At 46.5% G+C, this 131,183-nt stretch overlaps 6 protein-coding genes across 7 annotated transcripts; 1 reads left to right on the top strand and 5 right to left on the bottom strand.

The window, feature by feature from the left end:
• The first annotated feature begins 33,720 nt into the window (after positions 1–33,720).
• Positions 33,721–38,952, top strand: Wfdc2 (WAP four-disulfide core domain 2). Of its 2 annotated transcripts, none has more exons than XM_075963932.1 (4): positions 33,721–33,818; positions 34,292–34,435; positions 35,771–35,917; positions 38,777–38,952. In XM_075963932.1, exons 1-3 carry the CDS (start codon positions 33,740–33,742, stop codon positions 35,914–35,916), a joined length of 369 nt encoding a protein of 122 aa, XP_075820047.1. In that variant the 5' UTR covers positions 33,721–33,739; the 3' UTR covers position 35,917; positions 38,777–38,952. The 2 variants fall into 2 exon arrangements, with proteins under 2 accessions (XP_075820047.1, XP_075820046.1); XM_075963931.1 differs by lacking the exon at positions 34,292–34,435 and adding an exon at positions 35,073–35,189.
• Positions 38,953–40,286: 1,334 nt separating this feature from the next.
• On the bottom strand, positions 40,287–43,256 carry Spint3 (serine peptidase inhibitor, Kunitz type 3). Its single transcript, XM_075962862.1, has 2 exons — positions 43,181–43,256; positions 40,287–40,477 (listed from the first exon to the last, which is right to left on the bottom strand). The coding sequence occupies exons 1-2, from the start codon at positions 43,254–43,256 to the stop codon at positions 40,287–40,289; spliced, it is 267 nt and encodes an 88-aa protein (XP_075818977.1).
• Positions 43,257–49,054: 5,798 nt separating this feature from the next.
• On the bottom strand, positions 49,055–53,393 carry LOC142844426 (WAP four-disulfide core domain protein 6A-like). Its single transcript, XM_075962863.1, has 4 exons — positions 53,273–53,393; positions 51,912–52,043; positions 49,512–49,679; positions 49,055–49,074 (listed from the first exon to the last, which is right to left on the bottom strand). The coding sequence occupies exons 1-4, from the start codon at positions 53,391–53,393 to the stop codon at positions 49,055–49,057; spliced, it is 441 nt and encodes a 146-aa protein (XP_075818978.1).
• Positions 53,394–56,320: 2,927 nt separating this feature from the next.
• On the bottom strand, positions 56,321–63,011 carry LOC142844427 (eppin-like). The gene is made up of 5 exons (XM_075962865.1): positions 62,921–63,011; positions 61,245–61,376; positions 57,280–57,447; positions 56,533–56,543; positions 56,321–56,425 (listed from the first exon to the last, which is right to left on the bottom strand). Exons 1-5 carry the CDS (start codon positions 63,009–63,011, stop codon positions 56,321–56,323), a joined length of 507 nt encoding a protein of 168 aa, XP_075818980.1.
• Positions 63,012–69,021: 6,010 nt separating this feature from the next.
• Wfdc8 (WAP four-disulfide core domain 8) lies at positions 69,022–112,181 on the bottom strand. Its single transcript, XM_075962866.1, is given in 10 exon segments — positions 69,022–69,161; positions 70,500–70,640; positions 73,414–73,581; positions 75,384–75,524; positions 76,704–76,836; positions 76,900–76,980; positions 76,982–77,031; positions 108,771–108,938; positions 110,822–110,863; positions 112,094–112,181. Coding segments are annotated over 10 exon segments (1,152 nt in total).
• A 4,051-nt stretch (positions 112,182–116,232) lies between these two features.
• LOC142845169 (WAP four-disulfide core domain protein 6A-like) lies at positions 116,233–120,209 on the bottom strand. The gene is made up of 3 exons (XM_075963933.1): positions 120,089–120,209; positions 118,909–119,040; positions 116,233–116,399 (listed from the first exon to the last, which is right to left on the bottom strand). The coding sequence occupies exons 1-3, from the start codon at positions 120,207–120,209 to the stop codon at positions 116,233–116,235; spliced, it is 420 nt and encodes a 139-aa protein (XP_075820048.1).
• Between the last annotated feature and the right edge of the window lie 10,974 nt (positions 120,210–131,183).

Here is a 131,183-nt window from a genome sequence, read left to right on the forward strand (position 1 = left end):
GCTTGAGGAACCCCAAATACTCAATCAGTCAAAACCTAGAGTAGTCCCAGAAACTCACAGTGGTGCCTCCTGAAACATCTTTCAAGAAACTCACAGTGGTGCCTCGTGAAACATCTGCCTTCCCAGTGGCTCAGTTTTCATCACTCAAGCTCACAGCAGCGTGCAGCAGCCACTACATCAGAGATGGTAGTCGAATGGAGCCTTCCGGGTGCCGATGGGAGTAGTGGGGCCAAGCTAATAAAGCGGGCTGAGCATGGGGCTGAGCATGGGGCTAAGGAGTCCACATGCAGGGACCTACCCAGAACAGTTTTCTTTGGTATGACTTTAAAGGTGAAGTCTGATGATTACAAAAGGCCCAGAGCCACATTCTCATAAATAACATGGATTTTAGTCCTAACAAAAATAGGATGTCTTCACAGTACGCTGCAGCTATTCCCTAGGGCAATAATTATTCTTCAAAATGTTATCTATCTGCTAACGCTGTGGTGTGTTCTATAATAAATATTTATTCACTTAAAAAGGTCATTTGTGTGCATGCATGCACAGTGTGCACACATGGGCACACGTGAAGCACAACTCCCAAGATTCAATTCTCTCCTTTCATTGCGGTCCTGGGTTCAAGGCCAGGTTGTGAGGCCTTTATGGCAGGCTTCTTTACTCCCTGAGCCATCTCATTGGCTGTCTTTACTTAGTTTGTTAAGTTGCAAAAGGAAAATATGCTTCATACAACTTACGAAAGGATGTAAAGAAGCCTAAATAAGGTTTTAGACTCTCCCTTGGTGTTCCGCTGCCCCATCTTTGCAGGACAACCAAAGCGAAGAAGACAGAGTATTTTCTCCCCTCCACAAAAGCGGGGTTCTGTAGAACTTTGTCTTTCAAGAGGAAAGACACAAGCAGCCAGGCAAGAAAGGAAGCAGTATATCCCTGGAGCCCACCAGCTGCTTTCTGCCTGGACCCTCGCAGAGTGCATGCAGGAGCCTGTGACTGGATTCCTCTCTGAGGCCAACTCTGGGCTCTGTGAGATGTTCACTTCTGGGGGTTGCAGAGGGAAGGAGGACCACTTTTGGGGGTGTGGTGGTTTGAATAGGAATGCTCCCCCCCCCCCGCCAGATTCACGTGTGTGAATGCTTGACCAGTAGGGAGTGGCACCATGAAGAGATATAGCCTTGTTGTAGTAGGTGTAGCCTTGGAGGAAGTGTGTCACTGTGGAAGCCGCCTTTGAGATGATGTATGCTCAAGCTAGGCCTGGTGCGACACACAGTCTCCTGCTGCTGCCTGCCAATCACGATGTAGAACTCTCAGCTCCTTCCCCAGCACCATGTCTGCCAGCACGCCACCATATCCTGCCATGATGATAATGGACTAAGCCTCTGAACTGTAAGGCAGCCCCGTGATGTAGGATTCGCCTCTGTGTGCTATGCATATGTTTTATTACCATTGGTTATTAAAGAATCTGTTTCGGGCAATGACTTAGTAAAGCCAGGCGGGAATGCAAACAGAGATATAGAGAGATGTTGTATGAGGTCACTTGTTTGTTCCCGGCTGCTCAGCCCTGAAATAATCACACAGAAACTATATTATTTGCAATATGATTTGGCCAATAGCTTAAGCGTATTTCTGGCTAACTCATATCTTAAATTAACCCAACTCCATTAATTGGTGTATCACCACGAGGCTGTGGCTTACAGGGTAAAGTTCTGGCATCTGTCTCGGGAGGAGCTACATGGCTTCTCTCTGACTTCGCCTTCTTTCTCCTAGCATTCAGCTCAGCTTTCCCACCTAGCTCTATCTCTGCTAAGCCACTGGTAGAAACAGATTTATTCATTAACCAATAAAAGCAACACATAGACAGAAGGACTTCTCACACCAGAGAGAGAGTAGGTGGAGTCAAGGAGACACCATGTAGCTGCCCAAGGAGTAACACGCCATCACCAGTAAACCACAGTCTTGTGGCAATACATAGATTAATAGAGATGGGTTAATTTAAGATGTAAGAGTTAGCTAGAAGCCGGGTGGTGGTGGCACACGCCTTTAATCCCAGCACTCAGGAGGCAGAGGCAGGTGGATCTCTGTGAGTTCGAGGCCAGCCTGGTCTACAAGAGCTAGTTCCAGGACAGGCACCAAAAACTACAAAGAAACCCTGTCTCGAAAAAATCCAAAAAAAAAAAAAAGAGTTAGCTAGAAATATGCATAAGCTATTGGCCAAGCAGTGTTGTAATTAATACAGTTTCTGTGTTATTATTTATGTCTGGGCGGCCAGGAAACAAATAAGCAATCTCCACCTACAGCCCTGATTAAATGTTTTCCTTTGTATGGGTTTAGAGGGGCAGGACCTGGAGTCTGTGAAGGGAAGGCCTGGGAAGAGAGGTGGAGTTCAGCTGCACCTGCACGGAGTCACTCGGATACCAAGTGAAGTTCTCCTCTGTGAAGTTATAAAATGTGACAGCCAGGCAGGAGGCCAGTTCTGGATGTGATCAGGGCCATCTCTCACTCCTTCCTTACTGATGGGAGGAGAGGCAGCTGCCTTCCACAAGGGATTGGCTATGCTCCTGTGGTGTCTTTACCATCTAAAACTGAATTCTCCCACGTCAGTCCTGAGGGCCATACTGGGACTTGACGGCTCATTTCTGGGACAGTCTAGGGTCTCTCGGGCATAGAGGAACCAGGTCAGGGGTGTGATAATCACACATTTCTTCCTCTTGCAGAGACCTTGACACCTGTGTTGCCACAGATGCAGAAGTCCAAAGCCCCAGGCCTGGGCTGCAGCTGTCTTCTGCAAGGCCCAGTCCTTCTCTGCCCCCTCTTCAAACCGTCCTTCATAGCAGACCCCATCTTTCTGTTTCCTCCAGGTGATCACTCCAGAGTTCAACTGGTCCACATTGTCTTATCCAGGGTATGCTGATGTATCATGAGAACAAGAACCATGTGGCTCTCTCTCTCTCTCTCTCTCTCTCTCTCTCTCTCTGTCTCTCTCTCTCTCTCTCTCTCTCTCTCTCTCTCTCTCTCTTTCTCTCTTTCTCTCTCTCTTTCTCTCTCTCTCTCTCTCTCTCTCTCTGGAAGTCTTCTTGAACCACGTCTCCATGTCATTTTCTTTTAGACAGTCTCTCACTGTTCTAGTTAATGTTGTCAACTTGGCACAGCCTAGAGTCACCTAGGAAGGGAATCTCAATTTGGGGATTGGTCTGTGGGTATGTGGGTATACCTACAGGACATTTGGGGATTGGTCTGTGGGTATGTGGGTATACCTACAGGACATTTGGGGATTGGTCTGTGGGTATGTGGGTATACCTACAGGACATTGTCTTATTCGTGAATGTGGCATGGCCCGGTCCACTGTGGGCAGCAGCATCCCGAGGCAGATGGTCTTGGCTATATAATGAGGCTAGTTGACCACGAGATTCGTCCAAGTCAGCAAGCTTGCTCCTTCGTGATTCTCCTTCAGGTTCCTGCCCTGACTTCCTTCAATGATTCGCTATGACCTGGAAGTGAAAGCCGAATAAACCCTTTCTCTCCTTTAAGTTGCTTTTGGCCAGAGTGCTTTTAGCTCAGCAACAGAAAAGAAACTGGAGCACCCACCCGTAGCACGAATAATAAAAACCCAGAGACGGATATTGGGGTTCAAGCCAAAAGACCATAGAAGCAAAGCAGCCAACCACTAGAGAGCTCTTACCTCTACAAAATCTTCAGACTGAAAAAGAGAACAGGTTCCTGTCTCATATTCCTCTCTAGTGCTGGCATTAAAGGTGTGCCTCACCACTGCCTGGCCTCTATGGCTGACTAGCATGGCTACCTTTGCACCCTAATCTTCAGGCAAGCTTTATTAGAACACAAATAAAATGTCACTATATCCACCGACCTTGAAACTCACTAACGAGGCTCACTAGACTGGCATACAGCAAGCCCTAGCGATCTGCTTGTTGCTGACTCCCAGCACCAGGGTTAGAGGCACATGCACCATCCGAGGTTTTTGCTGAGAATCTAAACTTGAGTGCTAATGCTTCAAGCGCTTTGCCCACGGAGTCATCTGCCTAGTCTCTGGGGGGCGGGGGGGAGTAAATTTTCCCAGCATAGTTTTAAGCACAAAGGACAGTCCAAAAGGTTTTTGTTTGTTTGTTTTGTTTTGATGAACGCAAACATACGCAGCACCCTTTGCACAGGACTAACTGTAGAGTTAGGGGTTTGCAGCCAGGACTCCATCCCCGGCTCTTATCCTCACATCATCCTCCACCCGCACCCTTCCCGTATTGGCAGAGGCCCTCAGTTGTGCCCATTAGTGTTGTTCTGGGTATTTCCCCAGGGACTGGGCACTTCCCCGTTTCCTACCATCAGTCTGAGCTCAGGCTGGCCTGGAACTCACCACGAAGCTGAGACTGATCTTGAACTTTTAATCTTCCTGTCTCCACTCCCCCAGCACCAGGACTACAGGCATGTTCCCCTATTCCTGGCTTGGACTCTAGTTTTGCCTCGTTTTTGTTCATTTTGTTTTTTGAAGAGAGAGATGGAGTCTCTGCAATGCAGACTGAGCTTAAACTCCTGGACGCGAGAAAAGCTCCTGTTGCAGCTTCCCCAGTAGCTGGGGATACAGGTACATGGTAACATCCTTGGCTCTTCCTGTTCTCTAAAGGAGAAAGGAGCGAATATGAGGCTCAGGGTGAATGGAGCCTCGTTGACCACACAGCAGAGTTTACAAAGGGACATTAGGGCCTGGAGGGAGAGCTGGCTCAGAGGCTAAGAGCATTGACTTTTCTTCCAGAGGTCCTGAGTTTAACTCCTAGGAACGACACGGTGGTTCACAACCATAATATGAGATCTGGTGTCCCCTTATGGTAGGCAGGCATACATGCAGGCAGAACAGTGTATACATAATAAATAAATCTTTAAAAAAAGGGATATTACTGCTTCCATTTTACAGAGGCTCACAAAGAGGCGCGGGATATCACAGAGCTGGTGCGCAGGTCTCTCAGGATGGCTACAACAGCATACTATTAACCAAGTGGCTTTGCTCATGATTCTGAACACACAAGTCCTAGCTCAAGGCACTGAGACGGTCTTGCTCCGTCTTGCAGTGCGTTCTAGTTTCATGTTTGCTGCTGTGATAAAACACCCGACAGCGTGGAGAGAGGACTGGCTTTAATTTATAACTCCAGGCTATAGTCCGCCACGGTGGGGCAGGTCGGAGTGGTGGGATCATGAGGCAGCTAGTCACAGTCACGCTCCAGAAAGGAGAGAGATTAAAACACGCGTGCCACAGGTCTGCTTGCATGAGCTCAGCTTGACTGTTCTGCTCCTACACAGCCTAGGGAATGGTGCTGCCCACGGTGGGCTGGGTCTTCCCATGCTGTTAACTAAATTAGATGGTCTTCTACAGACATGGCCACAGGCCAACCCAGTGTGAACAGTCCTTCGTTAAGGCTCTCTTCTCAGGCGATCTAGGCGGTGTCAAGTTGATGGTTAAGCTGTCATCCTGCTAGGGACAGTGGTGTTCCAGGAGTCTCTTCTAGCTTCTGAAAGTCTGTTGACTTTCATAGCAATATAATTCTATGCATCTCAGAGGTACCTTACCTGTCTCCCAATTTGCTCTTTTTTAAATAATATTTTCATTTATTTTACATACTAACCAGGTTCCCCTCCCTCCTTTCTCACCTAACCCCTTCCCCGACCACTCCTCCAGCTCAGTCCTGTCTCATCCCCCCCCCTTCTTTTAAAATAAGGGCAGGACTAGAGTCCACTGTAATGAGTTCACTGTAACGTGATTGCTTCAGTAAAATGTAAATAAGGTCACACGTTCTGACATCCTAGAGGTTAGGACTCCACCATGTTCTTTGGGGGACAGGGGAGTACATATCTGTCCACAGTAGCTGAGAAAGGGAGAACCCAGGCCTGTGTGACAGACCGAGGTCTTTGTCCTTTGGTGGAAGAAGACTGGAGCTCCTTCTCTGGCCACCGTGCAAGTGTTGAGTGCTGGGTCTGTCTTAAGCTGGGGTTCCCGAGCAGAGGGCAAGGGCTACTAGGTGGAGACGGGAGGTGAGGAAGGAGCGAAAAGACAGCCCGTCATAGCTGTAACTGGGGCTCAGCCCCTCAGGCATGCCGGGAGATGAGCAAGACGCAGCTGACAGAGACATTTTCCTTTTTTTGTCAAATAGACTCATGAAATCAGCCCCGGGAAATTCCCCGGTGCAGGCATCTTGAAGGTCTGTGTCGGTGGTGCGCTGACGCGCTTTGAACACTGCAGGCCAAGGCATCAGCTCCAAAAAGCCACACGTGACATTTTCTCAGTGTTGTCTGTCGCGCTGAGAAATGAACGTGTTGCGTTTTCTATCACGTCACCTCCTGGAAGAAGGCCAAGGAACCCCACACACCAGGCATGCTGCACGCTCTCTTCTGAATATGAATCCCAGGCTTCCTCGGGGAGAACCCTGACATCCTTTTGCTTATATAGGATAGCTTCACCCTGCCCAGGCCTCGAAAAGCTCACCCATCTCTTGCTGTCCTTATTTGACCCTGGCCTGTTCTGGTTTAAACGCTGCCTAAGAAGGCTCCGCCTGCCCTCTGGTGGCAATAGAAGGAACTGGACCTTCGCCGTCGCCAACTGACATCTTGCCCATTACAAGGAAAGTTCAACTCTTTGGATACCTGCTATTTTGCTATTTAGGCTCCCTCCCTCCCTCCCTCCCTCCCTCCCTCCCTCCCTCCCTCCCTCCCTCCCTCCCTCCCTCCCTCCCTCCCTCCCTCCCTCCCTCCCTCCCTCCCTCTCTTTTCTTATTTCTTTCAGTGCTGGGGACAGATTTCAACCCTTTACACACGCCAGTAAAGCCTCCTAGTATCAAGGCAGCTCCCTAGTATTTTTTCCCTTTCTTTCGCTGAGAAAGCAGGTTTCTAAAATGCAAGCTAATATTAGCATAAATGTTATGTCATCAATACCTGTGGCGAATGTGCCGGACCCAGCTTCCTGCCCCATGCATGCAGTGCGTTTTCCTGCAGATACTGAATGTGTGGTGTGAGCTCAAGGGGAGGTGAGGCAGGATGCTATAAGACATGTGACATTCTGAGCCCTGTGGGGCAAGCTAAGGGTTTGGGGTGTTATTTTAAGAACGGGGAAGTGCCAGGATCCCTGGGAGGGAGTGAAAGGGAACAGGGCCTAATGCAGAGAGTATTTTCGGCTCACCGGGGCACCATTAGGGATGTGTCACTGTTAGGTGGCATGGAGGTAAGGGACATAAAAGGCAAAGGGTAATTAATGGCTTTTCTGGTCTGAGCAACCAGGGGAGTGGGCTGAGAGCTCACCTTTACAGGAAGAACTAGAATTCATGTTGGTGATGCTGAGTCTAGGGCCCTCAAGAAGCATCCGGGTGAGGATGGTGGATAGACACTGATTCGTCCCTTCACACGCTTAGGACCCGTGTTAGGAAGTTCATATGTGAGGCTGAGAGCTCAGTCAAGACAGCGCCGAGCACCCACCTGTAGACCAGCAACTCGGGAGGCCGACATCACAGGCTTTGATCCTAGGTACTTAAGACCAGCACGTGCAACACAGTGATATTTGTGAGTGCGTGTGCGCGCGCGCGCGCGCACACACACACACACACACACACACACGAGCACGCGCGGGTGCTCAGATTCCAGGGACTGGCAGAGGCAGCCAGGCCACTTCTTCAGAGTTTCTGACTCACTAAAAAATGGAAGAGAAAGAGAGCACCGGCTTCTTTGGTTGCAAGGACCCCAGCAAACTTTACAGTTCAGTCTGGTTAAGACTTTCCAACGGTGGCAGCACCAGGGGTTCCCAGTGTCCTTGTGCAGGTGAACACATCCTGTGTGTTCTGGGCACTGATGTAATCACTAGTCTCCTGGTCTCCTGCCCCTGCTGTTCCAGAACTGATGGCCTACCTGGGGCAAGAATATAAAGTAAGTGAGATTAGCATACCTGTTTCAGATTGTGGTAGCTGCCATGAAGAAAACAGAAACAGTGCAGGCCACAGAGCAAGGAGGAGCTAGGCAACTGTGTATAGACAGAGGTGTCCAATACCCTACCCTGGATAAAAAAAAAAAACCCAAAGAGACAATCAAACATGAAATCTAACATTGAAACAAATGAAAGACAAAGAAAACCAAATGGAGCGAGAGAAAGTTTCTAAAACTTATTTATTGAGACAGGGTTTTCAGGGAACCAGCCCAGGAGAATGACCTTGAACTCCAGGGCCCTGAGGAGAAGGAAGAGAAGGAAGAGAAGGTGCTCAGCACGTGGAGGCACAACTGCTGGCTTCTGCCTGCAAGCTGGAGCCAACCGCCAGCACCACGCACCACGCACAAAGAGGCATAGCTGCCGGCTGGAGCCAACCACCAGCACCATGCACTAAGAGGCATAGCTGCCGGCTTCTGGCTGCAGGCTGGAGCCAACCGCCAGCACCACGCACCACGCACCAAGAGGCATAGCTGCTGGCTTCTGCCTGCAAGCTGGAGCCAACCGCCAGCACCACGCACCATGCACCAAGAGGCATAGCTGCCGGCTGGAGCCAACCACCAGCACCATGCACCACGCACCAAGAGGCATAGCTGCCGGCTTCTGGCTGCAGGCTGGAGCTAACGGCCAGCACCACGTACTAAGCTAAGCCACACAGCAGCTGACAGGGCAGTTGTTTGTCTCACGTGGCCAGAAAACACGGCAGGTTCTCAGTTAAAACAGATCCAGATGGGAAAAACCTATAAATAGGTTACAGTGTGTTTAAAAAATTGGTTTGGCTTAAAAAAAAAATGCTGGCCGGTAGTGCATGTGCCTTTAATCCCAGTGCTTGGGAGGTAGAGGCAGGTGGATCTCTGTGAGTTTGAAGCCAGCCTGGTCTACAAGAGCTAGTTCCAAGACAGGCCTCAAAGCTACAGAGAAGCCCTGTCTTGAAAAACCAAATTTAAAAAAATAAGAAAGAAAATGAGTATAGACAGTCATAAAAATAGTTCATAAATAATAAGATAAAGTCTTTAAAGAGAGAATAGAATAATATAAAAAGAATAAGCCATGTAAAGATGGAAAAAACACAGAGAGTCTGGATCCTGTATGGTGTCTTGTTGACTTTGAATTTTAATTCCTGGTGAGGGAAAGACAGCTGTTAAGAGACATGGGATTGTAAAGAGGACTGCTGGATTAAACCAGCCTAGATAGTTTAGGAATGCCTTAACTTTAAAACGGAAGTCAAAAAAATGGATTGTTTTGGACATGGTGCTGGCAAAGTGGCTGAAACTCCTACATCTTGCAGGCAACAAGAAAATGGTTTCAGTGTCACTGGGTGGTGTCCTGAGCATAGGAAACCTCAAAACCAGTCCCACAGTGATGCACTTGCTCTAACAAGGCCATACCCACTCCAACAAAGCCACACTTTCTAATAGTGCCACTCCCTACCAGAATACGGGGGATAATTACATTCAAACTGCCACAGTGGGTATCCAGAAACAGCAGAAACGAAACTTGGGTGGACTCATCCTTTAGGTACTCAAGTATCCCCACAGACAAAGCTGGAAGGAGCCTGGGTTCACTTTAAAAAATACAGAATAGCAAGGCATGATCGAGGAGAGTCGTGAGTGGCAGAGAGGGAGCAAAGACCCCCAAACACAGGCTGGAGAGATGGCTCAGGTATTAGGAGCACTTGCTGCTCTTCCAGAGTACCTGAATTCAATTCCCAGCAACCACATGGTGACTCACAGCCATCTATAATGAGGTCTAGTGCTCTCTTCTGGCCTGCAGGCAGAACACTGTATACATAATAAATATATCTTTAAAACAAACAAACAAAACAAAACAAAACAACAACAACAGATCCCAAATACCCAAAGTTTTAGAAATGTCAGAGAAGCTGGGAGAAAAAGAATATGAACATTGAATATTGTTTAGTGATAAATACCCATATGGTTAAACTATTAAGGGAAGCAGGGTCCTAGTAAACACAAAACACAGGCTGTTGGCTCATCAGGAGGCTCAGAGATCCTCCCAGAGAATGCAGCCGCCCACTCTGGTTTCACAAGGGCTTGCTGTGCTGTGACTCTCTGCATTTTCAATATCTTATAACTGGTATTGTACGGTCTACTACTTCATAAAAACAATAACAATGTAGCCCAGGCAGGGTTGGTTCCTTCTGATTTGTTTGCATGAGTGAGTATTCCTCTCTCCAGTCCTGGGACTTCTGTTAGGTAAGTAGTCGAGCAGTTCTTTTCTTCTTCCTTCTCCTCCTTCTTCCTCCAAGCTAGTGGAGAATATCTTCCCTCCCTGCATGTCCCACTGTGTTTCTACACATTTCCAGTAAATTCAGATCCTGTTTCATCAGCATGTACACTTCCAAGGCAGATGGAAGAGTCTCATTCATCTTCCGTCTCCCCAACCTCCTAGGATTCCTCCTAGGCCCTTCAAACCCATCTCTTAGGACTGCTTCCTGCCCATTCCGAGCCATGAGGCCTCAGCAGCAGGGTTTATATCTTAGTCATGGCTCTTGTCCATAACACCAGGTTCCCTGTAGGACTCACTGTTTGCCCAGTGACTCAGAAACCCACTGCACTTTCCTGAACCCTGGAGGTAAACATGTTTGTTTCTGCTTTCTTTAGGTTCCAGGCTTTAGAATCTGGAGTCTCCTTTTTTAGATCTGGGTGTTCAATTGCTCTCAATAGCTGTAGCCCCTGGCCAAGCCTACGCACAGGAGGAGGAGTGGTTTTCAGAATCAACCATAAGGACATTTGTTCTTCAGAATCTCAAATTTAGCCATCCCAAGTCAGATGTGTTTGATGGTGTTTGCAATCCCAGCACTTAAGATGCTGAAACAGGAGGATCATGAGAATAAGTCCATCTTGGGGCTATAAAATGAGACTCTGGGGGGAAAAAAATCCCCCAAAGCAAAGAAGAACAGCTAAAAAGTTGAACAAAGAACACATCCCTAGCCTCCGATTCAGCCACTTTCTCTCTTTCTCTCTCCATGGCCACTGCCTTGGCAGCTCCTGTCCTATGGCTACAGCAACCTCGCAGCCTCTTGGCCATGACCTGCCCCCTCCCCGGCCCCAGACCTGGCCTCATGGCTCTTTCCCCTTCATCCCAGACTGTCACAAAGCCCCCTGATCTCCAAGTGTTTGCATTTTTCTCTGAGCTGCTGAGACTCAGTCACAGCTCAGCACCCAGTGTTTCGGTTCAGTGCCCTTCAGTCCTTTCCTCTAAAGGAAACACAGAGCTTCATTCTCTCTGTGCCTCCACGTGGGACAGCAAACTCCTCAAAGCCAGTGTCTGTGTCTCCTGCACGCTGGAGGCAATCACCAGTGTGGATTAGAGACGGACTGGCTTGCTGGCTTGTCAGGCAGCCAGCCAGTCTTTATTGGGAGTCTCTAAGCTTGAGAAACACAGCAGGAAGGGAGCTCACTAATGTGATTCAAGCCTGTTTCCTGTTCTTAGAGAGCCCTCAGGCCAGTGGAGAAAGCGATTCTCTAAGTGTAGTTGCTGGCCCTACATGAGTGATGCTATTGGGCAAGCCATTTGGCAAGAGGCAGAAAAAGAGGCAGGTCCTGGTGGAGCAGGACCGGACCTGAGGGCTCCTCTTCTCCCTTAGTGCAGCAAAAAGACTTGAGGCTCCTGCCAGGAGAGGAGCTGGGCCAATCCTGAGACTTCAGAGTGTCTGTAGGAATCATCTGAGCTGAGAACACACAGCTGTGCTGTCCCTTATGGCTTGAGTTCTATTTCCTGATCTCTGCTCCTTATTTTGAAGTCCCAGAGCTCAGAACAGGACTTTATTCAGAGAGAGAGAGAGAGAAGAAGTTTATAGCTGTAGTCAAGTTAAAGCGTGGCTTCAGAGTGGTCTAGTCCGATCTGAATGGCGCCCTTATGGAAAGAGGAAGTTTGGAGAGTGGCCTGCAGCCAGGGAAGGCAGCATGTGAGAATGGGAGCAGATATGGGGACGAGGGTGCTACACACTCAGAGACATCAAGGCTTGTCAGCAAGCCTCCAGGAGATAGGGGCTGGGGTGAAGCGAGAAACAGAAGGAACCCGCTCTGCCGACACCTTGGTCTTGAAGCTTCAACCAGGAAAACAGAAAGAGAGGAAGTTTCTCCTGTTTAAATTACCCAGTGTATGGCATTTTTTTACAGCAGCCTTAGGTAACTAGTAACTCTATCTGACCTAGGGAAGCATTGAACCATGGGAAACCTAATCATGTGTTACGTACGTAAAGGGTCTAATTGTCACGTGTACAAAGCAGTCTGGGGTAGAGGGTTTGCATTTTCTGGGTAGGACTAGATAACTTGTAGGTTTCTAGTTCACAAAGATCCTGTGTTCTAGCTTGTCACCTTATGGTCACACAGCAGATGCTGTCTATGTAGTTTGTCTCCATTCCCAATAAAATGGAGGAGCTTCAAACTTTCTTCCTGCGAGTTTTCACATCTTTATTTGGAGGCGGGCCTCCTCATTGGGAGGAAAACCCGTGTTCTGAAGGCGGAGCTGTGAGCCATGAGCACCCTCAGCTTCAGGGGACCATGGAAGAGCCGGAACTTTTTTGCAGGGTCCTTGATGCTGCCGCTCCCTTTGTTTTCTGTTTAGTTAGTATCTTAGTTTACACCGAGAGTGAGTAGTTTATAAGGAGAAGAGTGCTGTCTTGGTCCACAGTTATAGACGATGGAAAGTCTAAGCTCCGACAGCTGCATTGGGTCCTGCTTCAGCTCATGGTTGGTAAGAGATGGAAGCCGAGTGATTCCAGGAGAAGGGGCGGAGCACAGCAGGCAGCCTTGCTTCATACAGCTTGATCCTGTGGATTAATCCAGTCCTGCATGAGGAAGATGCCTCTAAAAGAACAGGCATTGATCCTTCTTTTATAATGATGATCATTATTATTATTTTGGTTTTTTGAGGCAGGGTTTTTCTATGGAACAGTCCTGATTGTCCTGAAACTTGTTCTGTAAACCAGGCTGGTCTCAAACTCAAAGTGCCAGGATTACAGGCATGGGCCACTACTCATATTTTAAAAAGTATTTATTACTATTACTGCATATGTATGATGGACATGTGTGTTTTATGTCATAATGTGCACATGGAAGACAGAGGACAATTTCATGAAGTTGGTTCTCTCTTTCCGCCTTTACGTGGGTTCTGAGGTGGATCTCAGGTCTTAGGCTGAGGAGCAGGCTCCTTTTCCAGCTGAGCCATCTTACCAGCCCGCTTTAATATCTTTTAAGGCTCTCCTTAAGGTTTCAGTGCACAAACTTTGGAGGGAAAAGTTCAGGGAGTATGATGGAAGAGGAGCAGCTGGGTGCCCGGGGCTTTCTATCATATCTGTTTCCCATGGGGACAGACCCAGAAGTCAACACAAAGAGAAACTCTGTCCCAGGCTCTGTGACCTGGTGGGGATCTAGGCCTGAGGTACCGCCCTGCAGGTGGGTGAGGGCTCGTAGGAAGCCGGGCCAAGAAGGGAAACAGGGCATGTCTGTATGATTCTTACATCTTCAAGTCACATTTGTTTGGTTGGTTATGTGTGTGTGTGTGTGTGTGTGTGTGTGTGTGTGTGTGTTCATCGGTCTCTACCTGAGGCAGAGGTCAGAGGACAACTTTTAGGTGCTAGTCCTCTGCTTCACCGTCATGGGTTCCTAGGGGGACCCAGGTTGTCAGACTTGGTGGTGGCAAGTCCCTTCTTCACCTGATAAGTCATCTTACCAGTCCCTACAAGACCTTTTAACAGAACTATTAATTCAGTGTTAGGCACTGTCTAATTGCTTAGAAAAAAGGAAAAACCTCAATATTTATTGACCTTATGAGACTAGAAGAGGAAACTGAGACCCAGGGAGCTAAACCAGCCGACGAAGGACCATAAAGCAAGAACCTAGAGCTGAACTCAAGACCTGGAAACCCAAGCTTCCATCTCTGGCCTATTTTCACGGAGTGTCCCCCTAAAACCAGCATCACACGGCACTGTTTATCCTGCTAATGGGTCTAAGGTGAGCGTTTGGGGAAGGCACAGTGGGAATGGCTTAGCTCTTCCACCTGGAAAGACGCCATAGCCACGAGGGCTTGGTGACTAGGCTTGGATTCATTTAGCATCTTCTTCGTGCATCTGCCTGGCACCGGCACTGGAGTGATGGGAAGACTCAGCTAGGCTGGGGCTGTCCGGACTTCTTTAGACTAATTCCATGCTGTCTCATGGTCCAAAAACCAGGGTTCTGGTGAAAAGAGTAGAAACTGCCCTTTTGTGAGTTAGCTCAAGTCACTTATGGTCAACAAACCCTGAGCCAAGGAAAGGGGAGACATTGTCTTTCTCTCCCCCCCCATCCCGTTTTCCACTCCCTTTCTTCCTCTCCCTGTTTCCCTTCTCTCCCTCCCTCACTTCCTCCTTTCCTCCTTCTCTCTTTTTTTCTCTCTCTCTCTGGCAACGTCTCCCATATCCCTGACTGGCCCCCAACTCTCTACATAACTAACCTTAGTTCACATCTTCCTGCTTAGACGGCAGGTGAGTACCACACCTGGTTTGTGTAATGCTGCGGATGAAACCCTGGGCTTCATGCACGGTAAGCAAGTAATCTTCCAACCAAGTCCCATCTCTAGCCCTTAGCCTTCACCTCTCAAATCATTGTACTTGCATTTAACAATGCCCACAGCACTCTTGGGACTAGGAAACCTCATCTGTCCCCAGCATGCTTCCTTTTATTAGGGCTGTGGCTTTTGTCCGCAGACTCTCCATCACAGGAGGCTAACAGGAGGACCTGGCAAATAAGCAACCACTTCCTTGTAACGTCATCTTAGGGTGGCAGTCCAACACAGTCAGATCCGTCTTCTCGATATAACAGACTGACCAGTGCCAAATAGTTCCTGTTCCTTCAGCTACCAAGAGGGGTCTTTACGGTCAATCCCGTGCTAAGACAACAGCAAAAAGCTCTCTTGCTGATTTCTACAGCTTCCCTCTTGCGATTCATTCTTCAGAACAATCATATGATTTTCAAAAATTACAAACTGGATGATTTTGTAGCCTCTCCTTCCAGTTGAAACTGGCCTGTGACTTCCATGCATGTAGGAGGTGTCCTGTATGGTTGGACATTGCCCCCAGGGACCTACACAATCTCATCCCCCCTCACTCTTGAGTTCATGTCCTTACCCTCCAGCCCAGCCACCCTTGTTTCTTGCCACCTTTGCAGCCTAGAAGCTCTTGGACTTGTTTTAACCTTTTTCTGTAACACACAGCCCCTCCCTAAGTGGTTGTGTGTTTATTTGTGGCTCAGATCAAATGTCACCCTCTCAGAGATCCCTTTCCTGGATTTCTCACCCCCAACTTACAGTAATATGACTCAGTTTGTTTTCCCTATGGCATTTCCCCACGTCAGAAATTTATTTGCTGATCTTCATGGGTATGTGGTCCATGGGAATAGAGATCTTATCTGATTTATCTCTGTTGTATTTATGGCTGTACAATGAGCCACCCCAAAATGTGGTGACATACAGCAACAGTTTGTAAAAATTATGTCCAAATGCGAGGTGGAGGTGGTGGTGCACTTCTTTAATCCCAGAGCTCGGGAAGCTGAGGCAGGCAGATTTCTGTGACTTCAAGGCCAGTCTGGTCTATAGAGCGAGTTACAGGACAGCCAGAGCTATACAAAGAAACACTGTCTCAAAAATCCAACAAACAAACAAAAAATGATGTCCAATTGAATTAGTCTCTTTTCTTTCTTTTGGTCATGTCTTCCAGGATTCACTCTTCTATTGAGGGTGTTGTAGCATCTACAGCTCCACTTCAGATTCATCACGGTCTCTTACTCTACTGAGGTGCAGAATTAAGATTTTGGTTATAGCCTTTCTATTCCAGCCTCAGAAACAGTTTTAATCATGGAAGTTACTGAAGACAGTTGTAGGCAGAATTTTCCGTCTAGACCACCAATCAGCTCTGTCCCGTCAGTCGCTTTCCAAATAACCAACAAGGAGACTTAGTATTAATTATAAATGTTCAACCAATAGCTCAGACTGTTTATTAGCTAACTTTTACATTTAAATTAACCCACTTATATTAATCTACATTCTGCCACGAGGTGCTGTCTCTCTTTGATCTTGCACCTCCCGTTTCCTCTCTGGGTCTGACTGGTGACTCCTCTGACTAGACCCTTCTTTCCAGCATTCTCTCTGCCACAAGAATCCTGCCTAGCCAACAGCCAATCGGCTTTTCATTACCAACGAGAGCAGTACATATTCACAGTGTACAAGGATTGGTCCACAGCAGACAGTCTTGTTCCTCCTACCAGTCATCTACAGGCTTCCCAATTCTCCAGGACCCTATGGGATGGATTTAGCTAAATAAGAGGTATTTTCATAGAGAGCTTGTTCAATTTATTTAGTTACTTCATACGAGCATGGTGCATTAGTGTTTACGTGTGCACAAGTCTCTGTGTGTGTGTGCAGGTGCATGTGTGTGTGGGGTGTACAAGTGGAGGCCAGATGTTCACATCTGGTGTCTTCCTCAGTTGCTCTCTGCCTTGGATATTGAAGCAGGTTCTATCACTTGAGCCAAGAACTTGCCAATTTGGTCAGTTTAGCTGGCCCCCTTGCCCTGGGGTCCTTTGTTTCCATCTCTACAGATTAGAGGCAGGCTGCCACACAGGCCCAACATTCACATGGGTGCTGGAGACCAGAACTCTGGTTCTCATGTTTGCATGGCTTGATGCCCTTTACCCAGCTTTAATCTTTACCCAGCCAGCATGCTATCCCTTCAAATGACTTTAACTATATTTTGTTTCTGCAAATTATCTTTTCCCTTAAAGGCAATGTCTCTCTCCAAATAAATCATGGTCATAATAAGGGAGAAGCTGAGGCCGGGTGGCGGAGGCACACATCTTTATTTCTAGTACTCAGGAGGCAAAGGAGGCTGATCTCTGTGAGTTCAAGGCCAGCCAGGTCTACAGAGTGAGTTCCAGGACAGAGTTTCTTGAAAACCAAAATGATAATTGTTTGGGTGGAAGCATCGCCCCAGCATCCATGTATCCAAAGAGTCTGGAATGTTTGGGTGGAAGTTGTATCCCAACCCCCCTCCCCTGAGAATTGCTTCAGTCCAGAATTCACCTCTGAAAAAGCCCACCAAATGGTGACCCCTCCCTAGAGATGTTCAAGACCACTCCCACAGGGTATTTAAACTGCCCCCCCCCCACCAGAGAACAAACGTGTTTTTCTGGTCTTCCTTCCCCCGCTCTTTTCTGGGGCTGGAAAACCATGTGAGGGTGTTGGTATCCATTAGACCTGGGCTTTTTTAAAGTTTGGTTTGATATGGTCTGATTTAGATTATTGCATCAGCGGAGAGGTTTGTTGGGACACAAAAACTTTTCATCTGGAGGTCCCACCAAAGGAACTTTTCCTCACTATCCCAGGCAGACATGTTGGGAAAATACCCATCTCCCCTGCACCTGCTCCCTGCCAGGCTAAGATTGGCTTCATCTGGGTAAGTTCTGATTTCCAAGTCATTGCCTTTAGAGGTCCAGGGCCTCATACAATTTCGGGTTGTCCTGTTGAAGACACAGTCGCACCAGGTCCCCGACCTGACCAGGACAAGGACCTGACTTGTCCTGTGAGGTTCCTTTGTCAGGAGATGTCCTTTCAGGGAATTTCAAAAAACCTCTGGGTTTTTTTTTTTTATCCAAGTCTATCACAGTGGATGCATTGCACTAGGCTTTGAGTCCCAGCATGTACTTGAAAAGGGAACACTTAAAATCCAAGGCCTGATCTCCAAATGCCCTTGGCCTGCCTTTTACAAAATATTTTTAAATTGGGGCTGACACCATATGTGCTTAGTACCTAAAATTTTTTGCCTACATGGGAACAAGTAAACAAGTCCCCCCATAGGCCCATGGTTTCTGGATGCTGTGCTTCTGCTCCCCCTCCTGCTCCTCCTCCCCTCCCCACTTTTCTTAGCTGTTTGCTGTTTGTCTGCATTCCTGGCATGTAATCTGGTCATGCTGGGATTCTCTCTACAATGAATCCGGTCCCCCTGTCCTTCCATCTAAATCTGCATAGGTGGTCCATCTTTATGTCTCTGTTCTCCCTTACAGCATCTGCTGATGTGGCTCCCAGTGGGACCATCTGTAGGTTCTCCTGGCTTCTGCAGCCTACTCCAGGATTTTTAAGTTGGTCAAAAAAAGTTTTGTTTGTCTGTTAATATATATGGGTAAATAATGTGGCCACAGTATGCTTATTTTATGTGTGTGTGTGTGTGTGTGTGTGTGTGTGTGTGTGTGTGCTTGTTTGAAAATCTGTAAAACTTGTAACTCCAGATTACAACAGCTCTGGAAAAATACAAACATGTGGATAGCCACCATTTTTGGTTGAGATCAAAGTAAAAACCTCAGCGCCATCTTTGATAAGAGTACCCATGAGTGCTAGCCCTACCAAGGAGACATTCTGCCTCCAATACACTTTGGCTTACTAAAATATTCCTTCTAATCTTCTTGCCTCTACTGACATTGGTAAGCTGTAACTGACTGGGTAAACCATATGTCTAAATCTAACTTATATGTCTAATTTAGACATACCTGACAGGTTATGGTACCCTGATTCTCAAGTGCCTTTACAGATCTGAGGGTATGGCATTTAACAAAAGAGCTTCTTATGACAGAGACATGCCAGCTCCTGCAGCATCGTATAGCTCCTCCAAGAAGATGCATGGTTGCAGAAGACCTTCTGCCTGGATGCTTGCATTTGGATATGGCAAAGCCACACACACACAGCAAAAAGCTGCCTTGCACCTCATCTGCCTTCTGGACACTACACCAGGGGCTCTATCATCTCATCCTGCCAAGACAGGTAGACTGAACCCTAACCCCACAAAAAAAATCTTCAGGCCTCCTGGTCTCTTCTAAGACTAGTATTTGCCAAAGACTACGGAGAGACTTAAGATTCCCTGCATAGCTAAAAAAGCTGTCTCATTTCTGTTCATTTACTTCTCCCTCTCAGATCTGTCTGATGGCATTTGATGACTTAAGATACTGGTGGTTTATTACTTCATTTGTTAAGTTTCCTGATAAAAAGATACAGACAGGTGTGTCTCTTTCACAGGCTTCATAGTCGAGGATTAACAGGTTTCAGGTGTATCTTCAGAGGTTTAGAGTTTCCAATTTCCTTTATCTGGTCTGGTAAAAGCTAAGTCTCCAGAGCCTATTTTAACCCCACCCATTTTCAAGCATATTTTACAGGTGACTCCAGCTGTCTGGGCCAAGACCAACTTACAGAGGGCCTTCTAGATAACGCCAGCACCTGTGCCAGCTCCTGAGCCTTCACCGTTGGAACCACCTCTCCAGGCTCAAATGGGCACCTACCCAGTTTTAAGGGGCATATCTGCTCTCCTCTCACTTATCCAACCTGAGCCTCTCCTGTACAGCCAGGGCACTTCTCTGTCCCATTCTTTCTGGCAGTTAGTCACCCTCCCCATAGCTAACTCCATTCTTAGGGCCAATAATAACAATCTATTTTTTCTCCTAGCTACCTGCCTTCTCATCTCCCTCAAGGAACAGATGCCTGAGGCCTCCTAGAATGGCAGTAAACGGGATGCCTCTCCAGTCATACCTCCCGCTGAGTGTGAGCCCACCAACTCCCAACTTTCCCCTCTCCCAAATTGCCCCATGCCTGCAGGAAGTAGCCAAACTTGAGTTGACATCTCTATACCCAAAGAGTCTGGAATGTTTGGGTGGAAGCATCACCCCAGCCCCTGGCGTCCCTATACCCAAAGAGTCTGGAATGTTTGGGTGGAAGTTGCATCCCAACCCCCCTCCCCTGAGAGTTGCTTCAATCCAGAATTCAACTCTGAAAAAGCCCACCAAATGGTGACCCCTCCCCAGAGATGTTCAAGACCATTCCCACAGGGTATTTAAACTGCCTCCCAGAGAACAAACATGTGGTTTTTTCAATCTTCCTTTCCAGTCTTCTCCCTGGGAGGCTGGAAGGCCACCCAGGAGTGTTGGTATCCATTAAAGCTGGGCTTTTTCTAATTTGGTTTGATTTGGTCTGATTTGGATTATTGCATTGGCAGAGAGGCTTATTGGGCTGCAAAAATTTTCAATAATAATAATAACACTGGGGAAACTTAAGATGGCATTGGCCCCATTTGCCTTAAGCCCTGGTACTGTATGGATGACAAGCAGCTGCCAGTTAGCATAGCAGATGATAGATCCAAATCAATTGCTAAATCTACTTTATATTTTCCACTCTTAAAGAGAATTGCATTTGGGGCGACACCATCCTTATAGTCATCAGCAGAACAGCCATGCCCCCTGTTGACATGAGCTGAGGCTTGCTCTCTTTTTCTGGCTTCTCTCCTTCCAGCTTCATCCTGATCAGTTTCCTTCCACGCCAGGTGTGCTTCCCAAGGGCTCCTTTGTGAAGCTGGTTTTCTGTGAGCAATGACTCACCATTTCCCTATGAGTACTAAATCATGATTTCAGCATATGATCCCATGGTTCAGTGTTTTCATCCTTGGAGCGTTCAGCACAGAAGTTCCACCAGCAAGCAAGTCACCTGTGCTACCCCTACCCTGCTGACTGTCTCTCCCCAGTCTCCAGGCTCCACGTGTGCCTGGTCTCCTGCTTCTTTTGGGTTTTTCAAGACAAGACAGGGTTTCTCTGTGCAAATCTGGCTGTCTTGGAACTCACCCTATAGACTGTTGGGGACCAGCCTCAACAAAAATACTTCTAGGGATTAGAAAAATAAATAAAGAATACAAAGACGTGGATAAAAATAATAAAACAGAAAACATAGGATGGTATTGGGAGGGAGTTCCAGTGAATCCTGAAATCGCCTGTGTTTAATTTTCCATATACTTTTATACCCCAACACAAAAAGGGGAAGATAGCAACAAGACTTCTTTAACATGATACAAAGGACAACTTGAACAGTTAGTTGCTTTAACACTTTGAGACATCAAGTCATTAGCGTTCTCTTGTTTAGGCAGTGAAGTCACCCTAGACCAACTATCCTGAAAGTAGCCCTTCCCCAGGCTGAACCTCCAATTACAAAAGAAGGAACAGAAGTATGCTTGCATATCCTGACCATCTGCCAGGATGGAGTGGATCTACCTGTATGTGCCATCTTAATGTCAAAAGAACCAAGTAACTGCTGTGGGACAATGGTCTTGTACCCTGTCACTTGTATTGTTTTAATAAAATGCTGATTGGCCGGTAGCCAGGCAGGAAGTAGAGGCGAGATTATGAAACAGTAGAATTCTGGGAAGAGGAAAAAGTCAGTTTGCAGTCAAGACACAGGAAGCAAGATGAGGATGCCTCACTGATAAAAGGTGCCAAGCCGTGTGGCTAATACAGACAAGAATTATGGGTTAATGTAAGATATAAGAGTTAATAAGAAGCTTGAGCTAATAGGCCAACCAGCTTATAATTAATGCAAGCCTCTGTGTGATTCTGTGGGACTGAATGGCTGTGGGGCTAGGCAGGACAGAAACCTCTATCAACAAGTAACCACATCCTGGGTCAGGATGTGTAGCTCTAACTGTTATTAGCAGTCTTGAGCATCCTCTAACTCTCTGACCTTCAGACGGGGTGGAAATAGGCTCACATTTTTGGGCCTCCATAATAGACCAGGCTGGCCTTGAACTCAGAGACCTGCCTACCTCTGCTTCCCCAGTGCTGGGATTAAAGCTCTGCTACACCGTGCCTGCTGGTCTCTTGCTTCTTGTAAATGAGGGGTCATATTTGCTGATGAGGTTTCAGATGCACAGGTCACAGTGATTCTAATGCGTGGGCATATTAGAGAACTATTAATTGCTAATCCCCAGCGATCAAGTTTTGAATATTTAATAAATTAAATTTTATTTTTTCCAGTGTGAGGGTTCAGACATGGGATCTTGAATATGTCATGCTAGTGTAAATGAGCTACACTCCAGACCTATTGTACTAGGCTGAGTCTAAACAGTCAGAAGACACAGAAGATTCTAGTGAATGGAGAAGTCAGCTTTACTTATTAAACAAACAAACAAAACTTTTTCCCTTTCTTAAAAATGTTTTATTTATTTATCTTTTAAATTGTTTTCATTGAGCTATATATTTTTTCCACTCCCCTCCCATCCTCTCTCCTCCCCTTCAACCCTCATCTGTTTTCTTTGACTGATGAGTCTGTTTTCTCTATTGTATCTTCAGTGCTTCAGATTCTCTCTTCCATCTTTTGTATTCTGTTTTATGCTTACATTTGTGGTTCCTGGTTGTTTTCTCATGATTTCTGTTTCTATAATTCCCTCAGCTTGTGTTTTCTTTATTGTCTATATTTCAGTTTTCAAGTCTTGAATCATTTCTTTCATCTGTTTGATTGCTTTTTCTTGGGTTACTTTAAGGGATTTGTTGATTTCTTCTAATTTTTTGTTTGTCTTTTCCTCCATTTCTTTGAGGGAATCTTTCATTTCCTCTTTAGAGGCCTCAAACATTCTCCTAAAGTTAATTTTTAGGTCATTTTCTTCTGCTTTATCTATACTGGGCTTTTCAAGTCTTATTGTAGAAGAGACACTAGTTTTTATTGGTGTTGTGTTGGTCTTTGTGGTGTTGAGTGTGTTTTTACCTTGTATACCCATCTTCTTCTCTGATTGGTGTAGTTGGAGCTGTGTCTCTGGTGATCAGTCTTCCAGGTGCCAGTGAATCCAAGGTTCAGATGGTTGTTCCTCATGGTATAGTCAGGGCCATGGATCTGGTCACCCAAGAGGTCACTGGGTATTCCCAGAGGTTGCTCAAACTCCTGGGAGTTGATCTACTATCCTGGAGGTTATTTGGGCCTGCTCCCACGAAGGTTACTTGCTTGGACCTGCTCCAATGAAGGTCGCTGGCATGGGCCTGCTCCTGTGGAGGTCACTGGCTGGGGCCTGTTTTCAAGGAGGTCCCTGGGCAGGGCCTGGTCCTGCAGAGGTCTCTGACTCAGGCCTGCTCCCTCAGAGGTCTCTCCTTTGTACCTGTTCCTGTGGAGGTTGCTGCCTCAGGCCTGCTCTGGTGAAGGTCGCTGGCTCAGGCCTTCTCCTGCAGAGGTTACTGGCTCGAGCCTGTTCCCATGATGTCCCTGGCCCAGGCCTGCTCCTGTAGAGGTCCCTGACTGGCACCCAGTCCTGCAGAGGTCTCTGGCTTGGGCCTGCTCCCTAGGCGGTTGCTTCCTTGTACCTGCTCCTGTGGAGGTCGCTGCTTTGGGCCTGCTTTGGCGGAGGTCGCTGGCTCAGGTCTGCTCTGGCAGAGGTCCCAGATATTTATTTTTAATTATGTGTATGAGTATGTGCATGAGGGTGTGACCCACAAGATGGAGTTACAGTCCATTCTGACTTCTTGTTTGTTTATTTCTAAAGACAGGGTTTCTCTGTGTAAGTGCTCTGGCTGTCCTGAAACTCTCCCTGTAGACCAGGTTTTATTCTGGCCTTGAAATCTGAACAACATCACACCTAACATTGTGTGTGTGTGTGTGTGTGTGTGTGTGTGTGTGTGTGTGTGTGATCTATTGTGGAACTTCTATCGCAGACACTGGGATTCATGGGATTCCAATCTCTGTTCTCAAATCTACCGACAATGTTCATGCAGATGTGAAGCTGATTGCTGCTGCAAAGAAGAGTAAAAGCTTGACTGGATTTCAAGGCAGCTATGTAGTTTGAAAGCAGCCCAAGAAGGGGGTTCAGGGAGAGTTTGCAACCCATGGTGGAGAGAGAGGGGAGAGAGAGAGAGAGAGAAGAAGAAGAAGAAGAAGAAGAAGAAGAAGAAGAAGAAGAAGAAGAAGAAGAAGAAGAAGAAGAAAAGAAAGGAAGGAAGGAAGGAAGGAAGGAAGGAAGGAAGGAAGAAAGAAAGAAAGGAAGGAAGGAAGAAAGAAAGAAAAGCCTAGTTAGCTGGAGCTGGAGCCCCCACATGCAGTGCCAGTGGGAGCCCCAGGTACAGCCCTGGCCTGTGTTGGTGGCTGAAAATCCTCAGGCAAATGGCTTTTTTGGTGAATTTTTACTCTAAATGTTGGGTGCCAAATAATAAAAACCCAGAGAAAGAAATTGGGGTTCAATCCAAAAACCCAAAAAGCAAAGCAGCCAAGCCACTAGAGAAGTCTTACGTCTGCCAAGGCTGGGCCACTGTAAACTTAGTAGACTAAGACTAAGCAGACTAAGCCACTATAGAGTCTTATGGATACCAGAGCTAAGGTTTTCATCCTGTTACCTTCAGGAGCTGGGCCCTGGAAGATGGATGTAAGCTTTCTGCTCCTCTGAATTTCTTCCTTGTCCTCACTCCTCAGAGCAGACAAGAACAGTCACCTGCAGGAGTTTTTCTAAAGGTTAAGAGGGAGAATCTGTAAAATGTGGTAGCCGGAGCAGGAACTGGACACAATGAGAGTTGCCTTAGAATGAGTTATTCCATTCAGTCATTCTACAAATATTGCTCAACTGGTTATGACCAGAATGTACCTGACACAGGTCTTCAGGAGATGACGGAGAACCGTAAACATTCCTGACAACCTACAGCCAAGATCGTGCAAGGGAGAGTTGACTCACAGGTGAATCCATAAATGCACACTGTGGTCACTGGTGGTGACTGCCACAGAGGGAGGAAAAGCTGAGGGGGGAGTGGGTGCTGTTTCCCGTGCAGCCCTCAGCCAAGGCCTCCAGAGCAGTGGTTCTTGTTAAGTTGGGAGCTTAGCCCCCAGCCCCTCGCATCCATCCTGGCCCCCAGGCCTGAGAGTTGTATTGGTCTGGACTTCAAATCCTAGCATGCCAGGTCCTGACCCCTCCCTGCGTGGTTCAGGATCACTCCCACAGGGTATTTAAGTGAGCTCCCGAAGGAGAAACACGTGGTCTCTTTCCTCTCCCTCTGGTGGTTGCTTTCATGGCCTCCCAGTTCCCCATCGGAGCCACGCGAGAATGCAGGAATCCCATTAAACCTGGATATTTTTTAAATTGGGCTTGTTGTGATTTGGCTTGATTATGATTTTTGCGTCGGCAGAGAGCTCGCGTTAGGAAAAAGTCCTAACAGTTCTCAGCCCATGGTTTGTGACCCCTTTGGGGTCAAATGACCTTTTCACAGGGGTCACACATCAGATATCCTGCACAGCAGGTATTTACATTATGATTCATAGCAGTAGCAAAATGACAGTTATGAAGTAGCAACAAAAATAATTTCATGGTTGTGGGTCACAACATGAGGAACCGTGTTAAAGGGTCACAGCGTTAGGGAGGTTGAGAACCCCTCTCTAGAGAAAACGATGTTAGGCTGAGCCAAGAACAAAGCTTGTTTTCTGGTATGAAAGAGGTTCAGGCAGAGACCCTGGGGGAATGCCGAAGAGGGGCGTGCAGACCCGAAGAGCTGGAGACAGTAGCAGAGGAGAGAAGGCAGGAAACAGAGCTTTCGAAGGAAACAGGAACCCAGCAATGTGGAGTTTGGGAGCTCCTGTTAGGATATAGGACTTTATTCTACAGTTGATAGCAGCCTCTGGGAGATTTATGAGGCGAAGTGCTGTAACTGGCGACAGCCCCCGGCTGTGGAGAACACTCAGAGGATGGAGGCCTCTGCGGTGTCCTGATGGGAGGTCACCTTTCCACCTCACTCTCGGCTGTCACCAATCCTATCCCTACTCTTTGCTTTTTCCTCTCCTCTCCCCACCTTTTTTCTCTCCTCTCCCTTTTGGTTTTTTTGAGACAGGGTCTCATGCAGCTTTACCTTGCCCCTGTTGGCCTCTCTATGCAACTGAGGATGATCTTGAATTTCTGATCCTCCTTTCCTTTCCTTTCCTTTCCTTTCCTTTCCTTTCCTTTCCTTTCCTTTCCTTTCCTTTCCTTTCCTTCCCTTCCCTTCCCTTCCCTTCCCTTCCCTCCCCTCCCCTCCCCTCCCCTCTCCTTTCCTCCCCTCCCCTCTCCTCTCCTTTCCTGTTCTTTCCTGACCCTCCCTCCCTCCCTCCCTTCCTTCTTTTCTTCCTTCCTTTCTTTTTCCCTAGGACCTAGAATATAGCTATCAAGAAGATGAACTCTTGGCTCCATAGACCTTGTATTGCACAGTGGGATACAGCCAAATAAACAAGCACGCAGAGTGCTCCTGTCTCCTCATTCGGTAAGAACAGCTAAGGGGGAGAAACAGAAGAATATAGACTGACATGCAGGTGTACATGTGGAGTACTTATACATAAAATTAAATAAAGTTAAAAAAACATTAAAAAAAGATAAAAGGTCTCAAGGCAAAAGGTAGATGAAGAGAAACAGATTAATTTAAAAGATCTAGCTCAGAAATGAGCCTAAACTAGGCCAAATATTAAAAAACTAATAATAAGTCTCCTTGCCATGATTTGGGAGCTGGTTGGCTGACCAAAAGAAAAACAACGACAAACAGCAACAGCGAGTCTCCTGTCCTGAAGCAGCGGTGAGAGTCCCTGAGTCAATGAGAATCTTCAAGGCAAGGAGAGGGACAAAGTCCTGCTGCCACTTGTTGGGTTTGAACTTGGTACCAAACTCCAAAAGTTTTGTCCCCGTGTGAGAGTCAAGCAAGGTGGGGCTCAGAGGGTGACTAACTTTTCCAGGGTGGCACAGCCAGTGATGGCGGAACTGACATCTATGATGGTTAAGGCTGGGTATCAGCTGGGTGGTTTCATCACCTAGGAAACAAACCTCTTGGTGAGTCTGTGAGGGAGTTTCTAGATTGGTGAGATTAGGAAGACTGAGGGCAAATGTGGGTGGAGTCATTTCATGCAGAGGTCCTGGGCTGAGCTGCAGCATCTGTCACACGCGCTTCCTGGCAGAGGAGGCTGAGTGCCAGGCTGAGTGCCCAGAGGCTTCTTGCTCCCACCACCATGCCTTGCCCTCCGCGAAGGCTGTAGCCATCGACTTTGAGCCCAAATCCACTCTCTTTTCCTTGAGTTACTATGGTTGGGCATTTTGTCAAAGCAACAAGTAGAGTAACTAATGCAGGATTCAAACTCAAGACCACAATTCAGACCCCATCCTGCAAGAAAGAGGTTTCAGAGTCGCTTTTGGTTTATTTTGGTTGTTTGTTGATATTGTTGTTGTTGATTTTTTCTTCTTATTCTTCTTTTGGTTTTTTTGAGACAGGGTTTCTCTGTGTAACTCTGACTGTCCTGGAACTAGCTCTATAGACCAGGCAGGCCTTGAACTCACGGAGATCCTCCTGCCTCAGCTTCCCAAGTGTTGGTTAAAGCCATGCCTTTAAAAGTCCAGGAGATGCAGACAGAGACATCAAATGACTTCAAATAGAGATGCTGTGCTTCTTTTTTTTTTTTTAAAGATTTATTTATTTATTATGTATACAACATTCTGCCTGCATATATACCTGCACATCAGAAGAGGGCACCAGATCTCGTCATAGATGGTTGTGAGCCACCATGTGGTTGCTGGGAATTGAACTCAGGACCTCTGGAAGAGCAGCCAGTGCTCTTAACCTCTGAGCAATCTCTCCAGCCCTAGATGCTGTGCTTCTTGTGAACAAATTGTATTTTTGTAGAAAGGATTTATTTTGAGCATTATTGCATTTATGCTCTGAGGGCTCTATCTGTGAGCCTAAGAGGGAGGGAGACCAAGAAAAAGCCAGTAGCTGTAGAAACAAATGAGGCACTCGGTGTGGACCCTGGTACAGAGTGCCAGATGTCATTAGTTGCCAACAACGGACAGCAAGTCCAGCCATTGTGGGCAGCGGAGGTGTGAAATGAAAGGGGATGCGGCTGAGAACGGCCGCAGGGTGCTCTCTGCACCAGTTCCAAGGTCCTGTGCAAACACGACTGCCTGCATGTGCGCTTTCCAACAGCCACAAGGTCTGAGAACGTTGACCTCCTCCCTTTGCTTGCTGCCATCCAGGCTTCATGATCGCCTCTAGACCAGAGGCTCCTCGAGATAGGCATCAAGATACGGCTGAGCTCTTCTTTTCCACATACCCTGACTAAGCAGGTACACTCTTTTCTCTGTCTTCCATGGGCGACATGGTCCTTATCATCCTGCAGTCTCAAAGTTTCCCTACAAAGGAACCTCTGAGTCTTTGTTCTTCTTCCCCAGTCAAGCCCCCTCCCCCTCTTTCCTTTGAAGAGTGACTCAGAGATCTCTAGATCCGCATTCCCTGAATTACAATTCCTAAGGCCACAGAAAAATCTTATTTTTTGCAGAGTCTGAGTCCGGGTGATGACTGGGAAACATAGGAAGAGGTATAATGATGCAGTGAACCCATTCTCCATTCCTAATAGAATCAGGGATGGGTTCTATGAACTCAAATAACACTAGCTGCCGTGACTGAGTCCCCAGAACTGAAGGGAAGAGTGAAAAGCACCCACCTTGGAAAGGAAAGGAAACCAGGAAGACCTGAGACTTTCCCAGGACCCCTATAGGGGAGCTCCATCTTCTGCTGTCCTTTGTTCAGACTGAAGTCTTCTGGGAGGATCTGATTGGCTACTGTCTGTCTGGGGTAGAGAAGGCACTTTGCTTGACAATTCTGCCGGCTCTAGGAAGAGTACCCCAAACCAAAATCAGTCTGCTTTATCAGAAAGAGGATAGACACCCAACAAACTAGCCAATATGCCCAGTAAAAGAGGTTTCCGTAAAATGAACGAAAATTTACCAGAGTCTGAAAGGTCAGGAGGAAAGCCCCAATGTGCAGTCAAGGCATCCTGTTTGCCCTGGGAGCTCCTTAAATCTTCACATAAACTTGTTTGCAGTCTTTTTAGAGTGGGCATGTCTGCAGATGGCTACCAGCCCTTCCCATCGTAAATCCCTCCTTCTTTCCTCTCTGCTCTATTTATATATCTCTTACAAATATATTTCACACTCATGGAGCCATGTCCAAAATTTTTAATGTATCATTTATAAATAAATAAAGATTTTATTTATTTGTGTATGAGAGGGGCTTAGTGACAGGGCTGTGTACGGGCATGTGTTGCGGCCGGGTCAGGGGACTACTTTACGTGGTTGGTTCTCACTCTGTCCTGTGGACTCTGGAACCTGAGCTCAGGTTGTCCGGCTTACAGGGCAAGTGCTTTTACCCTCTGAGCCTTCTCAGAAGCCCAATTAACCAACTAATTAATTTTTCTTCTTCTTCTACTTCTTCCTCCTTTTCTCTCTACTTTTCCTTCCCCCTACTCCCCCCTCCATCATCTCTTCCTTCTCCTTCTTTCTCTCACTGTGTAGCCCTGGCTCACCTGGAATTCACTGTGCAGAGCAGGCAGACTTCACACTCAACAGAGATCTGCCTGCCTCTGCTTCCTAAATGCTGGGATTAAAGGCATGCTCCACAAAGACATGCAATTTTTTTTTAAATTTAGGAATATGTGTGGAATGGGGTGGGTGGGTATAATATTGGAATAACTGAAGCCACAGGAACAATTGATGGCCTGGGTTCCCCTCAGCAAGTCATTCTGCCTCATGGACTCACAGTTTTCTCATCTGCAAAATGGGAGTGAGGCTTCTCAACCCACAATTGTACTAAGCAGATACACGTTGCTTTCCAGTGAGCTCTAGGGCACGCCTACCCCACAGGCCACAGATTTGAATGTGCTTAGGTCGTTGCTAGGAGGGGAGCAATGGGCACTGGGGCACACGGGACAGCAAGGTGAGAGCTCTCTCATAAACAGAAAGCATACCAGCTTAGCCCTATGGCGTGGGCCCCTCAGTGTGGCAGCTGGAACTCTGTTACGAGTGTACACTCTCAGGTTACACCCAGACACCTTCTGGGGTTGCTCTCCCAGAGCCCAGGTTGGCTTTAAACTTAAAAAGTCTGATCCTCAGGCAGACAAGAGCCACCATGCCCAGTATGAGCAGTGCTGGGGATTGAACCCAGAGCTTCCTGTGCGTTAGTCAAGCACTCTACTAACTGAGCTACAGCCCTAGTTCTCCACCAGCTACATTGCAACGAGCCCTTCAGGTGATGGTGGCGCAAACCCGGTTTTGAAGAGCTACTTTCTAGCTGATGATTGCTTTATGGGTTTGAGGGCTTGCTGCCAGATCCTGTACTATTTCTAAGAGAATTGAAAAGGTTATTTCTTTTATGTGAAATTCTCCACTTTTAAACATTGGCAACAGACTCAGAATTTACCGTGTGGGCTAATAATAGACGGGCTCCAGCTGGATCGGACACCCCCGTTTTTGCTTTTCTCCTTAATCCTTTTAACAATCCTACAAGATGCTACAGGGATGGCCATTTTGTGGGAGACATCGTAGCCCCTCAAGGTGAAGCTCTGCTCTGAGTCTCAGCCCAGAAGCTATTCGCACCTCACTTGTACTTGGGCGTTTTTGGTCCGAAAGCCTCTGCTCTTCTCTTACTTATATAGAAGAGAAACTACAGGACATCTTAGCTCAGAGCCATGCACCAAAATAAAGCTGAGCATCTGACATCACTGACCTTGGGAACTTTTTTCCCATCTTCTACCAGCCCCCGATTCCCTAAACCTCGCACGAATCCATATTCCAGAAGAGAGTGTCTGTCAACAAGAGAGCCCATGACAGCCTGGGAGGGCTTGGGACCTGACCACGCTCTGTCCAAGAACGCTAGGTAAGATCTGGAAGACAGCTGTGTGCAGCAGCACCCAAGGATAAATGTCCAGTAGCCATCTGGTCTCCAGGCTAAACCAGCTGCTCCCCAAAGTGTCCTCTGTGTGCTCTGGGTTTCAGGAGCCTGTCCAGGGCTGTGACCCCACCTAGCTCTCACCTTTCTTGCTGTTGACTTTCTCTGAGCTCAGAGTAAATAGCCCCAGCCCCTCCCAACAACGGCATGTCTCCAGTCCCCAGCCTGCAAAGCTGGAGGAGACGGTTTCAGCCACTTTTACCAATATCCTTCACCAACTCAGCAGCTGGATGCGTCCCTATGACCAAACCCTCCCCAGCTGACCTCCCAGTTTTCATTGTTGCAGATACCTCTCCCCCACAGCAGAAAAATCCCCCCTGGGCCTTAGAGAATCTTGGATAGCTGGAGCTAGAAGCATGCTTGCAGGTACTTCTTGTGTAACTTGGTCATTGTTTTGGCATTTGCCGCTCTGAATTCTGGAGTTTGATATACACAACTGGTCTTAAGTATCTCTACGTCTCCCACAAACACCCGAACCCACACAAGTCCCCTGCACAAAGCAGTGACTCCCCACATCCTGACATTTCCCCCAGCAATATTTGTTTTAATTCTTTACTAAATTTTAAAGAAATAGCATATATTTTTATGATATTCTTTTCCTCCCCCAAATTTTTGTAGACCCATCCTCCCTCCCTACTCAACTTCATATTCTTTCTCTCCCCCAAAATGAAAAATCAAATGAAAAATCCAGTAAGAAAAAAAATACCAAAACAAAACAAAAAAAATGAAGTCCATTTTATATTAGACTGTTCTCCTGGCAGGGGCCTGCTGGGAATGTGGCTGATGTGCCCCTTGACAACTCCATCAGAGAGAATTTACCCTTCCCAGCAGATATCAATTTCAAATAACTTTTTTGTTTGGGGTGGGACTTGATGTCCACTTCCCTTCTCAGCACAGGGATTTTGCCTGGTTTGAATCTGTGCAGATCTTGTTTGTGCTGCCCCAGAGTATGAGTTTATACGTGTAATGTACGATACACATGTCTATATCTGCACGACACTGTGCCCTTGGAGTCATATGCTATCTCTGGCTCTTACCACCTCCTAGTGGGGCTGTAGTGGGTCCCAGTGTTCTCAGAGAGTTGTCATGCTGCCTGAGAATGGCAAGAGGAAGATGCCAGAGAGCTGACCAAGAAAGAAACACATACTTGGGCAAAGCTACCAAGAAGCCTGAGTCTAAATCTGTGTGTGTTCAGAAACCTAGCCTAGCATGGCAGAACTGTCAGAAGGCCCTGATTAGAAGTCTATCACTCCACTGTGACCTCTGAGAGGATGAGATTTGGGGTTTCCTGGGCAAGGTCTTTAGAGCTTCTTAGTAAAGGACTTACCAAACCACTTCAAGACACTGAACCACAGTAACTTACACCAGAAACCCAAAGTATGGAGAAGACCCAGCCTCTGGCAAAGATGTGTGGACAGGTTCGATGGGCTGTACTTTTAGAAAAATAAAAGTATTAAATAAAAACCCAGTGTGGTGCTTGCCTAGAACACATGTATATTTTGGTGTATTAAAGTCACCCCCACGTGAGTTACTGTACACTGTATTGTTTGGGGAATAACGACAAGAAACAACGATCAACACACACTCAGTTCAGGAACAGTTTTGGCACCAAGTATTTTCCATCAGAGGTTGGTTGAATCCAAGGACATGGGAGCCAGGATCATAAAGGGTAGCATGTACTCAGCAAGCTCCTTCCTAACAGTGGGCATTTATCATCTGTGGGATATTCATGGCTATGTATGCAGTAGTCATATGCCTGGCCCTGGGGTTCCTATGTCAAGGTATGGACGCCATGTTTGTTCCAGGGTTGGTCCATGGCATTCTTGTTCTCATCGAATGTGACTTTAATCATTGTTCCTTTTCTCTCCCTGTTTGTAGTCCTGAGGATTGAACCTAGGGGCCTCACACATTCTAGGCAAGAGCTGTATCCACTGAGGTCAACCCTAGTCCCCAATCATCATTTTCACAGATGACAAAATGGCTCTTCAGAAGAGGGAAATGTTTCACCCAAGGTCCTTCCAATGGGAAGTGGTAGCGGTGGGCATCAAACCTAGTCTCTGCCACCCCAGACAAGTGCTGAGGAGCCCCGTTTTGATGATAGTAACTGAATACAGTGGTTCACACCTCAGTGGGTGCAGAGCTAAAGTAAATCCATCCGAGACATAAAAGATAGGAGAACCATTTGTTTCCTGTAGAGGCCAGGAGAAGAAGGGAGTAAACTCCAAAGTGATGCTCTCGGCAACAAAGGAAGGCAAGGCAGGGGGAGGAATTTATTATGGAGACACATACAGATCCATACGGAGAGAGTCTTAGGGAATCTCCACTCCTGCACATGCCCAGTTGGCACAGCTAAGATTTGCCTGCCTTAAAGGTGCCTGTTATCTGCATCCTCCCTCTGAATGTGTCATACAGTAGGCACCCAGCAAATGCTTATGATGAAAGGGAGGAAACATAGCCTGGAGGAAGAGATGTGTATTCAAAATCTTGCCTGAACGGCTTTGGTTGGGGACTTAGGTTGGGGTCAAATCTCTGAATGTCTGGCCTGTGTCTCATAGGCAGTTGACAGGTATAACTCTCTAGTCATAAGAGAAAAAGATACCATGAGACTGAGTCCCCATTCCGCCCTAACGGAGCGTGGTAGGAAGAAGCAGAAACGAGTCTGAAAGGGCTGGATATTGTATGGGTGTTTCTCCTTCGTGGGCCTGTTACCTGCAGGTCAGATGGGCTCCCTTGTTAACTACGCCCATTGACTAGCCTTCTACTAATCCCTGAACAGGACTCTGCATTCTGATCCATCTGACCCCAAGTCTCAGCACTTAATCCCCAGCATCTGTTGCCTCCCTGCAGCCTTGCCCTTTCTTCCATATTCCTGGACTCCAGTCGTTCCAGGGAGGACCCCAGACTCTTTAAAAAATGAGTTCAGGAGACCTGGGCCTGGGCCCTCTGCTCCGGCTGCCCTGCCTTGCCCTCAGGCTTCGGAAAGGTAGGAAGAGAGGGAGGGGTGGACAAGTGTCCGGCTACAACTGGCTCGGAAGCTGTCTCGGTTCCTGGTTCCCACCAGAGCCAAGAGTGACACCTGATCCCGGGGGATTGTGAAATGGCAGGAGGTGGCAGGGCGCCCGCGCTGCCCGCTGTGCTTCCTACCCGCCTCCTGCACCCCTCGCTCGGCCCCGCCCCCGGCGCGAGCGGTTAAATCCCCCCCACCCAGGCTGCAGCTCACACCTGCACCATGCCTGCCTGTCGCCTGTGCTTTCCGGCTGCAGGCCTTCTTCTGGGGCTGCTGCTTTCCACCCCCCTCTCAGGCGCAGGTAAGTGCAGCCAGGAGTGCGGTACCCAGAAGTAGGGGCTCTGGGGGGCAAAAGTGGGAAGGTCAATGAAAATTTAAATTTTGGGAACCCTGGGGCCTACAGTTAGTGATTCTTGAAGAGTTGGGTTCAATATACTGGCTGTGGGGAGACCCCTGAACGCTGCAAGTTAGAGGGGCGGAGGCTCCCCCTTAGCTGTAGGCGGAGACCCAGCGGAGAGGGAAGCTCCCAGGATGACCGAAGCTGGCTCAAGTCCCCATGGGACTGGGGTTCTGAAGCTAAGCAACAAGGAGCCCCCAAGTATCAGAGACCCCTGGCTCGGGAATGGGCTCCTCTGGGGTGTTATGAGTACCTCTGGGTCCAGAGAATCAGAAGTCCGAGGGGTTGAAATGTGAGGATCTTGGAGCAGGGGGATGACTATCCCGGTGGGCTGGGCTCGGTTCTCCCGGACAGTTCTCTGCTCTCCCCATCCCCAGATGCGGGAACAGAGAAACCGGGTGTGTGCCCCCAGCTCCAAGAGAGTACTGAGTGTGTGGCAGAGTGCTCCTCAGATAGCCAGTGCCTCGGCAGCCTCAAGTGCTGCCAGGCCGGCTGCAGCTTTATCTGTTCCCTGCCTAATGGTAACCCCTCAGCGACCTGGCAGGGACAAGGCGGGGCAGTCAAGTGCTGCGAGAGGCGGGGAGCTCACAGTTCGGGAAGGAAGGACACCCCGGACCCAGGGACCCCCACCCCCTGGAAGGTTGAAGCGGTGGAAACCCGATCCACCTGTGCCCTCCCTTGTCCGGCCTTGGGTGGATGCGGGCAGGGGCGGGGGAGGGGGACAAGGGCGTCACTGAGGTGCGGCCCAGGGGGAAGGTCCCCCCATTCCTGGTTGGGCTCGATTCTCTGGTGCATGACGGGCTTCCGGGCACGCACAGCGAGACTTTGTTCCGGGACCCAGGCGCAGTGGCTTCCTTGGCTGGAGACTGTGTGCAATCCTTAGGTGGCATCAGGCCTGGGACCCGAGCCCTGGGGACCTCTTGCCTCTGGAGTCCCTCCCTCAGGACCTTCCACAGTCTGGCCCGACTAGACTCCTCAGATTTCTCCCTGAGGGCGGGAAAGAACTTTGCCACACCCTAGTCTGTGGAAGTGAGCGACCCAAAGAAACATTCTTGCACAAAGTCACACCGCCATCCTGTGGCTGGCAGAGGTTCCGTTTCTTTCTTTGACACTTTCTGGCTTTCCCTCCTTTATCTTTAAAACCATCTTCACCCATAGGACTGGCTGAGGAAGAGCTCTGGGTTACTTCTTCATCCGTCAACCCTACTTTTCCATCAGAGGGAGGTCAAGCCCCCACCACGACACCTGCTGTGGCCATGGACGAAGGTGTCCTTGGTATGGAATCTAAGCTTCTCATTTCCGAGAGAAAAAAGCTGAGGCTAGGAGGTGGGGGTGGGGACAAGAGGGGAACACGAAGGTTTGTAGTTGCTGGTCTTGATCGTGGCCACCACCCCTACCCCCTATTTTGCCTTTACTATGTTCCCCAGGGATGAGCAGACGCTGGGAGTGTTTATACTTAGGAGTCCTAAGGCAAAGAAAGGAACACGGTGGAAAGTGGAGGGAATTACTTGTTATCAAGAAGTTTGATTTTTCAGGGTGATATGTGTGGGCGATAACTGCTTTTATAAGAACCCCACAGTGTAGTGACAGTGATCCCATGTGACATCTAAAGATGGGGGCTCTGGGAGATTTGGGCCCTCAGTCACAAGAGTAGAAAATGGCAGAGCTGTGTGACTCAGGTTGAGGTTCTGTGATTTCAAATCCCTCTGAGAGCAGGAATAGGGGTCCAGGACCTCTGAGAGCAACTCAGGTAGGCAGATCTAGGTGATCCAACTTCGGGGCAGTGTTCAACCACGTTTTGCTGATTGTCTACCTGGATCCTCCAGCTTAACCCCCTTACTCCTTTGCCTACCCAGAAAAGCAGGGCTCCTGCCCCAGCGTGGACTTCCCCAAGCTCGGCATCTGTGAGGACCAGTGCCAGGTGGATAGCCAGTGTCCTGGCAACATGAAATGCTGCCGCAACGGCTGTGGGAAGATGACTTGTGCCACACCCAAACTCTGAGGTAGGTGGGAGCAGGGGAGCTGGTTCAGAGATGCCCAAATATGGGGTACTTCCTTATAGCAAGTTGCAAAGGAAGACCTCGGAAAACACAGTGATAATCAATCTGTCCATAGACATCTCAGCTAATATTTATCTACAGTGCGTGGATGATGTGTGAACAAACGAATCAGACACAGAGGCTGGGGAATGGGTTTTCTTGTCTAGTGTGCAAGGAAAGAGATAAACAAGCTGATTTTGTAGTATGTCACAGGGAGGTACATGGCAGGGGACAAAGAGAACAGGAGGAAAGTGTTCTTGGGGGAGGAGAGACAAGGGACATTACTGTAACTTTTACACGAGACAGTGGGTGAAGATCTCACCAAGGAGGTGTGAAACGAGAGAAGGGACACGAGCGTGTCCAGGCAGAGGTAGCAGCAATATGAAGGCTGCCGCGCACCGGGCCCCCGTGTCTGCACTCGGTGCGCTATTACCCAGTTCGCAAGCTTCGGGCAAGGGTCTGGAGGTTAAAATACACACACACACACACACACACACACACACACACACACACACACACACACACACACACACAGACAGACAGACAGACAGACAGACAGACAGACAGACAGACAGACAGCAACGTGGGTCATCCTTGAATTCCCCAAGAATGCCCCCTTTATTGTGTTCAGGGGCAGACTATATAGAGATAGCCACGCCCCAGCCAAACCCACCAGAAACCACTCTCCTGCCATCAGGAACTCCTGAAGGTCTCGTGCTCAGAGCAGCTGTAGGCACTCAGATCAGGGGAAAACAAGAAATTCAGGATCTGGGGTCTCATTGCTCCCAACAGAAGGCAAAAACATCACTGGGGCATTTAAGGAAGAACCCGAAGGCTGGGTAGAAATAAGAAGGAAGGCCAAAAGGTCTGGGACAGACAATCTGAGGGCCTTAGAGGCCATTGTCTTGACCCAGAGGTGTGTCTTCAGAAAGAGACTTGCCCTGATATTTTGAAAGGGCCCTCCTGTATTATGCCGTGATGTGGCTAGAACGCTGAGGGCAGGAAAAGATTCATAGACTCACCTGTGAATGGACACAGCAGATAAGCCTGACCAGGAGGGAGGCAGGGGACAGAGGTGGCCAGTTCATCACTTCACGAAGAAGAATGGTGGGGTTTGCTGATGTGTGATGAACTTCCCTTTTGTTTAGCAGGAACTTTGATAAGTCAGGAACTGGAAAGACGTAGCTGTGTCCTAGGGGAGAGGATGATGTTGGGGACGGGCCGGGGAAGAGTGAATGGCCAGTGAGGTTAAGAAGGTGAGCGGGACATAGAGGAGACGATCTCTGTTTACTCCAAAGGCTCCTCTCTGTGGGCAAAGGCAGCCGAGGTCATTAACTTCGGTTGCATTTATCAGTTGTGTCTGAGATGGGTTAAGCATTTACTCTGAGCAAGCCAGGACTAAATTCAGTACCTTTAGTGCTTCAGGCCCTGAAAGGAGAAGTTTGGGGAGTCACTTCCCTTTGTATATGACTAAAAACAAAATACTATTCAGTTGGGGCTAAGCGGTGACTCAGTGGAGAACACTTGGTTTCTGGTGACGACCAGCTATAACCCCAGTTTCAGGGGTCCTGGTGCCCTCTTCTGGCATCCAAGGGCATTTCACACACAAGGTACACATAGATACATGCAGAACACACACACCTAACACAAAACACTAATATAGCATCATGTCACACAGTAAGTGTTAAAAGGGGAGAAACTGAGACAGAGACTTGGTTGACCTGTTTAAGGTTCTGGGACGGAAAGGAGACCACTCCCTCCAGCTTGCAGTGCAATGATTGACAGAAAGGAGACCACTCCCTCCAGCTTGCAGTGCAATGATTGACAGAAAGGAGACCACTCCCTCCAGCTTGCAGTGCAATGATTGACAGAAAGGAGACCACTCCCTCCAGCTTGCAGTGCAGTGATTGAGACGGAAGAATTGATGACATAGGCTGTGCCATTACTCAGTGACCACTGACTGCTGTGGGAAACAGATGAGGAAATGCCACCCAGGCTTGAGGGAGGATGGAGTAGGAGCCGTTGGAGAACGCTTCCCAGGGGCTGACCTTGAGGTGGCACAAAAGGATGAGGCCGTTATTCATAGTTTGGTGAGATGCAGGGTGGGATGCTGTTCAAGGCAGAGGAAGCCATGATGAGCAAGAACTTGGACAAGCCATTGGGTGCAATCACAGATCGCTGGGGGGAATCCATCAGTATACACAGAGATAACCAAAGCCAGAGACGGGGAATGTGTCCAATGTCTCATGCTTGTTATTTCAAAGTATGCTTTTCAGAGGTTAGGAGGGAGCTGTGGTCTTCCTAGGACCCTGAACTGTGCTATGATGCCAGTGTTCTCCTTGAATGTCAACTGCATGGTGGGCATTGCAAGCAGGAAGACCAGGTTCAGATTTCTACTCTGACCCTTACTAGCTTCTTCTGCTCCCCAACCACAGGTATTTTCCTTACAGACTGGGGATAAATGTCATCTATTCAGCCAGTTCAGCTCAAGTAGATTTAAGGAATGAAGACATGGTGGGACTTTTTGGTGGTAGAAGGAAGATTCGAGGGAGATAAATGTTTCTGGGTCTCCAGAGAGGCCACAGTGGTCAACTGGGATCATGGCTTACCCAAGGAGGTCCTAGAACAAGTGTGATTTGAAGTATAAGAGATGGGTCTAGAACCTGCTGGAAGATGCAGGAAGAGCTCCCAAGAAGGCGGTGCATTGCCGTGTATGCAGTGTGATGGAGGAAAGAGGAAGCTAGGTCAGGATTTAAACTGCTGACACTTGTGTTTACTGTGACAGATGTTAGTGTTGATGATGCCATGGTTTTCTTCCTTCAGCTGCAGTCACCACCAGCCTGAGGAATGGGATGAGAATGCATCTGCCTGGCCGTGCATCTGGCGTCATTCCCGGGGCCTCCCTTCTCTCTGGTCTTTGTGTTTCTTCCTGGACCTGCAAAAGTATCTCCCTTTTCTAACCAATAAAGAGCTCCCTTTCAGCAATGGAGATGCCATAACACCTGCTCTCTCCACTCTGCCTGTTTCCCCTGACTTGGTTTAGGTTGGTGGGAGAGTATGGGACAACTGGGTCATCCAGGCTCAAAATCCAGGGAAAGATTAGTTCTGAAGTAGTGAACAACGATTCAGGTATGTCTCTGGGGTGCTAGCACTTCTCTGGTGAATCCTTGCACCAATCCTGTGAAGTTGCTTATTCTCCAAGGATCCTGGAGCCAACACGGCCTCTTAGGGGTGGAGAAACACCTCGGAAGTCACTCATATTCACCCCTGGGTGTGCTGCGTGTCTCTCTGCCAGCCAATGCTGGGAGACATGCTCAGGGAGGCTTCCTGGCTGCTCAGAGTCCTCGGAGAAGTTCGTGACAGTCCGGGGGTCTGCTGAGCAGGCCGTCAGTAAACGGCACAAGTCTGAGGGCCTGGATTCAGATTCTCGCACCCATTTATAAAAGGTCAAGTGCAACATTATGCCTTTACCCTACCACTGGGGTGGGGATGAGGTCGGAGACAGGTTAATTCCCAGATCTTTCTGGACAGCCAGTCTAGCTAAATGCCAAGCATCAAGTTCAGAAAGGGAATTGGCTCTCTCCTTCCATCAGGTGTGTTCCAGGGGTCGTATTCAGGTGGTCAGGCTTGGTGGCAAACACCCTTACCCACTGAGCCATCTCTCTGCCCTCCCCCTACCCGCGTGGTTTAAAAAGAAGCCCTTGCCTAGCTTTGTGTCTCATCTCACCTTGAAATGACAGATCGGACAGGCTCGTTTTCCTCCTCTCCTTTCAGAGAGTAATAATTGTTGCTTAAGGAAAACCAGAGGACCTGGGGCCAGGGCTTGTCTGTCCTCTTCCCACATGACAGAAAGACATGACTTAGCTTTAGCAGGAGGTAAAAACTTGCTATTTTTAAAATTAAAATTAATTAATTTTAAATTTAAAATTAAAAGTGGCCTTAAAATCTTCAGGTTTTTTTTCCCCCTCTCCATTTGCTATTTCTTCCTGTTTCTGCTTAGTGTGGAGCTCGGTACAAACATCTCTTACATCATGGGTCATTTCCTTAGCCCAGTATCGGCCCTTTTAGTTCCAACTCTGAGTCTTTATCGTCAGGTGGGTGGAACAGCAATCCATACCAAGTTCTGAGTGGCACTTCTAAATTTTCCCAGTGGACTTGTATTTTACAAGGAAAGGTTTTTAAGCAGGATACCAACATTTGTGCAGTTTCTGAGACAGAATTAACTTTAGGGAAATGTATTTAGAGGAATGCATTTTTTTTTATTCACACACGAAAAGCCTTAGGGGACCCCATGGGAGCTCGACTCCATGGAGAGCTGTGCAGGCTTGATAAATCAGGAACGTCGGCAGGCTAAGCGGCACTGGTTTCTGGTCAGAAAGTTGTTTTCATTGCCTCCACAGCCTCCGTAGCTAAACCGCACACACTTGCCCGATTTGATGTTATAATGCCATCGCAGCTGCATGGTTTGACACTCACCCCTTTCCATAGGAAGTTTGCATAGCTCTGGTAAGGGCTTTCTGAACACTTGAAGAAGAAGAGTGGTTAAGGGGCCCGAATCCATCACCACCCCTAGCTTCTCTCCCCTCTGCTTGAGGCTTCCATGGCCACAAGGTGCAGGGCTGAGGCCATCCATGACAGCTACCTCTTCCCACCCGAACTTCTCCATCTCAACAGAAGCCAAGGTTTGCACTTCTGCAAGCAGTGAAGCCTCCCTTGCCTGGGATTTCGACATAAGCCCTGCCACCCACGACTGCATGAGGCTGTAGAGATGTCACATCTCCAAGTCTCCAGCTGGTTGTCTGTGACGCCAAGGAGCTGAGCCCTGGATCTCCTTCGCCCCCTCAGATTTGATTTGCTGCGGTCAGACCCTGCAGGTTTCTGCCTTCTATCTCATAGTCTGTTCCAGAATGGACAGACTGCAGGGAAAGGGGAGCCTTGAGTCTGAGAGCAGGGTTTCAAGTCTGACACAGTCGTTTGCTAGCTGATAACCCTGGATGCAGGACCTGTCTCTTCTACATTGAGTTTCTTGACCATAAGCTGGACTGTAATTTTCACATCTTGGGGCTAATTGAGAGGTTAAAGAGAACTAATGAGGGCTGGGGGTGGGAGTGAAACACACTTTTAATTCCAGCATTCAGGAAAGGCAGAGGCAGGGGGATCTCTATGGGTTGAAGGCCAGCCTGGTCTATTTAGAGAGCTCCAGGCCAGGCAGAGCTGTATAAGGAGACCCATCTCAACAAAATACAGCAACAAAAATAGGGAACAAAACCAAACAAAAACAGCCAATAAGAAGCACGGAGAAGTCCAACAACTAAAAAAAGAAGAAGAAAAACAAACAAAAACCAATCACTGGATAACGGTGAACTGCCCCTAAGCATCCTCTTCTTCCTAAGCAACAAGACCTAGCAACACAATCCTTGCATACTAACTCTGTAGCCCTAGTTCCCGGTGCAGGAATGCCTCTGAGGTCTCAGCAAACACCCAACAAAGCCACAATAACCATGAGCTCCTCATGCTACAAGTTTCTTTGTATTTTTTACTATGTGAGATGTGTTTTGCAATTACTGTTTTATATGTGCATTCACGTGTGTGGGGGGGTTTTTGTGTGTATGCGTGCATGTGTGTGTGTTCATATGTGTTGTAGAGGCCAAAGGACAACGTAGGTGTTGTTTTATGGGGATTTTTTTGAGTCATAGTTCCTCACTAGGCTGGGGTTCACTGAATAGGCAAGGCTGGCTGGGCAGTGAGCACTCTGCCTCCCGAGCTCTGGGATCACAGCATGCCCTGCGACTGACCCTCTCCTTTCCTTTTCTTTTGATGTAGGTGTTGGAGATCAAATGCAGGTCTTTAGGCTTTCAAGGAGAATGCTTTACAGAAAGATTTGTCTTCTTAGTCTCTGTAATTACCCTTCCTAGTAACTTTGGGGTGAGTGGAAGATGCAGAGGGCCTCGTGTGTGCCAGGCCAGAGCTCCACCGCTAACCTGCCTCTCTGGTCACTCTAACTATCGTGGCTTATCATGCTACATGAAGACACTACAGTCAGAGAGATGGGGCATCTGTTCTAATGCCAGGAAGTGGGAGGATCAAGACACAAAGCCAGCACGATCCAGGTTCTTAACCTGTCTCCTTTACCGTAGGGTGAAGGGGTGGATGGACACTTTGGGTGGAATTTGGCAGCAGCCTAAGCAGGGGAGAGGTTCAGGTTCTCTATGTCTATGCCTTGTAAGACTGGTGCTAGGTACAAGAACAAAATAGTTATCCAGTCAAGATGGAAATGGATTGGGGAGGCGGGGCAAGTTGGCATGTTTGCATAGCGTGTGACATCCTGGTCACAGTAATGTCCTTCTTGACCCCAGGTGACTCAAGAGGAGGTGGAGTCCCCCTGGTTTTAAAATGTTCCTAGTCTGCTTTCCCTCTTCACTGGTTCTGTTAAAACCAAGAAGAAATCACTTTATTTATTTTTGTGCGTAATAGAGGTGATTCCCCTTCTCTCTCTCTCTCTCTCTCTCTCTCTCTCTCTCTCTCTCTCTCTCTCTCTCTCTCTCTCTCTGTGTGTGTGTGTGTGAATAAGACACAACCGTTGTTCTTATCTTCTAGAGGAAAAAAACCCTGACATTCTGAGAGACCAGACAACACCCTTGAGGCATAGATTTTTGTAGGTAGTAGGACCAGCACCTGACCCCTGATGCTACTGACTTGGGGGGACCCAGGGCTCCTACATGCTAATAACTGTTTCCCCCACTGAGCTATATTCCAGCTCTGAATGTTTGTAAAGGGAATCCTCCTATTTACAAGAAGGTCTGAATACATCATATTCATGCCCCTTCCCCCATCCACCTGCTGACTTTAAACCACCGCAGAGATAGTGGCCCAGGAAGGAGCCTGACTCTGTCAGGAGGACACATCAAAGTTGAGCATATACCCCCCCTTCTTGGTCTCGCTTTGGCCATCACAAGCCCAAACTTTCCTCTTCCAATGGCTCCTTCACTGTCTGTTATGCTATGACATATGCTGTGTGTCTCCCCCCCCCCCCATCCTCGCCCTCCTCCAGTGTCTTTGGCTGGTGGCTGTAACTCCAGCTCCTAGGATGGTGCCTGGCACACAGCCAATACCTGACTGCGTCTGCCAGACCTGAACTGGCTCCCTATCCCGCTGGTTGAGAGACTCTGTCCTGCAGGGTCCCTACTCGGTTCCTGGTCTACGTTGAGGCCCCCATTTCATACCAACCTTTACTTGGTTCTGAGCAAAGCTCTTGGCAGAAGGCGAGGATCAGGAAAACCGAGAAGGAGGCCTGGAGCCGCATGGTGTCTGTGGGCAGTTGCGCAGTCTGGAGCTATCTTATTCGAGGAGAGAAGAGCCTAGGAGGAGGAGCTGACTCTGTGTCCTGCTCGCTAACCCCTAGCTGCTGCCGCGTGCCAGGGCTGGCTGCTGCCGGAACAGAGAGTCCCAGCAAAGCACAGCCTCTCTTTTCTCCAGGACTTATCTGATCTGAACTCCGAAGCCGATGTGCTACCATGTCGGTCCTGAAGCTCCTTCAACAGGAATGGGGCCGCGGTTACTACAAGCGGTGTGCCGTCGCATTTCCAGGCACCACACAAAATACACCGCACACACTGCTTGTCCCTGATGTTTACACAGGACCTGACTTGGGGTCCTAACATCCAAGCGGGGCGGCTCACATTTCCTGTAACTCCGGCTCCAAGAGAATCCAATGCGTGTGGCCTCAGTGGGCACCTATACACTGTGAACGACCCTCTCCGCATACAGATACGTCATCAAAAGGAAAATAAATCCTCGGAAAGGACAAGCCTGAGTTTCTCTGATGTCCTGTCCAACATATGGTCTCTTCTTTTCAAATGTACTCCTGCCGTAATGCCACCAGTCACCCTGTGACACAGCTGATTGGGGTGGGGGTGGCGAAAGTCAAGCCTATGGGACCTCTCATCTTGGACTTTTAGTTTTCAATTATCTATCTGTCTGTCGGTCGGTCTATTTATTATGTATACAGTGTTCTGCATGTGTGTCTGCTTACAGGCCAGAAGGGGGCACCACCAAATCTCATTATGGGTGGTTGCTGGGAATTGAACTCAGGACCTCTGGAAGAGCAGCCAGTGGTCTTAACCACCAAGCCACCTCTCCAGTCTGCCTCTCCACCCCCAGTTTCCATTTTTTTTTTGATTAAGTAAACCCTCTTTTAAAATAAGTCATCCAGTCTCAAGCATTTTGTTATAGCAACAGGAGGATTGATTACAAGTTCAAGGTCAACCTTGGCTAAATAGTGAGTTCAAGGCCAGCCTGGGTCATATGAAACCCTGTTTAAAAGAAAAAAATAGAAAATGAAAAAGAATGAAAGTTTGCTTTTTAAAATCAATATATCCTTTTGTTAAAAAGGGATTATTTTATTTATTTTCTTTTTGTTTGTTTTTGTTTTGCTTTCTTGTTTTTTTTTTTTCTGACAGGATTTCTCTGTGTAGTTCTGGCTGTCCTGGAACTCACTCCACTCTGCAGATCAGGCTGGCCTTGAGCTCAAAGATCTGCCTGCCCCTGCCTCCAAAGTGCTGGGGTCAAAGACGTGTGCCACCTCCTGGCTTATTTTTAGTTATGTGTGTATGCATGTGTTGAGGGGTATGTTCCGGTGAGTATGGGCGCTTGTGGAAGCTAGAAGCATTGGTCCTCCTGAGCTGGAGTTCCAGGTGGTTGTGAGCCTCCAACATGGGGGCTGGGAATCAAACTCAGGTCCTGCGTACAGGCTCTTAACTGCTGAGCCCCTCTTCAGCTCCTAAATTTGTATATTCTTTCAGGAAAAATGCCTTTTAAGGTCTTTACTCATTTTTCCTTTCCCTTCCTTCCCTTCTTAATTTTTCTGTTCCTTGTTCCTTTTTGTTTTGTGGTATGGAGGACTGAACTCAGGGGCTTAGAAACTCTACCACCTAAGTTATTTTCTCAGCCCCATCTTTTGCCAACTTTCTTACTGTATTAGTTGTGTATTATTGACTTCTAGGAGTTGTTAATATAAAATAATAGTTATTGATGATAGGTGTTATTGTCTTTATTTATTTATTTGTTTTGGGGTAGGGTCTCACTATGTAAACCAGGCTAGCCCAGATCTTCTGAGTACTGTGACCAAAAGCCTATGCCACTATGCCTGACTATTGTCTTTATTATTTGTTTTTATTTATTTACTTTTTTGAGGCACGGTCTTTTTGTGTGGCTTTGGCTGGCCTAGAACTTGCTCTGTAGACCAGGCTGTCCTCCAACTCATAGAGATCCGCTTGTCTTTGTCTCTGCCTCTTGAGTACTGGGATTAAAGGCGTGTGCCACCGCCACCCAACCTTGGTTCAGAAATGCATTTATTTTGAGTAGGATATTCAAAGAAATAGGCAATTCTCCTTAGATTTGAATCAAGTAGATCCCAGGTGGTCATACTTCTGACATCTCCATGCCTTTTTAGCACTGAATTAGAAATAATACTAATTATGTGTTCATTTCACCTAATAAGGTGAAATGTCTATCTAATCGACATAGACAATAAAGAGGAAACCAGTGCCAAAAGGAAGAAAAATTGGGCATATTGCAAATACAGTGACTTGCTAGATAGCATTTAACAAGCAAGGCAGATATGAAGGCTGGGTCTTCAGAGCAAAATTAACAGGAAGAATCAGGCATGGGCTAACGTATGACTGTGATGAATTAAGAGGGATGTGCTCTGCATTTGATAAAACTTACCAAGAACATGATATTAGCATGGGGTGTGGCAGTCTGTCTCCAGTTTGAGCTACATAGTGAGACTCATAAAAAAAAAAAAGTCAAACCATAGCAGTATCTGAGATGGGAGAGTCTGAGGGATCGCCTGCATTGCTTGCCCATTTCCTCCTGGCCGCAAGGGAGGCTGGGAGAATAAATATGCTTATTTTATACCTACTGTCTCCCAGCAACAAACCCATGCTCTCAATGTATTGGGAATGGGACTCTCCAGGCTACGTGTCCCTTCACTGACTTCTGGCATCCTCCAAACCTGTTTTTTTTTTTTTTTGACTTATTTATTTATTATGTATACAACATTCTGCCTCCATGTATGCCCACATGCCAGAGGAGGGCGCCAGATCTCATCATAGATGGTTGTGAGCCACCATGTGGTTGCTGGGAATTGAACTCAGGACCTCTGGAAGAGCAGCCAGTGCTCTTAACCACTGAGCCATCTCTCCAGCCCCCCAAATCTGTTTTTTTTCTTTTTTATTTCCACTTAGATACCATCTCGAGGTGGCCATGCCTTTCCACCCAAAAACCATTAGAACCCTTAAAGGTGTGAATCCAGCCACAGCACATTCTAGAAGATAGAGGCCAGGTACACACATCCCACTTGTTCTTCCACAAGGATCAGCTCCACTTTCCCTTGGCTTCCTTCCATGAACTCAGAGATTCTTCCAATCAAATGATCCCCATGCTTACAAATCTAGAAGCAACAATGCCTCAGTTTCCCTCTCTTCCTCCTACTCTCCAACACTCATGCAACTATAAACCCCATGTTTCAAGTGCCCACTTTTGTTCCTGGGTTTTTGTTTATTTTCTATGTGTGTATTGTCCGTGTGCCACACACACGTTGCTCCTGCCTGCAGGCCATGGTACACGCCTGGAGGTCAGAGAATAACCTTGAGAGCTGGTCCTCGCATTCCACCTATTTGAGACAGGGATTCTTGACACATTCACTGCTGTGGACAGCAGTCTAGCTGGCCTACACACTTCCAGGAATTCTCCCGTTTCTGCCTCCCTTCTCTCTCTAGGAGCGCTGGGGATTTCAGACAAGCGCCATTGTGGCTGGCTTTATTCCATATGTGTACATTTCGTGTGCATTCCGGGGATTCTAAGAGAGCTATCGCTGTCTCCTGGCCCTGCTGTTTCTGTGTTCTTTACTGGATCTTGATTAATAAGGATTGAGAGTCTGTATTTCTCAGCCCTAACAGAAATGGTGGTTTTAATTCCAAGCAAGATTCTTCAACTCCAGGAAAGAGAGTTAGATGCCAAATACTAAATTCAAAGTAACAAATAGTCCCTAAAGGCACCTGTATTTTTCGTTTTATTTTGTTTTCCGAGACAGAGCTTCTCTGTGTGACAGCTCTGGCACCATCATGCCCAGCCCTAGCCACTCTTTAGGTCTAAGTGTTAGCTCATTTTGTTATGACGTACGTGTGTGGTCTTGGACAAGTTCATTTTTATTAGAACTTTCCGTTTGTACACATGTAGATACAAAAGGAGTGATTCGGTTAGCCTGGATAACCCTGTTTCCAAATTACCCAAGCTCCCTTATACATTTCCACTTCTGGAGGCAGATACAAGGGGAGCGTCAGGAGAGAAAGACAAGGGGTTGCTTCCCTGGGGGTGTCTACCACAATGAGGAAGTAACAGAGACTAGGGCCGTTCAGCTCCACTGAGGTCCTTCGGTGCAGGGGTTCTCTGAGCACAGCCCTGAAAACTGCATGTTCATTCCTGAGCAGAACTGGGAACAGATCTTATCACCACAGGGCACACACTAGCCATTTCTAAGGTGCAGGGGCAGGAACAATTCGTTCCAGTCACTCACGTATGGCAAACCCAAGCAGGACTGAAGGATGTAAGATTGAGTCACAGGTGCTTATCGAATCTGGGAGGATTCCTTCAATGCCATGTTTTCCCAGAAGTGGAAAGTACTGTCCGATACCATCAATCACTGACCTTCCTGTTATGGAAGGGAAATGCCCTGGGAAGGGACTCCCTCCACCCTGCTCTGTCCCAGTTAGGGTATACACTAGGATGCACTAGGGTGTTGCTATGGGCAACAATGAGGTTTAAATTTGGGCCTTCTTTTTTTCTGTTGTAATGCTTTTGTTTTGTGGAATATAGATGGTTGGTGCAAATGGACTTTTCTTTTTGGGCTACTAGCTCACAAAAAATGACACAGAGACTTATTAATTATGAAAGCTCAGTCTTAGCTTAGGCGTGTCCCTTTGGCTCTTATGACTGAAACTAACCCATGTTTTTTAATCTATACTCTCCCACACATTCCTTTCCTCATCTCCGTTATGCCCATCTTGGTTATTCCATGTCTGGCTGGTGACTCCACCTTTTCCCCCCAGAGTTCTCTTTGTCCAGAAGTCCCACCTATACTTCCTGCCTCACTACTGGGTGTTTAGCTTTTTATTAAACCAATCCTAATGACACACCTTCATACAGTATAAAGGAATATTCCACAACAGGTTGGAAATAGTCTAGCCATTTTGGCTATATGAAATCTTTTTATTTATGAACTTAAGATATTTTTCATATATCTGTGTTTTGTTTTTTAATTCTCCTCATCAATACTTCATGGCTTTTGGTGCATAGATCTTTTACCCTTTTGATGATTTGAAGAACTTTGTTTTTTTGTTTGTTTGTTTTGCTGTTACTGATGAAAACATGACTATTCTCTAAATTTCCCTCTTGTGGAAATTTATTGGTATATAAAATCACCACAAATATTTGCATATTCATTTTTTACTCTGAAACTTTAATAAATTTATCTAACAGTGTGTTTGTGATTGTGTGAGATCCTTAAGTTCTGTCTCTATATAGTAACATGCAAAGGTGCATACAGAGGGCTGCAAACAGACGTGAGCATCAGATGTTAACAATTGCATACAAAAAGGCTGTGAACATCTGCAAACAGAAGGCTGTGAACAGACATGAATGACTGCATACATAGAGGTGTGAACAGACATGAACATCTGCATACAGAGGGCTGTGAACAGATGTGAACACCTGCAGACAACAGAGGAGTTATTCAGACTCTGAGACATCAGAACTCACCGGATCCTTTATTAGGAGGAACTAGAATCTTCATAGGAATAAATGAGAGTCCTGAAAGTTGAGGTCACAGGGTCTAACACTGAGCAGGGGTCAAAGGTTAAAGGACATTACTTTAGGAGAGGGAGAGAGAATAAACAAATTCAGGGGTTCTGTTGTGGGAACAGCCAGAGTCTTAGTGGCTAAGACTTGGCCGCTGTTAGCCAATCCGAGCATCTGTTGGGCTCACAGAAGCAAGTCTCAGACTAGGAGCTAAGACCTGGAGCTTCCTGCAGCTCAACCTTGTCATATCCAGGAAGACAGATCTGTAAGACACAAGGGTAAGGATGGAGATGCTGGGCTTCAGCCACCGTAGGAACCAGATCCTTCAGCAAATGGAAAGGGATGGGAAGATTTTCACATCCCCGGACAAGCAGGGAAACCAGAAGTGATGTGTGCTGGGCTCAGCTCGTGCCTTCTAATTTATACCACTTTATACCCGTTAACTCAGTGTGGTGACCACGGCAGCTCACATGCTCCTCCTCTGAGTTGGGTCAGGTGCTCCCTGCTCCTGTGTCCTTTCTTTTCCCACTGCTCCCCTCAGACTTGCAGGCTTCCCTTTGCCCACTGCCTCCCTCCTATCCTCTCTTTCCCAGGTCCTTCCATTTGCACCTCCAGGACTGCCCAGGCCTTGGAAAGGACTGATGCTCAGATTGCTGTTTAACTTTAGTGGAAATGCAGATCGGGGACATTTAGCACTTACTTTTCTTTTTGCAGACAACTCTGCAGATATGTTCAGTTTGGAAGTTGTTAGGATTCCCTTTGCAGCCACCATAGATGAATTCAGTACAGACCTCAGTCTCTTTATTATAATACCAGCGTGGAAAGTAAGCCATGCAGGGGCCAGGATCCTGTGGCAGACTGCATACATCTGTGGGGAAAATATTGGGGGACAGATATTTGGATGCCTGTCTCCTCAGAAACAACCCCGGCCCCTTCCTCTGTCCATGCTCTCTTTGTCTAGCTCAGAGCTGTGCTTCCGGTTCCCTGGGAATCTGACCAGTCACTTCAGTCTCTTTGGTCTTCTTTTTCTCAGCTGCAGGATGACAACACAAAGAAGCAGACGTGGCCATTGTGTCTCCTCAGCATCTGAATGATGACTGCTTGATGACTTGGCCTCATACACGGCAAGGATGGCTGTCTCTTTCCTTTCTGCCAGGAATGGCCACCATCTAAGTTAAAATATCTCCAGTCCACTAGACGTCAGAGGAGCTGATGCACTGGCTCAGAACAGTTATCTTCCAACCCCGAAGTCCATACCTCCCACTCCACAGCTTCTCTCTTTTGCTGCTCTTAACGCTCATCCTTTCAAACTGTCCTTAAAAGTCAGCCTACTCCCCAGTCTCCGCACCTTCACACCTGCTCAATGCCCGAGCTGCTCTGGCTAACAAGGCACACTCCTATTCATTCTTCAAAACCCTTCCAGTAGCCAGGTGTGGTGGCATTTGCCTGACGTCCCAGCACTGAGGAGCGGAGGCAGGAGGATTGCAGCGATTTCAAGGTTGCCCTGAGCTATACAGAAGACCACGCCTACAATATCTAAACATTCCCAGCATCATTGCCTTTCTGATGTCTCCTGGGTCCATGCTTTACCCCTAGATTTTAATGCATCTGTTTTATGTCGTTGATGATGATTTATCGTGGTTTTATCCATATTTTCTGACTGCAGGAAAACTGAGTTCTTCATGAGCAAATACTGTACCTTAGCCCTGTATAGCCATTCTGAGCAGATCTTTGGCAAGAAATGGATGTTTCAGGAATGTTCTCAGAAGTAAATAAACAAATAAAGGAAGAAACGATGAAAGGAAGGAAGTAAAGAAGGAAGGAAGAAAGGAAAGAGAGAAAGAAGGAAGGAAAGAAGAAAGGAAGAAAGAATAGAAGAAAGGCAAGAAGGAAAGACAGAAAGAAGGAAATAAAGAAGGAAAGAGAGAAAGAAGGAAGGAAGGAAAGAAGGAAGGAAAGAGAGAAAGATCCCAAACTTAAGCACTTAATGAACAACTGATTTCACCACTAAAAAATTCCATTACAATCACACAAGTTTAGCTATTAAAGTGCTGGCCGTGGGTCTTAGCCTTTGACACATTGACATTTCCTCTGGTGTGGCAGCCCTCTTTCTGTTCTCATTGTGCAGGTAGAGGGCATGAGACTTGGAGAGATGAAGTCACTCCCTGATGTCACACACCAGTGAGGGAGTTAAGTGTAGATTAATCACCAGATATGGTGGTGCATGCTTAGAACCCCAGACACCCAAAGGCTGAGGCAGGAGGGTTGAGTCAAGGTTGAGGTCAGCCTTAATTCCCTGATTCAGGAACCAGAACCTGAGTAGACCACAGTTGGGGGTTAGGATCACAGGGAGGAGGATCACGTCCGGATGTCCGAGTGCACATCCTCAACCATCTCCACCTTCTCCACCTCCCAGTGTTTCCACGCCTGGTCACATGCCTCCTAGCACAGCGTTTTCCCGTGAGCCACTTGCTGGTGTCTGGAAAGCTACTTCTCCCTGTGTTTACCTGCACACTACCCATCCTTCAGATTTCAAGTTCTATATGGCTTTCCCAGGAAAAGCTTTGGTGGCCTCATTGAGGAGCCCAACCTGGGTGTCACAAGCACCCATAAATATTTGCTGATTGATGAATGGGCGCTCAAGGACGTGAGCAGAGAGAAAAGAGTATAGGAGGCTAAGGCGATGAGGGGAGGCATCCTGGGTTTTATGTTAGTCCGAGGCCTGGACAAACAAGCCGGGGAACTCTCGACACCTGCCTCATGCTCATCCTACATCCAGATGCACTGTTGCTGCTTGATAAAACTTGGAGAACTACTTGGCATCTCAGAACAGCACCTGAGTGTAGTCAAGGGGTCATATGACCCAGTACCCAGCTATATCTTAAGAAGAAATGAGGTTCAGAAAGGAAAAAGAACCTCAGTCAGATCCTTTACTCAAATAGACGCCAGCTGTCTCAGGACAGGTCTCCGTGGCCAGTACCTGCAAGATCTGCATCAGGTAGACGGTGCCATGGGGGTCTCGGTGAACACCAGCCCTCATAAAGGGGTGGGGAGAGGAGAAAGCAGGAGGATGGGGGCAGCTCAGAGGTCAGAGAGGTACCTTGTTTGAGGTCTAAGCATTTCTTGCCACAGCTGAACATGCAGCATCTCTTCTTGTTGGGACAGTGTCTGTGCCTTGTGCATTCATTTCTTTCTTCAATTTCGCACTTTATTCTGACTCTGGGGCATGTTTCTGTAGGAGGAGGAGATGTGGTCCCTTGAGGAGTTGAAGGAGATATTGTTCTTCCTTCCTCCGTCTAGGGTACTAGCAGAGTGAGGAAGCTTGTTGGCCCCTCACCTGTCACTAGGAGAGGCAACCCTCAGGGGCTCAGGTTTTCACAGCACCGGCCCCATCGCCCCCAGCAGCGACTCAGCACCTAATCCCCAGAACCTTCTCAAGCCCTCTCTCTCTCTCTCTTTTTTTTTTTTTTTTTTTTTGGTTTTTCGAGACAGGGTTTCTCTGTGGCTTTGGAGCCTGTCCTGTAACTAGCTCTGTAGACCAGGCTGGTCTCGAACTCACAGAGATCCGCCTGCCTCTGCCTCCCGAGTGCTGGGATTAAAGGCATGCGCCACCATCGCCCGGCTCCAGCCCTCTCTCCACCCCTACAAGATTCCCCAGAGAGGGACCTGCTCCTTTGGGACTGTTCTGATCATTTGGTTTTGGCCTTCGTTGGCCCCTGTAGCTCAGTGTTTGCCTAGATTGTCATCCTGAAGGCTAATGGATCACAGTTTGAAAAGCCTTGGTCAAGATGCCTGGGCTAAAAGAACAGTGATTACTACTGATAAAGGACTTCCAGTGATTAATATTGATAAAGTGTCCCATGGAGCGAGCAGAGGCGTCCAGAGCATGTGAGGCTATGTGGACTTGTGCAGCCCACACAGCTCTCAAGGAGTGGACCCAGAATTTGCTCTTGTCACACGGCATTCTGATCACTCACTTCCCCCACGACCTTCAAGTGCTCAGTGTGTTTTAGCTGGTAAGGAGGAAATCTCCCTGCTTCGCCATCTGAAGGGACCCTGGAGGCTGTTCTTCAGCACACAGGTAAGGTCCTGTGAATACAGAAAAGCTTTGGGGAGCTGCAGTGGGCAGGCGAGGCAGCTGCTGGGGTGCTGCTAGGGAGAGGCTCATCCTAAGTGGAGATCCTTTTGTCTACTTAATTCCCAATGTCCATTCAATGCATACCAGTCCTGAAGTGCATGAAGAATTCCTTATAAAGATAGAGAGTCAGCTGTCACAGACAGAGACCCCTGTGTGACCCAGGGCACCTCTCCAGGATTACGGGGAAACAGTGACCCCAAACATCTCACTCCCACCAGGGTCTGGGACTGGGATGGGGAAACCCTCTCATCTGCAGTGTGTTTTGTACTTTGACCCCATCAAGCTACTTCTCTCCATATTAAGAACTGTACCCCAGTACTTACTGACAAGGAACCCCTCAGCCAGCTCAGGTTCCTGGATGCCCCACAAGAAGATGAAGAGGACCAGGAATGGCAGAAGTTCCCAGAGTCTCATCCTAAGAAGCAGTTGTCTGGACAGAGGCATTAAGCTGGGTGGAACTGGTCAGTGGCTCCGGCTTCTGCTCTGAGGCTCTGTGCCCCAACCGTCAAGGAAGCAACTCTGGACATGAGCCAGTCATGTTCCCTTCCGGAGGCCATCCGTGGCCTAGCTGTCTCCACAGTAACACTGTGGAGGAAAGGCCTCTGACTCTCTGGTTTGGGCCTCTGCAAGCTGAGGTCTCTGGCTCTCTGGCCTACTAGGGAGAGGGTGCACTTGCTTGGAGTCTTCTAGAATCTCTTAGCAAAGTTATGTGATTCCAGAACCTTCCTTTTCCCAGGGGCAAATTGGCATTTGGGAATTTCCTTGTCCTTTTTCTCTGTGATTCCTCTCTTCTTCAATGCTTTCTTTTCTTTTCTTTCTTTCTTTCTTTCTTTCTTTCTTTCTTTCTTTCTCTCTCTCTCTCTTTCTTTTTTTCTTTTCTTTTCTTTTGGTTTTTAGAGACAGCCTTTTCTCTATAGCTTTTGGAGCCTTGAAGCCTGTCCTGGAACTAGCTCTTGTAGACCAAGCTGGCCTCAAACTCACAGAGATCTGCCTGCCTCTGCCTCCTGAGTGCTGGGATTAAAGGCATATGCCACCACCGCCTAGCAATGCTTTCTTTCTTTTGCCTCCTTTCCCTCATCATTCCTTTTTCCTCCAAATACTCCTCTCCACCCCTCTCTCTTTTGAGACAGGATCCCATCTATCCCAGGGTGGTCTCGATCTTCGTATGAAGCAGATGACTTCTGCTCCTTCTGCATCCACCTCCCCAGTGCTGGGATTACAGACCTGCTTCACTTCCCCTGGTTTACGTGGGACTGGGCTGGGGCTGGGGGCTTCAGGCATGCTAGGCCAGCATTAGATCAATCGAGCTGCATCCTGCCTTGGCTGCATCTTGTCTCCCTCTTTGGCCTAATGATCTGTGGTTTTGCCCTGTGTGTCCTTTTTCTCCTTTTCAATGACTTTGCCTGAGTCTCTGTCTCCTTACCCTTCAGCTCCCTTTGGTTTTTCTCTCTCTTGTCTTTGACCTACTTGTCTTCTGCCACCATCCAAGAGTAAAGATTGTTAGGTGGGCACAAACCTAAGGTCCCTGGTGAGCATCTGGACAGGTGAAGGCGTCTTGAAGGCAGGAAAGTAGTGGCTCTGTGGGTCTGTGCCCCAAGAGCAGGTTGGCAGAGGCCACAGGAAGCAATGGCTCAAAGTCAACTGCCAAGAGGCTCTCTGATAGTTCTGGAATATTCCCTCAACTCAAGTCTTGGAGCATTAGTGAGGGAGTGGGCTTAGTGTGGACACACGTGAGCAGTGTAAGGGGAGACTGAGGCAGGGATGCTGGCTGCAGCCAGCTACACTTGACTCACCTAGGACTCCATCTGCAGCTGCAAGAGCCGTTTCCATGGCCTGCATCTCAAAAACCTGTGGCCGAATTCCTCCAGAAAATAATCAACCCTTTCCAGATTGGAATCTGTCTTCTCTCATTACTCCATCCACATGACTGTGGCCCATATCTACTGCCTCCAACGTGTTTTTATCACTCTAGCTATGGATCTCGTCCCACGAGCAATCACTCTCTAGTCTCCGATCCCCTCCAGTCCCTCAGACTGTTTCCTGCTGTGTCTTTCTTTGCCCATGGTGGTTTTCAGTCCAGGGCCTCACACCCACAAATGCCCTACTGAGCTACATTCCTAATCTAGCCCTCTTACCCCCCCCCTGTTTTTTTAGAATTGACACAGACTTTTACTAACTTGCCTAGGCAGGCCTTGAACCTGTAATCCTCCTGCCTCTGCTTCCTGAGTATCTGTGAATACAGGCCTGAACCACTATGCCCAACTCCTAGATATTTCATGTAAATGGAATTACACAGTTGTGTGTGTGTGTGTAGTGAGGTTTTCATGGCCTATGTGTAGTGGCCATAGGACAATCTCCGATGTGGGATTTCCTCTTCTACCTTGTTTAAGGCAAGGTATCCTTGTTGCCCAGCCCCAGCCCCCACTCTGCATATCCTCCAGGTCAGCTGATCCACAAGCTTCTGTGGTTCTTCTGACTTCTGTGCCCATCTCAATGAGAGAACACTGTAATTACAGGTATGTGCTGCCCTGCCTGGTTTTATGTGGGTTCTGGGGATTTGAACTCAGGAACTCACGCCTGTGTGGCACGTTCTAAGCCACGCCTCCAGCCACCAGTGTACGCCCATCCACAGCAGAACACTGTGTTAGCTCCCCATTCTTGTGGTTGAATTGCATCCTGTCGTATGCCAAAGTTTCACTCTACTTTCTGACCCGCAATTTTTTTTTGGATCCCTTGGAGCCTACTCAGCTTGAATGTGGAACATTCTGGAATGTGGATGTGGGGTTGAATACCTCAGGCATCCAGGGACAATGGGGGAACACTGGACTGGTATCAGTCCCTGTTACTGGAGATAGATGATGAAAATTTGGAGGCATGTTTTATTAGTTCACATGACTCTCTAAAATAAACCTAGTGGGAGTGTGTTACAATACCCAGCAGCAACCAACTTAAAATATGGCAATTTTTAAAAAATTAGATGGAAAAAAGTGTGCGCCTGAACATGTTTGCTGTTGCAGGTTGTTGGCTGGGAGCCAAGTATGTTGAGGTGCGGCAGCAACAGTTCCTGCTGCAGTGTACACCCCTCTCCCTGCAAATCACCTGCCACAGTCTCCATCTTGTGTTTCTTGGGGGAATTTCCCAAAGATATCCCTTAACCCCTTCCCTTGTCTTAGAGTCATTGCCCACAGGCCTTAGAACAGAGGAGAAAAACAAAACAAAACAAAACAAGATCCCTGGGCTTCCCAATTTTTAAGGACGTGGTGCCCACAAGCCTTTGAGTGATGTCACCAAAAGCTTTCCCATTTCCTCATTCTCCACACTGAAGATGCATGCATTACCCAGTCACAGAGGCACAGGGTGAAGCCAATACTTTACTGAATAAAGTTGAAGGCTACACGGATGTAAACAGGGAGTTTACGTGCCGTGCGGGTAGAGCTGAGCAGTCGAGCAGTCGAGGCATCGTTAGTGGGGGGATCCTAAGGGCGGGGGTATTATAATTAGGGACTGGAGATGGGGGGAGGGGAGGCATCCTGGGGTTCAATGCTGGGAGGACCTAATGCCTTGGAGTGCCTGGAGCAGTCACCAGAAACCACTCTGGAGGAGACAGCAGATATACAGAGCTTGGAGCAGAAGCCAAATCCTGATGGTTTTCGCAGCATGTCCTTTCTTCAGGGGGAAGAGCCTGTTGAGAACACAGATACAAGATAGAGCTGAGAATCTTGGGCTCAGTTTACCTCTGGAGCCTGAGTTATGTTTCTACATCTTTCCATGGGAGGGGGTTCAAAGTGGGGTTTGTCGATGGCAGTTGAAAGTGAGCCAAGTGCAAACATCTAGGGGTGAAAATATAATGAAACTTATTATTTTGTGTGCAAACTCCAAAGCATATTAAAACCAGTCAGTTTGTTCTTTCAAGGAAAAATGGACAGAATTGGATTGCTGGCAAAATGGGGTGAAGAAGTTGCTGGCCTGGGATGGTTCCCTGGCCAGCGTGCCCAGGTGGGGCTGGACACTGATCATTTTGCAGTTGGTCTTTAGGACCCTTCTATGTCCTCTTCCACCCCCCTAAATCCCTTTTTGTTTGCTAACTCCCCCATACCTTCCCACCTCCAGTTTCCAGAGGGCCACAGTACCGTCCTGTCTTCCCCCCAACCCTCCCCAGCTCCTGATCAGATCAACCCTCCCCCAGCTCCTGATCAGATCAACCCTCCCCCAGCTCCTGAGCAGACCTAATTCTGCCAGGTCTGAGAAGGACCTAGCTGCTTTAGACAGGCCAACCCACACCTCCCAGATGGCCCTGGTGGGGATATTAGATGGCGCCTCCAAGACTCACTTGTTTTTTGGCAGACGTTCTGGCATAGGCTTTGGGATTGGAAGTTGTTGTTGTTCCCCTGGCAGCCACCGTAGATGAAGAGCTGGCACGTGCTGTTTTCTTTATTATAAAACCAGCGAGGGAAATAAGCCAAACAGTAGCCAGAGTCCTTCGGCAGGCTGCATATATCTGCAGAGAGAGCCCAGGGTTGTGAACTCAAGAGTGTGCGACCCAAAACAGAACAAAATGCCATTCCTTTCCCTGAGAGATTCCTCTTCCTCTCACACTCGAGGGCTTTAGCACCACAAACACACTGTACCTGCTTGCTGGGAGACACGATGGTGAGTATCTACATCCCCAGAGGTCGGATCTTTGTGGGTGCTTATGGTTTGAACATGAAATATCTTCCCACAGGCTTACATTTTGAACATTTGTCCTTTGGGGGGATGATAATTTGTGGGGGCATGCTGTGGGACCTGTTAGGAGGTGGAGCCTGGCTGGAGGAAGTAGGTCACTAAGGGAGGGCTTTTCAAGGTAGTAGCCTAGGCCCAGTTCCTAAGCCCGATCCTAAGCCTAGCCCCCCTTCTCCACCACGTGCTTCCGACACCACGAACTCCACCATGCTGTTTCCATGGTGACGTACAGAGGCCCTTTAAAGTCATGAGCCAAAAAAAAAAAAAAAAAAACCTTTCGTACATTAGTTGTTTCTGTTGGGTGTTTTGTCACAGCATAGTGAAAGAATTACCACACAGGTGACACCCTCCCTGCCCTAGTTTTGGGGATACTAAGAATGGACTGGAGACCTCACGCATGCTAGGCAAGTGCTCTATCATAGAACTGTATCTTCGGCCTGGAGACACAATCAGTTGAGGTGGTTGCATATTGGAGCACGGAAGGAGTGAGTCTGGACAGAGATGCACACAGGGAGGATACCGTGTGGACTTGAAAGTGGAGATCAGATTGATGTATCTACAAGGGATGCCAAAGATTGCCACCAAGCCACCGGATATTAATAGGGAAATGTGTGATTAAGTTCTCACTCACGAGCCAGGGAGATGTTGGCCCTTGCTATGTAAGCCAGAGGACCTGAGTTCAATCCCACAGCCCATGAAAAAGTGGAAGGAGAGAAAAGACTCCACGATATGTTCTTCTGACCTCTTGGGACATCACTGTCACCTAACCTCTTCCTTTGAGCCTGCAGGACTGTCAGAAAACACATTACTATTGTGGAAGCCAGCAGGCTGGGGCACATTGTTGCAGCGGCACTAGCAAGCTAAAGCAGGCTCCAGCTGAGCCACAAGCTCCATGACCGTATGGACCACAGCAACTGCTTTCTCCTCCTCTGTCCTCCTGACAGTTTCCCTCTCTGCCAGGCTCTTCAAGCCCAGGTCTCCACATAATCCACTGAGGCAGCCTCCGATGCATCCTCCCGCCTTCCTCCCTGGCTCAATCCATCAATCTACCATGTAGATCACCAGGGAGGAGGAGCGAATGGATTTGAAAACAAGCTGATCATGTCACGCCATGTGTTAACACCTCAGCTTCATGACAAGATTCTTCTGTCACTCACCAGGTCCTTCGTCTTCTGGCTCCTGTGCCTGGCTCTGGCCTCTTCTGCCGAGGGATCCCTTTCAGCCCCATGCTAAGGCGATTTTCAAGTCAGCACACAACGCTACACTGCACGGCAATACCGCAGCACAACCATACGCACCATTGCTGTTAGCAGAAGGCTTATTCTTCCTTCGAAAGTCTTTATCAAAAATCAGTTCCTCTGTGATGACTCTCAACTCCACGCTGTATCCCACAGCATAGCAGCTGCCCAAATCAAGCCTGCATTTCCCTATCTTGGTTTTGAAGCTTGTGTGGTCATTTATCATTTTTCAAAATGTCTCCAGTCTTGTTCCTGGGACTGTGAATTTCCAGTGCTCAGGGATTATGTCTGATTTCATTTGCAGGTTCTGATGCCCAGCAGGTGGGCTGGCATGGTACAGAGCTTTATGAAGCATTAGAGGGGAAGTAAGGTGGACCCTGACTGGAACTGAGTAAATTATTAATTATTCCTGAGCACCTACCATTTGCTGGATGCTTTCAGAGAGAAAGAAGACACGTGATCACTCCTGTTGTTGAGTTCTCAAGCCAGAAAGACGAACCATTTAAACTAATGGGCCTCAGCTGGCTCTCTCCTGTGCCTGGCATTGCTCTGAGAACTCCAAGGGAGCTAAAGAGCCATTGGCATGAGTCCTTTCATCATGTAAAGAAATGGAGGCACACAGAAAAAAAAAGCATTAATTTGTTCATGATTTTTAAAAAGACACTAAAAACTGGATCTGAGATCTGAATTTAGGAAGTCTGGAGTCAGACCCTGACCTGTCACCTTGTCTGCCCGCTCTGCTATTCTGACACGTCCCACGCTCCTCGGTACTTTCCAAATGCCACCCTCTCTTTCCTTCACTGAGCTGTCTCTGGTTGAACCCATCACTTCCCTTTTCTAGGAAGTCCTCCAGTCACCCTCCCACGCTCTGGAGGGTCACACATATTGGTCACCTCATTGCTTGCTTTTTCTTCATCTTCCAGTCCTGGTTCTTAGGAATAAGATGATCTTCGAGCCTGTGGCTCTTAGGATTAAGATGAGAGTCTTTCTTCAGGTTCATCAGACCGGGACCGTATGATCCGAACACACAAAGGGCCTTTCCAAGTGACTAGGGTCATGCTTGCTCTGCCTCCCTGGGAGCTCCCACCGAGGTCTTTGCAGGTCATTCCCTGGTGAGCCTCGTGGGCCTCACTTTTACTGCTACCCTTTATTCTGAACTCAGCTCCGAGTCTGGTTACCTCGAGGCTTTTCGTAGTACCCCTGACCACACTGAACAAGTCAGGTGCTATTACAGGCACTGTGGTCTGAGTATGATTTATGTGTGTCCCCCTCAAGGCTCATGATTTGGAGTCTTGGTCCACAGGGTTGTGGTACCTCTGAGAGGTGAAATCTCTTGGAAGACTCCCAGGTTAACTGGAACATGTCCTCCAAAATGATTGTAGAACCCTAAGCCCTTCTTGGTTTCCGTTGATTGTGTGACCTTTCCCACCCATTATCTCCTATGAGGTCTATGCTACTCCCTGCCATGATGTGTGGTCCCAGCCTCAAAAACTGACTTAAATAAACCCCTTTTCTTCATAATTAACCTGTCTCATATATTTATTAACACAAAATGAACCTAAAAAGTGGGCATCTGAAACACCCTGTAACTATTTCTAAAGAAATGAAGAATCTCAAATAGCCAGAGAGGTGGTAGAGACAGAGTTGAAACTGCAGCTCTGGTCTGGAATGCCAAGGCATGTTTCCTAGTATGTAGTCCAATTCATATGGACAGAGAGATAACTGCTTAGCAGTCAAAAGTTAGGAAGATAAATCGCTTTGCTTGTCACCGATAATGCGAACATAAGTTAGGATGTCAATGGCCAGGTGGGGACTCAGAAAATCATGGCAGTGAAAAATCGTCCAGAAACAGTTTAGCCAGGTGGTAGTGGCGCACACCTTTAATCCCAGCACTTGGGAGGCAGAGGCAGGCGGATTTCTGAGAGTTAGAAGCCAGTCTGGTCTTACTAGTTCCAGCTAGTTCCAGGATAGGCTCCAAAGCTACAGAGAAACCCTGTCTTAAAAAAAAAAAAAAAGAAAAGAAAAGAAAAGAAAGAAAGAAAAAGAAAAGGAAAGAAAGAAAGAAAGAAAGAATAGTTCGATTCAATCCCACCCACTCATGCACCACCATTTATTTGGGGAAAACCGAGGCTCTCACATCATCTGCTGGGATAAGAACATCACTGCCACACACCACATCAGGAACTGTAACGAGTCTAAATCGCAAGACTCTAAACCCATCAGCCTTACCTAAATACCACCCCTCAGTGAGCCGTGGCAATGGCAGCCCAGGTGGGCAGGAGAGGAGCCGTGGCAATGGCAGCCCAGGTGGGCAGGAGAGGAGTCATGGCTTTACCTTGTTGGGGGTCTAAACATTTCTTTCCGCAGTTGAAGAGACAGCACTTCTCTTTCCTCTGGCAATCCCTGTCCCTGGAGCAGAGGTCCCTTTCTTTGAGTTCGCAGTGCTCTCGGAATCGGGGGCATCTCCCTAGAGAGGAGACAGTCTTTTAGTTTGCGGGGTTCAGGGAAGCGTATGTTCAAGTTTGTTCATCCTGAAGGAATCCTTTCCCTCACTCGTGTTTCCCACACTACACCCCGAACCTCTTCAAACACCCTCACTCTCTCCCTTCTTCCCTCCGTCCTTGGTCCACCCCAAGCCGCGGAAGCAGACATTTTCAACCACTGGTGACATTTTGACTGGATAATCACCTGCTGGCCATGGGAACTGCGTTGTGTTTTGTAGGGCCTTTAGCAACAACCTTGACCCGAACTGACTCAAGACACTGGGAAGGCCTCTCTGGGAGCCAAATCCCATTGCCTCGAGCGCTACTTTAGGCTGTTCTAGCTAGTCAGTGGCCTTGTTTGTGAGTTCCTCTGGAGGGCGACGTTGTACAGCGATTCCTCTGCAGCCACGGCTGGGTTTTGGAATTCTAACTCTACTGGGATGAATGTGTGTGGGAGAATAAACATGATCATAAATACACTGCATAAAATTCTCAATGGATTAACAAAAATGTTATCTTAGAAAAATATTTGGTAAGTTGAATGCTGGTAGCCGTGTAATCCTGGGCAAATTATTTAAATCCTATGCCTTCTAGTTTCCTCATCTTTAAAGAGGGGAGTGGGACAAAGAGCTACATGCAACTGAGGGATGCTGAAAGCAGGAGAAATAGTCCTTCCCAGAGAAGAGCCCCTAATTGCTTATCCAAGACCAGTGTTCAGCCCTGAAATCACATATATACAAGAAACACTAAACAGACCCAGCACTGTGTATTTATTTATTTAGACACATGCACAGAAACACACTCGCACCATAAACACCACACACAGTGATATACATATTACAACAGAGATTAAAGAAAAAGAGACCATAATTTTGAAAGGCTGTGTGTCGGGGGAGGGTACATGAGAGAAAATGGAGGGAGGAGAAGGAAGAGGGAAAATGATACTGTGTTTTAATGTTTAAAAATTATATTTTTTTAAATTAGAAGAATAAAATGGGGATGTTGCAAGGACTTACCCTCACAGAGCTGTGATGAGGATTAGTGAGATAGCAAATACAACTACTACGTAATGACGGCAGAGCAGCTACCAGGCAAGAAGCTGCACTCCCCGCCCCATGTCTTTGTCACAAAGCTTAGGGCCAAAATTCTCTTAAAATGAAGAAATTAAGTTTCAGAGAGCCTACACGAAATTCAAATATTTTTCTCAAGATCTCCTAGCTACCAGCATTCAACCCACCAATTTCTGACCCTAGAGTTCCCGACAAAAGAACTTGAGAGCTGAGGGCTCTTCCCATAAATGCTGGATCCATGATTCTTCTCCCCAAAGAAGACACCTCTTCAAAGGCCCTTCAAGGAGTGTTTTCCAAGACCCTTGTCCCTGGAGTAACACAAAGGACATCACACGGAAGAGACCTCCCTCCTCTCCCATGTCACATCCAGGGAGAAGATGCAGAAAGGCAATGGGAACCTGAGGAACTGATCCTGGTCTTCCCTTTCTCCCAGACAACAGCAGAACACCAGTACTTACTGGGAAAGAGCAAGTCAGTCAGGCCAAGTCCCTGGATGTTTGCAAACAGGCCAAGCAGCACAAGGATGCTCAGAAATCCAGAAAACTTCATTCTGGGGAGGGACTGGCTGGGCTGTTGGTTCTTAGACCATGGAATTGTCTGGCTTCCTTAGCCCAGCTGACTCTCTAAGAGTCTACCTCGGCTGTAAGGCTGGAGCACAGCCAGTCACCTATTATCTTGCTGGGAACACCAAGTTCTTGAGATCATAAGTAGAGCTAATGACATTCACAGCCCACATAGATGGAGAAAGCCCACATCTTACTATGTCCTTGCTGCTTGGACTACATAGAGCTAGCCTTCTGGCCAAGCAGAGTAGTGAGCAAAGTGTGCTCTATGCCTCCTATCCTACATTAAGAGGAAATGCCACCCTTAGGTCTTCATCTTGATGACTCAAAATTATGTGGATTGCCCTCTTTCCCATTTGTTTGCTCCTTTCTAAAGCATCCATCCAATGAACACACCCTTCCATTTGTCTCTGACAGTGTCCCTATTGTCTTGGTATCTCTTCATGTTAGTATCTAATGTTTACTCCTGTGGCAAACCCATAGTCTCTGTGTTCCCCACTCCTTCTCCTAAGGTCAGAGAGTAGGGAATTGGGGGTGGGAATCAGGCTGATATCAGAGTCTTTTGATAGTGTTTGCCACAGTGTTGTTGAATGTTACAGACCACAGGGAGCCTCCACCACATGACACAGACTCTGCTGCCTGCGGAGACACTGAAATGAAGACACGGATCTGAAAGACAGCAGCTGAATCAAGGTCAACGACACTGCAGAGCTGCTGGATTCTAACTGTGCTGTCAGGAGAAGAGGGGTGCAAACCTGAGCCGCCCCCTCATAAGGCATGCATCCCGAGTACCAGCCGCGCCCTCATATGGCATGCATCCCTAGTACCAGCCACTCAACTCGGGCTGGAAAGGAAAGAGACACCGTGAAGGGCAGTGTTAACAATAAGGATCTGTTTTCTTTGGCTGGGTTGTCGACATATTGTGTAGGTCATTGTCCTCAACTTGTTTCACATGACAGACAGCAGCCACATAGAGTCCACAGTCTCATCATTAAATAATAATATGATCATAAAATTCGGGATCACAGCAGAACCCCCATGGTAATCCCATCTCAGCAACTTCATAATGTCACCTAAGAATGATCCTGTAAAAATGCTGAAGAATTGATTTATTTTTGGTGCTGGGTGTCAAATCCAGGTCTGCACAGACTAGGAAACACTCCCCCATTGACTGAGTTCTCCAGTCTGGGAAACAGAATTTCCACTAAACAACCAAGATGTCTTAAGTCAGCCTGACCTTCTTGCACTTTGGGATTCTCTCAAACTCACCTTTTTCTTGTTCCTAGGCAGGAAGGCCCCGAGGTATTTAATTTTGTAGACAGGGTTGATGTAGCCCAGAGAAGGGAAGATCCTGACAGATGTCATGCAATGAGTGACTGTGAGTGACAGAATTCCAGGGCACAAGTGTGTCTCCACCGGAGGCCACTAGGGAATCTTCTCATGGTGATGTGACTCTAATACTTGGTCGACTTGAAGGTAACGGCTAGAATACTAACCCATAGGGGACAAAAGTGATGCATGCCATAGAGACAGGCTGAAGAACCACAGCCAACAAACTTCCCAGTGTCCCCAGGACCCCCAGCTAAGTCTGCCTTCTTCCTTAAACTCTCTTGGGAAAAATTATATGTGTTATTCTACCACATTCTGTCTGATCTGTCTGAGTTGTATGTTAACACATATAAGTGTCATATTCCAAGCAGTTGACTTGAAATTTATGTCTCTGGGGCCTAGGTTGGGATTCCTTCTAACTTAATTCATGGAACACGTTGGTCAGGACACACCTGGGTCCTTGCCTTTCATTCCTTCTTCTACTCTCATTGAAGGCCATGGCCTTCATATACCTCTGTTCTAGGACATCTTCTGCTCAGAAAAAGTGATCCAGGGAGGACCAAGACACACTGACCCGTATCCAACAACTCATGCTTCTTCATCAGACCAGGACTTGGCATGGATGCCTCCCTCCCTGTCTTCTTCCTAGTGCATCAAATTGAATTGTTAATGTGTGCATCTGTTCTCCCAAATAGGCTCTGAGATCCAGCAAACAGGTCAATGTCTAGCCACCGGTCCTTAACACATGAGGATGTCCGGAACAAACTCTCAGTACATTTCCCTGTTTGAGCAAGACAGGCAGGGCAACCGGTAGGCATTTCAGCAGACGCACAGGTGGGTGGTGTTGATAGAGTGATAGATGGGAGGATTTGGATGAGTAGAAAAAGAGGAAAGGAACTTGGGGGTATCTGGATGCATGAGTGCACGGATTGCGGATGGTTGGATGGATGAAAAGCTGGGTGGAGAAGGTTAAACAGAATACAAGGTTGGTCAGCTTTTTGTTGCTGTGGCAAAATATTCAGCATACTCAACTAAGAGGAGGGAAACCTGCGATTGTGAGATGACTCAGGGTATAAAAGTCCCTGCTGCTAGACCCGATGATCTGAAGTTGAACCCCAGGACCCACATGGTAGAAAGAAAGAACTGACTCCTGAATATTGTCCTCTGGGATCCACATGTATCTGTGGGATGTATGCACACACACACACACATACACACACACACACACATGCACACACACACACAGAACTAAGGTATTTGTATTTTTTAAAAAGCACATTCTTTTTCAAATTTATTTATCTATTATGTATACAATATTCTGTCTGTGTGTATGCCTGCAGGCTAGAAGAGGGCACCAGATCTCATTACAGATGGTTGTGAGCCACCATGTGGTTGCTGGGAATTGAACTCAAGACCTTGGGAAGAGCAGGCAATGTTCTCAACCGCTGAGCCATCTCTCCAGCCCCTAAAAAACACATTCTTAATAAGATATTTGTAATTTAAAAAAGGGAAATTTTGTGTGACTGTTTCAGTCCATAGTTGGTTGGATTCATTGGTCTGGGTCTGTCTGGAAGCAGACCATGGAGGTGGGGAGCACGTGGTGGAGCTAAGAAAGCTGCCCACTTCCTTTCCATGGCAACCGGGAAGCAGGAAGAAAGGGACAACAGCATCAGTATGTCCCTGAAGGACATAAGATTTAAGTTCAATAGACTTATTTTTTTTAATATTTATTTATTTATTATGTATACAATATTCTGTTTTGCGTGTATGCCTGCAGGCCAGAAGAGGGCACCAGACCTCATTACAGATGGCTGTGAGCCACCATGTGGTTGCTGGGAATTGAACTCAGGACCTTTGGAAGAGCAGGCAGTGCTCTTAACCTCTGAGCCACCTCTCCAGCTCAGTTCAATAGACTTATTCCTCTAACCAAATCCCATCTCCTAAGGCTTCCCAATAGTGTCAAGTGACCAGGGCTTCATTCAGCATGCTAGCTTTCGGGGGACATTTAAGATCCAACACACAGTAGTTAGCAGTGGGATGGGCGGGGCTACGGATGGCTGGTGTCTGAATGGAAGGTTGGCTAGTGGGTTGATGAGAGGATTGGGTATGGCTGGATGCAGAAGTGATGGATAACTAAGTCGGCAGATGAGAGCAGAGAGGGGAGGCGAACCTGGGTGGAGGTGAGAGATTGGCACGTGAGTAAGAGGATTGAGTGTTTAGTGTTAGTTAAAACAATATTCTACGGCACGAGGAATCTGTGTAACTGCGGATCAGGCACTGCCATGTGTGTCTAGCTCAAGCCCAGACCCTGGGGACCCGTGAGTTGGAGAAGTCCCGGGGTCTCTGGAGCAGGAACACTATGTGTGGCAGAGACAAAGCCAGTGATTCCAGTGATACAGTCAGAGGAGCAGCAAGTGAAGTGTCACCAAGTGTGTGGGTGACTGTCTGCGCCTTGTTCCAAAGGTGATTCAAAGATGAAAGGGTCTCTCTTGTCCATTAGGGGAATAATTCTTCCTGGTTGCTGTCCAGGCGGAGAGTGGATATCTGAAGAAGGAAAAAAAAAAAAAAGAAGGAATTCAGTCTTTTAAGCAAATTCTCTCTCTCTCTCTCTCTCTCTCTCCCCCCCCCCCGTCTCTCTCTCCCTTCTCCTCCCCATTCTCGCTCTATTTTTGCTTGTTTTATGTTTTGAGACAAGACCTCACTATATAACTCCAGTTGGCCTGGATCTTGTCATGTAGACCAGGCTATCCCAGAACTCCCAGAGATCCACCTGCCTCTGGCTCCTGAGTGCTTGGATTAAAGGCGTGCACCACCACACCCTGCTGAAGTAACATTTCTTGTATTAGTTATGTTAGTGTTGGGACAAATGCCTGACAGAAACCCCAGAGTGGAGAGGCTTGTGCTGGCTCCCTGTTCAGAGTCTTTCGTTCCATCAGAGCGTGGCAGAAGGGGTCAGTCTGTGACGGCCAGAGAGGGTAACAGAGACTGTTCACTGGGCAGGCCAGAAAGCAGAGATCAAGGCTAGAACCAAAAGCTGGGCTATGCCCCACCCCCAAAAACCACTTCCACTGTGTCTCAAAGCAGCGCCACCCAGTGCGGAACAAGTATTCGAGACAGGCCTTCAGCCGGTACTGGCTAGTTTATGTCAACTTGCCGTTTCTAGAGTCACTTGGGAAGAAGGTCTCTCACTGAGAAAATGCCTCCCCAAGGACGGCCTGTAGGCAAGCCTATAGTGCATTTTCTTCACTAGTGGTGATGGGGGAGGGTCCAGCCCGCTGTAGGAGATGCCACACCCGGGCAGCTTTTCCTAGAGCAAGCTGTGGAAAGCAAGCCAGTGAGCCACACTCCTCCATGGCCACTGCTTCAGCTCCTGCCTCCAGGTTCCTTCACTGAGTGCCTGCCCTGACTTCTCTTTGATAATGGACTGTGATGTGGAACTGTAATAGAAAAAAAAAACCCTTTCCTCCCTGACTTGCTTTTGGTCATGCTGTTCTATCCTGGCAGAGGACACAGACTAAGACAGGAGGTCATTTTCAGTTCTAACGATGATATCTGTAAATGAAGAGACAAGGGATACTGTGCATGTGTGTCCCGTTGTGTGTGTGTGGTGGGGTGGTCAGAGAACAACTCCCAGGAGCTGGTTCTCTCTTCCATCACATGGATATCATGGATCAGTCTCAGGTCATCCTGGCAGCAGGCACTCTTACCCACTGAACTGTCTTTCCCCAGCCTGGTCTCTGTTTTGTTTTGCTTTGAAACAAGGTCTCCCTGGATTCCCAGTCTTCCTAGGTAGCCTGGAACTTGGAAGGCAGACCAGGCTGACTCAGCCTTGTATCAGTCCTCCTGCCTCAGACTTCTGAGCATCAGGATGTGTGTGCCATAAAGCCCACCTGGAAGGTTCCTGTATGGATCTTTCTCTGCTCACTAGGATGTGGTTGTGTATTTCATGTATATGTGCCAGCATGCACAAATGTGTACGGGGACATGTGTGTACAGGTACATGAGTGTGCAGGTACATCTATGTGTGCTGGTGCTTGTGTACATGCGTGTACATATGGGGGGAGGCCAGGTGTAAAGTCTGGGTGTTGTTCCTCAGGTATCATCCGCCTTGGTTTTGACGCAGGGTCTCTCATTGACCTGAAGCTCAGTGATTAGGCCAACCAGTGATCCCCATAGATCCTGCTCTCCGTCTTCCCAGCTCTGGGATTACCAGTACATTCTTCCACACCCAAAAACTTTACATAGGTTCTGGGGATCAAGCTTAGGTCCTGATGCTTGCAGGGCAAGTTTGGTTCCCACCACACACAGTAGGTAGCTTGCAATCATGTGAGACTCCAGTCCCAGGGAATCTGACACCTCTGCTACACGCATGCGCATGCACACACACACATGCATGCACACACACTCAAGCACACACCCATGCACACTCTCACATATGCTCACACGTAAATAAAACTAAAGTTAAATATATATTTAATTTATAATTTATAACTATATAATATATAAATTTATAATTTGTAATTAAATATATGTTGAAATCACAGCAAGCCCATCAGTATTGTCATAATTGACAACACCGTTTGGAGTTGGACAAGGCAGAAGTGGCAGCTTCATATTATGCTACTGATAATTCATATTCTAGCAATGGCACTTTTCCCGCTTACTGTTCAGTGTTTGGCTTCCAAGCACTTCAGGCCACAGCGTGAGCAGCACTTCTCGTCCAGGGGACAGTCGTTGTCCTTCAAGCACTTGGGCTTGTCGATCTTCGAGCACATCATGGGCTTACTTGGGCAGAAACCTGTTTTGACTTTGTGAAGTAAAACAAGACACTTGACTTGAAATACTTGGAAATAGTCTGACGTAAGTTTGGAAACCTGGGTACTGTTTTATTCTTTTTGTGTGTGTCTGTGTGTGGACATAGGTGTGCTTGACTATGCAGGCGTGGGTGGAGGCCAGAGGTTGACATTATAATGTCTTTCCACAATCAACAAATTCTCTTTTTTCTTTAAATGAAGTCTCTCACTGAACCTGAAACTCTTCACGTAGTTCTATTGGCTGACCACTGAGCTTCTGGGATCCCCTGTCTCTGCCATTCAGCGTTGGGGTCACAACTTTGATGTGGGTTTGGGGGATCCACACTCAGGCCCTCATGCTTGCACAGGTCCCCTCAGTCCAGGTTTTATCCTAACTAAACCTCTTCTCTTTCCTCTACGGTTAACAAGAGGCAGTGTCAACCCTGAATAATGACCTGAAGATCAAGAAAGGCCTTGTGCAATTGTGTAAATGGATAAGACCTCCCCTCCCCGCACAATAAATAGACTTGAGTTACACAGTCCCAGAGTGATAGTGGGGGAAGGAGTCTCAGAAGAACCCAGAACCCCTTATCTTATCAACAAAGGGGATTGAAGACTACAGTGCTCCAAGCCTTGCAGAAAGGCAGGACCGGTGAAGTCAGCCGAAGCCACCGGCTCCTGCCATTCTGCTGAGCTGTGACTTAACCGCTCCTCAGGTTAGAAGCCGGGGGCAGCATCTGCTTCAGAGGCGTTTACACGCTTCCCCTCCCACAGAATACAGGTTTATAAGGGTAATGCACCCAATGGAGGGGTGTGTGTGTGTGTGTGTGTGTGTGTGTGTGTGTATGTGTGTGTGTGTGTGCGCGCGCGCGCATGCAGATACATGCTCACACCTGTCGCTGGACCATCAACTCACAGTCACTGAAGGATGAGGACTCAGAATAAATTTTTTGGGAGGAGGAAAAACAGAATAATTGCACTCATGAGAGGTTTTGAAGAACGGTACAAGGATCCAGAGGTCAAGAGGTTGACACGAGAGCCCTGCTGGGCTTTTTTTTTTCCTTTCCTTTTCTTTCTTTTTAAGTCCCCTGAGATATCAAAGATTAGGGCAAGAGGCATCTGAAATCCAAGGGACTTCTCCACGTCCCAGGCAGATGCTGGTGTAAAACTCAGGAGGCTGAGGCAGGAAGATGGTTAAGTTTAAGCCTGGCTTGATTCTTTAGTGAGATCCAGGCCACCCCAGACTACGTCGAGTTTGTTCTCTGAGGAGCTTCCCTCCCCTGTTCCATGGGGTACCATGGTATCCATGCCTATGCCTAGTAGACCCTGGGAGGCTGGCTGCCAGTCCTTACCTAGCCAGGCCCTGGCACAAATGAAGCCACACCTGGACTCACAGCACTTCTCCTTCTCCAGGCAGTCCATGTCGTTCTTGCAGGAGGGCGGGCACTCCATCCTCATTTGGAAAGGGAAGAGTGGGCACTGTCCCTTCTTCACTGCAAGGAGAGACAAGGTGAGCTTGACAGCACCCCAGCATCCCACTGACCTGCAGCAAGCTCCTCCTGCTCCTTGCGGGTCTTACTTCCTATATCTTGCTTCAGCTTGCCCTGACCATCTCCAGTAGGAGGAACAAAGACATAGGGTGTTCCATGCAATACAGTGGGCTTAGTGTCTGAAGCCCCCCACCACAAAGCCCCAGTCCTGCCACTCAGTGAGCTCAGAGTCTCTGAGAAAGAGAGGAAATGATGTGAAAATTGTCACAAAGCTGCCGTCTTCAGATTTGCGATGTAAACACCGTCACTTTGCCTCTGGTAGATGGAGTTCCTGCTGCAGTGGCTGTAAGGACATCTTCTCTCCTCCTTGTTGGGCTGTCAAGGGCTCCAGACATTGTGAGAAAGATTCCCTTTGGAGTGGGGAGAGAAAACCCCGTGCGTACCTCCCTGGGTAGCATAAAAGGACTCCATTCCTTCCTTCCTTTTTCCTTTCTTCTTTCCTTTCTTTCTTTTTCTCAGGTCAGATTCAGACTTGAAATTTAAAAGTATATATATTTCTTCTTGCATCTGTTTCACTTTTAATGTTTTGAGACAAGGTCACATGTAGTGCAAGCTGGTCTTGAACTCACTGTGTAGTCAAGGCCACTCTTGAACTCTTTATTATTATTATTATTTTATGTGTATCAGTGTTTTGCCAGCACGTATATGCCTGAGTGAGGATGTCAGATCTTGGAGTTACAGACACTTGTGAGCTGCCATGTGGATGCTGGGAACTGAACCTGGTTTTCTGGAAGAGCAGTCAGTGTTCTCAACCACTGAACCATCTCTCTAGTTCCCATCCTTGAACTATTAATCCTTCTTCCTCTACATTGTACATCCTAGGACTATAAGACACTATACCTGGCTCTGGCGCATGTATTTGACTCACAAAGATATTGCCCAATGTCCTTCGAGTCCATGACTCCATGGTTCTTTATAGCAGTGATTCTCAACCTTCCTAATGCTGTGACCCTTTTATATAGTTCCTCATGGTGTGGTAGGTGACCTCCAACCATAAAATTATTTGGCTACTGCTTCATAACTGTAATTTTGCTACTGTTAAGATATGCAATGTAAATACAGGATATGCAACTCCAAGGGGGTCATCACCTGTGGGTTGAGAACATCTCTGCATTCTCGAGCCTTCTGGAAAGGGGAACATATGGTCCAAGCTTCTAGGAGTCAGGTCATAAATTTGGTTTTGCTGTTCAGAGGCTAAGAAATTAAGTTAAAACTTCAGCTCCACCCCAACCATCCATCCATCACTAGGCAGCTAAGTGGATTGTTCTAACTCTGTTTTCTCATCTGCAGTGTTGGTGATGGAGCCAAGTACGGTGGCTCAGACCTATAACACCAACACTTGCATGACTGAGGCAGAAGACTTGCCACAAGTTCCCAGCTAGCCTGGGCTACAGAGTGAGAACAAACAAACAAAACAAAGTGTTGACAACAGAATATTTGTCAACCTGACTCAGAAAACTTTAGAAATACAGTGCCAATAAGTCGATCATATCTCTTCCAAGGTGGACACATACATTTGGAAGATCCGCAGTTGCCACACCAGAAAGACCAAGAAAGCCATGCCTTTTATATCTCTGTTGGCACAAAATCCTATCAACAATTCAGCAAGCCAATTGCTCTTCCAGAATCAAGAAGACAAAGAAACTTGCAGTGGACAGAGGGAAGTAAGATTTTAATCCACATTATTTAATACATAAACCCCACAGCACACTGGCTCCCAACATAATTGGTACTGATCATGGCACTGAGGAGCAAATCTGCAGAATTTACCTCTGCCTCACTCTCCCAGGTCTACAGCTACACCCTGGGATTTTGGAACAGACCTGTCTATGTCTATTCTGCTTCCTCAGGATGATGCTCAGCAGATTGGTGTGAAAAGCCATCTTCCTCCAAAGAGTTAGACTTGAACTTCAGGTTCCACAGGCCAATGTTTATGAGCAAGTTTTGCGTGTTGTCTCATTTTGCGGGGTTGGGGAAGACTTCAAGAATAGAGAAGTCATGGGTAGGTGGAGTGAAAACATGAGAGTGGAAAAAGCAGTTTAAGCCCTTGTAAGGGCCAAGGAGAATTAGAGTGTTCAGGAGAATGGTATGAAAACCACATTTGGACAGAGAAAACCCGAGGCAGGTGCCTGATTGCTCAAAAGAGGGGAAGAGGCTGGACTCCTGAGATTACTCAATGCTACTTGGAAGCTAGAGAGCTTTGGTAGTGAGTCCAAGGAGTCTAAGCGTTTACGTGTAGACAATGGAAGCCTAGGTGGGTGGGAGACATTAAAATAGAGACCGTTTGGAAAGTCACCTCTTCTGATAGGAGGTGGCTCAGAGCAGGAAGGACCACGCCTTCCCCTTGTCATTCTCTGAGCACAAGACTTCCCTGTGTATGCCTGCCAAAGTGATTGGGGAGAAGGGGCAGCCAACAGGAACACTTCAAGGCGTGGCCTGGCTTCTGGAGGCCTCCTATCTACTTACTTGCCCTCATTTCCAGACTCACAATTCTTATGTCATCTGTTTCTGGTCACGACAACTCCATCGTGTAAATTCTGTTGCCGTCTTCATTTTATATCTCAGCCAAAACTCATGAAGGCCTCTTACAGAATGCGAAAGAGCCTTGGCTTGGATCTAAGGCAGATTAGCCTCACAGCCTGACGCTCTATAGCTAGACTGGTATAATGTTAGTAGTTAAGCGAGGACCTCAGGTTACTAGGGACATGGCTCTTACCAATTAACATGCAGGCATTCTTGCAGTCCATCTTGCTGAGGAAGTTGTTGGAATTCCCATGACATCCACTGTATGTAAAAGGTCTGCAATAATGCTTCTCAGAGTCAAAATACCAGCGAGTCTGATAGTCATGGCAGCCCCCTGCGTCTGAGGGTAACATGCAGGGTTCTGAGGTGAGGAAGAAAGCAAGAGTGTAAAACGTGGGCATGAAAAGAGGAGGTCAGGCTCCAGCCACAAGCCCTCATCATAATCCCTAGTTTTACTGCTCTGCTCATAGAAAAAGTCGGTGAGAAAAAAGATGTAGGTGGATGAAGGAGGTGGGCTTGGCCAGTTAGGGCATTTGCCTGGTACTAACCCTGATGACCTAAGTTGATCTCCAGGGAGGAACCGACTCGCACACGTTGTCTGCTGATTTCCACAAACATGACATTGCAGCCTCCCCCAAAATAAAAATAAGCAAATGTAGCAGTAACAGTTTTTCTTTTAATCCCACCCCCAACTTAATTTTGTGTATATGTGTGTTCTGTGCTCTGGTATGGTTAGGTACCATGTGTGCAGTAGCCTCTGAAGCCAGAAGAGGGAGACAGATCTCCTGAAATTGAACATGGCATGTTCTGCAAGCACAGCGAGAGCTTTCAACTAAATTTTCTTTTTATAAGACATAGGCATGATTCATAGCACCCACATGGGGCTCACAATTGTTTATTCCTCCAGTTCCAGGGGATCTGGTAACCTCTTCTGACCTCGGCAGGCACCAGGAAAACATGGTATCTATACATACATGCAGGCAAGACAACCACACACATGAAATATAAGCAAATCTTTCTAAAAAGATTTCTTGTCCTGGCTCTTCTTCTGAGCATTGCCAATTTCTTATAGAGGACATTACAAAACCACACTGGAGCAGATCCGCCTTCCTGAATGTCTTGAGCTTTGAGAGGATAAGTTATCCTCATTCTAAATGCCCCCTTTAGAGATAAGAACCACTATTTAGAGATAAGAGCCATAGATGCTCAGTCATAGAATGAACCCATCTTTGGACAATATCTGATGTAAGGCTAACCCTCACTTCTCTAGCCCTCTGTGAACCACCCAATCCAAGCCCAAATCCTCTGATGGAGTCAAACAGATCTTTACTGAGACAGATGCCTCATGACTCTATGACGAACATGCTCCATGACGGTCATGAGCAATAAACACAACTTGTTCAGCAAGTGTATTCATGGTAATCTTAGGCCAAAAAAAAAAAAGCAAAAGTTGATCTCATAAGGCTTTGAGTTAACAGAGAGCGTGGGTTATTAAACACTTCCACTCAGTAGGTGCACAGGTCCCCTCTCTTCATGTCCCCTGTGTAATTTCAATTTTGAGATATGGAGAGGCAAAATTATCTTTTTATATATATATATTGTGTGTATACATATATGTGTGTATGTGTGTGTATATATATATGTATGTACATACATACATACATACATATGTTCATTTATTTTTCCCTTTTGAGACAAAGTCTCTCTGTGTAGACCAGACTGTTGTGTAATTCAAAGAGCTCCACCTGCCTTTGCCTCCCAAGTGCTCAAATTAAAGGCATGTGCCACCAAACCTGGCTCCTATCTTAATATATCAATGAGATCTTTGTAAAATTATGGAATGAATGAATGAGTCTCTGGGTTGATGGATGCTTCGTTTCTCAAAAAACAATTAGCATGAAGTTTGACTTTTTACAAACAATAGCTTTAACGCATGGTGGACGTAGAAAAGGCACTAGTGATGGGTGAATGATTGAGGGTCCTACAAAAGAAGTCTAGCATCAGTACTAATGACTTGGTAACCACTACACCTGGACGCCTGACTTGTACTTGAATGCAAAGAGTTAAATTACAGAATGAGAAAGGCTTAAACACTGGCGTATGGTCCTGCCATCTGAAAGGATTGTTTGGCTAGTTTTCTGCCTCCCACCTGGATGCCAGTACCTTCATAAGGATCTATGCATAAATTCCCACAGGAGAAAGAACAACACTTGAAATGTGCCTCACAGTTGAAGTCTGTTGTACAAGGGTTTGGAACCCTACTTCCGCATTCCAACCGCTTGCTGGGGCACTCGCCCACTTTCTCTGCAAGAAAGAAAGACCTAGGTTCACATCCTTGAACACTATGGCTCCTTTCCTCCACGGCAAAGGGGAGCTGTGAAGATCTCAGCCCTTTGTCATCTACCCCGACCCTCAGTTCTTCCCTTGCTTGTACTCAGGCACAGCTGTCTCCCCACCCTTGTTTCCTTCCAGTGGAGCTGAATCAGGAGTTTGTGCTCGAGTAACTGAAGAAAGCCATCTTGGAGTCCAAGGCATGTAACTAGGTGGAGACAAAGCCATCTGTCTTAAATGAACGAGTTACTGCCTTGTGACCTGATGATGTTAATGCTTGTGTCCCCTGCCTCTGGCGCCACAGTCTGCAGGGAAGGTTGCTCAGAGGACGGACTGCATGGCAGAAAGAGGAGCCTTGCCTTTGGACGTTCTTCCCCTTTCGTCATCCAGTCGTTCTGAGCTCCCCTTCCTCCTGGATGGCTCTTCTGAGTCACTCACCTTCTGTGCACGCACCCAAGGGCTCTTGCACATGTCCTGGTCTCAGTTGTCTCTTCAACTTCCTCAACTCTTTCTGGCTTAGCATGTCCATTCTCCTGGTCTGACTGGTTCTGGCATCTTCCCCCAGGCCCACTCTCTATTCTGAACTGAAGACCTTGTTTCCAGTCATCTGAGGAAAAGCTACTCAAGTGGTTCTCAAGAGCCTTTCGCTTCCATGTGTGTACACAGAACCAGTGTTTGGCGGGCTTAAAGAGCACCCTGCACTCTGTTTCCCGGCTTGACCTTCAACACATGAACAACTCAGTTGTGAAACACAAATACTCCCCCAAACCCCAGATTCTGATCCATTTAAGATTTGGGCCAATTCTGTTTCTTAAATCTCTTCCCACCCCCACCCCCTCTCTCTTTGCAGCCTCTTCCTCAGAGTGACACCTGGCCTCCTGCCATGGTTCACCTCCACTATTAAGATGACATCCTCTGTGGCCCTCTCTTTTCGGGCTCATGCCTAATGAATAATTAAGTTTTGAAAACTCGATGACACATATTGAGGAAAGCTAGGGAAATAATTTGGGGTAAACAGTTGCAGGAAGCCATAGAGTGGTAAACAGAGATAGCTCTCTGGCACCCTGAATCCAACCATTGTCAACCAACGCCAGCCTTTGCCTCACTCCAGCCCTCAGTCCCCAAGAGCACTTCCCAGGAAGAAGGACACACGTTTGATTTTGGCAGTGTATGATGCGGAAGTCTGCTCCAAGAAGAGGAAGAGAAGCAACACAAGAGCCCCACTCCTCCAGAAGCTGGTGGAGCCATGGAGGGGAAGATTCCTGTGTAAGCAAAGAACAGGGGCCTGAGTTAGGCACATCTGGAGGGAAGCGCAAGCCATGCAGAGAGGGTTCCCAGCCCCACTTACTTCATGGATGAGAAAACAGAGCCAGAAGCGAGAAGGGGTCTGTTGGAGGGTTGCGAGTGAGACAGGCCTGGGACAGTCACCTCAGGATCCTCTGTGGCACCCCATACTTGGCCACAGGGCTGCAGCTGGGTCCTTTTGGTCACTTTCCCACTGTCTCGCTCCTGGGTAACAGGTCACACTTGAATCATCACAGAGCTTTGTTTGGAATCGTTGCCAGGTGGCTTTCCTATGCTCATGTCTGAAGCAACTTCAGACACATTTCAGGGCCTTTGCTTTGTTCCACTGATGAAAGGAATAGAGAACATGAGGTTGTCTGGAGACCTGGGCAGGCAGTAGAGCATCCTGGTGCCTCTGAATAGCACAGGGACATGTACATAAACACGCACGCAGATACACGTGCATAGATTAAACACACACACAGACACAAGTCCCAAATGACCTTGGGTTAACAAAGAGATTCTTCTCATTCTTTCTAGCTCCATACAACTCTGGGATCTTATGATTCATCTAGACAATTTGACAAGCAGACAGTCCCCCTTCGAAGCTCCAGTTTCATCATGCTTCTTCATGTCTCATATGTATCTTTAAAATGTGTGTGTGTGTGTGTGTGTGTGTTGGGCACATGTGTGTCGGCGGGTGTCAAGCACATGTGCAGCCAGAGGACAATTTGGGGGGTCTGTTCTCTTCTGCCACTGTGAGTTCTAGAGGCAGAACTTGGGTAAGTACCTTTACCCACTGAGCCAGCACCTCCCTCCTACAGGTGCTTTTCTTTTTTCAACATGAAAAGACCCAGTGATGTGTCACTTACTCCAGGCAAACACATTCCAGAAACAGTGAAGAGGAGAGGGAAGGGAAAAGGGGATGTTTTGATGCCACGGACAAAACCAAAGAAACAGAACAAAGCAATAACCAAAAGAAACAAACAAAAAAACAAACAAACAAAAAACCGTGTCTCTACTTCTCTTATGCCACTCAGTTATGGGAATTCCAGTTCCAAACAAAAGGACAATTCAAAGTTCTTCCCCTGAGGATGTGGTTAGTGGGAACAAAGCAAAGACAAAATGGGTAAGAATCGCCAAGAACTCTCAAGGGATAAAGGACTGCTGTGTGAGCCTGAATGCAAGGTTCAATCTTCAGAACGCATGGTGGGGGTGGGAGTCAGGAATGTGGTACATATCGTAACCCCAGACCTTGGAAGGAAGATACCGGGAATCCCGGGGCAGCCTGGCCAGTTAGTGTAGCCTACTTGGTGAGTTACACATCAAAGAAAGACTCGCTCAAAATAAATAAATAAATAAAGGTGGGTGTCGCCTGAGGAATAACACCCAAGGTTGTCCTCTGACTACCAACATGTGCACACACATGAACACACACACACACACATGCACAGTGTGGGGACTAGAAAAGAGAGTGAGAATAAAGGCTAAGGGTTTCAGGGTTTCTCTCACTCAGGGACAGCCTATGGTATGCCACTGTGATTTTAGCTGTCCAGCCTAGAATTAGGATTCCAAGTAAAAGAATGTGTCTGGAGTGCCACCAATAAACTTAAAAACTTTTTAAGGCCTTCAGGCAGTTTCCATATATTAACTTTCGGTGTTTTGGATAATATTGTCCTTATGCATGGTTTTAATTAGATGTAGTTCACCTTTCTTTTTCTTCCCCCCATTTCTTTTCCTAAGAGTCCTCACTTCTCAGCATTTGCTTTCATATTTAATTGTGACCTCGCTCTTCCGGAGCATCTTACACGTTACCCTTTTGGTTTTAAATTTTACTGGGCAAATGACGATTATGCCTTTTATGGAGTAGAATGGAATGTGAGGAGTGTACATCGTGGGACAATTCAAGATAACACAACCTTGGCTCAGATATCAATGTTTGTAGTGAGAACATCAGATCTATTTCCTTGGCAACTTGGAAGCCTACAGCACGTATTATTAACAGTGATCCCCATAAGGCACAAAGATCTTAAAACTGACTAGACTTTCTTTGCCTGGTATCTGTGGAAGACATACCTGCGGAAATGGAGTCAGAAGGTAGCAGGGAGAGCACTCGCCATGGGGACCTAAGGTGAAGACCCCAGACCCATGGGAAGTTGGAACAATGCAAGCAACTGTTAAAGCCAGCTCTACCACAGTGAGACCAGTAAAAAGCAAATACCCTAGAGCCTGATGGGCAAGCTGCCCCAGAATACACGGTACAGCAACAAACTGTGAGGAGACTACCTCAAGCACGGTGGAAGAGGAAGAGCATCCCTGGAGACTGCCTTCTGACCCGTCCCCAGCTTCACACACAGTACTGCATTACTCCACATAGAAGGCATACCCAGGGGAGGAGTTGGGCATCATGGCTCAGGGCTGTAATAACAGATACTCAGAAGGCAGGAGGATTACAAATTCAAGGCCAGCTAGGACAAGGTGGGACACTGAAAGGGAAGGAGACAGAGACTCGGGCAGAGTCATTGAAAAGGAGAAAAAGGACATACAGGGCAAAACCACAGATAATTAGGCCAGAGGGAGACAAGATGCAGCCAAGGCAGGATGCAGCTCGATTGATCTAATGCTGGCCTAGCATGCCTGAAGCCCCCAGCCCCAGCCCAGTCCCACGTAAACGGGGGACGTGAGGAAGGTCTGTAATCCCAGCACTGGGGAGATGGATGCAAAAGGAGCAGAAATCATCTACTTCATTCCAAGTTTGAGACCAGCCTGGGATAGATGGGATCCTATCTCAAAAGAGATAGGGGTGGAGAGAGGAGTATTTGGAGGGAAAAGGAATGATGGGAGAAAGGAGGCAAAAGAAAGAAAGCATTGCTAGGCGGTGGTGGCATACACCTTTAATCCCAGCACTCTGGAGGCAGAGGCAGGCAGATCTCTGTGAATTAGAGCCAGCATGGTCTACAACAGCTAGTTCCAGGACAGGCTTCAAGGCTCCAAAAGCAACAGAAAAAAGCCTGTCTCTAAAAACCAAAAGAAAAAAAGAAAGAAAGAAAGAAAAGAAAAGAAAAAGAAAGAAAGAAAGCATTGAAGAAGTGAGGAATCAAAGAGAAAAGGGGCTAGGATATTCCCAAACACCAATTTACCCCTGGAAAAAGGAAGGTTCTGGAATTACATAACTTTGCTAAGAGATTCTAGGAGACTCCAAGCAAGTGCACCCTCTCCCTAGTAGGCCAGAGAGCCAGAGACCTCAGCTTGCAGTGGTCCAGACCAGAGAGTCAGAGGCCTTTCCTCCACAGTGTTACTGTGGAGACAGCTAGGCCACGGATGGCCTCCGGAAGTGAACATGACTGGCTCATGTCCAGAGTTGCTTCCTTGACGGTTGGGGCACAGAGCCTCAGAGCAGAAGCCGGAGCCACTGACCAGTTCCACCCAGCTTAATTGCTCTGTCCAGACAACTGCTTCTTAGGATGAGACTCTGGGAACTTCTGCCATTCCTGGTCCTCTTCATCTTCTTGTGGGGCATCCAGGAACCTGAGCTGGCAGAGGGGTCCTTTCTCAGTAAGTACTGGGGTACAGTTCTTAATATGGAGAGAAGTACCTTGATGGGGTCAAAGAACAAAACACACTGCAGATGAGAGGATTTCCCCACCCCAGTCCCAGACTCTAGTGGGAGTGAGATGTTTGGGGTCACTGTTTCCCCGTCATCCTGGAGAGGTGCCCTGGGTCACACAGGGGTCTCTGTCTGTGACAGCTGACTCTCTATCTTTATAAGGAATTCTTCATGCACTTCAGGACTGGTGTGCATTGAATGGACATTGGGAATTAAGTAGACAAAAGGATCTCCACTTAGGATGAGCCTCTCCCTAGCAGCACCACAGCAGCTGCCTCGCCTGCCCATGCAGCTCCCCAAAGCTTTCCTGTATTCACAGGACCTTACCTGTGTGCTGAAGAACAGCCTCCAGTCCTTCAGATGGTGAAGCAGGGAGATTTCCTCCTTACCAGCTAAAACACACTGAGCACTTGAAGGTCGTGAGGGAAGTGAGTGATCAGGAGGCCGTGTGACAGGAGCAAATTCCGGGTCCACTCCTTGAGAGCTGTGTGGCCTGCACAAGTCCACAGAGCCTCGCATGCTCTGGACGCCTCTGCTCGCTCCATGGGACACTTTATCAATATTAATCACTGGAAGACCTTTATCAGTATTCATCACTGTTCTTTTAGCCCAGGCATCTTGACCAAGGCTTTTCAAACTTTGATCCATTCGCCTTCAGGATGACAATCTAGGCAAACACTGAGCTACAGGGGCCAACGAAGGCCAAAACCAAATGATCAGAACAGTCCCAAAGGAGCAGGTCCCTCTCTGGGGAATCCTGTAGGGGTGGAGAGAGGGCTGGGGAAGGTTCTGGGGATTAGGTGCTGAGTTGCTGCAGGGGGCGATGGGGCTAGTGCTGTGAAAACCTGAGCCCCTGAGGGTTGCCTCTCCTAGTGACAGGTGAGGGGCCAACAAGCTTCCTCACTCTGCAGTGACACTCTGGAACTAGGAAGGGAGAACAATATCTCCTTCAACTCCTCAGGGGACTACATCTTCTTCTTTTCCTACAGGAATGTGCCCAAGATACAAAACGAAGTGTACAGATGTAAGTACAGACGAATGTTCACAGCACGGACACTGTCCACGGGGGCAAAAGTGCTGCCAGTTTGTCTGTGAAAAAATATGTATGGACCCCAGAGACGGTAACTGTCGGTTGCTTGTACCCTCCTATTTTGGCACTGCCATGCCTTCTGTGTTCCACTCCTTCCTTTCTATGCTGGTACTGCCATGACCTCTGGGTCACCCCTCCTGCCTTCCAATGCTGGTACTGCCGTGTCGGCTCCTAGACCGCTGAGGGTTAGAGTTTGACCACGATTATCTTGACATCTGATTGGTACAGATTTTGACAGTGATGGACAGAGAGAGGCTGTGCTTTTTCATTTTCCTTCCATTTCAGTTTTTGAAGGAAACAACATCCCTTTTCTTTTTAAAGAAAGATTACTTTTTGTTAGTGAACATTTTGGCTCAATGTATGATGTAAGCCCACCAAATGCTTACAGTGCCTCTAGAGGAAAGAAGAGGGCATCATAGCCCCTGGAACTGGTGATATAAATAGTTGTGAGCTGCCATGTGGGTAATGGGAACTGAGACCAGGTCTTCTGAAGGGGTAGTAAGTGATCTTAGTGAGATCTTTATCTAGACCTGGCCTTTCCATTTTGAACCTCAGTTAGCCCTTTTATATGAGGCATATTGTTACTGAGTCATGTGACCCCTTAGCTACTCTCAGGTGCTGTTCTGAGATGCAAGTAGCTACCAAAGTCTCATCAAACAGCAAAAACACGTCTGGCTGTTCATAAATTGAGACAGGTGTCGGGAGTTTCTGGGCTTGTTTGTCCAGGTCTCAGACTAACATAAAACCCAGGACGCCTCCCCTCATCGCGTTAGCCTCCTATACTCTTTTCTCTCTGCTCACATCCTGGAGCTCCAGACAAGACCCTCAAAACTACTCGCCCATTATTCTATCAGCAAATATTTACGGGTGCCCGTGACACCCAGGTGGGCTCCTAAATGAGGCCACCAAAGCTTTTCCTGGGAAAGCCATATGGACTTGGAATCTGAAGGATGGGTAGTGTGCAGGCAAACACAGACGCCAGCTAGTGCTCATGAAAAAACTCTGTGCTAGGAGGCATGTAATCAGGCTTGGAAACACTGGGAGGTGGAGAAGGTGGAGATGGTTGAGGATGAGCACTCCCGTGATCCTCCTCCCTGTGATCCTAACCCCCGACTGTGGTCTACTCAGGTTCTGGTTCCTGAATCAGGGAATTAAGGCTGACCTCAACCTTGACATCTTCCTACCTTAGCCTTTGGGTGTCTGGGGTTCTAAGCATGCACCACCATATCTGGTGATTAATCTACACTTAACTCCCTCACTGGTGTGTGACATCAGGGAGTGGCTTCATCACTCCAAGTCTCAGGCCCTCTACCTGCACAATGAGAACAGAAAGAGGACTGCCACACCAGAGGAAATGTCAACATGTGTCAAAGGCTAAGACCCACGGCCAGCACTTTAATAGCTAAACTTGTGTGATTGTAATGGAATTTTTCAGTGGTGAAATCAGTTGTTCATTAAGTGCTTAAGTTTGGGATCTTTCTCTCTTACCTTCCTTTTTTATTTCTTCCTTTCTTCCTTCCTTCCTTCCTTTCTTCCTTCTTTCTTTTCTTCCATCCTTCCTTCTTTCCATCCATCCTTCCTTCTTTCCTTTGTTTTTTTTTTATTTCTGAGAATATTCCTGAAACATCCATTTCTTGCCAAAGATCTGCTCAGAACGGCTATACAGGGCTAAGGTACAGTATTTGTTCATGAAGAACTCAGTTTTACTGCAGTCAGAAAATATGGATAAAACCACAATAAATCATCATCAACGACATAAAACAGATGCATTAAAATCAAGGGGTAAAGCATGGACCCAGGAGACATCAGAAAGGCAATGATGCTGGGAATGTTTAGATATTGCAGGCGTGATTCCATATAGCTCAGGGCAACCTTGAAATCGCTGCAATCCTCCTGCCTCCGCTTCCCAAGTGCTGGGACATCAGGCAAATGCCACCACACCGGGGTACTGGAAGGGTTTTGAAGAATGAATAGGAGTGTGCCTTGTTAGCCAGAACAACTCGGGCATTGAGCAGGTGTGAAGGTGCGGAGACTGGGGAGTAGGCTGACTTTTAAGGACAGTTTGAAAGGATGAGCGTTAAGAGCAGCAAAAGAGAGAAGCTGTGGAGCTGGATGTATGGACTTTGGGGTTGGAAGATAACTGTTCTGAGCCAGTGCATCAGCTTCTCTGACGTCTAGTGGACTGGAGATATTTTTACTTAGATGGTGGCCATTCCTGGCAGAAAGGAAAGAGACAGCCATCCTTGCCGTGTATGAGGCCAAGTCATCAAGCAGTCATCATTCAGATGCTGAGGAGACACACTGGCCACGTCTGCTCCTGGTACGGTCGTGTCCCGACCAGCAAGGTGGTTCTTTGTGTTGTTATCCTGCAGCTGAGAAAAAGAAGATCAGAGAGGCTGAAGAGACCGGTCAGATTCCCAGGGAACCGGAAGCACAGCTCTGAGCTAGACAAAGAAAGCAGTGGATAGAGGAAGGGGGCGGGGTTGTTCCTGAGGAGACAGGCATCCAAATATCTGTCTTCCATTTTTTCCCCACAGATTTTTGCAGTCTGCCAAAGAATATTGGCCCCTGCATGTTTCGTGTTCCACGCTGGTATTATAATAAAGAAACTGGGCGCTGTACTGAATTCATCTATAGTGGTTGCATGGGGAACCATAACAACTTCCGAAGTGAAAGTATCTGCAAATCCATCTGTAAAAAATGACGTAAGTGCTAAATGTCCCCAATTGCATTTCCACAAAAGTTAAACAGCAATCTGAGCATCAGTTCTTTCCAAGGCCAGGGAAGTCCTGGAGGTGCAAATGGAAGGACCTGGGAAAGAGAGGATAGGAGGGAGGCAGTGGGCAAAGGGAAGCCTGCAAGTCTGAGGGGAGCAGTGGGAAAAGAAAGGACACAGGAGCAGGGAGCACCTGACCCAACTCAGAGGAGGAGCATGTGAGCTGCCGTGGTCACCACACTGAGTTAACAGGTATAAAGTGGTATAAATTAGAAGGCGCGAGCTGGGCCCGGCACACACATCACTTCTGGTTTCCCTGCTTGCCCGGGGATGTGAAAATCTTCCCATCCCTTTCCATTTGCTGAAGGATCTGGTTCCTACGGTGACTGAAGCCCAGCATCTCCATCCTTACCCTTGTGTCTTACAGATCTGTCTCCCTGGATATGACAATGTTGAGCTGCAGGAAGCTTCTGGTCTTGGCAATTTGAGACTTCCTTCTGTGAGTCCAAGGATACTCTAGATTGGCTGACAGCACTCAAGTCTTAGCCACTAAGATTCTGGCTGCTTCCACAACAGAACTGCAGATTTGGCTTATTCTTTTTCCCTCACGCCAGCGTCTCTTCAAACGTAATGCCCTTAAGCCTTGTGACCCCTTCTCAGTGTAAGACCCTGTGACCTCAACCTCCGGGGCTCTCGTTTATTCCTATGAAGACTCTAGTTCCTCCTAATAAAAAGATCATGCGAGTTTTGATGTTTCAGAGTCTGAATAACTCCTCTGTTGTCTGCAGGTGTTCATATCTGTTCACAGTCCTCTGTATGCAGATCTTCACGTCAGTTCACAGCCCTCTGTATGCAGATGTTCACGTCTGTCACAGCCCTCTGTGCAGATGTTCACGTCTGTCACAGCCCTCTGTGCAGATGTTCACATCTGTTCACAGCCCTCTGTATGCAGATGTTCACGTCTGTCACAGCTCTCTGTGCAGATGTTCACGTTTGTCACAGCCCTCTGTGCAGATGTTCACGTTTGTCACAGCCCTCTATGCAGATGTTCACGTCTGTTCACAACCCTCTGTATGCAGATGTTCACGTCTGTCACAGCCCTCTGTGCAGATGTTCAAGTCTGTCACAGCCCTCTGTGCAGATGTTCACATCTGTTCACAGCCCTCTGTATGCAGATGTTCACATCTGTTCACAACCCTCTGTATGCAGATGTTCACGTCTGTCACAGCCCTCTGTGCAGATGTTCAAGTCTGTCACAGCCCTCTGTGCAGATGTTCACATCTGTTCACAGCCCTCTGTATGCAGATGTTCACATCTGTTCACAACCCTCTGTATGCAGATGTTCACGTCTGTCACAGCCCTCTGTGCAGATGTTCACGTTTGTCACAGCCCTCTGTATGCAGATGTTCACATCTGTTCACAGCCCTCTGTATGCAGATGTTCACATCTGTTCACAGCTCTCTGTGTTCAGATGTCCCTGTCTGTTCAGAGGACTCAATATGTTATCCCCATCTGGTCTTGGTCCTCTGTATAAATTCTCAGATAACAACTGTGTTGTACGGGGTCTGCTTGTATGTCCTGGCCGCTCAGAACTGAAATAATCACACAGAAACCATATTATTTAAACACTGCTTGGCCATTAGCTCTAGCTTCTTATTGGCTAACTCTTACATATTAATTTAACCCATTTCTATTAATCTGTGTGTCACCACATGGCTGTTGCTTACCGGCTAAAGTTCCGACATCAGTCTCTGGCAGGACTCCATGGCTTCTCTCTAACTCTGCTCTTCTTTCTTCCAGCATTCAGTTCTGTCTTCCCTGCTTACCTAAGTTCTGCCCTGCTAAAGGTCCAAAGCAGTTTCTTTATTCACTAATGGTAATCAGCATACAGAGGAAAATCCCACATCACAACAGGTTATGAATCTTCTACTAACAGCAAAAAGAGAAGAAGTGTGAAAATCATGACAATTGTGGATCAGGGGAAATGTATCTATCCTGTAGTGCTACAGAACTGAGAAAGAGAAGAGACAGCACCCCTTACTGGAGGCTCATTTGAAAAATGCTTGGAAATAGAGGAGAAAATATCTCAAGTCAGAACAGAGTTCACCACAAACGTTTTAAAGATTTAGATTGTGTGTGTGTGTGTGTGTGTGTGTGTGTGTGTGTGTGTGTGTGTGTGTGTAGCTGGGGTCCTAGTGACGATGCGCCATCGAAAGTGGGTGCTCGTTATGACACTTGAGTCCTTCATAAGAGAAGCACATGCTCTCAACCCTGAGCCATCTCTGCGGTCTCTTCACTCTGCTCTTACCTGTGAAGAACTCCCAACCAAGCTTCCGTTAGAACTGACTTATGGAGTGTTTACGAGATGGTTCCTTGGGGGTGAAAGTCCTTGCCAGGGATAAAGGTGTTTGTTGTGCAAGCCTGGCAGACAGTGTGAGTTCAATCCCTGTAACACCCACACAGCAGGCTGAGAAATCAGCGCCAGAGCATCATCTTCTGATGTCCACTTTCATTTACACTCTGTTACACACTCTCTCACACACACAGTTACATACACATCATACACATAAGCAATAATAAAAATAGTAGTAGTTAGTTTCATTGAAAAACACCTTTTTCTGGCTGCAGGCACAACTCGCTGGTAGAGTCTAGCATTTTTGAGGGACTGGCTTCTGTCCCCAGCAAAAAACACACACACACACACAGTGTGTAACGTGGGGAGATTTGTTTCCCTTTTAAATAATTGTTGCTTCACTTGGTGGGGGGCTGTGCCGTGGCAGACGTGTGGCAACACTCAGGAGTCAGGTCTCGCTGACACAGCTCCTCGTGTGTCCCAGAAATTGAACCGGATGTTTTAGGGTTGACAATCAGCACTTTTTACCTGCTGAGCTATCTGGCTGACTCGAGTGTCTTGTTTTCTATTTCAAACATTTTTTTCCCCATATTCCTAGAAACTTTCAGGCATGTGTTTTTCTGGCTCAATATGTTGAAAAAGTTGCCTCCTTCCACATCTCTCCAGAGTCAGGGATGTGAGCTCCAGAGTCAAACCTCTAACCTCATGCCTCAGTTCAAAGGAGCTCGACAGTATGCAATGGGATTAGTCCTTGCAGCTAGTTATGCCAGGAGCACTTACTACACTAAGCCTATATCACTAATCCCCAACTAAATATGTCCCTAACTTCACTTCCTTCTGTGTGGATGCTCAAGATGCTGGCATCTGTTCTAATGCCACCTGACCCAGAAGAAGTGACGTCAGGGTGGAGGAGGACAAGTTGACTGACAGCAGTTAGAACATCTTAGATAGCACCGTCATTTAACCATGGAAGCACAACAGCCAGGGTCGTTTCCATAATCATTCGGTCTGCTCAAGGGAGGACCCTGATGCTGTGATGAGCCAGCCTGCGTCCATTACGTTTATGATTAAACTTCTGTTTCTCAAGGCTTAGGCTATGCCCCACCTGTAACCTTAACTACGAATGGTTCTGTACTGCCTATTCCAGGAAGCAATAACCATATCTTTGCTTCATACAGTTGTTTATAACCATCTTGCAATCCCACCTTTCTTTCAAAAGGTTGCTATGACCACCTTGCAATCATGTCTTGGTTCAGGAGGCCATTATGACTAAATTGTTAGGCTTGTGTTCTCCCCCTATAACCACACCTAGTTTTCCCACCAAACCCCCATTTGGAAACCCCTTATCCATGAGCTATAAACACCTTATCTCCCCCATGTTCAATGTTGATCTCTTGAGCCCCACCTTAGGGGAAGGCAGCCCTATACATAAATTTAAAAAGCTTGTTTTAATTAACTGCTTGCTTTAATTCATTTAGCCATGATGATTTGGGACAGTGGTATTTCTCTTCAGATCTTTGGGATTGACAGCTGGAGCCCCCTTCATGGTAAATCTGCATTTACCATGGGGTTGTATTAAAGATACAGTTTCACAGTGTCTGCTAGAACCCCCAAATCAAATATTATGGGTGAGACAGGAGGAAGCAAAGAGGAACTGAAGAGGAACAGAGGAGGAAATCAGGTGAAGGAAGAAATGGTACAAGACAGCATGGCAGTCTTGAAGCAGGGAATCAGCATTGTCCCATGTGCCTCTTACCCATGAGTGGGGTCGAAGCCCCTTCACTGAAGCTAGGTTGCCCTGCTCTGACCAATAAAACAAAGCAAAAATGGTGTCATGTGACTTCCCAGGAAGGTAGAGTTCTACTTCCTCTGAGTCCTGGGGGTGCGGGCAGGGGACTGATGAGGAGCAGCTGGGAGCAGGTGTCATGGGAGCGCTCTAGTCATGGGAGACAGCTGCAGAGAGGCTCATGGTGTGGAGGGGGACTCTGATTGACAGAGCTGGATAAACCCCAAGTGATGGATCATCAAGTAAGTGGCTCAGTGCCATGGCTTCTCGGATCATGTGAAAATCTCACGAAGAAAGTGCCACACAGACTCCACCAAATCACTAGAAAACTTAAAAGATACAAGCCACTACTTCACACAAGCTGGGAGAGACCCAGAAGCTGTCCTCCAGCTTCCAAAAAGCTATGTTTGAGTCTACAACCCCTACACGCAAGCTCATGAGCAAACTTTCAAAGATTTAAAAAAATGTATTCTTGTCTAATTGAAATGCTGCACATCTTAAAGACCTTTATACATGTGTGCAATGTATTGCACCTGTATATCATCAGTAGGTTCTTATCTCGTTATGGTGTGTGAGCAAGGATAATTAGAATAACCTGTGCTTGGTTCTCGTTCTCGCATATATGAGCTGTATCCATTCCATCTTCTCTCCTTTTTTACACCCCAAGCAGATCTTCCATCTCTGCCCAAATTCTCTGAGTTTTGTCAATGATGTACAAATTCTAATTAGTTCTGCCCTTATGTGCCCCTGTATGGGGTCATCCACTGGGGCATAGGTAAACTACCCAAACCCACTTACCACACTTAGAAAAGTGGCTTTCCCTCCCTCGGGAGCCATCAACTGTCATGAGCTCCTCAGCTGGGGGTGAGACAGCAGGAGTCAGTTCCTGCTTCATGTTAGAATGTTTGAGTAGCTTGAGCTTGTGATGGTCTTGCGTGGGTAACCACAGGTACAGTGTGTCTGTGTGTGTTAACACTCACATAACCTCCCAAAGTTTGCCTTTTACAGCACACCCACAATCTACCCTGCCCCCCTCTACCACACTGCTCCCTGAGGCTTGGATATGGGGTTGGAGGTAGGGCAGGAGCTTGTTAAAGACATTCTATCCATGGCTGAGTTCTGATTGCCACTTACTCTTGCCATTGTCAACAGCTGGGGTCTCTGCATTTAACCACCACCTACTGCAAAAAGAGGCTTCTTCTACTCAAGCTGAGAGCAGTACAAATCAATGGGTATAAACATGCATAGCTAGGGGACTGGAGAGATGTCTTCACAGTTAAGATCACTTGCTACTCTTGAAGAGGACCTGTGATCAGATCCCAGCAGCCACATAGCAGCTCACGACTGTCTGCAACTCCAGTTCAAGGGCTCTGATGCTCTCTTCTGACCTCTGTGGGCACCAGGTACACACGTGGTGCACATATATACAACCAGGCAAAACATTCACACACATAAGATAAACATTAAAAACTATTTTTTTAAATGTACGTTTAGAATACAGTTTGGCAGCTTGGCCAAGGAAGTTGGTTTATAATTTTCTCTTTTTTGTTGTTGTGTCTCCCCCTGACTTTGGAGTTAGAGTAATTCTGGATTTGTAAAAAGAACCTGATGGCAATCCTTCCTTACTAACCAATTGCTGTTTTATCTTCAAGTAATTGATTGTGCCTTAATCTACTGCTATGTCAAACAGCAGTCGCAACTCTGCATTATCAGCTTTTCTGGCAGTGGCCTGAAAAGGGATTCTGTTCCTGTAGGCACTGGCTCTGCCGCTGCCACAAAAGGTAGCTTTAACTAAATTAATTCTCTATCATTCTATTTATAAGTAAGACTTGAGAGTCAAAGGCTGGGGTGTAAAACCTGCTACCTCAGAGAGGTTGAGTAACATCTAGCTAACCTTCTCTCCTTGCTGGCATCTCCAAAAGAACACATCCTTCTCCTCTACAATAAATGTCTCGCTGCTCCAAATCTCTCCCTACTCCTTCTGATCTCTCTCTCTCTCTCTCTCTCTCTCTCTCTCTCTCTCTCTCTCTCTTCCACAGGTTGCTGAAATCAAAGGTCAAACTGTAATCAGTTCTCGTGTACAATGAACAGTTGTGAAGAACAACGTGTTATTCCTTTCTTTTCAGCTACAGAAATGCTGTATATGTATCACATATAAGTGTGTGAGTATGTGTGCATATGGGAAATACCCAAACCTGTCACATATAAGTGTGTTTGTGTGCCCATGGGAAATACCCAACTCTATCACATATAAGTGTGTTTGTGTGCACATGGGAAATACCCAACTCTATCACATATAAGTGTGTTTGTGTGCCCATGGGAAATACCCAACTCTATCACATATAAGTGTGTTTGTGTGCACATGGGAAATACCCAACTCTATCACATATAAGTGTGTTTGTGTGCACATGGGAAATACCCAACTCTATCACATATAAGTGTGTTTGGGTGCACTTGGGAAATACCCAACTCTATCACATATAAGCGTGTGAGTATGCGTGCACATGGGAAATACCCAACTTTATCCAGATTGAGATGGCTCTATCCTGGGACATTCTACCTACAGATGCCCATGTCATTTGATTAGGGTTCCATGGCCTCATCAGGTCATCCCTAGAAATCAGTGCCTTCTTTGGTCTGATTAGCTTAGTTCATGATGCCCTGCTCTGGGAAAATCCTCGGCCTTTTGCTTGGGCATTACTCCCCATGGCAGGCCAGTCTGGCAGCTACATGGTCTCAATCTTCTAGGCTCTGACACTGCACACTTGCCTGAACATCCTTTGGGCCATGCTGGGGTTCCACTGCATTACCTGGGTCTTGCTCTCCCACATACCCCTCCTTCAGCTACCACATCCCTCCTTTGTTGTGAAGAACATTCTAACCCTGGCCAGACCTCAGCTTCCTCACTAGGCTGTTCCTCTACATGAGCGTCCTCCTCACAGGACTGAGGAGCTCACCCTGTAACAGGCTGTCCCCCTGGCCCCCACCTCAGGTGCATGCTCTTCTCATTGTCCTCAGGGCACTTTTCCCTTGGCACTGTTTCCCCTGCCCCTGCCCTGAGCATTCTCTGGTTCTGCCCCGAGTGGCAGCCACCCTCCTACACAGAAGCCCTCTGGCCTGTCCCAATTCTGATGCCCACATTGGGCCCCCCGGTGCCCTTCTCCTGGGGGCAAAATCTTTCTTGATCTCCTCTATCTAATGGCTTTAGGGTTGACGAGTTCTGTATCTGAGGAGAATACAAAGGCAGAAAGCCTTTTTTAGAACATGTGTGAAAGATAATGCTGAAATATTTGCTAAAGATTAATGTTCAACCTAAGAAATGTATGAAGCGCTCACCCACTAGGCTATCACTGAGTCAGAAGAAAGAGCATCGTCCACACCCGAAATACATTGTTTCTTTCCAGGTCTCACATCCTCCCAAAGACTCTTAAATTGATATAATAACCTCCTTTGCTTTTTTCTTCATATTTTCAAAACCATGTTTCCACATACACATATGTTGGGTTTTTGACAGATAGGGCTTCACTATGTAACTCTGACTGTCCTGGAACTCATTCTCTAGACCAGGCTGGCCTTGAACTCACAAATATCTGCCCGCCTCTGCCACCCGAGTGTTGGGATTAAAGGTGTATGCCACCATGTATAATCAAACATTACTTTTTTATTATTATTATCATCTCCTTCTGTTCTGTGTAAACAGAGTCATTTGGAAAACACAATTTTATTTCTGGATGTGTGTGTGTGTACGTGTGTGTGTGTGTGTGTGTGTGTGTGTGTGTGTGTGTGTTCCACAGGTGGGGCTTCTTGCAGGTTACACAGCCAAGTCCAGAGCAGGTAGGTTGCACAGTTTTTCTGTCTTCAGCTTCTGGATGGCAAAGAGTCTTAAGAGTTTGCTGCCTGCTGTTGATATTTGAAGGTCCTGTTGCTCCATTTCTAGGGCATCTGTGAGGATCTTTTCATGTTTGCCATCCTTGTAAGAGAAGAGACGGAGCCTGGAGTGGTAGTGCACGCCTCTAGTCCCAACACTTGGAAAGTAGAGGTGAACAGATCTGTGTAAATTCAATACCAGCCAAGTCTACACAACAAGTCTTTATCCAGCCAGTATATACATAGAGAGTCCTTGTCTCAAAAAAGTATACAAACACATAATTATGAATGTAATTTAAATTTTTAATATTAATCCCTTCTTTTATCACTATTAACCATGGAGATATTTTCTCATAATTTCCTATTTAAATTTTTTCATGCCTTCTCTGAATTTGTCTGACTTATCCTTGCCAACTTCTGGCAGTTGTAAGCATTATAAAAATTTCCAGCCAGGTGATGGTGGCACATGCATTTAATCCCAGTACTCGTCAGGCAGAGACAGGCAGATCTCTGTGAGTTCAAGACCAGCCTGGTCCACAGAGAGAGATCCAGTACTGTCTGGGCTACACAATAAAACCTTTTCTTAAAAAATAAATTTCCACAATCAAGAGGAATCTCCCGAGATTTTTATTAGCTTATTCAATTTGCATATTTATATTATTTATGTACAATATTTTATAGTATTTTTTCAATGTTTTATTTCCTGGCATTGGATAGCAAATCCAGGAACATATATAGAGGTCAAGCTCTACGCCACAGAAATACATCTCCAGCCTTGAACAATGTGGTTTTTTAAAATCCCTCTACTTTCCTTATCCCAGATTCTCAAATCTTCTTTTAGCTACACTTCTCCAACACCTTTTTAAAAAAATATTAATTTATTATGTATACAATATTCTGTCTATGTGTATGTCTGCAGGCCAGAAGAGAGCACCAACCTCTTTACAGATGATTGTGAGCCACCATGTGGTTGCCGGGAATTGAACTCAGGACCTTTGGAAGAACAGGCAATGCTCTTAACTACTGACCCATCTTTCCAGACCCTTCTCTAACACTTTAAACTCGCAATTATTCCTTTGGTGATATTTGTTTGTGGCCCACCTTTCAAGGTCAGCTGATGCAAAAACCTTGTTTATTCTAACTCTCGAATGTTCCCCACAGGGTGTCCTAAGCCAACTGAAGAAATGTTTTGAACAAACATTTTACAAATATCCTGCTGTCTCCAGGTTCCCCCTGCTATTCTGCTAAGAACACTTTTGTCAATCAACTAAGTTTGTCGTTGGTTTTGTTCTGTTAACACAGGGATACATTATATCTCTAGGTATTGTATTTGGTGTTTTTTTTAATGCATTTTTATTATTTTGCTTTTTCTTTCACCTCTGCTATGGTATTAGCTTCCTCTTTACTCTATGTTCATTTCATGATAATGATATTGATTTTCATTGTTATATTAAAATGCTTTTATTATTGGCAAAAATTTTAGATTTGCATGTTGTGTGTATCAGATTGCTTTCCTGAACCCACATCAAGGTCCAAAAACCCACAGAAAGGAGGGAAACACTCCTGGTGGTCAGGCTTGTGCAGCAAGACCTTTGCCAGTTGAAACAACTGGCTGACTTCTGTCACCATGGAACCGAGAACTTTAATGTCTAGTATCAAAACATTTCAAATGCTTTTATTTGTAGGTTATTTGAATGCCTTGTTCTGAGAACTGCTTGCCATTCAACCTTCCTGCGCATAAGTAACAAACATCAAAAACTGCAGTGTGCAGGCTGGAGAGATGACTCAGCAGTTGAGGGCACTGGCTGCTCTCCCAAGGGTCCTGGGTTCAGTTCCCGGCACCCACATGGTGGCTCATGGCTGTCCATTGCTCCAGTTCCAGGGCATATAGCACCTTCATACAGACATACAAGCAGGCAAGGCACCAATGCACATTGAAAAAATAAATTAATCAGAAAAGAACAGTGCTTTAATTTTTATCAATAAATTGTTCTAGGTATTTTACTGCATTGTTAGGAAGTAATCACACCATAGCAAATTTAGTTAAAGTTTTAGCACTGCTGGTTGAGACAGTTTTCAAAATGTCCATCCACTGAGCTTTTTGTTGTTGTTACTGAAAAAATACATTAAAATTGTCTGCTGATCAGTCCTACCATAAATGGCCAATCAGGTAACTTCAGACCATTGGTTCTCAACCTCCCTAACGCTACAACCCTTTAGTACAGTTCCTCATGTTGTGCTGACCCCCAAACTATAAAGTCATTTTTGTTGCTACTTCATAACTGTAACTTTGCTATTGTTACAAATCAAAATGTAAATATCTTTGTTTTCCAATGGTCTAAGGTAAACCCTGTGTGAAAGGGTCATTCAACTCCTAGGGGGTTGGCAACCCACGTGTTGAGAGCCAGAGCTTTAGACAGTTCCACTCAGTGAGGCTAATGTCAGATGGCCCGGGGGCCCACCCACACCTTTGAATACTAATCTCCTGCAGGGAATACTAATCTCTGGAGCAAGACAGCCACAAGTCCCTGATGTTCCCTAATGCCTGGGAGGGGAAGTGAGAGCCCTGGCGACGAGCCCTTCCCTCAGTGACTTCTCTTTAATGGCCCAACATGAAACAACCCGTGACTTTTGCCTAGAGGAATTGCTTCAAGCTAACCCAGTGTAACTCTAAGGGTCTGGACCCTGGGCCCATGTCAATGCCCTTTCTGCCTGGTACACCTTCCTGATCCAATTCCTCATTAATTCTCTAATCTTAACCGTGCCTTGTGACGATGGACGTCATTCAGGACGCTCAAATACTGCACTGTAGAGAGATTTGGAGTAGGGTCTTCCTGAGTGGACTCATATAGGGTCAACTACCAGTTTGTGCTGATTTATTCTTCTTTACTATTTTTGTTTGTTTGCTTTTGTTTTGTTTTGTTTTTGTTTTGAAACATGCTTTCTTTGTGTAATAGCCCTGGCTGTCCTGGAACTTGATCTGTAGACCAGGCCAGCCTCAAACTCAGAGATCCGCCTACCTCTGCCTCTCTGAATTATTTTTTTAAATGACTTTTTAATTGCTGTTTTATGTATATAAATGTTTTGCCGGAATGTGGTGCACCATGTGCAAGCAGCGCTTAGGAGACCAGAGGAAGCAGCTGGATCCCTTGAAACTGGAGTTAAAGATGGCTGTGAGCCTCCACGTGCCTGCTGGGGATTGAACCTGGGTCTTCTGCAAGAGCAACAAGTGCTCTTAATTGCTGAGTCATCTCTCCTACCTCTCCTCTGCTATCTTTAAGGAAGTGCTTTAGCTGGACTGATTTATGGGTATAGCAAGAATAAGGGGTTGCCAAATGGGATGTGTGGTTCACAGCTTAGTACCCAGCTTGTCATCCCAAGCAAGAGAACCCGAGTATTAAAGCCTTTGATTTAAGTTGTCTTGCTCCTCACCCTCCCCCTCCCCCAAACCCCACTTATGTTTATGACTTTCACTCCACTGTATACCATTTCTGTCTCATTTTTTGGGGTAAAACAAAGCATTTCTTCTTCCAGACGGTTATCATAATACCACACCCCACAGAACCCCACCCCGTAAGCCAGGATATGAGGTCCCTTCTTACCACACCCCTTTTTGACTTTTGTTTGAATCATGACTTTACCCTTCCTAGGTCTCTATCTCAACAGTGACACCTAGTGACTCCTCCACTCAATGCATTTGGACACAATCTTCAGGTTGTATGCCTTTGACAACCCTCTGAATGTTGTTTATTCTTTCTGTAGCATGCACTCACATTTGAAGAGACCCCCGCAAACCCCCAAACAGTTTAATGAACCATAGTGACAAATCAGGTATTGTTTAAAGTAGAACTTAAATAGGATGACCAATGTCATCTTTCAGTTCTAAATCATTGGTGTTGCCATCTTGAAGTAAGATTTTGCTTCCATGGACTAATTAAGAAGCAGAAGTTGCTTGTGGGGGCCTACTAGAGTTGAGAGCTTGAGATAATCAAGACAGGGGCACACCCAGGTGTGGAGAATTCAGAAAGACGGTGCCCTCACTGGCCGGAAACGCATCCCACGTGGAAGCAGCTTTCTCCATTATGTTATATCCATAAGCAGTGATAAATAGGTCTAGGGTTCTTGGTGACCTCTAAAAGGTGGGAAGGTAGGGAAAATCCAAACTAGGAGGCAGAAGCTGGGGACTGGGGAAGGGGTGGAGTCAGAGGAAGTAGTTAGGGCAGCAGACAGTCCTAGAACCATAGTCAAAAGGACGGTCTGTGTTCCTGGAACAGCTTATTGGGGAGGGGCGTAGAGGGCTGCTGTTGAAATAACTCCAGGATTCAGTAAGAAGAGGAAGCATTGCTCTGGACACCCTCAACCCCATCCACATCTGATTCAAGAGGAAAAAGATTTTTATTGCTTTCAGTTCTTCGTGTGGGTCTGTGCACATGAGTGGGGAATCCTCGGAGGCCAGAAGCATGAGATCACCTCTGAGCTGGAGTTACGTGCAGTTGTGAGGACCGAGACTGAACTCAGGTCCTCTGTGAGAGCAGCAGGTGCTCTTGACTGCTGAGCCATCTCCCCAGCCCCTGGCATTAGTCTTATCTTTTTGCCTCTCTGAGAGTGTGTGTGTGTTTCCTTTACTATCTTCCAGGCGGGTTTTTGTTTTCTGTAGTCAAAAATGACATGCTTAATGATACTTTTATAATGGTTCCTGATGGTGTTTGCCTTACTTGGTAATCTGCATTTGTGCTGTGGTATCTGTATTAACTGGGGGAAATTTTTCTATTATTAGCTCAGATATTTTTGTCTTCTTTGCTTTTTATCCCCTCTCTCTTGTTCTGTTGACAGTCTCATTACACATATCTCAAACTGATATAGTCTAGAGGTCTTGATAGGGTTTGTCTTCTCTGCCAGTTGGAGAATGAAAAGGCAGGAAAATTCTCTAGTGTAAAAGGTAGGAGTGAAGCAATCTGTCCCCGCACACAGAACCAACAGTTGAAGAACGGCGCTTACTTGGGAAACCACGCATGCAGCAGACACACAGAGGAAATGACCCTCTGAAAAGCCGAAAATCCAGTCACTTCGCAAAGGCTGGGGGTTCAGTCTCCTGAAGAATATTCCACTCTTAATCTAGGGTTGGTCACTTTGAAGAAAGATAAGGCGTTTGATTGGCTGCTAATGGTTGTATGGCATCCACCCCAGTTTTGAATTTGCTGAGCCAGGGGTCTGCTGTTGGGAGACAAAAGCCAGCAAGACCTTTGTTTTAAGCAGCCAGACTTTTGTCTCAGTCAAGAGGGTGAGGGATTTTTCTTAGTTATGATAAAAAGGTAAATTAGATGTGAAATTTTAGACTCAGTAAGATTATATAGGTAATAAAATATCTTCTCCAATTTTGTCAAATACAAACACATTAGATATTATAACTGTAATTCTTACTTAATAACTGTTTTTGTTGTATATAATATTACTATAATGAAGTTAAAAACCTTCCTTTTTAATTAGAATTTAATTTATAGGGGGAAATGCTGTGGAATAAATCCTCTTGTACACTGTAAAAATAAAAAGAGGGTGAGGAAGCATCCGGCCATCTTGGAAACTCTTCTCTCCAAACCTATGGCAGTTTCCCATGTTCTTGGATTTTGCCTTTTGTTGTTTTTTTCTTAAGTTTTTGTTCTTCTTGCTTTTCAGCTTTGAACATGTTCGTTCTGCTATACGCGCAAAGCCAGAAATTCATCTCCAGCTCACCTTTTGATAAATCCCTGTGTAGTGGTTGCATTGTCCCCCATTCTCTGTCCTTGGTTGGTGGTGCTGTTTGGGGGAGGTCTAGCTGGTGTGCCTGTCTTGGAGCCTGTCACTGGAGGCGGACTTGAGTTAAAAGGCTTGTCCAATTGCTAGTTTCTCTCTGGTTTAAGCTTGTGATTTAAGATGTGAGCCCTCAGCTTCTGTCCCAACTGCCAAATCTGCTGCTGTTTCTCACCATAACAGACTCTTACCACTTGGGAATCATGAACCCACACAGAAACTATGATTGTGTCTTCTCTGGCTCCCTCTAGTGTCTGTCTGCTATATACCCATCTTCTGAGACTGTCCCCCTACTGCTTTGATTTATTTCATTTTAGATTATGGCTTCCACAGGGTATGTGTGGTTCTGGGGAACTCCAGTAGTGCGTGTGAAACAAAACCCAGACCCTACAGCAGCCCCTCTAAACACGCTGGAATGTCGAAAGTATTTCTTTAATTTTCTCTTTGCGTCTCTACGGAGAAGCTGAATGTTGGCAGTTTTCCGAGGCATGCGCACTGAGCTATGTGAGGATCCTGAGGAGAGGATGCTGGGAGTGCTCCTGGGAGCTCAGGTGTGCCGGTTACACCCTTGCCTGGTGTTGCTGCTTTCTGAGCTTCTCAAACATGTGTTAGGATGCGTATTTATCCTGAATTGGCTATCTGGAGGGGGCAGGCTCACTATTGGAACATCTTTCCGGTGTCACTCTCTGACTGGTCAATTTTAACCCCTTCACAAGTCCACAGCTCTGAAAAACAACTGTCACCATTTGGTCTTTGCTTCGTGTCTTAATCTGCTTTGTCCTTGAGTTCCTCCATGACTGCTTCTGCATGGACACTTCATTTTTTTTTCATTGTTTTGGTTGCCTTTCAGCTTTCCCCCATATTCCCAAAGTCATGCTTTCAGAAGCACTCCAACTTATTTATCCCACACTTGGCGGCGGGTATGACGCGATCTGTAGAACGACAGCCATTTTGTACAAACATGTACACTTTTTCCCCTGGGTTGCAGATGAACTGGCTGCTGCGATGCCACCGAAGACACCAAATAATTTCTTCCTTAAGAAATGCATGGACTGGTGAGAGGTCTCCGCAGGCAAAGACACTAATCACCAAACCCAGTGACCTGAGTTTAATACCCAGGAGCCACCTGGTGGAAGAAGAGAACCCACCCTTACAAGTTGACCTCTGACCTCTACAACCCTTTCCAGTGAACTACAAACAAACAAACAAACAAACAAACAAACAAATAAATAAATAAAGTTAGTTCTGCTCCTGTCTCGCTGGCATTTAGTGCTTCGTTCTTCGCCGCCTCAACTAGCCACATCGCCAGGCAGTAGGGCTGAGAGCTTAGCCAACCTTCAAGCTTTACAAACCACAACACTTGTTTATGTGTCTTTGTAGCTGGCTAAGGAGCTGCGCTGTCTGCAAGCACACCTTCTTCCGACCCCTCACACATCCCTCAGCTTCTCTGCACAGAATCATAGTAACCATAATTATTAACATATATGAGTTATAAATATTAAATGGTTCTCACTGCTACACTTCCATCCACGCATGCGTCAAGATCACGTCACGATCACGCTCCTCCTCGCCCCTAGCCTTCTTCCCTTTCTGACTTCCTCCCTCTTCCCAGCCCGTCACACTTCCTCTTTTGGGATATCTCCTTTGTTTCTTCTCATTTCCACATGTGAGAGAACTGGATTGTTTCACTTAACGTCATTCCTCCAGTTCTGTTCATTTTCCTGAAAATGGCAAGATTTCAGGATTGTTTATGCTTACGAAATATTCCACTGTGTGGGATATTAATTTTAAGAGAAAGAAAATTCCTGGTCTGAGAAATGACTGAATGAGCTCCCACACATGCTGCTAAGATCACGTTACTTGTTCTCTCCTATTGCTGCGAAGTTTCTAGCTTATACACACACGCGAACAAAGGCAATTCTCTGAGCTTGAATTTTCTCAGGGACAAAAAGCAGATAACAGTCAGGAGGTGCCCTCTCAGCATCTTTATGACCCTAGGGAGGCATGGCCAGAAAAGATGCCCAGGCAGCTTCTGGGAGGCTTCTAAACTCTAAAAGGGGAGAAGGGAAGTGTGTATGTTAAACTGCATTCCTAAGTGTGGCCAGTTAAGCTAGAAGTTTGTAATCGATAAATGCAGAAAATGGGAGGAAACACGACAGCTCTGTGCTCTCTGAGTACTCCCTTTTGCTCCAAGAGGCTGTTTATGGTGGCCATGGTAACCGGGATAAACCGCTGAAGGAAAATGTGTGGTGTTTGATCTGCACTAGCATTTTCATCAGTGTAGCTAGCTAAAGGGGGACTTATCAGACTGAAAATTACTTCTATTGTTGGGTTCGGGGCGGGGGGTGATGCAAAGATGGGGACACACCACCAAAGTCTAATAAACCAGAAGCAAACTTTATTCCAGAAACCAGATTCCAGGAATAAATAAATAAAATAAAAAAATCTCCATGGGGCACAAAATGCTTATCAGCTAGCTGGGACCACAGCCAGAGGTGGGTCTGTAAGGCTGTGACAAAGGCCGGTTTCTGAACCCACCTTCTTTGACTTGGGGCACCAGGTATTAGGTCTGAACAAAGAAATTTTTACAATCTCGAGGTAAAACTTAGATGCCTTACTTTACAATCTTCATTAACAGAGTTTTTCAGTTAAACTAGTGTTTGTACTTAATCTGTTGTCTTCCTTGGTACTTCCAGGTGGTGTTTACTGAAGCCCTGTGCTCTCTGCTTTGATGCTGCCAGTCTCACATAGCAGGGAAGATGTGTAACCCAGAGGTCATATATCTATCTTCTAAAAGTTAACTCAGCTCATATCTGTCTTTAATCAAGGATAGCGGGGTTGTTAGGCTCTCAGTTTGCAGAGAGATGCTTTGACCTTGTAAATAGAGCTATGGGTTGTAAAGCAGAGTAACCCACTGTTAATAGTTAATCCTCAAGCTGCTGAGGAGGCTGTTGATGGTCTGTTCTCGTTCTCCTAGCCTTACAACTGTATATGTCTTTATTTGTATGTTCTTGCTTCTGGAATTTACATTTTTATGTTCTTATTCTTGGACCCTTCATATCACCCTTCATAATTGGGACAAGGAGGATTTATGGTTATATAGTACAAAATTCATGATCTGACAAATTCCAAACCAAAGCCCAAGCAACCGGTGGTGCACGTCCTTAACGCATTTATATGGAGGGGATTTAATAGCTTTTTGTTGGGGTAGAACTGGGGTTAACTAAGGTTAGCATTTTTCCAAGTCAGCTATAGGAGAATTTAGGGCACCAGACTCCTTATCAAGAAGGATTAAGAATCAGACGAGCCGGGACGTGCCACCCCTATCTTGAAGGTCCAGAATGCGAGCCATATGAAGGACTCCTCTCCTCACCAAATGTCCTGCCAAGAAGAAGATAACTGAGGGAGCTGGCTTCCAAGTTCTTCTCAGGGAATGAAGCCAAGATTAGACTGTGGGAATCGAGGCGATTGACTGTGTGACTAAATTCCCACCCGGAGACCCACAGGGTGGGAAAAGGTGACCGAAAATACCAGTACATGGGAAAAATTGCACCCAGTAATCTATGTACTGCTAAATCTTGCCCCAAAAGAGAGTGCTTATGGCTTTGCAAGATATCTGCTGTAAGAATCAGCCATCAGACAAAAGGTGGCAGACCCAGCGCCTTGCGACTGAGTTTATCTCCATCAGAACACATTCATTCTGGTGGGCCAGCCTTCTGCGTTAATCAGCTGGAATCTCACTGCATGATTCTTGCAGACTGCAGCAACTGTGTGGCAAATTACTCTTTTGCTGATATTGACCAACCAACATCTTTTCTCCTTTGCAGCCCTTGTGTCTTTGCTTGGCGCATAAAGGTAGGAAAAGGACCTGATACTGAAGCAAAATACCCAGCCCCAGATGAGAACATCCCTTCCCTTCCATTCCCTGGTGCTTTTCACCCTTTGTTTTTTATATCATGAAGAAACAGCCGTTGTCCTTCTTGCCCCCACCTCCAGAATGCGAGAATTACAGGGACGCTGTACTACATCCAGCTCTGTGTCCTGACTTTTATCATCGCATCCTGCTCAGTATTGATTCTCCTTTGATGACCAAAGTTAGGCTGCCACAAATGCCCTCCAGGGTTTACGGAGGTGAAGAAACTGGGGTTTTATAAAAACTAGCTGGTCATCTAGCAAATAAAGGCAGGGGACTGATCAAACCTAAAGTCACGATCTTGCTACAGAGTTGTTGCTTGGTAGGTGGAGAGATTGTTCACCAAATAGCAAAGAGAAACATGATAGGAGCTGGAGAGATGGCACAGTGGATAAAAGAGCTTGCTGGGAAAGCCTGGGACCTGCATTCAGATGCCAGCACAAACATTTTTTTAAAATCCTAACAGTGCCTCGCATGCCTGTAACTCCAGCACTGGGGCAGATGGGAAAAAGGGTCACTAGTTCTTGCTGGCCATCTATCCAGGTCAAAAATGTCAATCTCTAGGTTCATTGAAAGCCCCTGTTTCAAAGGGATAAGGTAGAGGGTGACAGACCAGGGCACCCAATGTTCTCCTCTGCCCCTCCACCTCTCTCTCTCTCTCTCTCTCTCTCTCTCTCTCTCCCTCTCTCTCTCTCTCACACACACAAAGGTCAAGCTCAAAGAGCAGGCTTCTCTCAAACTTGGCCCACAGGATTACTTCATGTAACAACAGATGTCTATGTGTGAAGCTCTTTCTGTGTTCCCCTGGTGCTCTGAGCAGTGGGAAGTATGTGCTATGTCTCCACAGACTAGGGGACCAAGGAGGACAAGCCAGTACAAAGACAGAGGCCCAGGTTTGGTAACCCAAGGACAACAGTATGTGAACAAACTGAAGGGAAATTACAACAGTGTGAATAGTGTGGGAACACAATGAAGGGAAATTACAACAGTGTGAATAGTGTGGGAACACACTGAAGGGAAATTATAACAGTGTGAAGAGTGTGGGAACACTGAAGGGAAATTACAACAGTGTGAAGAGTGTGGAAACACACTGAAGGGAAATTATAACAGTGTGAAGAGTGTGGGAACACACTGAAGGGAAATTACAACAGTGTGAAGAGTGTGGAAACACACTGAAGGGAAATTACAACAGTGTGAAGAGTGTGGAAACACACTGAAGGGAAATTACAATGGTGTGAAGAGTGTGGGAACACACTGAAGGGAAATCACAACAGTGTGAAGAGTGTGGGAACACACTGAAGGGAAATTACAACAGTGTGAAGAGTGTGGAACACACTGAAGGGAAATCACAACAGTCTGAAGAGTATAGAAACACACTGAAGGGAAATTACAACAGTGTGAAGAGTGTGGGAACACACTGAAGGGAAATTACAACAGTCTGAAGAGTGTGGAAACACACTGAAGGGAAATCACAACAGTGTGAAGAGTGTGGGAACACACTGAAGGGAAATTACAACAGTGTGAAGAGTGTGGGAACACACTGAAGGGAAATTACAACAGTGTGAAGAGTGTGGGAACACACTGAAGGGAATTCACAACAGTCTGAAGAGTGTGGGAACACACTGAAGGGAAATTACAACAGTGTGAAGAGTGTGGAAACACACTGAAGGGAAATTACAACAGTGTGAAGAGTGTGGGAACACACTGAAGGGAAATTACAACAGTGTGAAGAGTGTGGAAACACACTGAAGGGAAATTACAACAGTGTGAAGAGTGTGGGAACACACTGAAGGGAAATTCCAACAGTGTGAAGAGTGTGGGAACACACTGAAGGGAAATTACAACAGTGTGAAGAGTGTGGGAACACACTGAAGGGAAATTCCAACAGTGTGAAGAGTGTGGGAACACACTGAAGGGAAATCACAACAGTGTGAAGAGTGTGGGAACACACTGAAGGAAAATTACAACAGCGTGAAGAGTGTGGGAACACACTGAAGGGAAATTACAACAGTCTGAAGAGTGTGGAAACACACTGAAGGGAAATCACAACAGTGTGAAGAGTGTGGGAACACACTGAAGGGAAATTACAACAGTGTGAAGAGTGTGGGAACACACTGAAGGGAAATTACAACAGTCTGAAGAGTGTGGGAACACACTGAAGGGAAATTACAACAGTCTGAAGAGTGTGGAAACACACTGAAGGGAAATTACAACAGTCTGAAGAGTGTGGAAACACACTGAAGGGAAATCACAACAGTGTGAAGAGTGTGGGAACACACTGAAGGGAAATTACAACAGTGTGAAGAGTGTGGGAACACACTGAAGGGAAATCACAACAGTGTGAAGAGTGTGGGAACACACTGAAGGGAAATTACAACAGTCTGAAGAGTGTGGAAACACACTGAAGGGAAATCACAACAGTGTGAAGTGTGTGGGAACACACTGAAGGGAAATTACAACAGTGTGAAGAGTGTGGGAACACACTGAAGGGAAATTACAACAGTGTGAAGAGTGTGGGAACACACTGAAGGGAATTCACAACAGTCTGAAGAGTGTGGGAACACACTGAAGGGAAATTACAACAGTGTGAAGAGTGTGGCAACACACTGAAGGGAAATTACAACAGTCTGAAGAGTGTGGAAACACACTGAAGGGAAATTACAACAGTGTGAAGAGTGTGGGAACACACTGAAGGGAAATTACAACAGTGTGAAGAGTGTGGGAACACACTGAAGGGAAATTACAACAGTCTGAAGAGTGTGGAAACACACTGAAGGGAAATTACAACAGTGTGAAGAGTGTGGGAACACACTGAAGGGAAATTACAACAGTGTGAAAAGTGTGGGAACACACTGAAGGGAAATCACAACAGTCTGAAGAGTATAGAAACACACTGAAGGGAAATTACAACAGTGTGAAGAGTGTGGGAACACACTGAAGGGAAATTACAACAGTCTGAAGAGTGTGGAAACACACTGAAGGGAAATTACAATGGTGTGAAGAGTGTGGGAACACACTGAAGGGAAATTACAACAGTGTGAAGAGTGTGGGAACACACTGAAGGGAAATTACAACAGTCTGAAGAGTGTGAAAACACACTGAAGGGAAATTACAACAGTCTGAAGAGTATAGAAACACACTGAAGGGAAATTACAACAGTGTGAAGAGTGTGGGAACACACTGAAGGGAAATTACAACAGTGTGAAGAGTGTGGAAACACACTAAAGGGAAATTACAACAGTGTGAAGAGTGTAGAAACACACTGAAGGGAAATTACAACAGTGTGAAGAGTGTGGAAACACACTGAAGGGAAATTACAACAGTGTGAAGAGTGTGGGAACACACTGAAGGGAATTCACAACAGTGTGAAGAGTGTGGAAACACACTGAAGGGAAATTACAACAATGTGAAGAGTGTGGGAACACACTGAAGGGAAATTACAACAGTGTGAAGAGTGTGGAAACACACTGAAGGGAAATTACAACAGTGTGAAGAGTGTGGGAACACACTGAAGGCAAATTACAGATGAGGAGGACAATGGTACCTGCTATGGTCTGTAAATTGTTCCCTGAAGGTGTCTGTGCCAGAGTCGTGGTACCCAGGGCAGCAATGGTAAGAGTGGTGCTACCTTTAAGAGGTGGGGCTTTGTCAGAAATAGGTAGGTTCTCTGGTATGCAGAGAGAGAGAGAGAGGGGAGGGGAGAGAGAAACACAAAGGTGGACATATCGGGGGCTGAGAATTCAGAAAGCAGTGGAAGGTGAGTGTTGAGAATGGAGAATGGATGGGCTCAGCATACTCTATATACAGGTATGAACTTGTCAAAGAATAAAGAAAAGATGTTTGATTTTTTAAAAACTGAGAACCCATGAACCAAATTCAGAGGCTTCACAGTGCTCTGGTGGCCAAGCAGTGATTTAATTAATACAGTTTCTGGGTGATTATTTCATATCTAAGCTAGCCGGGCGGCCAGGAACCAACAAGCAGCCCCCTTCTCCAACAGATTGGCCCCGACATGGCCAACTAAAATCCACTTAAAACCTGAAGAGGCTTGGATAGGAATTCTAAACATTAAAAAACAAAGTTCAGCCACATTTTTTTTAAGCTGGGCTATGCTTGAGGCAGCATGCTGCAGTTCCTTTAAGAGAGGTCTTACTGATTCAGCAGTAGCAGTCCCATGGTTTCAAAATGGCAGCTTTCTGGCCATGGGCTGTGCTGCTAGCACAAACTCTGACTCTTTCGAGAAACCAAGCATTTGGATGGGGTTTGTGAGCAGACTGCTGTGGCTCGCTTGGTGGCAAAATGGACTGCTGTGTGCCGGGAAGTGGGACAGTACACATGGCTAAGAGGCACAAGCAGCAGCCCAGCTAGCTCAGTCAGTAGAGCATGAGATTCTTAATTCCAGAGTCATGGGTTTGGGTCCCACGGCGGGCACCAATTTGTTGAAGAAGGGGGACACTTGTTGGTTCCTAGCTACCCGACTAGCTTAGACCTGAAATAATCACACAGAAACTGTATTAATTAAATCACTGCTTGGCCAATTAGCTCTAGCTTCTTATTGGCTAACTCTTACATATTAATTTAACCCATCTCCATTAATCTGTACATCACCATGAGGTCATGGCCTACCAGCAAAGTTTCAGCACATCTATCTCTGGCGCAACTCCATGACTTCTCTCTGACTCTGCCCTCCTTTCTCCCAGCATTCCATTTAGTTTTCCCTGCCTACCTAAGTTCTGCCTCCCACACTCGTGCTGTAGATGGATCTAGGTGAGCAGAGAGTTACCACCTCCTTGGTCCTCCTCAGTCTCTGTGCAACCCTTCCTTGTCAGTTACCCACAGACACACCTCACTCAGTCTGGGGTATTTTGCAGAGCAGCATGAATTAGAACAAATACTTGACCGTGTGTGTGATTTAAAAGGAAGCAGTGCAATTATGGAAAGGCATTTTGTGGAACTGTCACATGATTAAATAAGTGGAAGACAAGTAACAAAAACCACTGAGCCCAAATGTGACTCTGAAATGCATGGAGAACCTAAAAGACAACACAGTAAAACAAGGGTCAGGGCTGGAGTGCTGGACCAGTGGGATTCGGATCCAGCACCTGCATCAGGTGGTTCACAACTGCAATTTTGCTACTATTATGATACGTGATGTAAATACAGGATATGCAACTCCAAGGGGGTCATCACCTGTGGGTAGAGAACCTCTCTGCATTCTCGAGCCTTCTGGAAAGGGGAGCATATGGTCCTAACTTCTTGGAGTCAGGTCATAAATTTGGTTTTGCTGCTCAGAGGCTAAGAAATTAAGTTAAAACTTCAGCTCTACCCCAACCATCCATCCATCACTAGACAGCTAAGTGGATTGTTCTAACTCTGTTTTCTCATCTGCAGTGTTGGTGATGGAGCCAAGTACGGTGGCTCAGACCTATAACACCAACACTTGCATGACTGAGGCAGAAGACTTGCCACAAGTTACCAGCTAGCCTGGGCTATAGAGTGAGAACAAACAAACAAAACAAAGTGTTGACAACAGAATATTTGTCAACCTGACTAAGAAAACTTTAGAAATACAGTGCCAATAAGTCGATCATATCTCTTCCAAGGTGGACACATACATTTGGAAGATCCGCAGTTGCCACACCAGGAAGACCAGAATGGCATGCCTTTTATATCTCTGTTGGCACAGAATCCTATCAACAATTCAGCAAGCCAATTGCTCTTCCAGAATCAAGAAGACAAAGAAACTTGCAGTGGACAGAGGGAAGTAAGATTTTAATCCACATTGTTTAATACATAAACCCCACAGCACACTGGCTCCCAACGTTATTGGTCCTGATGGTTGCACTGAAGAGCAAATCTGAGAATTTACCTCTACCTCACTCACCCAGGTCTACAGCTACTCCCTGGGGTTTGGAACAGACCTGTCTATGTCTATTCTGCTTCCTCAGGATGATGCTCAGCAGGTTGGTGTGAAAAGACATCTTCCTCCAAAGAGTTAGACTTGAACTTCAGGTTCCACAGGCCAATGTTTATGAGCAAGTTTTGCGTGTTGTCTCATTTTGCGGGGTTGGGGAAGACTTCAAGAATAGAGAAGTCATGGGTAGGTGGAGTGAAAACATGAGAGTTGAAAAAGCAGTTTAAGACCTTGAGTAAGGGCCAAGGAGAATTAGAGTGTTCAGGAGAATGGTATGAAAACCACATTTGGACAGAGAAAACCCGAGGCACGTGCCTGATTGCTCAAAAGAGGGGAAGAGGCTGGACTCCTGAGATTACTCAATGCTACTTGGAAGCTAGAGAGCTTTGGTAGTGAGTCCAAGGAGTCTAAGCGTTTACCTGTAGACAATGGAAGCCTAGGTGGGTGGGAGACATTAAAATAGAGACCGTTTGGAAAGTCACCTCTTCTGATGGGATGTGGCTCGGAGGAGGAAGGACCACGCCTTCCCCTTGTCATTCTCTGAGCACAAGACTTCCCTGTGTATGCCTGCCAAAGTGATTGGGGAGAAGGGGCAGCCCACAGGAACACTTCAAGGTGTGGCCTGGCTTCTGGAGGCCTCCTATCTACTTACTTGCCCTCATTTCCAGACTCACAATTCTTATGTCATCTGTTTCTGGTCACAACAAATCCATCGTGTAAATTCTGTTGACGTCTTCATTTTATATCTCAGCCAAAACTCATGAAGGCCTCTTACAGAAAGCGAAAGAGCCTTGGCTTGGATCTAAGGCAGATTAGCCTCACAGCCTGACGCTCTATAGCTAGACTGGTATAATGTTAGTAGTTAAGCGAGGACCTCAGGTTACTAGGGACATGGCTCTTACCAATTAACATGCAGGCATTCTTGCAGTCCATCTTGCTGAGGAAGTTGTTGGAATTCCCATGACATCCACTGTATGTAAAAGGTCTGCAATAATGCTTCTCAGAGTCAAAATACCAGCGAGTCTGATAGTCATGGCAGCCCCCTGCGTCTGAGGGTAACATGCAGGGTTCTGAGGTGAGGAAGAAAGCAAGAGTGTAAAACGTGGGCATGAAAAGAGGTCAGGCTCCTGTCACAAGCCCTCATCATAATCCCTAGTTTTACTGCTCTGCTCATAGAAAAAGTCGGTGAAAAAAAGATGTAGGTGGATGAAGGAGGTGGGCTCGGCCAGTTAGGGCATTTGCCTGGTACTAACCCTGATGACCTAAGTTGATCTCCAGGGAGGAACTGACTCGCACACGTTGTCTGCTGATTTCCACAAACATGACATTGCAGCCTCCCCCCAAAATAAAAATAAGCAAATGTAGCAGTAACAGTTTTTCTTTTAATCCCACCCCCAACTTAATTTTGTGTATATGTGTGTTCTGTGCTCTGGTATGGTTAGGTACCATGTGTGCAGTAGCCTCTGAAGCCAGAAGAGGGAGACAGATCTCCTGAAATTGAACATGGCATGTTCTGCAAGCACAGCGAGAGCTTTCAACTAAATTTTCTTTTTATAATACATAGGCATGATTCATAGCACCCACATGGGGCTCACAATTGTTTATTCCTCCAGTTCCAGGGGATCTGGTAACCTCTTCTGACCTCGGCAGGCACCAGGAAAACATGGTATCTATACATACATGCAGGCAAGACAACCACACACATGAAATATAAGCAAATCTTTCTAAAAAGATTTCTTGTCCTGGCTCTTCTTCTTAGCATTGCCAATTTCTTATAGAGGACATTACAAAACCACACCGGAGCAGATCAGCCTTCCTGAATGTCTTGAGCTTTGAGAGGATAAGTTATCCTCATTCTAAATGCCCCCTTTAGAGATAAGAACCACTATTTAGAGATAAGAGCCATAGATGCTCAGTCATAGAATGAACCCATCTTTGGACAATATCTGATGTAAGGCTAACCCTCACTTCTCTAGCCCTCTGTGAACCACCCAATCCAAGCCCAAATCCTCTGATGGAGTCAAACAGATCTTTACTGAGACAGATGCCTCATGACTCTATCTATGATGAACATGCTCCATGACGGTCATGAGCAATAAACACAACTTGTTCAGCAAGTGTATTCATGGTAGCCTTAACCAAAAAAAAAAAAGCAAAAGTTGATCTCATAAGGCTTTGATTTAACAGAGAGTGTGGGTTATTAAACACTTCCACCCAGCAGGTGCACAGGTTACCTCCTTTCATGTCCCCTGTGTAATTTCAATTTTGAGATATGGAGAGGCAATATTATCTTTATATATATACTGTGTGTATACATATATGTGTGTATATATATATATATGTATGTACATACATATGTTCATTTATTTTTCCCTTTTGAGACAAAGTCTCTCTGTGTAGACCAGACTGTTGTGTAATTCAAAGAGCTCCACCTGCCTTTGCCTCCCAAGTACTCAAATTAAAAGCATGTGCCACCACACCTGGCTCCTATCTTAATATATCAGTGAGATCTTTGTAAAATTATGGAATGAATGAATGAGTCTCTGGGTTGGTTGATGGATGCTTCATTTTTCAAACAACAATTAGCATGAAGTTTGACTTTTTACAAACAATAGCTTTAACGCATGGTGGACATAGAAAAGGCACTAGTTATGGATGAATGATTGAGGGTCCTACAAAAAAAGTCTAGCATCAGTACTAATGACTTGGTAACCACTACACCTGGACGCCTGACTTGTACTTGAATGCAGAGAGTTAAATTACAGAATGAGAAAGGCTTAAACACTGGCGTATGGTCCTGCCATCTGAAAGGATTGTTTGGCTAGTTTTCTGCCTCCCGCCTGGATGCCAGTACCTTCATAAGGATCTATGCATAAATTCCCACAGGAGAAAGAACAACACTTGAAATGTGCCTCACAGTTGAAGTCTGTTGTACAAGGGTTTGGAACCCTACTTCCGCATTCCAACCGCTTGCTGGGGCACTCGCCCACTTTCTCTGCAAGAAAGAAAGACCCAGGTTCACATCCTTGAACACTATGGCTCCTTTCCTCCACGGCAAAGGGGAGCTGTGAAGATCTCAGCCCTTTGTCATCTACCCCGACCCTCAGTTCTTCCCTTGCTTGTACTCAGGCACAGCTGTCTCCCCACCCTTGGTTCCTTCCAGTGAAGCCGAATCAGGAGTTTGTGCTCGAGTAACTGAAGAAAGCCATCTTGGAGTCCAAGGCATGTAACTAGGTGGAGACAAAGCCATCTGTCTTAAATGAACGAGTTACTGCCTTGTGACCTGATGACGTTAACCCTTGCATCCCCTTGTGTCCTCTGCCTCCGGCGCCACAGTCTACAAGGGAGGTTGCTCAGAGGACGCACTGCATGGTAGAAAGAGGAGCCAGGGGTGCCGACTTGGGTCCCTGACATCTTGTGTAAACTCAGGACCAGTCTGTGTTCAGTTGCAGGGTTCTCTGAGTTAGTTAGAGAGAAACGGTGTGTGGGGCAGAGGAAGGAGCTACCCCCATCAGACAGCTCTGGTCCTGCTAGCTTGGCTCCAACATTAACCAGACAAATAATATTTAAAAACACTTTTCATTGTCTGAGTCATAAGTTTCCCATCTATAAGACGAGAATGGTGATCCCTACCTTAGAGTTTGCTCGTAGGAATTGAGTGGATGATGCCCATGACACACTCCTTGGCAATGGGTCAAATCCGGGCAGTTATGAGGTTGCTTCCTCCCTTTTAAGGGCATGGTATGACCTCCTGGCTTCGTGGTTTGTGGTGGCCATAATTCTTAAGTTGTGCCCCAATGACCCTGTACTCTTGTTATTGGGTCAAGCACTAATTTGGGTGTGCTATGGGGGACTTTGTAGATGCAATTCAAGTCCTAAACTGGCTCACCTTAAGACACAGAGATAATCTAACTGTGCCAACCCAACCTACAGCATCTCTTAAAAGCAGGATTTTTCCGGCTGGCAGAGACGGTAGAGATATTCAAACCATGGGAATGTTCCAACATGCACCTTTGACCCTGGTACAAGGCTAAGTGCCAGGAAGTGGGCGTGGCCTTTAGAGACTGGCATCACTATAGAAACGAGCACCCCAGAACTAAAACTGTAAGACACTGATGATTGCACTACAAGTGATCCAAGAAACAGACCCAGAGTCCCAGCTGAGAACAACAGCCCTGATTGGCTCTGTGTTCTCAGCCTGGTGAGGCTCCAAGAACCTTGATACCGCATGTCAGATTTGTGACCTCCAGATAGAGGTTCCGTGGCAGCAGGTAGCTAACACAGGGCTCCACGTCTCGACGCTGAGCACCCATCATCAGGACTTACTCAGGAGGCAAGATCTTCTTGGGATTTAGAACTAGGTAACTTTAGAAAGAGAAGGCCCACACGTCTGTGCCAGCCTCCTGGTTTCACTGGATAACAGAATTATATCAGGTAGGATGGCACAGTGAATTGGATGGGGGTCTGGGATCCACGTGGCTCACTTCAGGAGCCCCCGGCTGCTTCCTGCCCTTCACACCGCTCTTGGCACATCCAGCAAGGGCAGCCTGAAGCTAAGGATGGTGCTCATCTAGAGTGCACACTTGTGTACCATTCAGAAAATATGGGCGATGAACTACATCAGAATCTCTAGAAAGTAAGGCCTAGGTGGTCCCATCTTTTAGAGATTTCCTATGCAGTGCTGGAGAAGACATCTGAATGCTACGTTTAAGCCCAAGAAGGTTAAGCAAATAATGTGGAATCACCTCCTAGTGATCAAGAGGCACAGACAGGGAATCTTCGAGATTATGAAATCCAACCCGGACCTTGCTAGTGTTGACTCTAGCCTGCCTCCAGCTTCCTGGGGACACTTGGACCTCTGTGTGGCCTTGCTGTTGTACTTCTTCCCCTTTCGTCATCCAGTTGTTCTGAGCTCCCCTTCCTCCTGGATGGCTCTTCTGAGTCACTCACCTTCTGTGCACGCACCCAAGGGCTCTTGCACATGTCCTGGTCTCAGTTGTCTCTTCAACTTCCTCAACTCTTTCTGGCTTAGCATGTCTATTCTCCTGGTCTGACTGGTTCTGGCATCTTCCCCCAGGCCCACTCTCTATTCTGAACTGAAGACCTTGTTTCCAGTCATCTGAGGAAAAGCTACTCAAGTGGTTCTCAAGAGCTTTCGCTTCCATGTGTGTACACAGAACCAGTGTTTGGCGGGCTTAAAGAGCACCCTGCACTCTGTTTCCCAGCTTGACCTTCAACACATAACATACTAGCTGCAGGGACTAATCCCATTGCATACTGTCTAGCTACTTTGAACTGAGGCATGAGGGTAGAGGTTTGACTCTGGAGCTCACATCCCTGACTCTGGAGAGATGTGGAAGGAGGCAACTTTTTCAACGTATTGAGCCAGAAAAACACGTGCCTGAAAGTTTCTAGGAATATGAGAAAAAAAATCTTTAAAATAGAAAACAAGACACTCAGAGTCTGCCAGATAGCTCAGCAGGTAAAAAGTGCTGCTTGCCAACCCTAAAACATCCGGTTCAATTTCTGGGACACAAAAGGGAAAGCGAGAGCTGACTCCTGAGTGTTGCCACACATCTGCCTCGGCAGACCCCCCCACCAATTGAAGCAACAATTATTTAAAAGGGAAACAAATCTCCCCGTGTTACACACTGTGTGTGTGTGTGTGTGTATGTGTCTGTCTGTCTGTCGGTCTGTGTTTTGCTGGGGACAGAAGCCAGTCCCTCAAAAATGCTAGACTCTACCAGCGAGTTGTACCTGCATCCAGAAAAAGGTGTTTTTCAATGAAACTAACTACTACTATTTTTATTATTGCTTATGTGTATGACGTGTATGTAACTGTGTGTGTGAGAGAGTGTGTAACAGTGTAAATGAAAGTGGACATCAGAAGATGATGCTCTGGCGCTGATTTCTCAGCCTGCTGTGTGGGTGTTACAGGGATTGAACTCACACTGTCTGCCAGGCTTGCACAACAAACACCTTTATCCCTGGCAAGGACTTTCACCCCCAAGGAATCATCTCGTAAACACTCCATAAGTCAGTTCTAACGGAAGCTTGGTTGGGAGTTCTTCACAGGTAAGAGCAGAGTGAAGGGACCGCAGAGATGGCTCAGGGTTGAGAGCATGCGCTTCTCTTATGAAGGACTCAAGTGTCATAACGAGCACCCACTTTCGATGGCGCATCGTCACTGGGACCCCAGCTACACACACACACACACACACACACACACACACTAAATCTTTAAAAAGTTGATGGTGAACTCTGTTCTTACTTGAGATATTTTCTCCTCTATTTCCAAGCATTTATCAAATGAGCCTCCAGTAAGGGGTGCTGTCTCTTCTCTTTCTCAGTTCTGTAGCACTACAGGATAGATACATTTCCCCTGATCCACAATTGTCATGATTTTCACACTTCTCCTCCTTTTGCTGTTAGTAGAAGATTCATAACCTGTCGTGATGTGGGATTTTCCTCTGTATGCTATGATTACCATTAATGAATAAAGAAACTGCTTTGGACCTTTAGCAGGACAGAACTTAGGTAAGCAGGAAAGAAAGAACTGAATGCTGGGAAAAAGAAGAGCAGAGTCAGAGAGAAGCCATGGAGTCCTGCCACACACTGATGCCGGAAAATAGGCAGTACGCACAGCCATGTGGTGACACACAGATTAATAGAAATGGGTTAAATTAATATGTAATGTTAGCCAATAAGAACCTAGAGCTAAGGGGCCAAGCAGTGTTTAAATAATATGGTTTCTGTGTGATTATTTCAGTTCTGAGTGGCCAGGACATACAAGCAGGCCCTTACAACACAGTTGTTATCTGAGAATTTATACAGAGGACCAAGACCAGATGGGGCTAACATATTGAGTCCTCTGAACAGACAGGGACATCTGAACACAGAGAGCTGTGAACAACATGAAAATCTGCATACAGGGGTGTGAACAGATGTGAACATTGCATGCAAAAGGCTGTGAACAGAAGTGAACATCTGCATAGAGAGGGATGTGAACAGATGTGAACATCTGCATACAGAGGGCTGTGAACAGACGTGAACATCTGCATACAGAGTGCTGTGAACAGACGTGAACATCTGCATACAGAGGGCTGTGAACAGACGTGAACATCTGCATACAGAGGGCTGTGAACAGACGTGAACATCTGCATACAGAGGGCTGTGAACAGACGTGAACATCTGCATACAGAGGGCTGTGAACAGACGTGAACATCTGCATACAGAGGGCTGTGAACAGACGTGAACATCTGCATACAGAGGGCTGTGAACAGACGTGAACATCTGCATACAGAAGGCAGTGAACAGACGTGAACATCTGCATACAGAGGGCTGTGAACAGATGTGAACATCTGCATACAGAGGGCTGTGAACAGACGTGAACATCTGCATACAGAGTGCTGTGAACAGACGTGAACATCTGCATAGAGGGCTGTGAACAGACGTGAACATCTGCATACAGAAGGCAGTGAACAGACGTGAACATCTGCATGCAGAGAGCTGTGAACTGACGTGAAGATCTGCATGCAGACGGCTTTTAACAGATGTGAATACCTGCAGACAACAGAGGAGTTATTCAGAATCTGAGACATCAAAACTCACATGATCTTTTTATTAGGAGGAACTAGAGTCTTCATAGGAATAAATGAGAGCCCCGGAATTTGAGGTCACAGGGTCTTACACTGAGAAGGGGTCAAAACTTTTTAGGGCATTACGTTTGAAGAGACGCTGGGGTGAGGGAAAGAGAATAAGCAAATTCTGCAATTCTGTTGTGGGAGCAGCCAGAATCTTAGTGGCTAAGACTTGACTGCTGTCAGCCAATCTAGAGTATCCTTGGACTCACAGAAGGAAGTCTCAAATTGCCAAGACCAGGAGCTTCCTGCAGCTCAACATTGTCATATCCAGGGAGACAGATCTGTAAGACACAAGGGTAAGGATGGAGATGCTGGGCTTCAGTCACCGTAGGAACCAGATCCTTCAGCAAATGGAAAGGGATGGGAAGATTTTCACATCCCCGGGCAAGCAGGGAAACCAGAAGTGATGTGTGTGCCGGGCCCAGCTCGTGCCTTCTAATTTATACCACTTTATACCTGTTAACTCAGTGTGGTGACCACGGCAGCTCACATGCTCCTCCTCTGAGTTGGGTCAGGTGCTCCCTGCTCCTGTGTCCTTTCTTTTCCCACTGCTCCCCTCAGACTTGCAGGCTTCCCTTTGCCCACTGCCTCCCTCCTATCCTCTCTTTTCCTGGTCCTTCCATTTGCACCTTCTTGACTGCCCAGGCCTTGGAAAGGACTGATGCTCAGATTGCTGTTTAACTTTAGTATAAATGCAGACTGGGGACCTTTAGCACTTACATCATTTTTTACAGATGGATTTGCAGACACTTTCACTTTCAAAGTTGTTAAGGTTTCCCTGGCAACCACCATAGATGAATTCAGTACAGAGCCCAGTTTCTTTATTATAATACCAGCGTGGAACTTCAAACAGGCAGGGGCCACTATCCTTTGGCAGACTGCATACATCTGTGGGGAAAAAATGGAAGACAGATATTTGGATGCCTGTCTCCTCAGGAACAACCCCGCCCCCTTCCTCTGTCCATGCTCTCTTTGTCTAGGTCAGAGCTGTGCTTCCGGTTCTCTGGGATCTGACCAGTCACTTCAGCCTCTTTATCTTCTTTTTCTCAGCTGCAGGATGTCAACACAAAGAACCACCTTGCTGGTCGGGACAGGACCATCCCAGGAGCAGACGTGGCCATTGTGTCTCCTCAGCATCTGAATGATGACTGCTTGATGACTTGGCCTCATACACGGCAAGGATGGCTGTCTCTTTCCTTTCTGCCAGGAATGGCCACCATCTAAGTAAAAATATCTCCAGTCCACTAGACGTCAGAGGAGCTGATGCACTGGCTCAGAACAGTTATCTTCCAACCCCAAAGTCCATACCTCCCACTCCACAGCTTCTCTCTTTTGCTGCTCTTAATGCTCATCCTTTCAAATTGTACTTGAAAGTCAGCCTACTCCCCAGTCTCCGCACCTTCACACCTGCTCAATGCCCGAGCTGCTCTGGCTAACTAGGCACACTCCTATTCATTCTTCAAAACCCTTCCAGTAACCAGGTGTGGTGGCATTTGCCTGATGTCCCAGCACTTGGGAAGTGGAGGCAGGAGGATTGCAGCGATTTCAAGGTTGCCCTGAGCTATACAGAAGACCACGCCTACAATATCTAAACAGTCCCAGCATCATTGCCTTTCTGATGTCTCCTGGGTCCATGCTTTACCCCTTGATTTTAATGCATCTCTTTTATGTCTGTGATGAAGATTTATCGTGTGATTATCCATATTTTCTGACTGCAGGAAAACAGTTCTTCATGAGCAAATACTGTACCATAGCCCTCTAAAGCAGTACTGAGCAGATCTTTGGCAAAAAAATGGATGTTTCAGGAATGTTCTCAGAAATAAAAAAAAAAACAAAGGAAGGCAGGAAGGATGGAAGGAAAGAAGGAAGGACGGGAGGAAAGAAGGAAGGAAGAAAAGAGAGAAGGAAAAAGGAAAGATGGAGGGAAAGAAGGAAGAAGAAAGGAAGAAAGGAAGGAAGGAAAAAGGAAGTAAGAAAAGAGAGAAAGATCCCAAACTTAAGCACTTAGAACCACTGATTTCACCACTGGAAAATTCCATTACAATCATGAAATCTTAGCTATTAAAGTGCTGGCCATGGGTCTTAGCCTTTGACACATGTTGACATTTCCTCTGGTGTGGCGGCCCTCTTTCTGTTCTCCTTGTGCAGGTAGAGGGCATGAGACTTGGAGTGATGAAGCCACTCCCTGATGTCACACACCAGTGAGGGAGTTAAGTGTAGATGAATCACCAGATATGGTGGTGCACCTCTTAGAACCCCAGACACACAAAGGCTAAGGTAGGAAGATGTCAAGGTTGAGGTCAGCCTTAATTCCCTGATTCAGGAACCAGAACCTGAGTAGACCACAGTTGGGGGTTAGGATCACAGGGAGGAGGATCACGTCCGGATGTCCAAGTGCTCATCCTCAACCATCTCCACCTTCTCCACCTCCCAGTGTTTCCACGCTTGATCACATGTCTCCTAGCACAGAGTTTTCCCATAAGCCACTTGCTGGCGTCTGTGTTTGCCTGCACACTACCCATCCTTCAGATTCCAAGTCCTATATGGCTTTCCCAGGAAAAGCTTTGGTGGCCTCATTGAAGAACCCATTCTGGGTGTCATGAGCACCCGTAAATATTTCCTGTTTGATAAATGGGCAACTAGTTTTGAGGGTCTTGTCTGTAGTTCAAGGATGTGAGCAGAGAGAAAAGAGTATAGAAGGCTAACGCGATGAGGGGAGGCGTCCTAGGTTTTATGTTAGTCTGAGACCTGGACAAACAAGCCCAGAAACTCCCGACACCTGTCTCAATTTATGAACAGCCAGACGTGTTTTTGCTGTTTGATGAGACTTTGGTAGCTACTTGCATCTCAGAACAGCACCTGAGAGTAGCTAAGGGGTCACATGACTCAGTAACAATATGCCTCATATAAAAGGGCTAACTGAGGTTCAAAATGGAAAGGCCAGGTCTAGATAAATACCTCACTATGATCACTTACTACCCCTTCAGAAGACCTGGGCTCAGTTCCCATTACCCACATGGCAGCTCACAACTATTTATATCACCAGTTCCAGGGGCTATGATGCCCTCTTCTTTCCTCCAGAGGCACTGTATGCATTTGGTGGGCATACATCATACATTGAAGTACTCACATAAAAGTAATCTTTCTTTAGAAAGAAAAGAGATGTTATTTTCTTCATATACTGAAATGGAAGGAAAATGAAAAAGCACAGTCTCTGTGTCCATCACTGTCAAAATCTGCACCAATCAGATGCCAAGTTAATCATGGTCCAACTCTAACCCTCAGTGGTCCAGGAGCAGACACGGCAGTACCAGCATAGGAAGGAAGGAGTGTACCCAGAAGGCATGGCAGTGCCAAAATAGGAGGGTACAAGCAATTCAGCAAACCGGACAGTTACCTATTTTGGGGTCCATGCATACTTTTTTACAGGCAAACAGGCAGCACTTTTTCTTTTTTGGACAATCTCTGTGCCTTGAACATGTGTCTGTTTTTTCACCTGTACACTTCACTTTGTGTCTTGGGCACATTCCTATAGGAAAAGAAAAAGAAGAAGTCGCCTGAGGAGTTGAAGGAGATATTGATTGTTCTCCCTTCCTAGTTCCAGAGTGTCACTGCAGAGTGAGGAAGCTTGTTGGCCCCTCACCTGTCACTAGGAGAGGCAACCCTCAGGGGCTCAGGTTTTCACAGCACTGGCCCCATCGCCCCCTGCATCAACTCAGCACCTAATCCCCAGAAACTTCCCCAGCCCTCTCTCCACCCCTACAGGATTCCCCAGAGAGGGACCTGCTCCTTTGGGACTGTTCTGATCATTTGGTTTTGGCCTTCGTTGGCCCCTGTAGCTCGGTGTTTGCCTAGATTGTCATCCTGAAAGCGAATGGAACAAAGTTTGAAAAGCCTTGGTCAAGATGCCTGGGCTAAAAGAACAGTGATGAATACTGATAAAGGACTTCCAGTGATTAATATTGATAAAGTGTCCCATGGAGCGAGCAGAGGCGTCCAGAGCATGTATGGCTCTGTGGACTTGTGCAGGCCACACGGCTCTCAAGGAGTGGACCCGGAATTTGCTCCTGTCACACGGCCTCCTGATCACTCACTTCCCCCACGACCTTCAAGTGCTCAGTGTGTTTTAGCTGGTAAGGAGGAAATCTCCCTGCTTCACCATCTGAAGGGACCCTGGAGGCTGTTCTTCAGCACACAGGTAAGGTCCTGTGAATACAGGAAAGCTTTGGGGAGCTGCATGGGCAGGCGAGGCAGCTGCTGGGGTGCTGCTAGGGAGAGGCTCATCCTAAGTGGAGATCCTTTTGTCTACTTAATTCCCAATGTCCATTCAATGCACACCAGTCCTGAAGTGCATGAAGAATTCCTTATAAAGATAGAGAGTCAGCTGTCACAGACAGAGACCCCTGTGTGACCCAGGGCACCTCTCCAGGATGACGGGGAAACAGTGACCCCAAACATCTCACTCCCACCAGGGTCTGGGACTGGGATGGGGAAACCCTCTCATCTGCAGTGTGTTTTGTTCTTTGAGCCCATCAAGCTACTTCTCTCCATATTAAGAACTGTACCCCAGTACTTACTGAGAAAGGACCCCTCAGCCAGCTCAGGTTCCTGGATGCCCCACAAGAAGATGAAGAGGACCAGGAATGGCAGAAGTTCCCAGAGTCTCATCCTAAGAAGCAGTTGTCTGGACAGAGGCATTAAGCTGGGTGGAACTGGTCAGTGGCTCCGGCTTCTGCTCTGAGGCTCTGTGCCCCAACCGTCAAGAAAGCAACTCTGGACATGAGCCAGTCATGTTCCCTTTCGGAGGCCATCCGTGGCCTAGCTGTCTCCACAGTAACACTGTGGAGGAAAGGCCTCTGACTCTCTGGTCTGGACCTCTGCAAGCTGAGGTCTCTGGCTCTCTGGCCTACTGGGGAGAAGGGTGTACTTGCTTAGGGTCTCCTAGAATCTCTTAGCAAGTTATGTGATTCCAGAACCTTCCTTTTTCCAGGGGTAAATTGGTGTTTGGGAATATCCTACCCCTTTTGCTCTGTGATTCCTCTCTTCTTTCATTCTTTCTTTCCTTCTTTCTTTCTTTCTTTCTTTCTTTCTTTCTTTCTTTCTTTCCTTCTTTCTTTTTTTTTCGGTTTTTAGAGACAGGCTTTCTCTGTAGCTTTTGGAGCTTTGAAGCCTGTCCTGGAACTAGCTCTTGTAGACCAAGCTAGCCTTGAACTCACAGAGATCTGCCTGCATCTGCCTCCTGAGTGCTGGGATAAAGACGTACGCCACCACCGTCTAGCAATGCTTTCTTTCCTTTGCCTCTTTTCCCCCATCCTTCCTTCTTCCTAAAAATACTCCTCTCTCCACCCCTCTCTCTTTTGAGACAGGATCCTATCTATCCCAGGCTGGTCTCACACTTGGAATGAAGTAGATGTTTTCTGCTCCTTCTGCATCCACCTCCCCAGTGCTGAGATTACAGACCTGCATCACCTCCCCCGGTTTACATGGGACTGGGCTGGGGCTGGGGACTTCAGGCATGCTAGGCCAGCATTAGATCAATTGAGCTGCATCCTGCCTTGGCTGCATCTTGTCTCCCTCTCTGGCCTAATTATCTGTGGTTTTCCACTATGTGTCCTTTTCTCCTTTTCAATGATTCCTCCTGAGTCTCTGTCTCCTTCCCTTTCAGTGTCCCACTTTGTCCTAGCTGGACTTGAATTTGTAATCCTCCTGCTTTCTAAGTATCTGTTATTACAGCCCTGAGCCATGATGCCCAACTCCTGCCCTGGATATGTCTTCTATGTGGAGTAATGCAGTACTGTGTGTGAAGCTGGGGACGGGTCAGAAGGCAGTCTCCAGGGATGCTTTTCCTCTTCCACCGTGCTTGAGGTAGTCTCCTCACAGTTTGTTGCTATACCGTGTATTCTGGGGCAGCTTGCCAATCAGGCTCTAGGGTATTTGCTTTTTACTGGTCTCACTGTGTTGGAGCTAGCTTTAACAGTTGCTTGCATTGTTCCAACTTCCCATGGGTCTGGGGTCTTCACCTTAGGTCCCCATGGCGAGTGCTCTCCCTGCTACCTTCTGACTCCATTTCCCTAGGTATGTCTTCCACAGATACCAGGCAAAGACAGTCTAGTCAGTTTTAATATCTTTGTGCCTTATGGGGATCACTGTTAATAATACGTGCTGTAGGTTTCCAAGTTGCCAAGGAAATAGATCTGATGTTCTCACTACAAACATTGATATCTGAGCCAAGGTTGTGTTATCTTGAATTGTCCCACAATGTACACTCCTCACATTCCATTCTACTCCATAAAATGCATAATTATCATTTGCCCAGTAAAATTTAAAACCAAAAGGGTAACGTGTAAGATGCTCAGAAAGAGCGAGGTCACAATTAAATATGAAAGCAAATGCTGAGAAGTGAGGACTCTGAGGAAAAGAAAAGGGGGGAAGAAAAAGAAAGGTGAACTACATCTAATTAAAACCATGCATAAGGACAATATTATCCAAAACACTGAAAGTTAACATATGGAAACTGTCTGAAAGACTTAAAAAGTAAGTTTATTGGTGACACTCCAGACACATTCTTTTACTTGGAATCCTAATTCTAGGCTGGATAGCTAAAATCATAGGCCATCCCTGAGTGAGACATAACCTGAAACCCTCAGCCTTTATTCTCTCTTCTCTAGTCCCCACACCGTGCATGTGTGCGTTTGTGCGTGCATGCGTGTGTGTGTGTGTGTGTTTATGTGTGTGCTGATGTTGGAAGTCAGAGGACATCCTTGGGTGTTATTCCTCAGGCGACACCCACCTTTATTTATTTATTTATTTATTTATTTATTTATTTTTAGTGAGTCTTTCTCTGATGTGGAACTCACCAAGTAGGCTACACTAACTGGCCAGGCTGCCCCGGGATCCCCTGTCTCTTCCTTCCAAAGTCTGGGATTACAACATGTACCACATTCCTGACTCCCACCCCCATCATGGGTTCTTAAGATTGAACCATGCATTCAGGCTCACAAGGCAAGCCTTTACCCCTTGAGACAGTTCTTGGCGATTCTTACCCATTTTGTCTTTGCTTTGTTCCCACGAACCACATCATCAGGGGAAGAACTTTGAATTGTCCTTTAGTTTGGAACCTGGAATTTCCCATAACTGAGTGGCATATGAGTAGTACAGACACTTTTTTTTGTTTGCTTGCTTTTTGTTTGTTTTGGTACTTGCTTTGTTCTGTTTCTTTGTTTGGTTTTGTTTTTCAAGACAGGGTGTCACTGTGTAGCCCTGACTGTCCTGGAACCTACTATGTAGACCAAACTGGCCTCCAACTCAAAGATCTGTCTGCCTCTCCCTCCTGAGTAGAATGTCACAACACCTGGCTTGAGACATGGTTTTTAAGAATTAATTCATGAAAGAAGAGGTGTCAGTGAGATGCCTCAATGGGCGAAGGCTTTTGTCACACAAGTCCCACAACCTAAGCTTAATCCCCGCCCCAAACCCACATATAGGTGAAGGAGAAACCAAGTGCATAAAGTTGTCCTCTGATGCCTACATGCTGTGGCGGGCACCCCCATCCAATCGTAATTATAATCACAATAAAATTAGAGAAGATCCCCTGCAGATTGCAGGTCCATTAACTTCAGGAAGAAACACAGAATCCATACAAAATGTCCTTAAATCCTTCTGTGTACATGTGTTCATTTATCTTTCCCTTTTTATTAGGGTACTTGAGGTAACAGGGAAGGCAGTACTTACAACATTTACTGACAAGTGTGTGTCAGGGCACACCAGTCACCACGTCTGATCATAAAAAGAGCAGTGTGCATGCTGGAGAGATGACTCAGCAGTTGAGGGCACTGGCTGCTCTCCCAAGGGACCTGGGTTCAGTTCCCGGCACCCACATGGTGGCTCATGGCTGCCCATTGCTCCAGTTCCAGGGCATATAGCATCTTCATACAGACATACAAGCAGGCAAGGCACCAATGCACATTGAAAAAATAAATTAATCAGAAAAGAACAGTGCTTTAATTTTTGTCAGTAAATTGTTCTAGGTAATTTACTGCATTGTTAGGAAGTAATCACACCATAGCAAATTTAGTTAAAGTTATTAGTACTGCTGGTTGACGGAGACAGTTTTCAAAATGTCCATCCACTGAGCTTTTTGTTGTTGTTACTGAAAAAATACATTAAAATGTTTGCTGATCAGTCCTGCCATAAATGGCCATTCAGGTAACTTCAGACCATTGGTTCTCAACCTCCCTAACGCTGCAACCCTTTAGTACAGTTCCTCATGTTGTGCTGACCCCCCAACCATAAAGTCATTTTTGTTGCTACTTCATAACTGTAACTTTGCTATTGTTACAAATCAAAAATGTAAATATCTTTGTTTTCCAATGGTCTAAGGTAAACCCTGTGTGAAAGGGTCATTCAACTCCCAAGGGGCTGTCAACCCACGTGTTGAGAGCCAGAGCTTTAGACAGTTCCACTCAGTGAGGCTAATGTCAGATGGCCCAGGGGCCCACCCACACCTTTGAATACTAATCTCCTGCAGGGAATACTAATCTCTGGAGCAAGACAGCCATAAGTCCCTGCTGTTCCCTAACGCCTGGGAGGGGAAGTGAGAGCACTGGCCACCAGCCCTTCCCTCAGTGACTTCTCTTTAATGGCCCAACATGAAACAACCCGTGACTTTTGCCTAGAGCAATTGCTTCAAGCTAACCCAGTGTAACTCTAAGGGTCTGGCCCCTGGGCCCGTGTCCATGCCCTTTCTGCCTGGTACACCTTCCTGATCCAATTCCTCATTAATTCTCTAATCTTAACCTTGCCTTGTGACGATGGACGTCATTCAGGATGCTCAAATACTGCACTGTAGAGAGATTTGGAGTAGGGTCTTGCTGAGTGGACTCATATAGGCTCAACTACCAGTTTGTGCCGATTTATTCTTCTTTACTATTTTTGTTTGTTTGCTTTTGTTTTGTTTTGTTTTTGTTTTTGTTTTGACACAGGGTTTATTTGTATAATAGCCCTGGCTCTCCTGGAACTTGATCTGTAGACCAGGCTAGCCTCAAACTCAGAGATCCGCATGCCTCTGCCTCTCTGTATTATATTTAATGACTTTTTAATTGCTGTTTTATGTAAATAAATGTTTTGCCTGGATGTGGTGCACCACGTGCATGCAGTGCTTAGGAGACCAGAGGAGGGAGCTGGATCCCTTGAAACTGAAGTTAAAGATGGCTGTGAGCCTCCACGTGCCTGCTGGAGATTGAACCTGGGTCCTCTGCAAGAGCAACAAGTGCTCTTAACTGCTGAGTCATCTCTCCAACCTCTCCTCTGCTATCTTTAACAAAGTGCTTTAGCTGGACTGATTTATGGGTATAGCGAGAATAAGGGGTTGCCAAATGGGATGTGTGGTTCACAGCTTAGTACCCAGCTTGTCATTCCGAGCAAGAGAAACAGGGTATTAAAGCCTTTGATTTAAGTTGTCACCCCCTCCCTTCCCCAACCCCCCACCTATGTTTATGACTTTCACTCCACTGTATACCATTTCTGTCTCATCCTTTGGGGTAAAACAAACCATTTCTTCTTCCAAAAGGCTACCATAATGCCACACCCCACAGAACTCCACCCCGTAAGCCAGGGTATCAGGTCCCTTCTTACCACACCCCTTTCTGACTTTTGTTTGAATCATGACTTTACCCTTCCTAGGTCTCTATCTCAACAGTGACACCTAGTGACAAGATAGGGTATATGAAACCAACAGACGTAAAGATGGAATTAACAGATCCACAGTTGCTAAATCCAATCCTAGATAGGGCCCCCAAGAAAAAAATACCAGCAATATTGGTAAAAACAATACAAGATATTGATAAAGATAGATTAATGGGCAAAAAGCTAGCCTTGAATATTACCAGACGTAGGGCAGACCTGGCCAGTCAGCCACAGTCTGAAGCCATTCCATGTTTTCCAGTAAGTACAGCAACAAAAAAGACAAAATTAAAAGGACGGTCATGGTGGGTACCCCTATCGGGGATGGACCAAATATAGAAGATACTGCACCGCACAGAGGTGAATGGGTAGAGGAGCTAAGACCATTTACTCCAGGGGAGTTAAGTGAGTTAAGACGAGAATATGCCCAAAATGGCACGGAAGATGCCACATGGATAGGGAAACTGTGGGGAGAAGGTGCAGACACAGTTATGTTGACAAAACATGAAATGAGAAAAATCCATAATATAGTAGAAAATCTGAGTATAGCAGAAGCTCTAGAGCATTGTTTGGACATAAGCCGGGGTGATACCCACCCCCTATTAGACTGGATTACAGCAGCTTGGAGAAATGCATTCCCTACTATGGATCTTACCCAGTTTGAAGCAGCAGGTAAATGGACGACCTACCAGGAAGGTACACAGCTAACAAGAAAATTAGGCATATTGTATTTCACATAAAATGAAACAAACTCCACAATTTAAGAAAATGATAATTAAGGGAGCAACACCACACCTCAGAAGAGTTTAGCAGGACCAATTCAAAATTGCCAAACAGTGGCAGAAGCCATAGATTTTTTCAAAAACTTCAGAGAGATGGATAATGATAAAGTACTGTCATTTCCAGTCAGTAAGAAACCAAGAGGATTTTTGCAAAATATAAGGAAAATTAAACCTCTTGAAAGGCTAGAACAGGGCTGCCCATAAGACCGAATCAACCATGGAACCCATGGAGGGCAGTAATAGGACAAAGAAGGAAACCATTCCCACAGAGACCTTTTTTAGGGTACAACAGAGGAGCAGCAAATACTGGTCCTCGCATACAAATTCAACAAAATAGATGGCAAGCAGACAGGAGCAGATCAATACCCATACCAAGGGGGAAAAACAGGTGGCAAAACAGGTGACAGAGACAAGATGCCACACCCAGGAACAGCAGCCACTAAGACCAATGATAAACCTGCCAGTAGTTAAAAAAGGAATAAAAGTACCAACAAAATGGCTTTTAGATACAGGAAGTGAGATAAACATCTACACAGAATTTACAGATAATTATAAAAATAAAAAACAGATTAGAATACAAGGAGTTAATACAGAAAAAAAACAGTACCAGTAATAGAAATAATTATTTAATGTTATGATGTTAAGCATAAGAGAGAAGTAGCTAGTTTTTCCACACCACTAAATATTTTAGGAATTAAAGAAATTAATAAACTATTCCCATTATTCTTGAATTACAAGTCCATAAGGAAATACTACGTAAATTTAGCACATGTGTGGGGTATCCTCGGAGGCCAGAAGCATCAGATCGCCCCTGAGCTGGAGTTACATGCGATTGTGAGGACCGAGACTGAACTCAGGTCCTCTGTGAGAGCAGCAGGTGCTCTTGACTGCTGAGCCATCTCCCCAGCCCCTGGCATTAGTCTTATCTTTTTGCCTCTCTCTCTCTGAGAGAGAGAGAGAGAGAGAGAGAGAGAGAGAGAGAGAGAGAGAGAGAGAGAGAGAGAGAAAACGCTGCACTGAGAAAAGGTTCCAAGCCATGTGGCCAAATGTAGATAAGAATTATGGGTTAAGGTCTAAGAGCTAGTTAATAATAAGCCTGTGCTAACAGGCCAAACTTGAAAATTTGATGCATAAAGATAGAATAAAGATAGAGTGATAGAACACTTGTGTTTGGAGTTGGACATGAGTTTTCCCAGGCTCACCCTGTTACCAGCTGTGTGGTCTCAGCTCAGCCATGAATCTCCATTTTTCATTAAAAACAGAATCATCAACATTTACCCATGACAGGAAAACTAAAGAGACGTGGTGACCGGTGTGCCCTGACACACACTTGTCAGTAAATGTCATAAGTCCTGCCTCCCCTGTTAGCTCAAGTTCCCCAATCAGAGACTGCAGGACTCCATAAAAGGCTGAAGACATATGCTTAAGCAATTCATTTGGTTTAAAATTTGACCCATTTATTTCTACCAATCCAGTCTTGCGATTTAGTTGATAAGATTAGCCTGTGGCTAGTCATTTTAAAGGAGAGTTCCCAGTATAGGCATGATGGGAAAACAGATCTATCTATTGTCTTTTCAAACCCATGTCTATCCCATGGAACATAGTTATATTGCTATGGAATACATATTACTATGAATACAAGGAATATGGATATATTAGAATTATGTTTTTTTTACTTAACTAGTGATTCTCTGTGTATTTTTTGTGGGGGTGGGCAAATTTGGCAATTTTACTACAGAATGAATCTGTTGTAATCGGAAGGGATTCATTTGCCAATATGCCGTCAGGGTGGGCAGGGTGGGCAGAGGAGAGACCACACTGGGTGCTCATCCAGAGGACCTGGCTTTGATTCCCTCCAGTCACAAAGCTGCGTATAACCATGTCTAACTCCAGTCCCAGGAGATTTGGACTCCTCTTCTGGCCTTTTCTGGTACCACCCATGCATGCAGTACACAGACATTCATTCATGCGGGCAAAACACCCCTATACATAAAAAACTAGAAACAAGTTGAAGGTAGATGCAATGAAGGACAAGGAGACACGATTGAAGATTTGCCCAGTTCCCTGTTGCAGAACTCAGGCAAACCAGAGCCGCAGACATAACGGTGTTATATAGCACAGAATGAAAACGGGGCTGGGTGTGGCTTAGGCAGCAGAGTACTTGACTGGCATCGTGAAGCCCTGGGTGGAATCCCCAGCCCCACATAGATGTGCAGTCATCCCGACACTCTGGAGGTGAAGGCAGGAGGACCAGAGATCCAAGGCTACCTAAAGAGTTAGTCCAGCCTGGGCTACATAAGACCCTGCCCCCTCAAATATGAGGGAGAAAGCAATAAGAAGAAGAAGAGATGAAAAGACTTCTTGGTCCTGGTCCTGTTATTAACTTACTGTTTCAGGATGGCCTGGTTTTGCTTCTGTCCACTCATTAGAAAAATGGCTTTGAGAAGATTGTTTGTGTTCACGCCAGGGTCACTTAGCCGACAGGCACAGGGAGATCTGCCAGAAAACACATGTGCACAGAAGGATTTAAGGACATTTTGTATGGATTCTGTGTTTCTTCCTGAAGTTAATGGACCTGCAATCTGCAGGCGATCTTCTCTAATTTTATTGTGATTATAATTACGATTGGATGGGGGTGCCCGCCACAGCATGTAGGCATCAGAGGACAACTTTGTGCACTTGGTTTCTCCTTCACCCATATGTGGGTTTGGGGCGGGGATTAAGCTTAGGTTGTGGGACTTGTGTGACAAAAGCCTTCGCCCATTGAGGCATCTCACTGACACCTCTTCTTTCATGAATTAATTCTTAAAAACCATGTCTCAAGCCAGGTGTTGTGACATTCTACTCAGGAGGGAGAGGTAGACAGATCTTTGAGTTGGAGGCCAGTTTGGTCTACATAGTAGGTTCCAGGACAGTCAGGGCTACACAGTGACACCCTGTCTTGAAAAACAAAACCAAACAAAGAAACAGAACAAAGCAAGTACCAAAACAAACAAACAAACAAACAAAAAAAAGTGTCTGTACTACTCATATGCCACTCAGTTATGGGAAATTCCAGGTTCCAAACTAAAGGACAATTCAAAGTTCTTCCCCTGGTGATGTGGTTCGTGGGAACAAAGCAAAGACAAAATGGGTAAGAATCGCCAAGAACTGTCTCAAGGGGTGAAGGCTTGCCCTGTGAGCCTGAATGCATGGTTCAATCTTAAGAACCCATGATGGGGGTGGGAGTCAGGAATGTGGTACATATTGTAATCCCAGACTTTGGAAGGAAGAGACCAGGGATCCCAGGGCAGCCTGGCCAGTTAGTGTAGCCTGCTTGGTGAGTTCCACATCAGAAAAGGCTCACTAAAAATGAATAAAAAAATAAATAAAGGTGGGTGTCGCCTGAGGAACAACACCCAAGGATGTCCTCTGACTTCCAACATGTGCACACACATAAACACACATGCACACACGCGCACACACGCACACATGCATGGTGTGGGGACTAGAGAAGAGAGAATAAAGGCTGAGGGTTTCGAGGTTTGTCTCACTCAGGGATGGCCTATGGTATCCCACTGTGATTTTAGCTATCCAGCCTAGAATTAGGATTCCAAGTAAAAGAATGTGTCTGGAGTGCCACCAATAAACTTACTTTTTAAGTCCTACTGACAGTTTCCATATATTAACTTTCAGTGTTTTGGATAATATTGTCCTTATGCATGGTTTTAATTAGATGTAGTTCACCTTTCTTCCCCCCCCCCATTTCTTTTCCTCAGAGTCCTCACTTCTCAGCATTTGCTTTCATATTTACTTGTGACCTCGCTCTTCCTGAGCATCTTACACACTACCCTTTTGGTTTTAAATTTTACTGGGCAACTGACGATTATGCCTTTTATGGAGTAGAATGGAATGTGAGGAGTGTGCATCATGGGACAATTCAAGATAACACAACCTTGGCTCAGATATCAATGTTTGTAGTGAGAACATCAGATCTATTCCCTTGGCAACTTGGAAGCCTACACCACGTATTATTAACAGTGATCCCCATAAGGAACAAAGATCTTAAAACTGACTAGACATTCTTTGCCTGGTATCTGTGGATGACATACCTGCAGAAATGGAGTCAGAAGGTAGCAGGGAGAGCACTCGCCATGGGGACCTAAGGTGAAGACCGCAAATCCATGGGAAGTTGGAACAATGCAAGCAACTGTTAAAGCCAGCTCTACCACAGAGAGACCAGTAAAAAGCAAATACCCTAGAGCCTGATGGGCAAGCTGCCCCAGAATACACGGTACAGCAACAAACTGTGAGGAGACTACCTCAAGCACGGTGGAAGAGGAAAAGCAGCCCTGGACACTGCCTTCTGACCCGTCCCCAGCTTCACACACAGTACTGCATTATTCCACATAGAAGGCATACCCAGGGCAGAAGTTTGGCATCATGGCTCAGGGCTGTAATAACAGATACTCAGAAGGCAGGAGGATTACAAATTCAAGGCCAGCTAGGACAAGGTAGGGAGCTGAAAGGGAAGGAGAGAGAGACTCAGGCAGAGTCATTGAAAAGGAGAAAAGGACACATAGGGGAAAACCACAGATAATTAGGCCAGAGAGGGAGACAAGATGCAGCCAAGGCAGGATGCAGCTCGATTGATCTAATGCTGGCCTAGCATGCCTGAAGCCCCCAGCCCCAGCCCAGTACCATGTAAACCGGGGGACGTGAGGCAGGTCTGTAATCTCAACACTGGGGAGGTGGATGCAGAAGGAGCAGAAGTCGTCTGCTTCATACGAAGTCCGAGACCACCCTGGGATAGATAGGATCCTGTCTCAAAAGAGAGAGGGGTGGAGAAGAGTATTTGTAGGAAAAAGGAAGGATGGGGGAAAGGAGGCAAAGGAAAGAAAGCATTGCTAGGTGGTGGTGGCATACGTCTTTATCCCAGCACTCAGGAGGCAGAGGCAGGCAGATCTCTGTGAGATCAAGGCCAGCTTGGTCTACAAGAGCTAGTTCCAGGACAGGCTTCAAGGCTCCAAAAGCTACAGAGAAAGCCTGTCTCTAAAAACCGAAAAAAAGAAAGAAAGAAAAGAAAAAGAAAGAAGGAAAAAAGAAAGAAAGAATGAATGAATGAATGAATGAAAGAAAGAAGAGAGCAATCACAGAGCAAAAGGGGTAGGATATTCCCAAACACCAATTTACCCCTGGAAAAAGGAAGGTTCTGGAATCACATAACGTT

Source organism: Microtus pennsylvanicus, chromosome 2, assembly GCF_037038515.1.
Source record: "Microtus pennsylvanicus isolate mMicPen1 chromosome 2, mMicPen1.hap1, whole genome shotgun sequence".
NCBI lineage: Eukaryota > Metazoa > Chordata > Mammalia > Rodentia > Cricetidae > Microtus > Microtus pennsylvanicus.

Coding starts and splice junctions, on each gene's coding strand:
- Wfdc2 (XM_075963932.1), top strand. CDS start 33,740: ATGCCTGCCTGTCGCCTGTGCTTTCCGGCTGCAGGCCTTCTTCTGGGG. Junction 33,819..34,291: donor CACCCCCCTCTCAGGCGCAG/GTAAGTGCAGCC, acceptor CCCCATCCCCAG/ATGCGGGAACAGAGAAACCG. Junction 34,436..35,770: donor TATCTGTTCCCTGCCTAATG/GTAACCCCTCAG, acceptor TTGCCTACCCAG/AAAAGCAGGGCTCCTGCCCC.
- Spint3 (XM_075962862.1), bottom strand. CDS start 43,256: ATGCGGCTCCAGGCCTCCTTCTCGGTTTTCCTGATCCTCGCCTTCTGC. Junction 40,478..43,180: donor TTGCTCAGAACCAAGTAAAG/GTTGGTATGAAA, acceptor TTCTTCTTCAAG/TGTTCAGAAAGCCCTTACCA.
- LOC142844426 (XM_075962863.1), bottom strand. CDS start 53,393: ATGCCTCTGTCCAGACAACTGCTTCTTAGGATGAGACTCTGGGAACTT. Junction 52,044..53,272: donor GGCTGAGGGGTTCCTTGTCA/GTAAGTACTGGG, acceptor CTCCTCCTACAG/AAACATGCCCCAGAGTCAGA. Junction 49,680..51,911: donor ATGCTTAGACCTCAAACAAG/GTACCTCTCTGA, acceptor TTTTCCCCACAG/ATGTATGCAGTCTGCCACAG.
- LOC142844427 (XM_075962865.1), bottom strand. CDS start 63,011: ATGAAGTTTTCTGGATTTCTGAGCATCCTTGTGCTGCTTGGCCTGTTT. Junction 61,377..62,920: donor GACTGACTTGCTCTTTCCCA/GTAAGTACTGGT, acceptor TCTCCTCTCTAG/GGAGATGCCCCCGATTCCGA. Junction 57,448..61,244: donor ATGTTTAGACCCCCAACAAG/GTAAAGCCATGA, acceptor CTCTCTCTGCAG/ATATATGCAGCCTGCCGAAG.
- LOC142845169 (XM_075963933.1), bottom strand. CDS start 120,209: ATGCCTCTGTCCAGACAACTGCTTCTTAGGATGAGACTCTGGGAACTT. Junction 119,041..120,088: donor GGCTGAGGGGTCCTTTCTCA/GTAAGTACTGGG, acceptor CTTTTCCTATAG/GAATGTGCCCAAGACACAAA. Junction 116,400..118,908: donor ATGCATGGACCCCAAAATAG/GTAACTGTCCGG, acceptor TTTTCCCCACAG/ATGTATGCAGTCTGCCAAAG.